Here is a 110,271-nt window from a genome sequence, read left to right as displayed (position 1 = left end):
ATCATCGTCATTATCATCATGATGAATTATATCAGAATGTTGACACATGAAATGTATCTTCTGTATATTATATCTGTCAGAATCTTGACACATCACGTGTATCAAGGTGTCTTAGCACCCCACTATCATGAATATCAGAATGTCGACATGTGAAGGATGTCTTAGCATCCCACTATCATGAATATCAGAATGTCGACATGTGAAGGATGTCTTAGCACCCCACTATCATGAATATCAGAATGTCGACATGTGAAAGATGTCTTAGCACCCCACTATCATGAATATCAGAATGTCGACATGTGAAGGATGTCTTAGCATCCCACTATCATGAATATCAGAATGTCGACATGTGAAGGATGTCTTAACACCCCACTATCATGAATATCAGAATGTCGACATGTGAAGGATGTCTTAGCACCCCACTATCATGAATATCAGAATGTCGACATGTGAAGGATGTCTTAGCACCCCACTATCATGAATATCAGAATGTCGACATGTGAAGGATGTCTTAGCACCCCACTATCATGAATATCAGAATGTCGACATGTGAAGGATGTCTTAGCACCCCACTATCATGAATATCAGAATGTCGACATGTGAAGGATGTCTTAGCACCCCACTATCATGAATATCAGAATGTCAACATGAGAAGGATGCCTTATCACTCCACTATCATGAATATCAGAATGTCGACATGTGAAGGATGTCTTAGCATCCGACTATCATGAATATCAGAATGTCGACATGTGAAGGATGTCTTAGCACCCCACTATCATGAATATCAGAATGTCGACATGTGAAGGATGTCTTAGCACCCCACTATCATGAATATCAGAATGTCGACATGTAAAGGATGTCTTAGCATCCCACTATCATGAATATCAGAATGTCAACATGTGAAGGATGTCTTAGCACCCCACTATCATGAATATCAGAATGTCGACATGTGAAGGATGTCTTAGCACCCCACTATCATGAATATCAGAATGTCGACATGTGAAGAATGTCTTGTCATCCGACTATCATGAATATCAGAATGTCAACATGTGAAGGATGTCTTAGCACCCCACTATCATGAATATCAGAATGTCGACATGTGAAGGATGTCTTAGCACCCCACTATCATGAATATCAGAATGTCGACATGTGAAGGATGTCTTAGCACCCCACTATCATGAATATCAGAATGTCGACATGTGAAGGATGTCTTAGCATCTCACTATCATGAATATCAGAATGTCGACATGTGAAGGATGTCTTAGCATCCCACTATCATGAATATCAGAATGTCAACATGTGAAGGATGTCTTAGCACCCCACTATCATGAAAATCAGAATGTCGACATGTGAAGGATGTCTTGGCACCCCACTATCATGAATATCAGAATGTCAACATGTGAAGGATGTCTTAGCACCCCATTATCATGAATATCAGAATGTCGACATGTGAAGGATGTCTTAGCACCCCACTATCATGAATATCAGAATGTCGACATGTGAAGGATGTCTTAGCACCCCACTATGATGAATAGCAGAATGTCGACATGTGAAGGATGCCTTAGCACCCCACTATCATGAATATCAGAATGTCGACATGTGAAGGATGTCTTAGCATCCGACCATCATGAATATCAGAATGTCGACATGTGAAGGATGTCTTAGCACCCCACTTTCATGAATATCAGAATGTCGACATGTGAAGGATGTCTTAGCACCCCACTATCATGAATATCAGAATGTCGATATGTGAAGAATGTCTTAGCACCCCACTATCATTAATATCAGAATGTCGACATGTGAAGGATGTCTTAGCATCCGACTATCATGAATATCAGAATGTCAACATGTGAAGGATGTCTTAGCACCCCACTATCATGAATATCAGAATGTCAACATGTGAAGGATGTCTTAGCACCCCACTATCATGAATATCAGAATGTCGACATGTGAAGGATGTCTTAGCACCCCACTATCATGAATATCAGAATGTCGACATGTGAAGGATGTCTTAGCACCCCACTATCATAAATATCAGAATGTCGACATGTGAAGGATGTCTTAGCACCCCACTACTATGAACATCAGAATGTCGACATGTGAAGGATGTCTTAGCACCCCACTATCATGAGTATCAGAATGTCGACATGTGAAGGATGTCTTAGCACCCCACTATCATGAATATCAGAATGTCGACATGTGAAGGATGTCTTAGCATCCCACTATCATGAATATCAGAATGTCGACATGTGAAGGATGTCTTAGCACCCCACTATCATGAATATCAGAATGTCGACATGTGAAGGATGTCTTAGCACCCCACTATCATGAATATCAGAATGTCGACATGTGAAGAATGTCTTGTCATCCGACTATCATGAATATCAGAATGTCAACATGTGAAGGATGTCTTAGCACCCCACTATCATGAATATCAGAATGTCGACATGTGAAGGATGTCTTAGCACCCCACTATCATGAATATCAGAATGTCGACATGTGAAGGATGTCTTAGCACCCCACTATCATGAATATCAGAATGTCGACATGTGAAGGATGTCTTAGCATCTCACTATCATGAATATCAGAATGTCGACATGTGAAGGATGTCTTAGCATCCCACTATCATGAATATCAGAATGTCAACATGTGAAGGATGTCTTAGCACCCCACTATCATGAAAATCAGAATGTCGACATGTGAAGGATGTCTTAGCACCCCACTATCATGAATAGCAGAATGTCGACATGTGAAGGATGTCTTAGCACCCCATTATCATGAATATCAGAATGTCGACATGTGAAGGATGTCTTAGCACCCCACTATCATGAATATCAGAATGTCCACATGTGAAGGATGTCTTACCACCCCACTATGATGAATAGCAGAATGTCGACATGTGAAGGATGCCTTAGCACCCCACTATCATGAATATCAGAATGTCGACATGTGAAGGATGTCTTGTCATCCGACTATCATGAATATCAGAATGTCGACATGTGAAGGATGTCTTAGCACCCCACTATCATGAATATCAGAATGTCAACATGTGAAGGATGTCTTAGCACCCCACTATCATGAATATCAGAATGTCGACATGTGAAGGATGTCTTATCACCCCACTATCATGAATATCAGAATGTCGACATGTGAAGGATGTCTTAGCACCCCACTATCATAAATATCAGAATGTCGACATGTGAAGGATGTCTTAGCACCCCACTACTATAAACATCAGAATGTCGACATGTGAAGGATGTCTTAGCATCCCACTATCATGAGTATCAGAATGTCGACATGTGAAGGATGTCTTAGCACCCCACTATCATGAATATCAGAATGTCGACATGTGACGGATGTCTTAGCATCCGACCATCATGAATATCAGAATGTCGACATGTGAAGGATGTCTTAGCACCCCACTATCATGAATATCAGAATGTCGACATGTGAAGGATGCCTTAGCACCCCACTATCATGAATATCAGAATGTCGACATGTGAAGGATGTCTTAGCACCCCACTATCATGAATATCAGAATGTCGACATGTGAAGGATGTCTTAGCATCCGACTATCATGAATATCAGAATGTCAACATGTGAAGGATGTCTTAGCATCCGACCATCATGAATATCAGAATGTCGACATGTGAAGGATGTCTTAGCACCCCACTATCATGAATATCAGAATGTCGACATGTGAAGGATGTCTTAGCACCCCACTATCATGAATATCAGAATGTCGACATGTGAAGGATGTCTTAGCACCCCACTATCATGAATATCAGAATGTCGACATGTGAAGGACGTCTTAGCATCTCAGTATCGTGAATATCAGAATGTCGACATGTGAAGGATGTCTTAGCATCTCACTATCGTGAATATCAGAATGTCGACAAATCAAGTATATCTTGACACTCCATCCTCGTGAAAACCAGGATGTCGATGCATCAAGAACATCTCAGTATCTTTCCATTATGAATAGCAGATTGTGAACATGTTTGTCTATCTTAGCACTCCCCATTATACAAAAACAGCATGTCGACACTTCAGTTACATATTAATCTAAGTATAAATCTGCATCGCATCTGTCAGAAACTTGACACATCACGTGTATCTAAGTATCTAACAATAGTATATAAGTATCTAAGAATGTCGACAAATCGAATATGTCTTAGCATCTCATTATTGGACATACCCGAATGTCGTCATATATACTACCCATCAAAAGTTTAGACTCACTAGTGTAAATATAGCCAATTACTTCAGGCAACAGTTCTAAACTAAATTTTGCAAAATATTCCATACTGTTTAAAGTTACTGTTTACAAATGAACTGATGTATTGTAAAACAAATTCGCAACATTAAAAGGAATATTGTCATGAGTTGAATAAAAGTTAAAAATTGGCGAATTCTTAACAAAACTTTGCACCAAAACGCAGCTGTTCACATGTACGATATTTGTACATGCTTTTCAGCAATTTGATGCATGATACTCGTGCAATTCATCTGCATAAGAGTTGGTTCGCCCAAGTTAGTGGAGACATCAATCTTCGATGTAACCATATATATATTTATAAAAGACATATATATATAGTGAGTGTATTAAGTGAGTCTAAACTTTTGATGGGAAGTATAGATTGTATCTAAGAATCGCCCAGAGACCCCGAACCACATTAATGTGCCTTCCACTGAGCTCCTTCTGAAGTGCAAAATTCCTAAATGAACAAAGTTGGGATTTTCTTCAAGTTTAGCTAACTGTGTCTCCTTTCCAATTTAAATAGATTAAAGTTTGTTTTTTATGAAAACATTGTATATTTAGATACATAGAGTGTTGACGTAACAAGTATGTCTAAATATACCACTATCGTGAATACCAGAGCGTCAACACGAATATTTATATATCCCTTTGTGTATCAGATCTGTGAAAATCTCGACATATCACGTTTGTCTCTCCAGCAGCATTGCTACTGTTTGTATTTTCCATATATAAGGCAAATATACATATTCAAACGGATCTTAGACACCAATATACCCGTGTCCTCTAAGCTTGCCTAAGTACCACATACTGATCAACCATGCGCGGTGATCACATTATTAATCATGCTCGTACATCAAACAGTTTTTACACTCATTTACATAGAAACTAGTACCTGGTGATACTGAGCATATCTAATCACTTCCAAGCTATTTTAGCATCCTCAACAGTACAGAGCCAGTTATACACCACCATATGCTATAGATATAGTGCGAAAACTCAGACCTCTGGTAATGTTTTGGTCGTTGGTTTGTTGTTTAACGCCGCACTCAGCATATTCCAACTATATGGCGGCGGTCTGTAAATAATCGAGTCTTGACCAGACAGTCAAGTGATCAACATCATGAGCATCGTTCTACGTAATTGGCGTTGTCTGACTGAGTTTGGTTTTAGGCCGCTTTTAGCAATATTCCAGCAATATCACGGCGGGTGACACCAGCAATGGTCTTCACTCATTGTACCTATGTGGGGATTCGAACCCGGGTCTTCGGCGCTTTAACCACTAGACTACCCCAACGCCCCTCTACTCAATTGGGACACGATGACATGTGCCAGCCAAGTCAGCGAGCCTGACCACCCGATCCCGTTAGTCGCCTTTTACGGCAAGCATGGGTTGCTGCAGGCCAATTTTAACTCCGATCTTCACGGGTTTCTCTGTTAATTGGGTACTGTTAACATCCTCACAATGACTCTTTTAGAATTAGACTGTACTACTTCTGCTTGGTAACGGTGCTTTGATTTCTTTCTTCCAACACATATGATAACTGAGCCGTTTTCGTTATAAGGATACCCATGAAAGTATCAACAGGTGAACTTTCTATAGCATAGTGAAACGGAATATCTAGATAAGCGTAAAAAAAGCCGTTGTAATACCGCCCAAATCATACCCAAAAACCCGCACCCCGGGGCTCTGACTGAGTTAATGAAGGGTGAACCTTTGGGAGATGTGTGTTCTGGGGTCGCGGTAGGGGTAAGGGAATCTGTCTTTATCCTTCTGCGGCATACATCACTGTGGTTGATTCAGCAGCTGTGAGCTGTGAGCTGCGAGTAGACTAACGCTTTGTCTCTGAATATATACAATATCGACAGTAACAAATATACCCATCAATTTGAAAACGAGCCCCAGGGAGACCAGAGATTCTAGGGAAATCTAGACTTCCTTCACTTAGGGCTTCAGTATTGCAGAGAGGACTAGGCTGTAGAGAAAATAATGTGGTTCAGGCACTGTGTGACAGACTACAGTGAGCTGTGAGCTGTGAGCTGTGAAAGCTTCGGCGCTAAAGCAATATGAAGCGTACCTAAAATGAGACTGTTGTTTCCATGCTTCTGCTCAGTGTTGCCATATAAAATACTCACGCGGGTCTTGGTATTCTCGGTAATACGTCGTATACGCATACGTGTGTGTGTGTGTGTGTGTGTGCGTGTGTGCGTGTGTGTGTGCGTGTGCGTGTGCGTGTGTGTGTGTGTGTGTGTGTGTTCTTCTCCACCGAGCGATTTAAGGTGCATGTCTTGTTGTGGTGTCTTAGTATCGGTCATCGTTCAGATGTATTTGCTTAAATATCATTCTGTCCTTCGTGAAATGGTTAAAGCTCTCTTGGTGTCGCGACATGGAGTGGTGCAAATTGTGAGAGAAAGCATATAATGATCTTCAATACGAACACTCTGGAATGAAACATTTAAACGTAAAGAACCCCTGGTGGTGTGTAGATGGTACTTTTAAATTTGTGTCTGAATGATCTTCAAGGCAAGACAGCAGCAATTGATATTTGTTTGCAAGATTTCCTGAAGGAATTCGAAATTCATTTACAGGAAGAACTTGTTCATTTTTCATGCATAAAATGTCTGTCAGTTCCTAGTCATGGTGTCATCGATTATTTCTTTGTTCTAACCCTAACTTGGCTTCAGTCCCTTTTTGTTTTCGTATCACGCTTAGGCAAACTGTTCTCGGCAAAATAATTAAAATATCCCAGGTATATATTTTGTCATTGGTTTGTGATGAAGTTTAATACAGTAAAAACCTATCTCCAAATTTTTGGTTGATAACATTTCAAATGGTTATCGTTGTTGCATTTTGATTGTTTTTATTGATTAAGGTAATTGCAGAAAATGGAACCGATATGTTGACCCCAGGCATATACAACCATGGTCCATACACCAATACAAACAATAAACACACCCCCAGGAACTAAAATTGACGAAAGGGTTTGTCGAATATGGCTGCAATGTCGGCCATTTTGGAAACAGATCGAAACATCTTGTGCACAATCACATCTCTTCATTGGTGGAAGCATATACAGTTAGCTTCTTCATTGTCATGTGAGTTCAGCCATTTAGCATTAGCAGAGTTACATAACTTTGTTGTGATAGGAAACGCTGATCGATAACATTCGTACAAAATATAGTTCATGCTTTGTCAGTACTATTCTTTTAGCTGGTTCATAGAATCGGAAGATGTAAAGGCGCTTGCTTCTTTACATATACATGTAAAGGCGTTTAGTTTACATGTGATTGATGTGACAGAATATTTTTCAGGTTGTAGTGGCGAATCATTGAAAGCAGAAAGTTTTCAGGGTGCGGCGTAAAACTAACAAACGTTACGGTTTGTCAAAATCGGAAATAACTCGGATGGCTTTTACAACAGATGGTCTTGTTACCGAAGACGAAGCGTCCGGCTATTGAGTGTTCTAGATGCGGAGGAAGAATGCAGTGCATCCTCAATATCCCCATGATTGATTTAGGGGGCATTAGGAATCAGTAGTAAAAAAACCAGCAAGACGATCTCGCATTAGCGACACGCTGTCCTCAAAGCGTAATGACATTTTCCAGAACTGACTCCGCGCAGTCGGCTACTCACACTCTACCAAAGTGGGATGACAATTATTCTCGATCGGGGCGAAGTATTTGGCATGATCTGGAACAGACTGTGTATAATTTCTGTTGAGGTTTGACGCGACTGTACACCAATGATGTTTTCTTGAATCATTTTCCTTAGATGGAAGTCGTTTCATGTTATGAATCTATTGCCATATCATGTTACAAACCCAGACTGCAAGCAATTTCAACTGAGACAGGTGTTTTCAATCATCGGAATAAAGGGCCCCAGTTTCTTTTGCTTAAATGTAAAGCTGCTTGCGATGCCAACCTTTTCTGACGAAAATAATGTATATTATTGTCTTAATCTTTTGCAAAATATGCTATCGTTGAAAATACGATGAGACAGATTTCTTTAAATTGTTTCGATATTTTAATGTTATTAGTTAAGAAGAAATGGGAAAAACGTTCGTAAATCCATAATAACAGCTGAGATTTATGCTTTAATGATTTTGTTTCTTTCATGCAAAAATCAATAATATCCAGAGTATATGCTGGTTTCTAGAATTGACCACAGGGTTTAGGACGGCGAATGTGACTGGCTGGTCAGTGCGTGTGTTTGCTGGTCAGTCACTAGGTGTTTGGTTGATCAGTACTTGGCTGGCTGGTCAATTAGTACGGGTTTCCTGGTAAGTCGGTATGTGTTTGGCTGGTCAGTGCGTGGTTGTCTGGTCCGTCAGTACGTGGTTGCCTGGTAAGTCAGTACGTGTTTGGCTGGTCAGTGCTTGGTTGTCTGGTCCGTCAGTACGTGGTTGCCTGGTAAATCAGTACGTTTTTTTCTGGTCAGAGCGTGGTTGTCTGGCCCGTCAGTACGTGGTTCCCTGGTAAGTCAGTACGTACGTGTCTTGCCCGTGTCTGGCTGGTCAGTAGTGCTTGGTTGTGGTTGTCTGGTCCGTCAGTACGTGGTTCCCTGGTAAATCAGTACGTTTTTTCTTGATCAGAGCTTGGTTGTCTGGTCCGTTAGTACGTGGTTGCCTGGTAAGTCGGTATGTGTTTGGCTGGTCAGTGCTCTGGTTGTCTGGTCGCGTCAGTCGTGGTTGCCTGGTAAAGTCAGTACGTGTTTGGCTTGTCAAGTACTTGATTTGTCTGGTCCGTCAGTACGTGGTTTGCTTGGTAAGTCAGTACGTGTTTGGCTGGTCAGTGCGTGGTTGTCTGGTCCGTCAGTACGTGGTTCCCTGGTAAGTCAGTACGTGTTTGGCTGATCAGTGCGTGGTTGTCTGGCCCGTCAGTACGTGGTTGCCTGGTAAGTCAGTACGTGTTTGGCTGGTCAGTGCGTGGTTGTCTGGCCCGTCAGTACGTGGTTTCCCGGTAAGTCAGTACGTGTTTGGCTGGTCAGTGCGTGGTTGTCTGGCGCGTCAGTACGTCGTTGCCCGGTAAGTCAGTACGTGTTTGGCTGGTTAGTACTTGGTTGTCTGGTCCGTCAGTACGTGGTTGCCTGGTAAGTCAGTACGTTTTTTTCTGGTCAGTGCGTGGTTGTCTGGTCCGTCAGTACGTGGTTGCCTTGTATATCAGTACGTGTTTGGCTGGTTAGTACTTGGTTGTCTAGTCCGTCAGTACTTGGTTGCCTGGTAAGTCAGTACATGTTTGGCTGGTCAGTGCGTGGTTGTCTGGCCCGTCAGTACGTGGTTGCCCGGTAAGTCAGTACGTGTTTGGCTGGTCAGTGCGTGGTTGTCTGGCCCCTCAGTACATGGTTGCCTGGTAAGTCAGTACGTGTTTGGATGGCCAGTACTTGGTTGGCTTGTTGCAACGAGACCACCTCCCTCCTCCCTCACTCACTCATTTTCCTTCGATGGAGGTGAGCTACAGGTACACATGTACCCACACAGAAACCACACGCAAATGTTCTAATGAAAATGAGTATTTTATTTCATAACAGTATGAACACATTTGAAGCATCAACAACGCATGTACACAAGGTGAATGTAATTCGTCTTTGTGGTTTTGTATTATCAAACACGAAGCCAATAGCTACTGCACAAGATACATGTTAAAGCGCTGAACACATGTAGTAGTAAAATATATCATAAACTATAGAACACATAGGTTCATATCATACGGCAATGAAAAGGTGTAGTTTAATACTATGCTGTATAGTACTGATGATAATGCAGTAGGGGTTATCATGAGTGAGTGAGTGGGTATGGTTTTACGCTGCTTTTAGCAATATTCCAGCAATATCATGGCGGGGGATACCAGAAATGGGCTTCACACATTGTGCCCATGTAGGGAATCGAACCCGGGTCTTCGGCGTGACGAGCCAATGATTTACCGACTAGGTTATCCATCGCCCCCGGTTGTCATGAAGTCGGAGGAATAATGAACTTTCTATAATATGACATGCAGATATGAAAAACGTAGTGTAATACCATGTAATAAAGTATTAATAGGCATGTAGTAAGTATTAATAGGCATGTAGTAAGTATTAATAGGCATGTTGTAAGCATTAACAGGCATGTAGTAAGTATTAATAGGCATGAAGTAAGTATTAATAGGCATGTAGTAAGTATTAATAGGCAGTAGTAAGTATTAATAGGCATGTAGTAAGTATTAATAGGCATGCAGTAAGTATTAATAGGCATTGTAGCAAGTATTAATAGGCAGGTAGTTAGTATTAATAGGCATGTAGTAAGTAATAATAGGCAGGTAGTAAGTATTAATAGGCATGTGGTGGCGTATATCATGACGTCGGCGGAATAATGACCAGCATACACACGACAGTGAGAAAATGTAGGTATGTTATAAAGTAATGATATGGTGTATATAACAAGGTCATAGGGACATTTGTATGTCATGAATTCGAAGGAATGATAAGTAATAATGCATATCATACAGCAATGACGACAATGTAAAGCAACTACTGATGAAATGTATCATATTATCATAAATTGTTGGGTATATCATGAATTCAAAGCAATGATGCACTGAATATATGTTGTAGCATCTGTGTATAATGTACCACAATGTAGCGTATGTCGCAAGATATGTCATAGTCAGAAAAAGAAATCGGATATTCAGAAAGCAGTAACACAAGCTTTAGTGTAAACGTACAGGCAGTGCCAAGGTATATAGATGTATTATGCAAAAGATAGCTTCACAATACGAGAAGACATAAACGATACAAACACTTATTTTTGGAATACAGAAAGATATGGATTAATGGTAACAGTTCTAACATGGATGTAGATATGGCGCGTAGGAGTACGTGTATGGATCGTTCCAGAATACAATACATGTCTGTATGACTTCCAATAAACAACAAAGATGAGAAATTGCACAATCGTAAAGATAGAAGTCAGACTCAATTAAGTGACCGTATATGCTAACAATTGTACCTTTAGATTGTAAGACTCTCAGTCCAAAAATCGAAACCGATATAACTCGCAATTATGAGCCACGTTTTTGGTAATTATCAATAATTGTCTGCTTCCATACTCTTATCAAGCACTCAACAAGGCATCTCATGGATGGCATGCGAGAGGACTTGCTTGATACACAGTGCCTGATGTGAAGGATGGGGTGACCCAAAAGTCGGGATGTGGTGAAAGGTGACAGGGATGATGATGATGGTGATGATGGTGATGATGAAATACTTGATAATATCCTGAGTTTCTGACTAGGGTATTTACACTGATTTCATGTTGCTCTTTAGATCTACCTTGAACACGTGGAGTATGAAAACATCTCCATTCACAGAGCCTCCAGATTGTCACAGCCAGAGACAGGTTGCCCCCACAGATTGCCACAGTGCCCCAACAGACTGCCACAGTGAGACACATATTCTCAGACATGCAGACTGCTTTTGACATATTGCAATAAATTTAGACATACTAGTATTGCCATAATCAGAGACATTTGTCCACTGCATTAGAGAGATTTCAACAGTTAACATTTACATTGTCTGTCATACAGACCCTGAAAACACAAAAACCTAATACGCCCATGCAAGTCTAGAATATGTGGCAAATCAAGATAATCACAGCTTCTGAAAATGATGAAAGTCTCAAGGCTCCTTTTTCTCATATTTTTTTAACATAATGGAGGAACCATTTTACCGTAAAATATGTTCATTTCTGAGACTAGATGTTAGCCTTTCATTTACACAGCAAAGGGTAGATTAACATAGCCTGAGACAGATTTCAACAGTGTTGATCACATCTTCATTTCATTGGGTACCGGTATACTAGTACAGTTCTAGACACACTGCAGTAGTCAGAAACATATTCCTACAGTAGTGTCACATGGTGCAGCTTTGGATCGACTGCCACAGCTTTAGACTGCCTTCTGTAGTTAGAGACTTTCCTAGATCAGCGATACAGCTTCAGAAACACAGCCATAAGTTTAAAAAATATTCAGAAACAAATACCCATTGTTGGTTTCTATTGCTATTCTATTGTTACCTGTTGCTCAAATATCCATTCTGTGTAGCCACATTTTCTAAAATATCTATTTGATGAAAGACATTAAATATGTCGCAGTCCATTGCTACAAATGTCGCTGACGACGATTTCGTCGTTTCCGTCAGAGTAATATAGGAGATAACAAAATACATCTACGTCGTCTGGTGAGTGTCCCGGCTTCAAGCACATGGATAGTAACAGATCACAGTAATTCCTCCAAGCAAACACGCACAGCACATATATATATACATCTGTCTTTTGTGTCACAGTTACTATCTGAGTAGAATAGAGACAGTGAAGGTCACCAGGACTCCTGCAACGTTGACGGCCCTTGTGTGGAGGGACGATCCAGATCCTCCCGCTTGATAACGCTCTTTCTTTGAGCGAGTCGGGCATCCCCTTTTACAGTTGTGCTCCGAGTATGTGCCAGATTCCACACAATGTATCTGGAATCCTTGCTTGTAGTTCAAACACAAGTTGTCCCCTGATGAAACAATGCAAGTACACAATATTAAATATAGTTTTTTAAACACATGTTCTAATTACCGACCGAAATTAGAGTCATTAGGATCTGTAGCTCATCCGACGTATTTTGGTACCTTCACGAGACCTCAAACATGGATCAAACTTAACAGACCAACAGTCATTAACATTCACACAACATTTCAGCTTTCAGAATGAATTTCCTATAAAATTTTATGTTAAATTTAATTTAATTATATCAATAACACTGATTGGAAGAAGATGAGCAGTCTTCGTATAAAGAACCTACATCTCAAATTTCAGCCAAGCAGTATCGGAGGCATTCTCTTCCCACAGAGGTTACTTGTCATATCTTCTTACGAACCTCTGTTCTAATACGGCCATATTTCCCGGTTCTCGTAAAATCCCCTAGCGGCAAAAAGTCGCAACACGAATTATCTCCCTTCTTTTTATCCAATCAGAACACGTGTTACGTCGACTTAGATTCAGCTTGACTAGTACAAACAAATGTGGGGCCACAAATGTCCCCCATCAACAGGGAATTGTGTTGATGTGACACACAAGACATTTAATGGCTAGGTTGTCCGTTGTCAACGAGGGCGATGGGGATGCCATTGATCCGCCATTACATGACTGAGTTCTGTCTAGAAGAAACGTTTGCGCATCGCGCAGGGGAAGGGTTCTAGTTTTCCCGAAGCCTACGGAAATTACAGAGGCCTTGCGAAGGATCACTTTTGAAACAACGTCGCTGATTGCACAACTAAATCTGATTGCAACCAATGACGAATCCGGAACACTCGCACCATGAAAGGGCCGTATTAGAACAGAGGTTCGTAGGAAGATATGACAAGTAACCTCTGTGGGAAGAGAATGTATCGGAGGTGACTAAGACATTTAACAGTATGGTAAAGGTGCTAGCATACTTCCACTGAAAAGTTCCTGGTTTTCAAGGGTTTTAAGTAGTCAATCACAAAATGAGGCTGCCACAATTAACCTATCCGGTTTAGGCCTCCTTGGGCTTGTTTCACTATTCGGTCCTCTCCTAATGTTGGACGAACAATTTCTGAATGCAACCATTTATCGAAAAAACCTACACACTACTTGATAACACATTGCACCAGGGTAGCCGGGTCTATGATATCGCCTTTTCAAGTTTGTATCTTTTATTTGTATTGCTATGGGCAGTATGTTTAGCGACTGTTATGCTGACATGGACTAAATTCATCAAATCGAAACACGTAACTAATATGTCAGGTTCCCCTACTCAACACAAATGAACCAAAGTTCAATAAACTTGATAAAACGAGGGCCGGTTACAAGTCATTAGCTGCCCCTGTCTAAAATGGGAATTTCAATATGTCTGCTTTAAAAATCGGTTAGTAATACTGTGACCAAGCTTTCGAGAATTCATGTTCAAAATTTCAGCTTCAGAATTTTCAGAGGTGATGTCGAAACTGCAAAGATCGTCAACGTGCCATGACATGAGCTCATTTGACTATTTGGCAGGTAAGATACAAATGACGAAAATGTCAGCAGCCTAGAAGCCGAATTGGGTTTAAACTTGCTTTGAATGAACAATTCGTCTGTTTTACAAGTACACCATGAGCTGATCTGTTTCGTAGCCCGAAGTGACACAGCTTATGTTCAGAGCGCAACTCCGCCAACATTCATAGTGTAATAGTGTAATATGTTAACGCCCCTTATGTTTAACTCCATACATTTTAGCAGTCTGAACGTAACCGACTATGGCCCAGACAAACCTGCTACTGATCACGATCACGATCAACGATCAACGGTCAACGATCAACGCTGTATACGTAGGGATATGATGAGATATGACCATTAAATTCAACACAGAGCCTGATCATCCAATACATATGTCGACTCTAACTACAAGTAATTGCGAGATACAAAGCTAGCCGAAAGAAATTACGAAACTGTTAAGTTTCTTAGATTAAAGCTGTTGGGTTTTTCAGCTTTGTGACAAAATATACAATGCATTTCCAATGTATAGTTTACAATTGATTTTCAGAAAATGTTATATTATGGTACAGACGAGTGCTAGGGATGTTAACCTTCCTTGAACTTTACTGAATTTATACTATTTGAAACTTACTTAATATGTCGTCCACAACAATTTTGTCACACAAACCATTCTCAATGGCATGGGAAGAGAAATGGGTATCTTTACAGTCTTCGATTTTCGATGATATCGCACACACCGTGCATCCGGGTGGATGGTCATTTGCTGAAAAGGACGAAACAAGCTATAAAACAGTTAGATCATAACATTCATTCATGCTTTCATCCACCCACCCCCTGATCCATCTTCATCTGTACACACCTCAAACCATTATCCATCTTCATCTGTACACGCTTCAAACCATTATCCATCTCCATCTGTACACACTTCAAACCATTATCCATCTTCACCTGTACACTCTTCAAACCATTATCCATCTTCACCTCCATCTGTCACCTGTACATTCAAAAATCCAACCTGTCATCCATCTTCATCTGTACACATTAAACAATCACCCGTCTTCCGTCTTCATTTGTACACACTTCAAACCATCATCCATCTTCATCTGTACACATTAAACAATCATCCATCTTCATCTGTACACACTTCAAACCATCATCCATCTTCATCTGTACACACTTCAAACCATCATCCATCTTCATCTGTACACATTAAACAATCACCCGTCTTCATCTGTACACACTTCAAACAATCATCCATCTTCATCTGTACACGCTTCAAACCATCATCCATCTTCATCTGTACACATTAAACAATCATCCAATACAATCTGCACACACTTCAAACATTATCCATTTCCATCTGTACACACTTCAAACAATTATCCATCTTCATCTGTACACACTCCAAACCATCATCCATCTCCATCTGTACACATTAAACAATCATCCATCTCAATCTGCACACACTTCAAACATTATCCATTTCCATCTGTACACACTTCAAACAATTATCCATCTTCATCTGTACACACTTCAAACCATTATCCATCTCCATCTGTACACACTTCAAACAATCATCCATCTTCATCTGTACACACTCCAAACCATCATCCATCTTCATCTGTACACATTAAACAATCATCCATCTCAATCTGTACACACTTCAAACATTATCCATCTCCATCTGTACACACTTCAAACAATCATCCATCTTCATCTGTACACACTTCAAACAATCATCCATCTTCATCTGTACACACTTCAAACAATCATCCATCTTCATCTGTACACACATCAAACAATCATCCATCTTCATCTGTACACACTTCAAACCATCATCCATCTTCATCTGTACACACATCAAACAATCATCCATCTTCATCTGTACACACATTTAACAATCATCCATCTTCATCTGTACACATTAAACAATCATCATCTTCATCTGTACACACATTAAACAATCATCCATCTTCATCTGTACACATTAAACAATCATCCATCTTCATCTGTACACACATCAAACAATCATCCATCTCATCTGTACACACATTAAACAATCATCCATCTTCATCTGTACACACACTTAACAATCATCCATCTTCATCTGTACACATTAAACAATCATCCATCTTCATCTGTACACGTTAAACAATCATCCATCTTCATCTGTACACATTAAACAATCATCCATCTTCACCTGTACACATTAAACAATCATCCATCTTCATCTGTACACACATTAAACAATCATCAGCTTCATCTGTACACACATGAAACAATCACCAGCTTCATCTGTACACACATCAACTTTTATTCAACCATCCTTTAACAAGGATTTCTTTTTCAGCTATTTTACCTTGCCTTGATTCCCGGTGCCATATCTATGTCATAAGCTTATCAAACAACGTCTTGAAAGGGTACGGTTTCGCAATCACACGAATGATCAACTCGGCTGATGAGACTGGTAATGAGTTGTAACTGTAACCGCGTAGTCCACAGAACGACAGTATGTGATGATATTACATGTACAACATAATATCACCCTTTTCAAATGAGGTAAATTAGCTGCAACTGAAGATACATATTCTAAAAACTCTTGAGATTTAGATGCAGATTAAGTTTACATTATAGGCGCATGAGTAGATATAATAATAACCTTTAAAAAGTGACGCATTACGTATAAGCGAGGAGGTTTTTCAAAGGCTTGACAAAATATCCATGGCACATTGTATCTCTCTCTCTCTGTGTATATATATATATGTAAGTCCACGTATCAAGTGTCAATGGTAGTGTTATACACACATAGTTCAGCATCCTTGAATTTCACACAACTCACACAAATTTATAGCTCACCCCTCTCTCTCTTTCGATCTATCCCTCCCTCTGTCTGCCCCTGTCTCTCTCTCTCTCTGTATGTGGTGTGTGTGTGTTTGTTTGTCCTACGTCTTTGAAATATACCATCTGTGTATCTGTGTATCTCGTGTACATGTGTTTACTTCGTCATGGAATGGTTCTGTCAAATATTTGTCACTTGTGTCTTGCATGGGCATTTGTTCATGTGTAGCTTGCTCCTTCTACGAAAACATTAAAAGAGCTTCATACGGTCCTTGCTGAGAATTAGTTAGATCCTTCGAGTCATCATCGATGATAAACATGATGTCAGATACAATACCCTATATTCCCGTGTTGACTTTAGGTAATCAATTGCCATGCCTTTGCGTGTGTTTCTGGCGCGAGCCAATAGTATGGCATGGTACGCTTACATTTCGCGTTTTCACTATTAGATTCTAATTCAAGATCACAACCATGCCATGCTTTTGATATACAGATAGAATCGTTCATACAAAATTTCTTATAATTAAAGAATGTAAGCGTAGTTTATATTTGACTTAAATCTTTGTAGAGCACGATTTGATAATTCACCGGGTTCGAGGGCCTGATGGAGTATTTCTGGAATTGCTTCAAGAAAGTATCAGAAATTCCTGAAAGCTTGGAGGTGAGGTGAGGTGAAATTGGGTTTTACGTCGTGCTTGAGAATATTTCGCTCATATGACGACGTGCATGCGTGTGTATGTGTATGTGCGGCTGCTTGTACTAGCCCAGACTTAAGCTGGTTTTATAGTGCTAGCCCACTGAGATACCATGCCGCAGTGAAGCATGAATATCCCACTCAGACACATTATAAAGACTCCGAGCCGACTAGTCCTTGTTGTACCCATTAATGCCGAACGCCAGGCAGGGACCAACAAGTACCATATTTTAACGTCTTGAAGATGACGCGGTCGGGGAGCTTCCGCTCTCCGGGCGGACGCTCTAACCACTACACCACGGATGCGGTCCCTGCAAGCTTGGAATGGGAACAGAATGTTGTTGTGCTTAAGACAGCAATCGTAACTAATAACGAAGAAAACGTGATCCCCCCTTTTATATGTTGCTGAAAGCTGCCATGCGTACGCACCATAATTATTCATGCTTCCAACTCGATATACTATATGACTGAATGCTATCGCGCCAATATTTCAGAAAATACGACACAGTGCGTCGAGGTGCTCAACATTTTCTATATCAAATATCACTAATCACTTTCAAGAAAAACGAGCCTTTCAGTTTTCCATATCCAATGAAATTACCTTGTCTGATAGATTGTGTCTATTCATTTCTGAGTTCTTATCGTTGGGTCCTATGTCATGACTTCTGACTGTGTATCAATTTCCCGCTCATATTCACGGAGGCAATTTACTTAATGATCTAATATTATCTGTTGGAAGATGGATGTGCAGTTAGATAGCTGATATGGACATACACTAAGCGCAAAGAGTGAGTGAGTTTAATTTTACGCCGTACAGCAATATTCCAGCTGTATGGTGGCGGTCTGTAAATAATCGAGTCTGGACCAGACAATCCAGCGATCAACAGCGCATCAATCTACGCAATTGGGATACGATGACATGTGTCAACTAAGTCAGAGAGCCTCACCACCCGATCTCGTTAGTCGACTCTTACGACAAGCATGGGTTTCTGAAGATCAATTCTAACACGGATCCTTAGAGCAAAGAAAGCACCACACATCCCGATAGTGAAATATAGAAAGATAGTGACCAAAAGAGGCCGTTATCTGGAATGGTTCCAACGCGATGCACACGTTTTCAACAAGGTATTACCAAGCCTTGTAATCGTCATACGAAGCTTAGAACATGCATATCACACATCTGTGTCTAACATGCAACATAATCTGCCTATTAATGCAAACAGAGTAAATAATGAAGGGGAGAGATAACACCCCTGATCGACTCCATTTCCGAGTCGGATTACTCGGACGAACATTTCGTGGACTGCGCGGAAGAACGGTTATTCAATAGGATTTATTACAGGACGAGGAATGAGACATCCTGCATGCTATTAGAACTGCCAATCATGCTGGCTTACGGTATTGGTGGCAATGTTGTAACTGGCCTTACGGAGATAGTAACTAAGGAATATGAAGGATTACGTTATTGATTTTCATCAGAACTATCACTTTCTATTGGTTCATGTTTATAATGCACATATCAACATACGCTGTCCGATAGAATTTCGCTTATCCCATTGGCATTTACTGAAACTTTAAATTTAATAAAGCTTTCAGATATATCAAGTATGAATGTGAATACAACGCCAGTCATCAATTCGAAATATCAAAGTGTATTCGAAGTGATACAGAGGCTAAACCGTAGGGAAGTCTCAACTATGTTCACGTCCATTGAAAAACCTCCTCGCTTATACGTAATACGTCACTTTTTAAAGGTTATTATTATATCTACTCATGCGCCTATAATGTAAAATTAGCTTTTTCTGGAATAAGCAAGCGCTTTAAGTATTTGACTACACTTGACTGTATAGTGCAAAGCGACAAGCACAGTGAAAAGCTTGTCCTTCTCTTCAACCTAGATCAATGGGACAATATTTCCCTCCTTGCTTGTCATATTCAGTGAAACCTTTTCCACACTTTGTAAACATAACCAGTGTCTGGTTCGAATATATTTGCATTTGAGATATGTTTAGTAATTAAGGATGAAAAATAAAATTAACATTCACGCCTCACTCACACGTGTCAGTGCAAATATTCAGTGGAGAACTGACTAACTCAGTGTTTGAAAAAGGAAAAAGCGTATGATAAATATGTTGAAGAGGCTTCTTGTACAAATTCGTTCAAAACGCTGTCGCAGCCCAGAAAAGTCTCTGCGAACAAAACCCAAGTAACCCGATGGAAATGCCAACTCTCTGAGGCCATTTGATAGGTTTCATTTCAATGTTCAAATTGAATCTGTCGCATGAGATTCGTTTGTTCCGAATTCGGGCATTTGTAGTTTATTAATATGCCACCATCAAACCCCTTGCACTATCTTAAATCGATCGGATGAGTCCCAGTAGCCATGGTATTTAAATCAGATTGTATAACCGGTTTTATAGTGCGGTTATTCTGTTCGTCTTTCATTAAGATTTAATCGAAAATGATTCCCCAACAAAAACATCTCTGCACCTAACCATCACGTTTCTGTAATGGCCCAGGAGTTTAATTATCACCAGGACAATTATTATAATTGCATTCCTTTATTCATCACCGTCATCAACCAGACATGGATCCACTGTTGACAGTGTTCGCCACACAACTAATTCAGCATAAACATTTGAGTATTATATGGATTTACTTATTAACGCATATGAGCCACGTGCGTTCGGGATGACGAACCGAATGACACTGAGTTCAATAGCAGCCGTATTGTTGAGTGCACGCGCAAACACCTCTTTAGAAAACTGTTAATGAACTTTCCATTGTAAACTTACGGATTGTGGATTGTAATCTAGGAGATTAAACATCTTTATAACTTCCAGTTGGACAGTGTAGATTTTCTGTTTGTCCTAGTGACAGCTAGTCCCTAGCGTATCGTTTCTATTTACCGTCAGTATGAGGTAATGACGCAGCGGGGGATTCAACGTAAAGAGGTTCGGGATTCTGACAGTCAGTTTATGGTGATCAACAGATGTTTTATATGCAGCATATGAATTCTTAAAAATAAATACATAAAGCAGTGCTGATTAGTTTCAAAAGGATGTTGATCTTAAAGTCTCCACCAGCTAAAAGAGTCCATTTTTTACACTGCTCTGTAACAACCTAGTTAACGGAGTCATCGTTACAGCAACAGCAGCTACATCACGATGTCGAGTAAATGATTAATGCGACAAACCAGCATTTTAGTGCATGGACGAAGTTCCACGGTATGTAGGCTGACACAGAACCAGACTGGTAATCCATTGTAACCATCCGATTCTCACTTTAGCGCACTTCATAAAACCATTGTATAGGAGGAGTCGCCAGGTGACAAATCGACATGTTATAATGACAGATACATGTACACATTCTTGTTACTGTGATTGGACATCGATAAATGTGTATATTGATCTAGATGCCGAAGCGAAAGTCAATGTCAAAACCGGTGTGAATGGCGATGCAAACGTGGGTCTGATTGTCAACGCGCATGCGGGCGTGAATGTTATTGTTTGTGTGAATGCTCTCTGTTAGGGCTGTATTATTTGTACCTAATACGCTACTTGTAGCGCGGAGAAAACCTCAGATGTATTAAGCTGCGTACGTTTAAAATATGGCCGGCAAAGGGAGTGTCTCCCTAGAATTAACAGCGTTCAGTCTCATTCATCAACATCCGCATTCAAACGGAATCTCACAATATCCCTGGTTACTGGGTTTTCTCCACAAATATGGTCATACAACCCAGATTGAAAGGCCCTTTGACAAACTGTTTGACTTTCCTGATGAACCCACCTTTATATCCTCGGTGAACTGAGACCAAATATTCAGAATTTATGATAGTCGCTTAGGAGTCGGATTTCTGAAGCCGATTGTTGATACTTCCGCGACGCAGTGCTTTACACGCCGAGAGGTAACAAAAAGCAGGCTAATCACGTGACACACGCACGGGAAAAAGTTCATGTATCGTCTTTCTTGTTATTTCCAAACGTCACATATTACCAATGTTACCTAGATTACCAAGACTACCCATGACGCATGGATCACATATATTTCCCATGTTACACAGATTACAATGACTACCCATGACGCATGGATCACACATATTTCCAATGTTACACAGATTACCATGACTACCCATGACGCATGGATCACACATATTTCCAATGTTACACAGATTACAATGACTACCCATGACGCATGGATCACACATATTTCCAATGTTACACAGATTACAATGACTACCCATGACGCATGGATCACACATATTTCCAATTTTACACAGATTACCATGACTACCCATGACGCATGGATCACACATATTTCCCATGTTACACAGATTACAATGACTACCCATGTCGCATGGATCACACATATTTCCCATGTTACACAGATTACAATGACTACCCGTGACGCATGGATCACACATATTTCCCATGTCACACAGATCACCATGATTACTCATATTACCCAGATCATACATGTCACCCAGATTACCATGACAACCCATGTCACATAGATTACCAAGATTACTCATATTACCCATGCCACCCAGATTACCATGACAACCCATGTCACATAGATTACCAAGATTACTCATATTACCCATTCCACCCAGATTACCATGACAACCCATGTCACATAGATTGCCAAGATTACTCATATTACCCAGATTATCCATGTCTCCCAGTTAACCATGACAACCCATGTCACATAGATTACCAAGATTACCCATATCACTAGCTAAATGAGACACTGAGTAACAGCTACTGGATGAGTTTAGGGTCGAAACTGGTACAGACAAACCAGTCACTGGGGGTATGAGCATGGTGAGGAAGATGTGCCTTTGATTATTACAGAAAGTCCTTAAACGAAAAGAAATTTACCTTTTCATTTTAATATTGTTTCTACACAGAGGACATACTATCTCCTCTATTTTTGTGACTTGGAAAACTATCTAAGAAACAACCTGCATTCATATAAAAAGCAAACTACACTCATTAAGACGATCTGGCATTTATGGTCTGGTTATTTAATAAACAAACTTAGTTTTGCCTTCGAAAACATAAACATGACTGATCGATACAGGTGAAACAATATTAGCTGAACAATAAGAAGTGGGTAAGGAAACTGCAGATAAATGGCATTAAAAATAGTGACATTAAAACAGGAGCTAAAACTTTGTGGAATGCTGAAAATCTGTTTTACTTAAGAACCACTTAGTCATTACTCGGGGTTCAGTAAAGCTTGGATAGTGTGACACTTGGTGCAGAGGGTGGAGCTCGGAATATCCATAGGACACAACGTTATACATTTACGTCGAACAGAGCATATGAAATATTGGTGTATGAGAATGCTCTTCAGATTGTCAAAAGACACGTTCGGTGTTCAGGGTACAACCGCGGCGAATTAGTTACATGACTGAACGCACGTTCGCTTACACATATAGGTTGCGTTTCCGCATCGCAAGTATATGTCCTGCTGTGCGTCACATCCGGAGGGTAACGGAAATGACAGATGAGTTATGATTGTGTGAAGCTTATAACATATTGTCGAGAAAGGTGGTCTCTGGTTCTCTATTTCTTGTCGTTCATGGCAACTGAATCAGTTAGTATTAAAGCTCGATACTTTGGTCACGTCCAAGTTAACAATTTCACGTTGTCACAACATTATATTTTCTTTGTTCCAACGTTATTCTGTGCACTCCCATTTACGTTGCCACAACGTTGTGGCCTGACGTTGTGATACGTCAATTGTACGTCGCCACAAAGTTAAAGTTGCTAACGTATTTTACGTTGTCTTAACGTTGTATTTAACGTAATAGATGAATAGCTTTTCGAGTAGTGAACAGTACATAAGAAATAAAGCAGAAATTCACTTCAATGTTTATTCATCAATTTCCATGTTGTTTTGGTCCTGTGTTTCTGAATAGTGAAGGAAAGAATCTCAACGTGAAAAGTTTTTACCGTGACACCAAGTTATAAGAAGCGTTGTTATAACGTTGTAAGGAGCCCAAAGTATATTTCCTCAAATTAAATTTGCAACGTTCTTATTACGTTGTGACATAACGTTAAAAATGACATAATACTAACGTTGTGACAACGTTGTGTCTTGACGTTACCAACCTTCAACCTTCTCACAACGTTGCGATAAACGGTGTGTTAGCTGGGTTGCATGTTGCACCCTATAGAGTAAGAGTCATCTTGTTATCAACCACTAGTGTAGTGGAGAAACAAACACATGCTCCATTTATCATATTTTATGCACATAATTTAGAAACCGTTTTCTTCTGCAAAATATGTCCATTTCACAGAGCTTCAGATAACCTTTTGGGTCATTGAGTTACGTACTTGTGTTCATCTCAACTGGATGCCCTAATTTGTATTTATTAAATATAATAAAGTTTAAATGTCAGTGTTTGTTATTTATATTTGATCTGTAATGTGAGAAATGATAAGAAAGGCTGCAAGTTGCTAAGTTCATGTCCTGAAATAGAACCTCTCAATATTCCTTAGTTATTTTATCTATGCCCATAATAAAGCTAAGATTTGACATTTTTGTGTGTTCACATGTTAGTGGGTATTTACAAAAATTCAAAGGTATTTGTACGCAATAGACTTAATAGGAATTGAGTTTTCACATAAATATTTTGCGTAATTCACGCAGATACAAGCTTATCTGTACCCCTGATTTCATGACTACATGTTAGACTAAGGGTCATCAAATCTTAATCCTCCATCTGTGAACTTTCCCCTTTAACATTCAAGGAAAGTTGAAACGTTTAGGAAACGGATAGGAATTGGCATGTCACGGGAGTGACCTTTGTTCAGCATCCAGTGACGTGATTCTGACTCAGACCAGCACGGCTCTATTCACAATGCCCACTGTTCTCTAGGACATAGATTAGGGTCAGTTACGGTCATACATGCATCCACACCCTCCTGTAAACGTGTCCATTAAGTAGTGGTTCCGAACGAGCATTACAAGAATTGTCACATTTTAGACACATCGGTTCAGATTTGAGCACAAAATAGATGAATTAAACACGTTTCGGTTGGTTTTGATCTGGTAATTCAACAGGAACTCTCTCATCTGTTAAGGTCAGAGCGTTTTTTCGACTGGAAAAGTTTTATAGAAATAATCATTATCAAAAAACAAAACAGAACCCGATTATTTTCACACATGGTGGACGTTGACATTACGAAAAAAACAATTCAGCAATAAAAAGTGGTTTTAGACGATTAATATGAATACACAATATTGGTTTGATTGTGAACCGACCGATATGAACCGACTTTCTTTTAATCCTGTAGAGCTTTAAATTAATATGGACACAACTGATAGCAACTCGACGAATGCATTTACAAGTAACCGAAATTTCCTTTCTTTTCACAATGGGTTACCTCTCAAGTACACATATGTTTATTCCGGATTTCTGGAACTGATCAATAATTCAAAGAGCTTAATTTGCCTTTCCAAAATTTATTTTGCTGCATATCGATAATTTCGGCAAATATGTACAGTTCTGTAACGCAATTCAAAGTTCTGTAACGCACTGATTATAACATTATGTTTATACTGTTAATGATTTATACGTGGCCGACGTGTTTGAAACGGATAAAACTGTTCAGGTTGACATTGTGCAGTAATGTGTATACGGGGAATGACTAAATGTTGTACAAGTAAAACATATAGCGCACTCTATGTAATTGTTCGAGTCCAGTGTTGTGCATGCAAGCCGACTAAAATATTTATTTTATTCGATCCGTTACATTTTGTGATAAACATCTCTCTCAGACTAAGCTTTCTCTTTATTACAGGACCATGTTGCATGCAGTATCATATTGTTTCGAGAGCTCATGCATTTAGCGCAGCATGGCGCCAGCAAGTGCCTCGACGTACTTAACTCCGAACACAACTACACATAAATAGTAATTTGTACTTCAAGTGAAGGTATAAGTTTTAACATACTACACGTATAGACAGTTAATCTCAACTATCTATTTTTATTTTCGCAGAATACATTTATAATATCTGTGTTATTGTTTGGATAGCAATACAGAAGTTATTATTTCTCGTAATGGCGTCGTTTAAACTCTGAACTAAACTGTCAGCTCTATAAGTGGGTCGTCGCCCTGCTCGGCTGGTATTTACAGGCAATCAGTGCTCCTATTACCAGTGATTGTCGGGTTTACAGGACATGTGCTCGTATTATCATCTGGCTCTGCATGTCATCGGTAAGTAGATGCATTTACCTCATAACTCATGAGGAACATCCTCTCTGGACATGGGGGTTGTACGTGGCCCGAATACTGCGTGAGTGAGTGAGTATGTTTTTACACCGCTTTTAGCAATATTCATGCATTATCAAGGCAGGGGACACCAGAAATGGGCTTCACACATTGTACACATGTGGGGAATCGAACACGGGTATTCGGCATTAAGAGCGAACACTTAACCATTAGGGTATCAGGGGCGTAGCTACCATTGTAAAAAAAAGCCCGGGCTTACACATGACTGTTGCTAAAAAGGTTGGGCAAGCCCCCAATACTATCTAATACAAAGCTTTGCAACCTATCGGGCTTACACGAAAAAAATGGCTTGCTACGCGCCTGGGTATCCCATCCTGCCCGTAAATGAGATAAGGAACCAACATCCCCCCTCACCACCATCTTCTTTATTAACATCAGTGACATTAAGAATACGATTCCAAAGACAATAATAACCATTATCAGAGTGAACATATTTTCACGAATACGCTATCAATTGTGTGCAAGGATTCAAAACAACGTTAAAGACGGTACATATTGTTAGCCTGCTTATATTCGACATTAAGGGCAGTTTAAGGTCAGAGTCAGTTTAATGAGTCTGATAGTCTAGAGTATGGCTATAAACCAGGTCTACATCCGAATTACGTCCGAAACAAGCTGCCGCACGCACGCACACACACAACCTTAGAAATGATTTTGGAATGTGAAATCACAATAAACAGCAGAGAGGATGTCATGACATAGAGTAATTATCCTTGGAATATTCTGACATATAGCAATGCCCCTTGAACGTTATATCATAACGCATCATCCCTGGGAAAACGATAACATAGAACAGCTTTCCTGGAAAAGTCATGAGATAAAACAACGCCACTGGGAAAGCCACGTTATACAACAGCGCCCCTGGGGATGCGGCATAGAACAACGCCCCTGGGGATGCCATGGCATAGAACAATGCCCCTGGGGATGCCATGGCATAGAACCACGCCCCTGGGGATACCATGTTATAGAACAACGTCCCTGGAAATGTCATGGCATAGAACAACGTACCTGGGATGCTATGGCATAGAACAACGCCCCTGTGTATGCCATGGCATAGAACAACGCATCTGGTCGATAACACAGCAACAGCAACAACGATATATCGTAGAGCAACTACCATGGGAATGTCTCAGCATAGAGCAACATCTCTGGGAATGTACTAACAAATAGCAACATCCCTGGAAAGACCATACCACTGAGCAACATCCCTGGGAAAGTCCTAACAAAGAGCAACATCCCTGGAAACACCATACCACTGAGCAACATCCCTGGGAAAGTCCTAACAAAGAGCAACATCCCTGGAAACACCATACCACTGAGCAACATCTCTGGGAATGTACTAACAAAGAGCAACATCCCTGGAAACACCATACCACTGAGCAACATCCCTGGAATGTACTAACAAAGAGCAACACTGGAAACATCCCTGCAACATCCCTGGGAAAGTCCTAACAAATGTATTATCATACCAGAGCAACATTCTGGGAATGTACTAACAAAGAACCACGTACTCAAATACACCACAGAACATAGAGCATTCCCATGAACAGCACCCCCTGTCACCACTCAAAGCCAGAAATCCTCTTGATAACGGGGACATTCCGATAAGAGAGGGTTGAGTTACACCGGGCTGGCAAGGATAATGCCAGCAACGTGGTCAGTAATTACTGATGAACCGAACTCCCTCCTCGTCAGTAAAATACGTTCCCATAACATTTAGAGAGTTTTAAAAGACTTTTGTTCAAAGCAGCATTTTACAAACGATGTTGTTTTCTTCTAAAGAATACCTTTTATCATTGTCGTTCACGGTACATTAAGTTGATCAAACTATCTGATTCTTTTTAAGCACGGTAATAGTTTTACAAGAGTGACACAGCAAACTCACTCCTGTTCAAATTGGGCTGTCATGTAAGTGACTAAACCAGTACCAGGAGATTACAACGTGTAACTTGTCAGAGTTGATCAATGTTCATACTATCAATCACTAGTTGGACTAGTCTCGAATATCTACATGATGTAGTGATACAGATGGTACAGGTTGAAATACCATTCTTCATTTTGTTTCCATAACGCAGAATATTTTAAAGACGAAAAGACCAAGGCAATATCTGTTGTGTAAACAGATACCCAGACCGAACGGGCCTGGAACTCCACAGACATTCATAGGTTACAGACGGCGCCATTAATGCAGCACCAGCCTTGATAGAATAACAATAAGGGCTGGAATCCCCAAATGTCACACTAACCCTCATGGCGGATTTCTGACCTGACGGACACGACTTCTAGGGAAATCCTTTTAGAATTGATACTTAAAATAACGGAATTAACCAGGGTATTTTTCTCTGGCCGTTTTACACTTTTTTTAAATTAACACTTCAGAATGTGTTCCGGAGAAGGATACAGACATACACTCAGAATATAGTAAATAAAATTTAAATATTTGTCACAGTGGCCTCACATATATGTAATGTATGGTGTCCCCTGCCGTGATATTGCTGGAATATTGCTAAAAGCGCTGTAAAATCATACTCACTCACTCATATATATACTCATGCCAATAATGGTTGTCACCCTCTTCAATTTTGTTAATTGGAGAGGGGGTGTGGGGTTGGGGTGTGAGATGTGTGTGGGGTTGGGTTGGGCAGGGGGGTGACAACCATTATTGGCATGAGTGTATGTATCGAGGGTTTTAAGAAGTAAAGTTTTCAGAACCGTGGTTTTATACAAAGTTCCCCGGCAGCTAAGCTGCATCTATTTCAGAAAGAGAACTCAGAAGCTCCGCACTTGGTGTGACTGTTCATTTCCTAAAAGTCTTAAAATCAAAATCAACATCAATATTTTCAGAGGCACCATCACTTTCAAATGTGTTGTGAGCTTTTTTCCATTGGCTATAACTGACACCCGCTTTTAAATTGATATTTTGTCACGTGGGTTTCTAATGTTATTGGTAAAGGAGATGTTAAGATAGTTTCAAGCGATAGTGCAGCTGACACGTTGCTGGGGTGAAACTGTGCCCCCCAATATCCGGGGAGCTATTGTTGTCTGGTATGGTCATAAAGCAGACTCGCCCGGGTTATGGCGTCTTGTAACGGAACGTTTCCAATAGTCGATATTGGGGCTAGGGGTCTCCGCGCGTCACTGGAAATGTAGGTGGGATTTGGGATAACCCATTGATTTCTTAACGATACATTTCAACGCTGCTATGTCGATAATGAAATGTTACACATGTTTGCTGTAAGCTTGTCGAGGGTGAAGATGTTGTCATACACACAACATCCTTATGTTCAACATCCTTATATGTAGTCCTAGACTTACAAGTAGTCTCTGAAATGAACATATTGTACAGAATAAAAAAAATGTTCATAATAAAAAAAATAGAATATAATAATCAGGAGCCCTGGGACTTTCTTCATTTTCTGAAACTGTGGAAATCTAGACTTGCCACATATTCTAGATCTGCATGGGTTTCCTTCGATATATTACTTTCAGGGTCTGTCTGTATGGAAGACTAATCATTGCTAATGTAGTTCATAAAACCCACTTAAGTTTATAGTCCACATATCTCTCCTGCCCTCCCACCCTCTCTCTCTTTCCTTCTCTCTCCCTCCATCTCTCTTTCTTTCTCTCTCTCTCTCATATGAAATCCATACAACCCCCACAAATGTATTGTTCACGTCGCCCTCTCTCTTTATCTCCCCCTCTCTCTCTCTGCACAAAGAAGCTGTAATGCAATTTATAACTATGTATTATAAATATATTATATATAATTTATGTATTAAAGTACATGACAGAGACGAAGGGTACGCTGGATGGAGAAGGTGGGACACTTTTCAACTCTTACCGTGGGCTTACAAATTTGACGGTAGGGATACTAATACCTGTTGTATTGGGGAGGTTTCTACCGCCCCTCGCACATTGTTAGCAGGGAGCCTAGTGTGTGGCATGACAAGGAAATTAACGATCAACACTATTTGGGTTAAGATGGGGTAAGGGGTGAAGTCATCCAGAAAATATTTCAACAGGAGGTATTGGCAGGTCCACACAATCTATGAACTTCAATTGTCATGCAAAATGCTTGCTCATAATCAAGAATTTATATTCGAAAGCAGATCATTCCAATATCGAAGATGGGTAAACGTGTCTGTGAGTTAAATATGGACTCGCCCAACAGGACACAACAATCTCTGAGAACAAAACGGACTTGATATATGCTGTAACCGAACCCCGTCCCTATCGAACCACCTGCCCCAAACAACGCGAGGCGCGCCACACAAAGGGGAGTTATAAATGAGTGTGGAGTGAGGGTTATGCGCCAATTTAAATTCTGTATGAATACAAAAAAATATGCCAGGGCCAGTGAGATAAAATGTGAGCGACATTATACGAGATATAGCTTTGGAGTTCGGGTTGAGGAAAACAATAAAAGGGGCAAAACTGCCATCTGTTGCATGAGAAGTTTAACAAATACTTGATGCATTGCTCCATCTGACGCCATAGTGATAGAATAGGGGATAGTGGGCTTGTGAAGTGAATATTCAAATAAGGATAGACAATTCTTTCTTTAAGGTTGGGCTGGGATTGGATTTGGGCTGAGACGAGATGGGTGCAGTTTGGAGGTGCAAGTTTCCTGCATAGGGATTTGTATGTACAGTCTTTAGGGTGCCTTTAACACAAATACCTTAACCTGGCGTGGTTGCACGACTGTAAGATGATTTATTAATTCATCACTGTGGCAAACCACACACACAAACATTCCTCTGCGTGACAGGGGCGGTGGGGTAGCCTGGTGGTTAAAGCGTCCGCTCGTTAAGCCGAAGACCTGGGTTCGAATCCCCACATGGGCACAGTGTCTGAAGCCCATTACTGGTGTACCCCGTCGTGATATTGCTGGAATATTGCTAAAAGCGGCGTAAAACCATGCTGACTCACTCACTCCTCTGCGTGAGTAAGTGAGTGGAAGAGTGTTTCAAATAAACTATTTTGGTACCAATCATACCATATATAAACCATTATACTGATTTCTTATTGATAGACATTCTTTTACATATCTACACATATTTTTCGTTTCAAGGACAGTTCGGCAGAATAACGATAACATCACAAGCCAGTCTGTCATACAGACCCTGAAGCAAATATATCCAAGAAAGCCCACGCAAGTCTAGAAAATGTTTTCCACAGCTTCTGAAAATGAAGAGTGAGTGAGTGAGTTTATTTTTACGCCGCAATCAGCAATATTCCAGCTATATGGCGGCGGTCTGTAAATAATCGAGTGTGGACCAGACAATCGAGTGTGGACCAGACGATCGAGTGTGGACCAGACAATCCATGAAAATGAAGAAAGTCTTTGGGCTCCTTTTTTTTGCATTTATGATTTTAATGCAAAAACTTTTATATTCTGTAAAATATGTTCATTTGAGAGACTAGCTGTTAGTCTAACGATAAATGAGCCGTTTTTGTTATAAGGATTCCCAAGAAAGTATCAACAGGTGTACTTTCTATAGCATAGCGAAACGGAATACCTAGATAATAAATTGAAGACAGTGTCAGGGGTCATTTTGATTATATTTGTTTTTTACTATGAGCATTTTTTTCTGTAAAATATATTCATTTCTGAGACTAGTTGTTAGTCTAATCACAAACCCACATACAGCTCCATCACTCAGAGAAACAAATAACCTGACACATTGAACCTGTTAATAGTTAAACTCATTTGGGTGTGTCGTACTACTCAAACACTCAAACATGTACAACATATGTCGAAATGCTTCAGTCAACTTAAAACAGGCAGAATTTCATCAGCCATCGTGCCACTCTCTTCAGGCCAACCTCTGCCTCTCCCAAGCTATTTTTAGCTTTTAGCGCTGTCACCAACGTAATAGAAAGCACATGTTTTTATCGTGTACGAAAATTTAATGAATCCAGGACACACTGGCTGTTGTGTGGCCTCCTGTGAAGCTCCATACGGGCAGGAATTCATCAGCTCACATCGCACACATATGTCCTGGGCTCTTCATTCTTCACCATTTCTAATGTAATAAACGTTACTTGAAACACGAAATGGTTATAATTTTCTTTGTATTCTAACCAAACTAAGCGAACGGCAAACCCCAAATAAATATAATATGAAATATAATAATTACGAAAAAAATATAAAAAAACAGACAATACATTAAAAAAAACAATACAAAATAGTGAAAAATGAATATCGGTACAACCTAATAAAGAAAACACACATATAAAAAAAGATAATGATGATTATGAACAATATGAAATATTGAGCAAATAACAATTTTAATTTCGAAAAAAAATAAATAATTGTTCAAAATTTATAATTATAGGGCCGGTGCTTAAACCTGGGTGAGACACTTATATTTAATCAAATATAACTTATGTTTGTTTATGATATAAAGTAGTCACACACATAAAACACTTGGAGAACATAAATTTAAAGAAAGGGCGAGGCAGCCACGACACTCCTCTAAATATGTCCTGCTATGTGGTTATACAGTAACTTTCCTTACTCTTGTGTAATACACAAAAGCGGATGAAATTCGACGAATCAACACGGGGCGTTATCAGTTTCCTTACGTATGTTTCAGTTTTGAAAGTGAAGCATTACCTTGTAGCAACGATTCACCTATCAATTATTGCTGTATGTAAATAATATATATTTATATATGTCTGTATTGGTATACATATATACCTGTCTAAATATATATATACATTTGTATATGTGTCCATGTATCAAGTGTCAATGATAGTGTTATATACACATAGTTCAACATCCTTGTATGAATTTCACACAACTCACTCAAATCTAAAGTTCACACCTCTCTTTCTCTTCTCTTCTCTCTTTCTCTCTCTCTCGGTCTTTCTATTTCCCCCATTCTACCTATCTATCTGTGTATCTATCTATCTATCTATGTATCTATCTATTTCTATACCCCCTAAAAGTCTAAATACAAAAACATACATCAAAAAGAAGAACTGGTTGAAAACTTGAAAACTCAACGAAACGTTCATGGTGCCAACTTCAGGAGTCAGCATCACATGACCTACTTAGCTAATAACGACTTACCATTCACGGCCAGCACCAGCACCACCAGCACACATATAATCCATATGCTAATCCTTGCCATCCTCACTGATCGACGGTCAACTCTTGACTCAGGCGGAACACCGAACTGAACCATATATTGCGACACATGACAAGCACTTGCTGCAACGGCTCTCTGTTTCCTGTATACACCACACGCTGTTGTCGTTGTACAAAGCCCGCGCTACAGCGAGACGGGACACACGGAAGGTCATGGGGGAAGGCAGCACCTAGGGGTGGGGGCAAGCAGAGACGGGGTAAACTGAGATGGGGGGCGAGACGGAGGGAATAGCCCTGCTGATCTTCAGAGCCAATTTGCCCTTCTGGCCAATACAAGCACAAACATTCAAACACTTGTTGAAGCGCAAACAGAAAACATATCATCAAGAAGATTTCAAATGTCATCTGTCAGTGTTAATGTCAATTGAATCTAATAAAGACAGACAGTAGAATTCACTAAAAAAATGTCCGGATTGTCATAGAGAAATTACTTTGTGCGGCGAACGCAAGGAGGGTTTTCCCAAAGGATTAATTTTTGTCGTGCTTGTTTTACTAAAATAGTTCTCACTTGCACGCTTTGTACTCAGGTTGTGAATCGCTTCCTAGTCATGTTCAATTTATCTGACTCACTTGTCCACTAATTCACTGACACGACTCAATATATTCAATGGACCCCAGCTTTTAAGCAATTATTGTTGGTAGCGTCTGTTATGTTACACGACTATTTTACATTATACCATATCCTATCATGCTAAATATTTCGTTAATCTGAATAATATTTTTAAATAGGAAGAATCCAATCCACTATATTCCGGAAAACGCGCCCTTGAGTGTATCAAAACAGAATGGAGGTTTAATAACCAGGTCATAAAAGAGCCCATAAATTGTAACAATATATCAACTGTTCTTTATATTAAACCATGAAATCTACAGATGTTTCATAATCATACCTTAATGGTAGACATCAGTAGTCATTGTTTCCTCTCCTATATAACTGAATAAATCTTCCAGCATCTATTGAGAAAACTGGAACTCAGGTCTGGGCTCTAAAGTCTAGTGCTTAGCATTCTGGGCTCTACATATTCAACAATAACCCTAGCCAAATGGCCCTCTAACCATATTATTTCCCTTCGGCACAGTCCATTTTATAATGCAAAAGGCCTTAATGAAGCAAGTGTAGATTTTCTCTAGTTTCAGGAATCTCCAAGCTAATTGGATCTCCTTTTCAATTTAAATGGAGATTTGGGGGTTTCTTTTATCAAAATGGTCTTTAATATTTTATTTTGAGAGACTAAACGTTAGTCTACAATGAGGCAAATAAAGATGCCCGTACTTAGTTTTTTAGATCACAGAGGAAAAATGGAAATGAGGATACGCTAGACAATTTTCGTCAAACGAGTCTAGATTCCCCATATTTTGAGAGTTCTTTATCCAGCTCAGTCCTGATGCATGTTATTTTTTCATGCTACGTGCGCAAAATATCAATACAATCTCCGAAAGCTCAATTGTCCTTGCGGCCCAGCGAAAAAACAACACTTGCTGCAGATCCGAGATCTCGCGAGACCGAGGTGAATGAAAACGAAGTGTTAATGGCGTTCTCGCTAAGAGAAAGCTCCGCTCTGCTTCATAAATTGTAACCATATTCCGGGATGATGTTTAATTGCAATGTCATTGATACGCCAGGGCTTTGCATCAACACTCCGTCTGTTATTTTGAACGCTCTGGGTATACCCTATTCATGAAATGAAAATATTTGACGATCATATAACACAGTAATCGATTCGGTGTAAAACCATTAGCACATTAGGTTACTTAATGTTTAACTGTGTTGAGAGTGGTTTATATTTATGGGGCCTTTACATGCTAGGTGTATGCAGACTGCTGTATACTCAACAGGGACCCGTTTCACAAATGTTGATGAAAGCGGTAGTAGTGCTACCATTATCGTAATTAAGTCTATGCCAATTCTGTGAACCAGGGACCGTTTCACAAAGGTTGCTGAAAGCGGTAGTAAGGTTACGATTATCGTAATTAAGTCTATGCCAATTCTGTGAACAAGGGACCGTTTCACAAATGTTGCTGAAAGCGGTAGTAAGGTTACGATTATCGTAATTAAGTCTATGCCAATTCTGTGAACCAGGGACCGTTTCACAAAGGTTGCTGAAAGCGGTAGTAAGGTTACGATTATCGTAATCAAGTCTATGTCATTGTGTGGTAGTTACACTTGTCGCACCGCTAAGATCGTAAGTGGAACGAATCATAGCTCAATATATATTTCTTTTGTAAGCCTGATATTTCCCATCCTTAACCACGCTTTTACTTTGGTATCATGTATTTATAGACACACGCATCCATTACAGCTATATTATTTATCCATTGTGTACAGATGTGACTAGAGACTAAACGTTAGTCGAATTGAATGCTGTGTGGGGCACTAAGAATAGTCCGGCTATTTTATGGCGAGTCTGGTGAACCAGCGCGTAATAGTATGACCAGCGACTGATGTGCGATGACGTCACTTACATTTGACGACATCACCTTAAGGCGGCTTTTACGACAGGCATTGAACTTAACATCTGTGCAATTTGTAGAATAAAACCCCGTATTGTTTTATTAACAATATTGTCTTTAAACTATGTCTTGAATGTCTGGTACTGAACAGATTTTTTTTATAGCTGAGTAAAACATTAACCAATAACTGAACAATGGGACCTTTTAACTTAAGAAAACCTGCGCACTGTACGTTTTGCGGGATTGTGTTGACATAGGGACACGTTTTGGACGGGATTAGTTGACCTTAATCAGCAGTGTGAAGTGAACTTTTAGATGGACTGCCCTTCGTTTGGTTATCCACAGAGGTCAAGTGCCCGCTTGAGGTTTTCTAATGTTTGTTCAACCAAAGTGACCAGTGTGGTAAGTGTTAGCTGCCTGACGGTCAACACCCGTATTGTGGTGTTTGAGAGATATGTCTAAGAGAGGGTCACCGTATGGTAGGTCACTCCAGTCGACAGTCATCGCCTTTATTGTGACGTATGATAGGTCAGTCCAGTGGACAGTCATCGCTTTTATTGTGACGTATGATAAGTCAATCCAGTCATCGCCTATATTGTGACGTATGGTAGGTCAGTTCAGTGCAGAATCATCACCTTTATTGTGACGTATTATAGGTCAGTCCTGTCATTGCCTTTATTGTGACGTATAGTAGGTCAGTTCAGTTCATTGGACAGTCATCGCTTTTATTGTGACGTATGATAGGTCAAACTGATTTAGTCATCGCCTTTCTTGTAACATATTATAGGTCAGTTTAGTGGACAGTCATCGCCTTTATTGTGACGTATGATAGGTCAGTCCAGTCATCGCTTTTATTGTGACGTATTATAGGTCAATCCAGTCATCGCCTTTATTGTGAGTTGGGTAGGTCAGTTCAGTGCAGAATCATCACCTTTATTGTTACGTATTATAGGTCAGTCCTGTCATCGCCTTTATTGTGACGTATAGTAGGTCAGTTCAGTTCATTGGACAGTCATCGCTTTTATTGTGACATATGATAGGTCAAACTGATTTAGTCATCGCCTTTCTTGTAACATATTATAGGTCAGTTCAGTGGACAATCATCGCTTTTATTGTGACGTATGCTAGGTTAATCTAGTCGACAATCATCGCCTTTATTGGGACGTATTGTAGGTTAGTCCAGTCATCGCCTTTATTATGAAGTATTATAGATCAGTCCAGTCATCGCCTTTCTTGTGACGTATGATAGGTCAGTCTAGTGGACAGTCATCGCTTTTATTGTGACGTATGATAGGTTAATCCAGTCATCGCCTTTATTCCGACGTATGATAGGTCAGTCTAGTGGACAGTCATCGCTTTTATTGTGACATATGATAGGTCAAACTGATTTAGTCATCGCCTTTCTTGTAACATATTATAGGTCAGTTCAGTGGACAATCATCGCTTTTATTGTGACGTATGCTAGGTTAATCTAGTCGACAATCATCGCCTTTATTGGGACGTATTGTAGGTTAGTCCAGTCATCGCCTTTATTATGAAGTATTATAGATCAGTCCAGTCATCTCCTTTATTGTGACGTATGATAGGTCAGTCTAGTGGACAGTCATCGCTTTTATTGTGACGTATGATAAGTCAAACTGATTTAGTCATCGCCTTTCTTGTAACATATTATAGGTCAGTTCAGTGGACAATCATCGCTTTTATTGTGACGTATGCTAGGTTAATCTAGTCGACAATCATCGCCTTTATTGTGACGTATTGTAGGTTAGTCCAGTCATCGCCTTTATTATGAAGTATTATAGGTTAATCCAGTCATCGCCTTTATTGTGACGTATGATAGGTCAGTCTAGTGGACAGTCATCGCTTTTATTGTGACGTATGATAGGTCAAACTGATTTAGTCATCGCCTTTCTTGTAACATATTATAGGTCAGTTCAGTGGACAATCATCGCTTTTATTGTGACGTATGCTAGGTTAATCTAGTCGACAATCATCGCCTTTATTGGGACGTATTGTAGGTTAGTCCAGTCATCGCCTTTATTATGAAGTATTATAGGTCAGTCCAGTCATCGCCTTTATTGTGACGTATGATAGGTCAGTCTAGTGGACAGTCATCGCCTTTATTGTGACGTATGATAGGTCAGTCCAGTCATCGCTTTTATTGTGACGTATGATAGGTCAATCCAGTCATCGCCTTTATTGTGAGTTGGGTAGGTCAGTTCAGTGCAGAATCATCACCTTTATTGTGACGTATTATGGTCAGTCCTGTCATCGCCTTTATTTTGACGTATGATAAGTCAATCCAGTCATCGCCTATATTGTGACGTATGGTAGGTCAGTTCAGTGCAGAATCATCACCTTTATTGTGACGTATTATAGGTCAGTCCTGTCATCGCCTTTATTGTGACGTATAGTAGGTCAGTTCATTGGACAGTCATCGCTTTTATCGTGACGTATGATAGGTCAAACTGATTTAGTCATCGCCTTTGTTGTGACGTATGGTAAGTCAGTTCAGTAGACAGTCATCGCCTTTATTGTGACGTATGATAGGTCAAGCCAGTCATCGCCTTTATTGTGACGTATGATAGGTCAGTTCAGTGGACAATGATCGCCTTTATTTTGACGTATGGTACGTAGATTAGTCCAGTGGACAATCATCGCCTTTATTGTGACGTGTGGTAGGTCAGTCCAGTCATCGCCTTTGTTGTGACGTATGATAGGTCAAACCAGTCATAGTCTTTATTGTGACGTATGATAGGCTGGTGTAGTCGACAGCAAAACGCTGGTATTGTAAGGAAGGAGTCAGTCCAATCGAAAGCCAACATCTGTACTGGGATGTATTATAGGTAAGTTTAGTGGAAGGCGATGTCGTATATTATGTTCCTGTAAGTGGTCAGTGTAGTCGATGACTATATACCGCCGCTGTTTCGTCGCATGCAGGAAAGAACTTTGAACTTTCCTGGCAGCCCGGCGCAATTCACACGAATGATACCACGCTTCCCCTCTGTCCTTCCTAACACAACAGCTATGTCACCATGATTAATACTGACTTCCCTTCTGGCGTGATTTATTAATCTATGTCGGGGCTGTTTCGGCGAATACAATCTGCTCATAAATATATGCAAAGTTTCCTTGCCGCATCACGTGCACTTCCTCATGAACGTAAAAGCCAATTCAGGTAAACAGGAAACGGTCGTAAAATATTTAGCTATCGCTTCAATTTGTTCCTATTCTCTGTTGCCTTGATATTTTACGTCACACTCAACAATATTTCCACTTTACATCGGCGGCCTAAAAATAATCAAGTCTGAACCCGACAAACCTGTGACTGACATTATGAACCTGCAACTTGGCTACGACGAAAGCATCAGACAAATCAGCCCTATCCCGTAAGTCTCCTTTCATGAGATGTATGGCAAACGGTTACGAGAAGAATGAGCTGCTGAGACAAATTCTAACCAAATCTTCACCCGTCAGTTAAGATAGTGAATTTATTCATTATTATTTTGAACTTTCAGGAACCAAAGTTTGTGGGAATAAGAGAATAAATGTTGTTTTCCACCGAAAAGAAATTGTTGATTACTTGTCCAGTGATCTAAACTAAAACGCTGATACAAACCAACTCAGTCAGATATTGTACATGTAACCACTCGGTGTCCAGTAAAAGGTGAACCGCCTTTGACTTTTTACAGATGAATGTCGTTCCCGGTTTACAGAGTCGTGAAATGATATCCTTTCCCTTCCATACACGGGTCGCGGCGGTGGGGTAGCCTTGTGGTTAAAGCGTTCGCTCATCACGACGAAGACCGGATTCGATTTCCCACATGGGCACAATGTGTGAAGAACATTTCTGGTGTTCCCTGCCGTGATATTGCTGGAAAATTGCTAAAAGCGGCTTAAAACTAAAACTCACTCACTCACCCATACACGGGTCAGTTCGGAACCTATGAATACACAACTCCATCTAGAAATTGGTCAAATGTAACGCATGTTATACCTACCACCTGTAAAACGTTCTACTTGGGAAACCTGTAAAACGAGCTACTTACATGTCTTAAAATATTAGAAGCGTCTGGGATTCGAACCTTCACACCTCACTATCTTACAACGTGCTTTCGTGTTAGTTGTCACTAGGACGTGTCACGCTTAGAAACAGCGTTAGAAAGACATATAGGTATATAGACCCTACCCTAGTACTATATAAAAGGATCCTTTTATATAGTACTAGGGTAGGTCTGTAGGTAGGGTAGGGTGTTTCTAACGCTGTTTCTAAGCGTGACACGCCCCTGTGTTAGTTGTTACATGGGTTGTCCCTATCTGTTTGTGTTACTGTACTTTAACGCGTCGAAATATTATTCACACACATACTTCACTTATACTCATTGTATAGCCATGCTTTCAGTTGTGGAGACAGTACTTGTAATGGCTTTAGAACGAATCGAGTGATTTTGTATATTTTATTCAGTAGTCATTGTTAAACCTGTATTATGACAGCATGCAAAATATCAACCCCGGAGTAGGCAAACTGGTGAGTAAAACGCCTTCGGGGTACGATGACAGCTAAGTCACTAAATTTGTTACCGAAACCGTGCGTGTTTGTTAACTGCCGACAGATTGGGGAATGTATTTATAAGGAAAACTTTTTAACATCCCTATGTGCATTGCAGGATATATTTGAAATTCATCGCATAGTTTCAGAAGTTGTGTTTCGCTATGGCAAACTACAATATGGCAATTAGGTCCTTGTACTGAGCGAAGACTACGGCTTGTTGTGGTGGGAGGTAAGGTGGGGTGGAGGTTAGGTTGTGGTGGTGGTGGTAGTTAGTGTGTGTGTGTGTGTGTGTGTGTGTGTGTGTGTGTGTGTGTGTGTGTGTGTGTGTGTGTGTGTGTGTGTGTGTGTGTGTGTGTGTGTGTGTGTGTGTGTGTGTGTGTGTGTGTGTGTGTGTGTGTGTGTGTGTGTGTGTTAGGTTGTGGTGGGAGGGGATCAAGCTGGTATTAATTACCTGACAATGAACGCATTGCAATGAAACAAGACTATATAAAACACATTAAATTCCTATTTCCAAATCGTTTATTTCAAAAGATGTTTGCGAATGAATAATAATGTGTGTTCATAAATAATTACACATAGAAGAAACTCAGTCATCCAGCCTAATGAATTCACTGCATATGAATGAATTCATCACCCTGAGTGATTGAGGCAACAAGGACACGATATCACAAAGGTTAATGGATACATATCAAGTATTTTACAAGTGCTTCAAACGGTTATGAAAGTACATTACCGAGCTTATTTTCAGTCTCTATCTACGAAAGACACACTAATACAAACTATTTTACAATAAAATGAAACAGCGGTTCCTGTCACAAATCTGAATACCTTATCTTCACAATAACAATACACGTACCATTCCATGCAAGTCGCTTCCAATTAGAAGCAATCACCTGCAAAAGCTTGAACTGGACGTGATTTACGTGATTTCTGAACAGAATTTCGGATGAAATAAATAAACGTTATAGACGTATATTTTAGAATGAAAAGTTTAAGGTTAGGTTTTCTTCGCAAGTCTAAAGGTTTTTTTAATGACTAAAATTGAGTTTGTTAAATGGTAATAATGAAATGTGCAATTAAAGTCATCAGTTAGAAAAAAAGATGTGTTTTAATGTTATAAAAATCCACGTTTGTATTACTTTGGATCAGCTGATCTTAATACCAATTTATGAAAAAGGACCTTAAAGTGAATCACAAATGTCTTGTAAAGGCTTGCTGACACAAATATCTTTTCAGGCTGGTCATTATCCTTGTTCCTCGAGCAAAACCTGTCACGAATAAATAATAAATATCTAAATACATGATGCAGATACAAAATGTTAGTTTATGTACATAAAAATATACAAAATATCACCGCTGAATCTAATGTAATAAATTGATCAACTGCTTTCAGGAGTTGCCTCCCTTGCCTGCATTTCACGGTGGTGTGTCAGCACATACAATCAATGGCGTTTCATGTAACAACAAACGAACCATCACCGCATGATCAAACGCCAGAAAATTGATTAGTCGATTTCGGGAGTTGTCTCCCTTGCCTCCATCACTCCTTAGCGTGTTTGCGCATACAATCAGAGGCGTTTCACGTCACTAAAAGGAAATCCGTTTAGTTTTTGTATGGTCACAGCCTTCTTTGTACAATGTACACATTCTTATTAAAAATCTATAATATCTAAGACACAGCCGCGATTTAAATTTGTTCCGCTTGTGAATCTGTGACATTTTCTGTGTAATCTGCGCAGCTGGAAACTACTAGATTGCATTACATTACAGAATTGGATCAGACGAAATGACATTTGTATGAGGTGAATCACACTTACAGGACTGTTTACTAAAGCAAACTATGTGTCTCTTCCAGTAGGAAGACATGGAATATAATTTGACAATGGACAGTGGTATCTTATGTACAGGACGTCACTGGCTCAAGCTACACTGTGACAATCTGACTCGAGATACACTTTTACAATCTGACTCGAGGTACACTGTGACAATCTGACTCGAAGTACTCTTTTACAATCTAACTCGAGGTACACTTTTACAATCGGCTTCGAGCTACACTTTTACAATCTGACTCGAGCTACACTTTTACAATCTGACTCGAAGTACACTTTTACAATCTGACTCCAGCTACACTTATAACACTTGTCTACGAGTTTACATAGCGTTTCGAAGTACACTGTTTTTAATAACACGAATGTCTTAATAGTTTTAACCATAATTGAACTGAGTTATACTCATATTTTGCTAGGAATATATACATCAGTATTCCCTTTTAAGAAACACATACAAGGCTTGCCACTCAGGACCTCACGACTAATCCTATGGTTTCAATGATACAGAGCGATTTGTGTCTGTTCTTATCATATAACAATATGATAAATATATTTGATTATATATTTACCAGTTTTGAAGATGTTATATTTACATTGGTAAACAAACACAGTACCTTAATATTGATTTGAGATTTCGATTAAGTTCGCAGATATGTCGATAATCGTGATATATATCGAGAGGCGAAAGGTCATTACCCTGTAGAACAATTTTTATATCGTGGATTTGTCATAATGCTCCACTCGTAAACTAAACATTCCTGTAATCTAAACACTACTAGAGGCCATTAATGAAGCAAACGATGCAAGATGGAGAAGAGAGCGACAGCAATCATGGTGATGACGTCACAGTTCAAGATGGTGGCCGTATTTTGCGGACATAACGTTTTGCACTGAAAGGTTGATACTCCGACTACACAGATGGCCTTCCAACCCTTCTTGTAGTTAGCGCACATCTTTTTATCTGCAAGGAAACATGAAAATAGTTTAGAAAAGTATTTCTTCAGCTGAGGGACCAGTGGTCTGTAAAGGCCACCTGTATGAGGTCATTGATGATAGACTGCCAGAAAAGGGAGCCATCAGTGAGGGGACAGAAACAAATAGGGTGCCAATACAAGAACCAACAGCAAGGAAACTACCTGCACAGAGATTGGGGGCTGCTAGTTAAGGGCCACTAATTACGGGTTGCTAGTAAGGGGATACCAGGGAAAAGAAAACTAAACGGAATGTCAGCAAATGGGACACCACAAGCCACCAACCAATAAAGGGACAACCAGAATGGGGCCACCAATAAGAAACAACAAACAAGGCCAATCACTACCAGTGAAAGGGCCACCAGTAAGAAACAACCAGTAAAAGGGGTCACTGGTAAGAAAACAACCAGTAAAAGGGGTCACCGGTAAGAAAACAACCAGTAAAAGGGGTCACTGGTAAGAAAGCAACCAGTAAAAGGGGTCACTGGTAAGAAAGCAACCAGTAAGAACACTACCTGTAAAGGAGCCACAAGTAAGAAGACTACCAGTTAAAGGGTCACCAGTGAGGAGACTGCCAGTAAAAGGGTCACCAGTAAGGAGACCGCCAGTTAAAGGGCCATCAGTAAGGAGACTACCAGTAAATGGGTCACCAGTAAGGAGACTGCCAGTAAAAGGGTCACCAGTAAGAATACTGCTTGAAAAAGGGCCATCAGTAAAGAGAATACCAGTAAATGGGTCATCAGTAAGGAGACTGCCAGTAAAAGGGCCTTCAGTAAGAGGACTACCAGTTAAAGGGCCATCAGTAAGGAGACTACCAGTAAAATGGTCATCAGTAAGGAGACTACCAGTAAACTGGATTCCAGTAACACGGGGCCAACGAATAACGTGGATCCTAGTAAAGGGGAAATTGGAAAGGCGTCATCAGTAAATAGGCTACGAGACTGCCTGTAACGGGACACCAGAGAAGGGGCACAAGAGACGTTGCCAGAGGTGAATATAAGCTGGGCTACCAGTGTGAAGAAACCTATGAGGGGTTAACTGTGAGGAGCCACCAGTGAGAAGCAGATTATGAGGGACTACCAGCGGAACCACCTATGAGGGGCTACTAGTGAGGAGCCACCTATAAGGAGCTACAAGTGGGGAGCCACCTATGAGGGGCTACTAGTGAGGAGCTAGTGGGGAGCCACCTATGAGGAGCGACTAGTGAGGAGCCACCTATGAGGAGCTACTAGTGAGGAGCCACCTATGAGGGGCTACTAGTGGGGAGCCACCTATGAGGAGCTACTAGTGAGGAGCCACCTATAAGGAGCTACTAGTGGGGAGCCACCTATGAGGAGCTACTAGTGAGGAGCCACCTATGAGGAGCTACTAGTGAGGAGCCACCTATGAGGGGCTGCTAGTGGGGAGCCACCTATGAGGAGCTACTAGTGAGGAGCCACTATGAGGGGGAGCTAGTGAGGAGCCACCTATGAGGGATACTAGTGAGGAGCCACCTATGAGGAGCTACTAGTGAGGAGCCACCTATAAGGGAGCTACTAGTGGGGAACCACCTATGAGGAGCTTGTGAGGAGCCACCTTGTGAGGAGCCACCTATGAGGGGTTACTAGTGAGGAGCCACCTATGAGGAGCTACTAGTGAGGAGCCACCTATGAGGAGCTACTGAGGAGTGAGGAGCCACCTATGAGGGAGCTACTAGTGAGCCACCTATAAGGAGCCACCTATGAGGGGCTGCTAGTGAGGAGCCACCTATGAGGGAGCTACTGAGTGAGGGAGCCACCTATGAGGGAGCTACTTGTGAGGAGCCACTAGTGAGGAGGGTTACTAGTGAGGAGCCACCTATGAGGGGCTGCTAGTGGGGAGTGAGGAGCTAGCTAGTGGGGAGCCACCTATGAGGGAGCTACTAGTGAGGAGCCACCTATGAGGGGCTACTAGTGAGGAGCCACCTATGAGGAGCTACTAGTGTGGGGAGCCACCTATGAGGAGCTACTAGTGGGAGCCACCTATGAGGAGCTACTAGTGAGGAGCCACCCTATGAGGAGCTACTAGTGAGGAGCCACCTATGAGTGAGGGAGCTACTAGTGAGGGAGCCACCTATGAGGGAGCTGGTGAGGAGCCACCTATGAGGGGCTAGTGAGGAGCCACCTATGAGGAGCTACTAGTGGGGAGCCACCTATGAGGGAGCTACTAGTGAGGGAGCCACCTATAGTGAGGAGCTGAGACAGCTATTTCAGTGGGGAGCCACCTATGAGGGAGCTACTAGTGAGGAGCCACCTATGAGGGAGCTACTAGTGGGGAGCCACCTATGAGGGGCTGCTAGTGAGGAGCCACCTATGAGGGAGCTACTAGTGAGGAGCCACCTATGAGGGGCTGCTAGTGAGGAGCCACCTATGAGGAGCTACTAGTGAGGGAGCCACCTATGAGGAGCTACTAGTGAGGAGCCACCTATGAGGGGCTACTAGTGAGGAGCCACCTATGAGGAGCTACTAGTGAGGAGCCACCTATGAGGGGCTACTAGTGAGGAGCCACCTATGAGAGGAGCTACTAGTGAGGGAGCCACCTATGAGGAGCTACTAGTGAGGAGCCACCTATGAGGAGCTACTAGTGAGGAGCCACCTATGAGGGGCTACTAGTGAGGAGCCACCTATGAGGGGCTACTAGTGAGGAGCCACCTATGAGGGGCTACTAGTGAGGAGCCACCTATGAGGGGCTACTGAGTGAGGAGCCACCTATGAGGGGCTACTAGTGAGGAGCCACCTATGAGGAGCTACTAGTGAGGAGCCACCTATGAGGGAGCTACTAGTGAGGAGCCACCTATGAGGGGCTACTAGTGAGGAGCCACCTATGAGGAGCTACTAGTGAGGAGCCACCTATGAGGAGCTACTTGTGAGGAGCCACCTATGAGGGGCTACTAGTGAGGAGCCACCTATGAGGAGCTACTAGTGGGGAGCCACCTATGAGGAGCTACTAGTGAGGAGCCACCTATGAGGGGCTACTAGTGAGGAGCCACCTATGAGGAGCTACTAGTGAGGAGCCACCTATGAAGTGAGGGAGCTACTAGTGTGAGGAGCCACCTATGAGGAGCTACTAGTGAGGAGCCACCTATGAGGGGCTACTAGTGAGGAGCCACCTATGAGGAGCTACTAGTGAGGAGCCACCTATGAGGGGCTACTAGTGAGGAGCCACCTATGAGGAGCTACTAGTGAGGAGCCACCTATGAGTGAGGAGCCACCTATGAGGGGCTACTAGTGAGGAGCCACCCATGAGGGGAGCTACTTGTGAGGAGCCACCTATGAGGGAGCTGCTAGTGAGGAGCCACTTATGAGGAGCCACCTATGAGGGGCTGCTAGTGGGGAGCCACCTGTGAGGAGCTACCTGTGAGGAGCCAGCTATGAGGGGCTGCTAGTGGGGAGCCACCTGTGGGAGGCAAACAGTGCGGAGTCACCTGTGAGGTCTGCCACTGGGGATCAAGCTATGGACGGCCTACAGTGAGGAGCTACATAAGAGGGGCTACCAGCGATGGACCACCTATGAGGGGCTACAGCCGAGGAGCCACCTATGGCAGACAGCCAGTAACGACCCACCTATGAGAGGCTATTGATATTGAGCCATCAAAATGAGCGACAACAAGAATCATCAGAAAGAACAACTATAACTAATTGTAGGGATCCAAGCAAGGGACTAACGATAAGGGCGCTACCAGTACAGGGGCCACCCAAAAGTGGGCAGCCAGTAAATGGACGACCAGAAAGGGGCCATCAAAAGAGATATGAGGACTTCAAGTAAGGGGACTACCAATAAAGGGCCACCAGTAGGTTATCAGTGGGATCTAGGTGGACTAATAAAGGGGCGATCACTAATCTAGGTGGCCACCAGTAGGTTGTCAGTGGGATCTATCTAGGTGGATAATAAAGGGGCCCACCAGTAGGTTATCAGTGGGATCTAGGTGGACTAATAAAGGGGCCACCAGTAGGTTATCAGTGGGATCTAGGTGGACTAATAAAGGGGCCACCAGTAGGTTATCAGTGGGATCTAGGTGGACTAATAAAGGGGCCACCAGTAGGTTATCAGTGGGATCTAGGTGGACTAATAAAGGGGCCACCAGTAGGTTATCAGTGGGATCTAGGTGGACTAATAAAGGGGTCACAAGTAGGTTATCAGTGGGATCTAGGTGGACTAATAAAGGGGCCACCAGTAAGTTATCAGTGGGATCTAGGTGGACTTATAAAGGGCCACCAGTAGGTTATCAGTGGGATCTAGGTGGACTAATAAAGGGGCCACCAGTAGGTTATCAGTGGGATCTAGGTAGACCAATAAAGGGGCCACCAGAAGGTTATCAGTGGGATCTAGGTAGACCAATAAAGGGGCCACAAGTAGGTTATCAGTGGGATCTAGGTGGACTAATAAAGGGGCCACCAGAAGGTTATCAGTGGGATCTAGGTGGACTAATAAAGGGGCCACCAGTAGGTTATCAGTGGGATCTAGGTGGACTAATAAAGGGGCCACCGGAAGGTTATCAGTGGGATCTAGGTGGACTAATAAAGGGGCCACCAGCAGTGGGTCAAGTAAGTCGTCCGTCTGTAATATGACAGTACCATTGTGAGCAATATCACGGCGGGGGACACCAGAAATGGGCTTCACACATTGTATTGATGTGGGGATTCGAACCCGGGTCTTCGGCGTGACGAGCGAACGCCTTAACCACGAGGCTACCCCACCGTCCCCGGACAGTACCAAGGGACCAAGTAAGGTGCAATTAATGAATGAATATAAGGGAATGTAAATTCCCCTCTCCAAGTCTAATATTAAGTACCCAATACACTCACTGTTTTCTTCACTGGGTACGCAAGCTGTTCGCTCGTTTTTTGGCTGGTATTTGTCTTTGCATTTCTCATCCGGTGTTCCATAAGGACATGACCGACAGGCGCAAGAAACTGAAAAATGAGATATTTACAATAGTAGACATTGGTTATGAGAACATTTTACTCACACAATGCACAATCCCCGAAAAAACACACGATCTGATCTGATCTCTGAACGAATATTAACAGCTTAATCATAAAGGAAGATACGTGGGTTCATAAGACAATCAGATGTCAACTTTTAAACACGATCTGATCTCTGAACGAATATAAACAGCCTAATCATAAAGGAAGATATGTGTGTTCATAAGACAATCAGATGTCAACTTTTAAACACGATCTGATCTCTGAACGAATATAAACAGCCTAATCATAATGGAAGATATGTGTGTTCATAAGACAATCAGATGTCAACTTTTAAACACGATCTGATCTCTGAACGAATATAAACAGCCTAATCATAAAGGAAGATACGTGTGTTCATAAGACAATCAGATGTCAACTTTTAAACACGATCCCCTTGAACATCTTTACCCATCTATTTGGTGATGCCCCTTTTGGACGTAGTTGACATAAACGTATCAAATATCTACAATATTGAACGGCATTGATGAACCATCATTCGGAACTGCCCGTTTGTTGTTGCTTTCAAATCAGATGCTGTTCAGAGCGCTTGTTCGTTCTGAGGATTGAAAACCTTAAGCTGACATGACTTCCTATAAACGGTTTGTTAATTGTGGACGGAGACGGTATCGAACTAGGATGACAGATTTGATTATAAAAGAAACTGAATACACTATGGCAACGTAAGCACGGCCGTGGAATTACAATGCATCACCGTGTATTATTACACTCATTCATATTGTTTTCCGCCGCAGTCAGTTGTATACAGATAGATCACGTCGGTTACCAAGGTATCTAGTTCAGGACGGACAAGACTCAGTGTAATTGGGTACAGGTCAGTCTAACCAGTGCCATTTATTGTGTAGAATGGCGTTTTCCCTTCAAGAACAGAAACATCAACAAGCTTGCAATGGATGTTTTTCTCTTAAAAGGAAGGCCGCAATGCTCTATTGATAATGGTATGAGTGCAAATTGAAAATGAGTTATTATCCACCGAAACCATTGCATGAAAAAGTCTTAAATTAAAGGTTAATCTACTTAAGAAACTCCACTTTGCCCTTGATCTATGTAGACCCTTAAACGTACATGGCGCAACCCCGAGAGTGTACTTAATTCCATTTTCTAACAGTTATCTTTCTAGTTATTACTACCTTGCAAGTGGAGTTAACCCTCGGTAATTCAGTACATGGAAGTGAGTAATGAGCGAGGGTGTAATTGGCTTCATGACTTAGTTTGTTTTAACGTCGCTCTGCACAGTATACCACGACGTGTCTGCTTGAGGTGGTTTGTTGTTCAAGCCAGGTCTGTAAATAATCGAATGTGGACCAAACAACCATGTGACTGACTGACAGCAAGAGCATCGATCAACGCAAATGGGATACAATGACAAGCACCAACCTAGTCATCGAGGCTGACCACCCAATCCCGTTAGTCGCCTCTTACGACAAACATGGGTTGCTGAAGACCAGTTCTAACCCGAATTTTCACGGGTAGAATAACACCAGAAATGATGCATATCTTTGACGACTGAAACACATTAGTATTTGTAGAGTACCTAGAATAAAAATCTGGGCGAGCCGAGACTAGAACGATGAAAGGTTTCTCACATGCGAAAACACGTACCTTGGCTTGGGGATGTTAATTAGGAACTTAATTCATTCGTCAAAATCCCACGTGTTGTTGCCGCGAAAATAACCATTGTGGGTGGTCACGTAACCAGAAGAAACACGTTTCACATGTGTCAGATAAATACCAGTAAATGTTTATAAACTTGTATAATACTCACCCTTCACACACATTAAAAGTGTTACGTGATAAATGTGTTATTCTAGTCTGGCTTAGATTGCGCCCGTATTGCGTTGAGCGGACGACAGTCTCTCTCACACTCCTAATCTGCCATAGAGACCCTGAGGCAAAAATATCCAAGAAGCCCACGCAAGTCTAGCAAATGTGGCAAGTCTAGATTTCAACAGCTTCAGGAATGAAGAAAGTCTCAGGGCTCCTTTTCATTATATGATATTTTTTACTATGAACTTTTTTCTGTAAAATATGTTCATTTCAGAGACTAGCTGTTAATCCACCACACTCCCTGAACAATAGTTTTCCTTTCCACCCAGTCCTTACGTAATACAAAAGCCCGAAATGAGCAAGTTCAGAATTTCCACTGGTTCAGCCTGAACCGGGCTACTTTTCAGTTCTAAATAAGTTCTTTGTTTCTATCCAAATTATATAATTTCAGAGACTAAGTGCTAGTGAATCGGTCTTATATTGTCGCATTAATACACAAGCCATAATGGTGAAAGTGTATATCTTCCTCAAATCAAGTACAGAGTTTACCGATTTTTGGACACTAATCAGGTTGAGAATCGTCCACCTCACTTGGGTTCCATTTCAATTTAAATGGAGCTCTATGTTTCAATCATAATTAGATATTTATCAGAGACGAAGTGTCTAGATGAACGGTTATCGACATTTGAGATTATCACTGTGGTATTAGTCTAGATGAACGATTATCGACATTTGTGATTATCACTGTGGTATTAGTCTAGATGAACGAATATCGACATTTGTGATTAACACTGTGGTATTAGTCTAGATGAACGGTTATCGACATTTGTGATTATCACTGTGGTATTAGTCTAGATGAATTATTATCGACATTTGTGATTATCACTGTGGTATTAGTCTAGATGAACGATTATCGACATTTGTGATTATCACTGTGGTATTAGTCTAGATGAACGAATATCGACATTTGTGATTAACACTGTGGTATTAGTTTAGATGTCGTATTAGTCTAGATGAACGGTTATCGACATTTGTGATTATCACTGTGGTATTAGTCTAGATGAATTATTATCGACATTTGTGATTATCACTGTGGTATTAGTCTAGATGAACGATTATCGACATTTGTGATTATCACTGTGGTATTAGTCTAGATGAACGATTATCGACATTTGTGATTATCACTGTGGTATTAGTCTAGAGGAACGATTATCGACATTTGTGATTATCACTGTGGTATTACTCTAGAGGAAGGATTATCGACATTTGTGATTAACACTGTGGTATTAGTCTAGATGAACGATTATCGACTTTTGTGATTAACACTGTGGTTTGAGTTACTTCATCAGTTTTTTCCCTTTCACTTCATCTTTCCCTGAAGTACAGCATCCCAGCTGACGCAAGGAACCGCTTACAACCGTGCCAGCGCGAAGCGTGTAGCATAGATTGGCGAAAGCCATGGCGTGGCTCACATACTCATTTGACCCAGACAGTGTAGATATATTCACCGGCATATCAGATCTCCACGTTTCATGTCAACATCAAGGGCAAATTGTCAAGGCGTCCAACGTCGGATATTAAATTCTGAGAGAAAGAACCTTCTCTACCGCATGTAATCCAGTTCTCGGTTAGAGAAGTCGGTATGTTGGATTGTTAACCTTGGTCTTAAATTGAGCGTCTTTGGGTACGAGTAACAAATATTGAAATAGTCCAAGTGACGCTCGAGAGGCGGTTCGGTGAAGACTTTTCAAACCTAGATACTGTTCTTATAAAGTATATAGACATATCTTTAGTTTTGATTTGCCAACACTGACGCTAAATTAACTTTCTTTAATCACTTGCGTGAATATATGTAAATATATACACACGGGGGATAACTGCTGTACTGTCAGGCATGAATATACCAGATGGCCATCATTATCTCCCATAGTTTTTGTACCGCGTGGCGTGTTCGATTTGTTGATACAGCTTAGACCGGGTTAACCAGAGAGCCCTCATCTGACCTTCAGAACAGAGGACGGCCATTCCATAAAACAAACACGTATGATTTTGTCAATCGACGAAATACTTATTAAATGTCTGCTTCAAGCTGGTAATTGATGCATTCCACCATTCCTCAGTTCCCCAGATCAGCGCTTGTGCACGCACGTTCGTTAGACAAGCAGCATCTGCTCGTTCACAAGATGGAATACAGCGATTTATCTTCCAAGGCACTATTAAGTGTTATCGCCGCAGTCGATGGGTCAATATCTGAGTGATCATTGTTCCGCTATATTAGGATCCGGAAATTGTTCTACTTTTCGGCCCGGAATTTCCAGTTATCAAATTGTGTCTATTATAACATGAACATTAAAAGCACGCAAGCACGTCCGTTATTACAGTATTGGATTTGTGAAGTGAACCGCTAAAAGCAAAATTCCTTGGAAATGAAACGTTTACCATATTACTTGCTATTTAGATCTTTCTGAATCATGATTTTATGGGTAATTATTCCATTTTTCGTTTGTTTTATCGATCTGTCTTCCTGTATAACGTAACCAAGTCTCATTATGCAAATCGCAATGTTTAAGCAATATATATTGCTGACAACACCAATATCAGAAAGTACAGAATTGTTATTAATTCCAGGTTCTAAAATCGTTCAGAAATCTAATTGAATTAGGCATTAACAAAGTCTCTGTACGCATTTCGATTATTCATCCATCACGATCATCTCTGGTAATACACGAAAGAAGGCTATCTTTCCACTCACACTGGCAGCCTATATATTCTGTGAATGTAGTACCATTAGAAAGTTGGCCTTGGGCCAGATTCGGTAACTATATTTATATCATGCGCGCTTGTCAATATCGCCCCGACCATCATGCTTGTTTCTCCCGTTATTCTAATTCAGCTGCACGAGAATTTATATAGAATATTATGCAAATCAGAATTGTCAATTTCAAACAGTCCGGAAAGATTTTCCCGCTGAGCAGACAGTGTAATTGAATTGATTGGTGTTAATTAGCTCGTGAAATGCATGCAACGTAGCGGATACCCCCGCGACATGCTGAAAGAGAAATGTGTTGCAATGTACATCGAACATGTTAGAAACTATTCTCGTGTTAGGCGAGCTGCACGAGCGTCTGTTAAGAACATCCCTCTGAGCGGCGGGCATGTAAACAAACCGGCTTTCTGCTTAAAGGATCGTCAGCATGTCGGCATTTTCAAGGTCGATTCTTTTAGATGAATAAAACAACTAGAATATTAAAATATTACAAAGTTTAATACGTATTCTGGCACGGTAATCGCTTTTAATAAGATGCGCAGTAGAAGCGGTGTTATAGCTCAGTGGAAAGTAACCAAAGTGAACTGACTGATATCGGTTAGGGTAGAACTAAACATTAGAAATAATTTACAGCTCCCTCTGTCCCCTTCTATCCGAGGTACACCCCGATTATTCCTAGTTTTACTCACCTTGGTAAATTAGGGTGAAACAAAGAATCCCTGTGAGAGCAATCCTGCAGATAACTGCCATTTTGGCAGATGTGTAGCTGGGATGCGTGTATGCGAAAGGGCTAAACGTCCGCCTCGCTATGGCGTTGGATATTTTTCATTGGCAGGCTGAACCGGACGTTGTTCCTGTTTGATTGAGAACTTGCTTGCTCTGGATTTATTGCTCTGTTGCTGCGGTATGATAAATCATATAGACTGATAAGAACCTGGAGTGATCATTCAGTTGAATTGTTTCGGATAAGACTGAATTAAGATGCAGGTTTTTCTGAACCTTTTGGCTCCTTTGGATTCAGTGGTTTTGGAGATTTGCTGGGGCTTTTGTGAGTGAGTGACTTGGATTATTGCGTATCTAAAACAAATCATGGAATATCAACACAGGACCTTACCATGATAGGGATCAAACCCGGATTTCATCCAATATGAGCAAACGCCTTAGTGACCTGGCTGCAGAAGCACTACCTCAGCTAAATGCTTCTCAAAACGAGAAAACACGTGTCTGTTGTGTGGTGGTGTAAAATATTTAGAATAACAAGCTGGTGGTATCGATGGGCAGTATCAACCGCTTGGCAGTGTTTGAGGACATGTCAGCGTGATTGAGATGGGTGTAACACCACTTTGACCAGTCTTCCAGCTATATCACATGTAGTCAGCTTGTTTTAGGGTAAAAGCCTGAAGTGAGGCAGGACCAAGGTTTTTCATTACTGAAACCCCATACAATGGTTCATATTCAAGGAGAACGGGAATTCGAATCCCCGATCATAGGTTTCTGGGACGCCAAAGGGACGCAACTGCGTCAAAGACATAGACAATCCCTTGGGGCAACATGATTCTATGTGACCTTGTGATGTTGCTATTAGAACGTCGATACAGGAATGTAAGAATATATATTTCTGAGAACATGGCCGGGATATACAGTTACCAAGATGCGCTGCGTTCATCGTATTGCATACTAACAGGTCCAAAGTGCTATGAAATGTGTGAGTGCAAGGGTGAACGTTGTACGTCCTCTCCGTCATTTCGATGTACCTGGCAACATATATGCAAGAAATATTATTATTTACTTAATCGTTCTTGTGTCAAGATAGTAAATATGCCTAATAAATTATTTCATAACAAAATGTTTAAAACAATATAGTTTATTTCATGTTGGTTTGGCATAGCGAACAGTAGGAAGATTAGACACAATGTCTATATGTCAGAAGCAGACTTCAAACATTGCTGTTTACGTGAACTATGTATTTGCGTTCCAGATAACGCAATCCGGAAATAGTTGCGTTCTCATCTCGGAAACAAGTATAGCCTTTTCCACGATGAAGACTTCGTGAAATGTTGGAGTGCAGATTATGTTGTTGACAAGAATTACAAACCACAACACAGCCCCGACAACAGTATTGACAAAACGACATCTGGATGTATGCACAAGCTTTGTGTTCGCTAACTAACTGTCTTGAAGTTGCATCCTTATATTGCCAAGGTATCTGGACGAGAAAGATATTTTTGAATGTAGTTTGGCAACAAAATAATATTTCTTTTAACTTGAGAATGAATGCTGTCTAAAACCCTTATTTCTGTTTATCTGGCGTCTGGAATGAAAAAGTGTACATCACTGGTTGCCCCAAGAGGAGCACAGTGATGGGACATTTAATGAGTTTGGTTGAACACTGGCCTCCCTCAATAGCGTACCAGTTTTATTTAGGCTGGTCGTTAATATTGAACAACATACCAGTGATGGAACCTACGGGCACGGGTTTGAAGATGACAAAGAAATATACTACCCATCAAAAGTTTAGACTCACTAGTATAAATGTTTCCGCTTTCTTCAGTCAACTCTTCTAAACTAGATTGTGCAAAATATTCCATACTGTTTAAAGATACCGTTTACACATGAACTGATGCATTGTAAAACAAATTCGTAACGTTGAAAAGATTATCATCATGAGTTTAATAAATGATGAAACACGGTGAAAATTGGCAAATTCTTAACAAAACTTTACACCAAAACGCAGCAGTTCACAAGTACGATATTTGCACATGCTTTTCAGCAATTTGATGGATGATCCTCGTGCAGTGCATCTGCATAAGGTCTGCAGTTGGTTCCCCCAAGTTAGTGGAGAAATTCATCTTCGACGTAACCATATGTTTATACATAACACATAGTGACTGCTTTTGGTGGGTAGTATATATGCTGCAGAATCTGGTGTATATTATCATCATTCAAGTGTTACATATATCTTGGACACATTCGGCACCATTGCGTTGTTTTTATGTGGTTAGGATGAAGTTAATGGTCCTCCAATTACATGATACATAGTGCTTCGTTAGGCATCAAACAGGCACTTACTATTTGAAGGAAATTATCTGAGTGGCGCTTGGTACCGGGACAGCAGGACATGCTTAACCTTTCTGCGAACACCTGGTGTCCTCACTCCTCACTGATTTACAGTAATCCATTCATATACTATTTTCAGGCAAATAATCGAGATTTGAGTAACCTGTAGTGTTAACGTTAAGAAAGTCAACAGAAGTTTACCTACGATTCTATTCCGGGCTTGCCTCGTATACACTATGGAGCAACGGAGAGTGTCGTTTATAGTTTCAGGGCATTGTTTAGAAGTAGAATTAGGCAATATATTTATACGTAATACATACATGTATATTATCATATCAATCCGGGTAGTGTCATATGCGAAATTGTCTATGTATTGGATTGTAACTATGGATCTTCTTTCCTGGTGAAGGACATTGTAATGTACAAACCGTATTTGATAGCACAACTTCAATGGAACCATCACTGCCGGGGGGTGGGAGTGTGAGATTGGTTCAGTAGGAATATCGCAAAAGACGACTGAATGGATCAGCGGTCAGGCTTGATCTATGTCAATCACGTGACTTTCTGGTCCACATTCGTTATATTCCTGGAATCTAGAAACAGACAAAGACGCAATCTTTCCAGGAAGTGATACTTCAACGACTGGTTTCATATTTTCTCCAGTAATGTGAAATTAATATATCATGCATTTGTACTAAACGCCAAAAGAAAAGTTACCCTCCTTCCTTTATGACGGAGGTACCTATCTTCAGCTGGCGTTGTGATGCGTGGACGTCCACTTCTTGGTCTGTCTACGGTGATCCCAGTCTGTCCTAAGCCCTGAATAAGTCTTAGAACCGTGATACGGTGGCATCCGAGGGCGTTGGCAACAGCGTTGTATGTCGACCCCATCTGCATCATCCCAATGGCTCTTTCTCTCCCTTCAGCTGTTAATCGTGGCATATTTCTCGTACTTGTGTATCATATCATGTATTCTAGTCTCTCTTCATACCCTATACAATCATTCTACACGTGAAATGGATGTAAATACGGTTTGAATATTGCTGCGTTTTGGCGATTGATATTGCTATGTGTAAAATGGAAATGGAAAAATGTTACTTTGCAAGCAAAAATGTTAACAAAGATAATTGGAGATGTTCCTAAACATTTTTTTCACAATATCAAAGACACGTTTTACTTGTTTTCACTAATGCAAATCAGCAGAAAATGTTTTAAAAGACTGAAATCATAGCAATGATTATTTTACAATTTTATACACTCTACAACAGTTGTTTCTTGTTTTAATAGTTGAAAAATGGTGACTTTAAATGGTTTATCATTGTCCCAAAGCAAAATTTTATTTCAACCTTTCTTTTGGACATCAAAATCACTATTATTGGTTTATTTCGGCATGGACGAATATAGGACAGTTGAACTCTTCTGAAAAAGATGCATTTCACTCAAATATGAATGCATTTGAGATTTTGTTTTCGTGATTTGCATAAAGCTGTGTTGTTAAGCTTTCTTGTAAACTCAAACCTTCTAAAATATCTTTGATAGTTTTCCAGTAATTCATAATGTTAGGAGTGTAACGTTTCTTTTGGCGTAGTATATATACCTCATCAGCATTGTTTGTTACGAGATAAAGTAGGTGGGATGCATAACCGGAAATCTTTCTGTAATTACTCGTGGTGTAATTTGTCTTTATGACTGAAAATGAAACTACAAGTTGCAATTACCCCTCTGTACATCTATCGCTCCTCTTTGAGAGACGTATCGCATCGTTTCCTGCTGTCCTGTATAAATTGGATGTTCTTGTACATGGTAATCAGTATAATTTGGCTCTAGATTAATGTATGTTTGTTGCATAGAGCGACACTCACTCTTCTCCGGGTATATGGTGGTTGTATAATTTGTATCTTGACCAGATAATCCAGTGACTAAAATCCCAAATATCGATCTACGCATGGATACGATGACAAGCATCAACCAATTCGGCGAACCTCACTTCGCGATCTCGTTAATCTTGTCTTACGACAAGTATGGGTTTCCTGCAGTCAGTCCTCATCCAGATTTGGATCAATGACCCATGTGGTAAAGGGACAGTTTGAGAGCATATAAGTTCAAATGCCACGCGTGCTTCATTAAGCGTTCATCTCGTTTTGTTTGTTTTGATGTGATAACTGTGCCCAGCTGAGGTCACTCAGGCGAGGCCGTGTCAGAACTCCTGTTATTTTTACATATCCCAAAGACCGCAATCTAGTGTACTGAACCAATCCAGCACACCACACACATATATGAATGGACCTCGCCTTTACATTCATTACAGCTTGATACTAATCCAGTACATAGAGAATACTAAACGATGTCCCGTGTAAATACCAGTTTTATAAAACTCGTGAATGGTATTGGTATCTAAGTTGCTTTCGCTCGTTAGATACCAAACCATTCACTCGTTTCATGAATATGGGACCGTCATTTAGTATTTTATTTATTACTCACCCAACATTAGAAAAACTTGATGTCATATCAATATGTCAAAATTCAACTTACAGAACGAGTGCATTACGCCGTCATGACAGGTGTCCCGCGTATGAATACATTTCATTTATGATTGTCAAACATTAGTTTATGTATTATTTATTATAGTAGTAACTCACAGATTGTATTATATTACTTAAAAATATGTACGGCGGTTGTTAAAAATGTTTCAAATAAATCTGAAATGTTGTGAATGACAGCCGACATTTTGTTTTGATCACATTACTTTGGTCATGTGACCGAGTGCAAATAGTTCTGTTAGCAATAATGAACACATTTTCAGCCGAGCCACGAGGCCCGGGCTGGTGCATCGCCTATCAACAGACCATTTGTCCTGTGCCAAGCTGAGTTAATGTTGCTGAAACAATAATCGTTCACTTTCCTTAGTTCAAATGTTACGAAGCATTCGCTTGGCCGACTATAGTACATGAGGTGTCTCCTTAGATAAGTGACTGTCCTAAATATGCATCTTTCTACCCAGTCGTGCATGGGTACCCGGTAGGAATTGATCATGAACGTTAACCTTCTAGAGCTTCATAGACAGAATGGTTTGTATAGTAAGATGAGAATGAAAGTCGAGCGCAGACTAATCCATTGACCGGGTAAAAATGGTGCTGGAGTGCGTCAACGGGGGGTCTGAACCGCAATACAAATATCCATTCATCTTTTTTCTCCTACAGCTGATTTTGATGCAAACGGATTATTGAGTATATTTTGTTTGGCTCATTCATTATAACACGAAAAAGAGCAAGTGGCACCTGCAAGTTGGCTGGGGTCAATGACATTTTGTAAGCAACCATGAATTGAGAGATCTATATAACCAGACAAGCACTCTGACCGAATCCATTTATAGATTATTTGGAGGCACAGTCCATCCTTGTTCTCGTCCAGCGTGATGCCGTAATGTTGTCCATAATGATGTGTTTGTACGTCTTCATCAGCAGTCTGGAACTAGGAGATAGAGTGGGCGTGTGAATATTAAACAGCAGAGGAATCAGTCCCCTGGGATCAAACGCTATAATTCGTTTGAATCTGGTATGACACCTAAAGTTGGGTATTGCTGAGCTGTGCCTTCCACTTGTACTCTCTGTCCCTGTCCTTGGAACGGTATCTCACCGTGCTACCGGCTCTGAACATTTGTACCATTTCTAAGATTAGTAAATGTATAACTTTCCCCAATAAAACACAAATTGTATTATAAGACTCTCACTATAATAATAATTGAAATAAGTATCACAAACATCTATGATTTAAACCTCATACAGCCATTTATATTCATGTCATAATTATGTTTGTTTGTATTACTTTTTAGATATTATGTGCTCTAAACAAAGGCGAGCATCACGTGCAATACGTCTACCTCTCATTAAGCAAATACATAGTTTCTTACATAACTGTTCTTACAACTCGATAACTTGGAAAATCCATCGAATTCTTTCTTGGTAAGCAAGCATGGGACCTCCTCAACTGATAACTGCTCAATGATCGCAGAATTTTGGTTTGCGGAATGCCGGCATGTCTTTGAGTGTTATTGCAAGAGATGACGGTTTTAACCCATTTGACTAAATGACGTGAAGGACCGTCAGCGTTCAGCTTGGCCACTCCTGGGGGAGGATACAGCCCTTCCTGAAATCACAACAGCTCATCCGTGGATTCCACATCGTCATTTGTCAAACGTTGCCAGACTACCTATCAATCAATCAATTCAGTCAATCGTCCTTTTTATTACCATAAGTTTACAAATACATGCAAAGCATCATGGGGGGTATTTTTCAAAAATATATCACTTTTTTTTATCAGACGTCCGTTGTTATCACCAGAGCACAAACCAGCATGACTAGCTTGGTGTCAAGGTAGACGTCACTGGAATTTGACGCCATAGGGAAGGACCTACTGGTCAGTCGAAAGTCGATCTGTTTTGCTCATTACCAATGGCCGAGGTCGTTTTTAGCGCCACAGAAACACTGCATTTGCACAACGCAATATCTTTGAGCAAGCACCGTTTCGTGGTGGTTCACAGATGATGTTGAGGTGCCCTGACATGACTGTAACCTTGACTTTGACGATCAAACAAAATCTGAATGGACTACGGTACTTCACTGACATCGTAGACAGAATTGTTGTACCACATTCCAATGACCGTCCTCTGAATACAAGGCCAGTCTTCATGGACCACAATGCTAGGTAACATCGTACACGTACCCGTGAAGATCCGGATTACAATTGATTTTCAGTAACCCATGGTTGTCGTAAGAGGCGACTAACGGGATCGGGTGTTCAGGCTCGCTGACCTGGTTGACGCATGTCATCGTATCCCAAATGCGCAGACCGATGCTCATGCTGTTGATCACTGGTTAATCTGGTCCAGAGTCGTTTATTTACATACCGCCGCCATATAGCTGAACTATTGCTGGGTGTGGCGTAAAGCTAAACTCACTCACTCGTACACGGACTGTTGGTGATTTCATACGTCAAGAGGCGGTATCTACTCTACATTGCCCGACAGGAGTCAAGATCTCAATGTTTGGGACATTATGAATCGCAGATTACGCCAGGGAGTTCCTCCAGTACATCCAGTGATGTATGGGAGCAAAGCCCCATCAAGAATGAAACGCAATACCACAGCGTCGGAGTATAGTAGGTCAGCGAGGAGGAGGGTCAGAGGTGTTAATGTAGTTGTCGGAGGTTACACCAGATATTGACATTGTGATCGGTTATTGATACTAACGTGATTTCTTAGGGATTGTCTGCCAGATTCTTGAAAATCACCGCACTTGTTGACGTCATATGACTATTGACATCAGCACTACAAAATGAGCAATTGTTTTTGCTGTGTTTGCTTCTATGAATAAACTGCAGTTTTTCGTTCTTTTTTCGTTTAGATTTGCCATTTTATTCCTTTGTGGTCAGTATATCCAGAATATCATGAATACATTCAATTTGTCTTCGAAGATGTACTCTGTTTCCAACTACAGGTAAGTCAAGGTGATTCCGACATTTTCCGTCACTGTGTTAACGTCATTCTGACCGTTCTCCTGACGTCTCCTGGCTGTGTTAACGTCGTTCCATAAGCTTTATTGACACTTTATCCACTTTCACTACAAGCATACTTTTCTTTCATAACCAACCATCAACATCACTTTGTATACTAGCATATGCTTTTCTCGTCAAGAAAAAACCCTGTCTATATTGCGACTGTTCTACTTTAAGGCAACGTCGCTCCGACTGTCACACCCGTGACTGAGTCATTCCGACTGTTCTCCTGACGTAACGTCGTTTTGTCTGTTCCCGTGACTGAGTTAACGTCATTCCGACTGTTCCTATGACTGAGGTCACGTCAGCTCGAATGACTGTTCCAGGTACGGTGTTATACGCCATTCCTACAAGCACCCATTTCATTCAGACGTTTCATAACCAACCATCCGCATCACCAGCACATTTCATTGTACACTGGCACATCCTTTTTTCGTCAAGCCAACACCCTTTCCATTTTCACCCAATAGCATTCCGAATCCAAATGTATCACGAGCTAGTGTTATATGAATCACCCTCAAATAGTGACGATATCAGTTGTAAAGGTTAGCCTATACCTCCCCACCTGTGGCATCCATAACCGCCATGTAATGTTTACAGTCTGTGTTGTTCTGCGCAACACCTGTTGATAATGATTCATAAACACATGCTTACGAAATCGGAATCAGAGGTAAGCGTTATCTCAAAATCCTGTGTAATTTTATTGTACAGTGGGTACGAAACCATCAAATATTGACTTGTAATGCCAGTACTGAAGACTGAAGTTTGGGCTCATATATTTACAAGTTAAGATCCGAATTAGAATTGGTCTTCAGCAACCCATGCTTGTCGTAATAGGCGACTAACGGGGTCGGGTGGTCAGATTCGCTGACTTGGTTGACACGTGTCATCGTTTATCATACAATGGATAGTGTTCTCGGCAGGATAAAGCCAATGGATATTTTCGGTATCCGTTGGGGTCATATACGGATATCGATGCAATATACTGAACATCATTGAAAACGCACCACCTGTATTAGTTTGGATTTCCAAGAGCATAAATGAGCAATCGGTGTAAATTTTACATACTTTTGTAGTCCAATGATTGGTAAAGAAAAGAAACAAGAACCAATCCAGCAAAACAGTGAAGTTTTAATTCAGCTGACCATGAAAGAAAGATGGAGTCAAATTGGAAAGTCAGTAACGTGTATGACCACCGTTAGCAGCAACACAAGCTGTGCAACGTCTCCTCATTGAACTGATAAGTCTCTGAATAATGTTTTGAGGCAATGCATTCCACTCTTGTTGCAAGGCATTCTCAAGTTCCCCAAGGTTGTTGATCTGTGGGCGACGTGAGAGGCGTTGGCCGATGTAATCCCACAAGTGTTCAATGGGAGACAAATCTGGTGACAATGCAGGCCATGGAAGTAGAGGAATGTTGTTGTTTGCCAGAAACTGTGTTGCAACACGTGCAGTGTGCGCTCGAGCATTGTCCTGCTGGAATGTGTGCAGATCTTGATGTTGGTTAAAGAAGGGAACGACGTTGTTCTGAAGAATGGTGTCACGGTAGTAAAGGGCATTCACTCTGCCACGACAAACTACCAGAGCGGTTTTGTGATGATAACTGAAATCCCCCACACCATAATGCTGCCTCCACCCCACCGATCTGTTTGCACAACACAGTCCTGATGGTAACGTTCTCCCCGTCGACGCCATACCCGTAGACGCCCGTCAGCATTTCGCAAGTGAAAACGTGACTCGTCGGAGAACACAACACCATGCCAACGTCGTAACAACCACAAACGATGCTGTTCAGCCCATCGTCGGCGTTCACGGCGATGTCTATCAGTCAGGATGGGTCCAACATAAGGGCGTCGACACCGTAATCCTGCCGCACGGAGACGGCGTCGGACGGTGGAAGCACTGATCAAACCACGTCGGCCTTGGACAGCGTTGGCGGTTCTGGCAGCCGGCAACGTACGATCCCGAATATGGCGCCGAACAATGTCTCGATCTTGGCGAGGGGTGGTAACACGTGCCTGGCCAGGACGTTGGCGGTCCCTGGTGGTTCCTGTTTGTTGGTACCTGTTGGCAAGTCTTATGATGGTGGAATGATGGCAACCAAATCGTCTGGCAATAATCCTGCTTGATGTGCCAACCTGCAACATGCCCAACGCCCGTTCTCGTTCCTCTGGTGACAATCTTGGCATTGCAAAATAAACTTTACTTGCGGAGGTACAGCTAAAATGAGAACGGTTTTTTGCCGACGGTCATTTATACCCCTAATCAGCATGTTTTACGCATGCAATTTGTGCTTTTCGTGTGTGTTGTGCATGAATTTTGTTGTTGTCATGTGATGTGTTCCATGATGTGTTCGGGCAATCCGTTCTTTACTGTACAGCATTATTTATTGTCTTTTGTGTTATTAACAACATTTCCAACGTTCATTTTCACTTTCAAAACAATCCTATTACCATATTTCAAAATGTACAGGTAGTGCCTTTCCAATGATGTTCAGTATAGATTTATTGTTATTAAGTTCATGCATGTCTCCAGTAATGATGTGCAGCGAGCTTGATAAAAGTACGTTAAATAGCACTAATGTCACGTCGACCGACGATAATCGAGTGACACTATGTGACATACGCTTCCAAGCTGATAGTTTATGTGTGTCACGGATTGTTTTAGACCATTCAATATACATTATATATGACGGACATGCCTTGATAATTGCTAAACCGTATTTCACGCCAGATGGTAATTGCGAATTTATTCCGTGAACGTTGAAAAATCATTATGTGAGCTCGTGAAATTGTAATTTCCTTTTTTGCATTTGCTCCCTCTCTAGGGAAATGTATGCCGTTTGGAGTTGATAACAGTATGACTCAACGATGGCAAACTGAACTGTTTCAGTTTTGGGTTAGATGATGTTGAAAATTATTTCCTGTAACGTAAAAAAGGTTATTACAAATCCTAACACCTTCATAGTATTGTTCTGGAGCTTGACCTACATCTAACGGTATTTATCACGTTGTTTTATCACATACAAACACGGGGTCGGAATCTGTATTGAAGATCTTGAAAAATTCTTTCGAAAAATGGCCGTCACTCCAAAGAATACCACCCTTTCCAATGCCCTTTTGATATAATGTGTCTTATCCTTGTATTGTGAACTTTGAGCACGTCTTCTGTTACTTCGTGTTAACTGTCCTGATGCTAAAGAGAGTTAATTCCTGTTGTAAACTGGAATCCAATGACCTATCCTGTTGCTTGTTCATAAGCCAAGACACTGACCTATATGATGTATGAAAATAGTCTTGGCCATTGTAACAAATGAGTCTTTATTGATTCACGCGAAAGAATCAGAAGAGATACGGAAGTGGTGCCTTAGGTTCTACGTCATTTTGAGAAAATCAATAGTAAAGGTGTCATACACTTCTGAAAGGCCATTTTGTGGTCACATCATCGGGATCTTAATAGACTAAGTAGATAAACGCCAGTTCTACACATTTTGTAAATAAAAATAAATCTTTCTTAAATGTGTTTATGAGGAGAGCGATATACCAAGGCGGTCACATTGTCAACGTACTTTGTATGTTCCAGGGTCGATCTACTTTCAGTGGAGGACGACACTGTCAGGGGCAGGAAAACTCAGTCAAGACAAAGAAACAAGACCCAAGCAAAGCTCCAATTTCAACTTTGTGTATTCTATAATGTGCATTTCTCTGTTTCCATTACACCTTAATTAACATGTGACATGCTCACTACCGACATTGGAGGAGCGGTGAGGTGAAATTGGGCTAGGGTCGCGATGAAGGTGGTTGCACTTACATTATCGCGCGCTTTCCTGTGTGTGCGTGTGCGTGTGCGTGAGAGAGACACACACAGAGAGAGACAGAGAGAAAGACACAAATACAGAGGGAGAGAGGGAGAAACAGAGAGGGAGTAGAAAGAGAGAGGGAGTACAAAGAGAGTGAGTGAGGGAGGATATATTTGACTTTGACTTTAAAAACGTCAGTTTCCCCACGAGCAATATAGAAACTCCAGTCTGTCTACAGTTCACACTTCGCGAACACCTTTGTAATCACTATCTGATAGTGATTCACGATCACAATGTTATGCCCTTGATATAGTTGGAATTGTTCACTGTTGGTATAGATTACATATCATAATAAAAATAATTTGTGCGTAGAGCACGATGCAATATCCTCGGTTTCGGTTACTTGATTCAGGGTACCTGGAATGGCTTCAACAACTATCACCAAGTCCTGTAATCATGAAAGGAAACTTTGGACAGGAACAGAGTGTGGCTGTGTTTAAGATAGCAACTAGAGTATATGAGAAGGGGATGGATAGTACCCCTTGTTCCTCACAAGGATTCATTGTGTAGTCGCAAATATGGCTCAAATGTGGCTAAAAGTGGCCATGTTCTCCGGTTCTGTAGTGCTTACCCACTGAGATACCAAGATCTAGTTTAAAATGGGCACTCCTCCGAAACCAACAGTTATTGGTTTATCCCCACGAGGCACTGTAAAATCTACCATCTTTTAACGTCATTTTGTGTCATGCAATCGGGATTGAACCACCGAACCGTCTCTGCAGACACTCTATCCACTATACCACAGTATACCGTTCATTGCAGTGGTCAGCGAAGTCACACAACGTGGGTCTACTGCATTCTATTATTCGTCTCAATGAGCAGTCCTAAAGTCGACTTCAGGACGATGTGGTTTGGTGCAGCTGTAACACTGCCAATTAAGATGTACGAGACACATTCACAATCTGGCAAACTATCCAGGAAATGATCGCAGCGGTAATATGAATGATCCGGAGTTGCCATAACGACTTCCGTTTATCTGTCTAGTCGACATGAAGACAGATGTATCCTCGATGCAGCCAGGGTGGTAATAGCGCCTCCACGACAATCACAGTGCGATTTGCTCCTGAGGCAAGACGTGCGACTGTTGTGGTATGCAGTCGCCATCATTGTCGTCACTTGAGTTAAAGATTCGCTTGTCAAGAAGGACACGAGTGGCCACGAATGAAGCTAAGTGCCAGACCACTGAAGATGGAGCCTCGCTACAAAGCATGTGAGAAGGAACTTCTGTCCGTGTTGGCAGACATCCAATCATCTGCTGTTGTCCCCATGACGGGGACGCGACCCCTGTCATGAAATTACATGATAACTATTATAAAAAACTCTTTAATGACAAACTCAAAAACTGATGTTTCTAGGTCAAAGGTGAACTTGCACAAGTCTCTGAGGTAAAAATTAATAGTTTAAATGATAGTTTCTAAAAAATCATAAATAACAGACGAGAGTCCTTAGACGGCTTATCTAGATTTGCCTCTTCGAAGAATAGAATTACCATACATCAAGGGCCTTGAGCAAGGCTAGGACAAAGGATACACATAGATACACCGGACTTTTATCATACGAACATAAACAGGCGAATTAAATCCCAAAACGGGTGTCAAAAGTAAGTTGACAGGCTATTGGTTTAAACACACAAGCAAGATACAAACCCTGATCCCCAGTACGGTGAACCAAGCATCGCTGATGAGACAGATGATGTCTGCTCAGGACTGATATTATTGCGTGAAATGAAACGAACTGTGTGCCAACTTGTGCCGTTCAAATGACAATCAAACCATACAGCCAGTGTTCGATCGATACTCACTCACAGAAAAACAGTGATTACACACGTGTGTGTTTCCAAAACGTCTGCCTGGTCAGGCGACATGCGATCTTTTTCTGTTCCTAAAAAATGCCACAAAACAACGCCTTACTGCAAGCTACGGATGTAGATGAGCAGGGCCCTGCTCCACAAAGCGATCTTAACTCAAGACAATCTTAACTCAGTCTGTCATACTTAAACCATGTTTCCGTTAATTATCCTGTAAACATGGTTACTTTGATAGACACCTCTGTCGTGAATAAGGTATGACTGAACCCCGATATGCTAGAAATCGGAGGAACGATAAATGAAGACCTTTAGCCCTTGCGGCGTGTACCGCATCGAGTACTTTGAAAGCAGATAGAGATATTTCATAAGAAACGTATTCTCTCGGGAAAGAAAGCTATGCTGCTCGGATATGAGAAATTATTGATCTTCAGAACTTTGTCTTTAAAAAACTGGCATAAGGCATATGGGCTGGACTCTGTATTGCCCAGTATTGACGGTTGCGTGTGTTGACTGAGTGTGTATTGACAGTTACCTGAGTGTGTATTGACAGTTGCCTGAGTGTGTATTGACAGTTACCTGAGTGTGTATTGACAGTTACCGGACTGTGTATTGACTGTTACCTGAGTGTGTATTGTCTGTTGCCTGAGTGAGTATTGACAGTTGCCTGAGTGTGTATTGACTGTTACCTGAGTGTGTATTGTCTGTTGCCTGAGTGTGTATTGACTGTTGCCTGAGTGTGTATTGACAGTTGCCTATGTGTGTATTGACTGTTGCCTGAGTGTGTATTGTCTACTGACTGAGTGTGTATTGACTGTTACCTGAGTGTGTATTGTATGTTGCCTGAGTGAGTATTGACAGTTGCCTGAGTGTGTATTGACTGTTATCTGAGTGTGTATTGTCTGTTGCCTGAGTGTGTATTGACTGTTGCCTGAGTGTGTATTGACAGTGGCCTGAGTGTGTATTGACAGTTGCCTGAGTGTGTATTGACAGTTGCCTGAGTGTGTATTGACTGTTGCCTGAGTGTGTATTGACAGTTGCCTGAGTGTGTATTGACAGTTGCCTATGTGTGTATTGACTGTTACCTGAGTGTGTATTGTCTGTTGACTGAGTGTGTATTGACTGTTACCTGAGTGTGTATTGACTGTTGCCTGAGTGTGTATTGGCTGTTGCCTGAGTGTGTATGACTGTTGCGTGTGTTGCCTGAGTGTGTATGACTGTTATGTGTGTTCTCTGAGTGTGTATGACTGTTATGTGTGTTGACTGAGTGTGTATGACTGTAATGTGTGTTGACTGAGTGTGTATGACTGTTGCGTGTGTTGACTGAGTGTGTATGACTGTTATGTGTGTTGACTGTTACGTTTGTTGACTGTGTGTGTATGACTGTTATGTGTGTTGACTGTTACGTGTGTATTGACTGTGTGTGTATTGACTGTCACGTGTGATGACTGAGTGTGTATTGACAGTTGCACATGTTGACTGTGTGTGTATGACTGTTGCGCGTGTTGACTGTGTGTATTCACTGTTGCGAGTGTTGACTGTGTGCATATTGGCTGTCACGTGTGATGACTGAGTGTATATTGAGCGTTGAGTGTGTTGACTGAGTGTGTATTGACTGTTGCACGTGTTGAGTGTGTGTGTATTGACTTTTGTGCGTGCTGACTGTGTGTGTATTAAATGTTGCGCGTGTTGACTGTGTGCATATTGGCAGTTGCACATGTTCACTGTGCGTGTATGACTGTTGCGTGTGTTGACTGAGTGTGTATGACTGTTATGTGTGTCGACTGAGTGTGTATGACTGTTGCGTGTGTCGACTGAGTGTGTATGACTGTTGCGTGTGTTGACTGAGTGTGTATGACTGTTATGTGTGTTGACTGAGTGTGTTTGACTGTTATTTGTGTTGACTGTGTGTCTATGACTGTTATGTGTGTTGAATGTGTGTGTATTGACTGTTATGTGTGTTGACTGTTACGTGTGTTGACTGTGTGTGTATGACTGTTATGTGTGTTGACTGTTACGTGTGTATTGACTGTGTGTGTATGACTGTTGCGTGTGTTGACTGTGTGTGTATGACTGGTTGCGTGTGTTGACTGTGTGTGTATTGACTGTTGCTTGTGATGACTAAGTGTATGACTGTTATGTGTGATGACTTAGTGTGTATGACTGTTATGTGCGTGACTGTTACGTGTGTTGACTGTGTGTGTATGACTGTTATGTGTGTTGACTGTTAAGTGTGTTCACTCAGTGTGTATGACTGTTATGTGTGTTGACTGTTACGTGTGTTGACTGTGTGTGTATGACTGTTGTGTGTGTTGACTGTTACGTGTATTGACTGTGTGTGTTGACTGTTGCTTGTGTTGACTGTGTGTGTATGACAGTTGCTTGTGTTGAATGAGTGCACGTGTGTATGACTGTTATGTGTGTTGACTGTTGCGTGTGTTGACTGTGTGTGTATGACTGTTGCTTGTGTTGACCGAGTGCACGTGTGTATGAATGTTATGTGTGTTGACTGTTGCGTGTGTTGACTGTGTGAATGAATGAATTGTCTTTATTTCCTCCAATAATGTCGGAGAGTACAATGAATTATGACATGAATACAAAATACATGATTATGTACAAATCATTTTAAAATGTGAAAGAAAGTTAAGCGTATGTATATATAATACGTATATATAATACACTGGGGCGTCACTGAATGGATTAGTAATCATAGGTAGATCCTGCTCTGTAGGTTCCAGGAACTAATGTTCCTGGCTACAATGTCGATGAACTGGGCCCACATGTGGATGTCCATGTTATCCACGATAGGGGTGATTCCGCCAAGTAGAGTGATAACTCTCGTGTTATCAGAGCTACTCTCCAGATTGATATATGTTTCTAGAGGCAAGATATCGAACAAACGTTCATACATGTTATTTCTTTGGCTAAACAGTTCACTGCAGCACAACAACTGGTGCTGCACGATATCATCTGTCTCCTCACGACATATAAGACAGAGTCCAGCACTGACCGGTAGTATCCCAAGCTTTACCATGGCGTACACAGGCCTGCTGTACAGGTCAAACAGTAGGCACATGTTCCACAGTCTATGGGACGAGAGGCCCGTGTGTATAGCAGTAAACCGTTGTAAGTCGGGCCGCAAGGATAACTGCTTTCTCCATATTGACTTCTCTCTGGTAAACACTGCTTTATTACATATAGTTTTCCACTCATATTTTGATGGAAAGAATCCCTTATCTATGTAATGAAGCAGATATTGATACAGTTCATACTTCGCACATATAGTAATCAAGTCATGAATAACAGAGTTTTTGTTGAAGTTACCACTTAAGAACTGTCCACATCTGAAATAAAACAGTAGCTTGATCATTTGGGTTGAGCTCGCGCGACATATTCTACCGAGGTAGCTCAATTTCTTTTGGTCAATCGTGGCCTCCATACTGCAGAGTCCGAGAGTCTGTGTGGTAGCAGCAGTTGGAGACCGCACATGGAATCCTTGAATGATTCGTGCAAAGTATCTCTGCAACCTCTCTAATTCTTCTATTTCTGGTCTTGTGATGTTAGCCCACAGTTCACATGAATACAGGGCACTTGCTAAGATAATACGCTGCCAGATCTTAGCACAGATTACTGGGTTCAAGCCTCCTGCTCTAAGACCAACGTCTTTGAGAGATGCTATTATCCGCCTAGCAGAAGAACAAGCTCGACTCGTTCTCTCACTTTGGTTTTGGTATGAACTAGAGATCCTGCGTATATTGTACTATTTTGTACAGGCACGTGAATGTTATTCAGTTTAAAGTAAGGTTCCTTGATATCCTTCTCTCCGCCCTTGAACACAAGAACGCAACTCTTGGCTGGATTGTAGCACAACCTCCACAGGCACGAGTAATCATGTACAATGTTGAGTGAAGCCTGCAGTCCATGATTAGTTGTACTGATCAGGGTCGTGTCGTCTGCTAGCACCACTGAGGGTATATGATGTTGTCCAATCAACGCTCCCCGTTTAAGGTTGTCGAGTTTTGTGATCAGATCATTGATGTAAAGGAGGAACATCCATGCAGACAACACTCTGCCTTGCCCCACTTGACTGTGTGTGTATGACTGTTGCTTGTGTTGACCGAGTGCACGTGTGTATGAATGTTATGTGTGTTGACTGTTGCGTGTGTTGACTGTGTGTGTATGACTGTTATGTGTGTTGACTGTTGCGTGTGTTGACTGTGTGTGTATGAATGTTATGTGTGTTGACTGTTGCGTGTGTTGACTGTGTGTGTATGACTGTTATGTGTGTTGACTGTTGCGTGTGTTGACTGTGTGTGTATGACTGTTGTGTGTGTTGACTGTTACGTGTATTGACTGTGTGTGTTGACTGTTGCTTGTGTTGACTGTGTGTGTATGACAGTTGCTTGTGTTGAATGAGTGCACGTGTGTATGACTGTTATGTGTGTTGACTGTTGCGTGTGTTGACTGTGTGTGTATGACTGTTGCTTGTGTTGACCGAGTGCACGTGTGTATGAATGTTATGTGTGTTGACTGTTGCGTGTGTTGACTGTGTGAATGAATGAATTGTCTTTATTTCCTCCAATAATGTCGGAGAGTACAATGAATTATGACATGAATACAAAATACATGATTATGTACAAATCATTTTAAAATGTGAAGAAAGTTAAGCGTATGTATATATAATACGTATATATAATACACTGGGGCGTCACTGAATGGATTACAAATCATAGGTAGATCCTGCTCTGTAGGTTCCAGGAACTAATGTTCCTGGCTACAATAATCGATGAACTGGGCCCACATGTGGATGTCCATGTTATCCACGATAGGGGTGATTCCGCCAAGTAGAGTGATAACTCTCGTGTTATCAGAGCTACTCTCCAGATTGATATATGTTTCTAGAGGCAAGATATCGAACAAACGTTCATACATGTTATTTCTTTGGCTAAACAGTTCACTGCAGCACAACAACTGGTGCTGCACGATATCATCTGTCTCCTCACGACATATAAGACAGAGTCCAGCACTGACCGGTAGTATCCCAAGCTTTACCATGGCGTACACAGGCCTGCTGTACAGGTCAAACAGTAGGCACATGTTCCACAGTCTATGGGACGAGAGGCCCGTGTGTATAGCAGTAAACCGTTGTAGAAGTCGGGCCGCAAGGATAACTGCTTTCTCCATATTGACTTCTCTCTGGTAAACACTGCTTTATTACATATAGTTTTCCACTCATATTTTGATGGAAAGAATCCTTATCTATGTAATGAAGCAGATATTGATACAGTTCATACTTCGCACATATAGTAATCAAGTCATGAATAACAGAGTTTTGTTGAAGTTACCACTTAAGAACTGTCCACATCTGAAATAAAACAGTAGCTTGATCATTTGGGTTGAGCTCGCGCGACATATTCTACCGAGGTAGCTCAATTTCTTTTGGTCAATCGTGGCCTCCATACCTGCAGAGTCCGAGAGTCTGTGTGGTAGCAGCAGTTGGAGACCGCACATGGAATCCTTGAATGATTCGTGCAAAGTATCTCTGCAACCTCTCTAATTCTTCTATTTCTGGTCTTGTGATGTTAGCCCACAGTTCACATGAATACAGGGCACTTGCTAAGATAATACGCTGCCAGATCTTAGCACAGATTACTGGGTTCAAGCCTCCTGCTCTAAGACCAACGTCTTTGAGAGATGCTATTATCCGCCTAGCAGAAGAACAAGCTCGACTCGTTCTCTCACTTTGGTTTTGGTATGAACTAGAGATCCTGCGTATATTGTACTATTTTTGTACAGGCACGTGAATGTTATTCAGTTTAAAGTAAGGTTCCTTGATATCCTTCTCTCCGCCCTTGAACACAAGAACGCAACTCTTGGCTGGATTGTAGCACAACCTCCACAGGCACGAGTAATCATGTACAATGTTGAGTGAAGCCTGCAGTCCATGATTAGTTGTACTGATCAGGGTCGTGTCGTCTGCTAGCACCACTGAGGGTATATGATGTTGTCCAATCAACGCTCCCCGTTTAAGGTTGTCGAGTTTTGTGATCAGATCATTGATGTAAAGGAGGAACATCCATGCAGACAACACTCTGCCTTGCCCCACTTGACTGTGTGTGTATGACTGTTGCTTGTGTTGACCGAGTGCACGTGTGTATGAATGTTATGTGTGTTGACTGTTGCGTGTGTTGACTGTGTGTGTATGACTGTTATGTGTGTTGACTGTTGCGTGTGTTGACTGTGTGTGTATGACTGTTATGTGTGTTGACTGTTGGGTGTTGCCTGTGTGTGTATGACTGCTGGGTGTTGCCTCCTACGTGTGTTTACTCTTGACTGTTATGTGTGTTGACGGAGTGTGTGTCGACTGAGTGTGTATTGACTGTGTGTGTATAACTGTTGCTTGTGTTGACTAAGTGTATGACTGTTGCTTGAGTTGACTAAGTGTATGACTGTTGCTTGAGTTGACTAAGTGTATGGCTGTTGCTTGAGTTGACTAAGTGTATGACTGTTTGCTTGAGTTGACTAAGTGTATGGCTGTTGCTTGAGTTGACTAAGTGTATGGCTGCTTGCTGTATAACTGTTGCTTGACTAAGTGTATGGCTGTTGCTTGAGTTGACTAAGTGTATGGCTGTTGCTTGAGTTGACTATGTGTATGACTGTTGCTTGAGTTGACTAAGTGTATGACTGTTGGTCGAGTTGACTAAGTGTATGGCTGTTGCTCGAGTTGACTATGTGTATGGCTGTTGCTTGAGTTGACTAAGTGTATGACTGTTGTGTATTGACTGTTACGTTGAGTAATGTACTGTTTATGTGTTCACTGTATCTGATGTATGTGAGTAATGTACTCTTTATGTGTTCACTTTATCTTATGTGAGTAATGTACATTTTATGTATTCACTATATCTTATGTGTGTAATGTACTGTTTATGTGTTCACTATATCTTATGTGAGTAATGAACTGTTTATGTGTTCACTATATCTTATGTGAGTAATGTACATTTTATGTGTTCACTATATCTTATGTGTGTAATGTACTGTTTATGTGTTCACTATATCTTATGTGAGTAATGTACTGTTTATGTGTTCACTATATCTTATGTGAGTAATGTACTAGTACTGTTTATGTGTTCACTATATCTTATGTGAGTAATGTACTGTTGATGTGTTCACTATTTCTTATGTATGTGAGTAATGTACTGTTTATGTGTTCACTATATCTTATGTGTGTAATGTACTGTTTATGTGTTCACTATATCTTATGTATGTGAGTAATGTACTCTTTATATGTTCACTTTATCTTATGTATGTGAGTAATGAACTGTTTATGTGTTCATTATATCTTATGTGAGTAATGTTCTGTTTATGTGTTCACTATATCTTATGTGAGTAATGAACTGTTTATGTGTTCACTATATCTTATGTGAGTAATGTTCTGTTTATGTGTTCACTATATCTTATGTGTGTAATGTACTGTTTATGTGTTCACTATATCTTATGTTTGTAATGTACTGTTTATGTGTTCACTATATCTTATGTGTGTAATGTACTGTTTATGTGTTCACTATATCTTATGTATGTGAGTAATGTACTGTTTATGTGTTCACTGTATCTTATATGTGTAATGTACTGTTTATGTGTTCACTATATCTTTTGTGAGTATTGTACTGTTTATGTGTTCACTATATCTTATGTGTGTAATGTACTGTTTATGTGTTCACTATATCTTATGTATGTGAGTAATGTACTGTTAATGTGTTCACTATATCTTATGTGATTAATGTACTGTTGATGTGTTCACTATATCTTATGTATGTTAGGAATGTACTGTTGATGTGTTCACTATATCTTATGTGTGTAACGTACTTTTTATGTGTTCACTGTATCTTATATGTGTAATGTACTGTTTATGTGTTCACTATATCTTTTGTGAGTATTGTACTGTTTATGTGTTCACTATATCTTATGTGTGTAATGTACTGTTTATGTGTTCACTATATCTTATGTATGTGAGTAATGTACTGTTAATGTGTTCACTATATCTTATGTGATTAATGTACTGTTTATGTATTCACTATATCTTATGTATGTTAGGAATGTACTGTTGATGTGTTCACTATATCTTATGTGTGTAACGTACTTTTTATGTGTTCACTATATCTTATGTGAGTAATGTACTGTTTATGTATTCACTATATCTTAAGTGTGTAATGTACTGTTGATGTGTTCACTATTTCTTATGTATGTGAGTAACGTACTCTTTATGTGTTCACTATATCTTATGTGAGTAATGTACTGTTTATGTGTTCACTATATCTTATGTGAGTAATGTACTGTTTATGTGTTCACTATATCTTATGTGTGTAATGTACTGTTGATGTGTTCACTATTTCTTATGTATGTGAGTAATGTACTGTTTATGTGTTCACTATATCTTATGTGAGTAATGTACTGTTTATGTATTCACTATATCTTAAGTGTGTAATGTACTGTTGATGTGTTCACTATTTCTTATGTATGTGAGTAATGTACTCTTTATGTGTTCAATATATCTTATATGTGTAATGTACTGTTTATGTGTTCACTATATCTTATGTGTGTAATGTACTGTTGATGTGTTCACTATTTCTTATGTATGTGAGTAATGTACTGTTTATGTGTTCACTATATCTTATGTGAGTAATGTACTGTTTATGTGTTCACTATATCTTATGTGAGTAATGTACTGTTTATGTGTTCACTATATCTTATGTGAGTAATGTACTGTTTATGTGTTCACTATATCTTATGTGTGTAATGTACTGTTGATGTGTTCACTATTTCTTATGTATGTGAGTAATGTACTGTTTATGTGTTCACTATATCTTATGTGAGTAATGTACTGTTTATGTGTTCACTATATCTTATGTGAGTAATGTAGTTTATATATTCACTATATGTTATGTGAGTAATGTACTGTTTATGTGTTCACTATATCTTATGTATGTGAGTAATGTACTGTTTATTTATTCACTATATCTTATCTGTGTAATGTACTGTTTATGTATTCACTATATCTTATGTGAGTAATGTAGTTGATATATTCACTATATGTTATGTGAGTAATGTACTGTTTATGTGTTCATTATAGTTTATGTATGTCAGTAATGTATTGTTTATGTGTTCTCTATATCTTATGTGAGTAATGTACTGTTTATGTGTTCACTATATCTTATGTATGTGAGTAATGTACTGTATATGTTTTCACTATATCTTATGTGTGTAATGTACTGTTTATGTGTTCACTATATCTTATGTATGTGAGTAATGTACTGTTAATGTGTTCACTATATCTTATGTATGTGAGTAATGTATTGTTTGTGCATTGACTATATCTTATGTGAGTAATGTATTGTTTGTGCATTCACTATATCTTATGCGAGTGGTGTACTGTTTATGTGTTCACTATGTTTCATGTGTGTAGTGTACTGTTTATGTATTCACTATATCTTATGTGTGTAGTGTTATGTGTATCGTGTATTGTTTAAATATTCACTATAGTTATGTGTGTAGTGTACTGTTTGTGTATTCCCTGCACTATTTGTGTGTGTTATGTATTTCTTGTGCATTCACTGTTGCATATGTATGTGGTTTGTTGTTGTTTGCTTTTCGTAGCACCACATGTCTCAGCCGACTTAAATACTTATTGAATTTCCTATTGCATGACTCATCGGAACTTTTAGTGGACAGTCTACTCCCATAGAAAGATGCTGACTATTTACATGACCAACAGTTAATACTCCTAAACCTCCCCAAAAATGGCTCAAAAGTCGCACACAGCATGACTCAGTTTTCGCTGATTTCCAGAAGTAATGGACATCAATAGCATATCAATAGCATGCTAATAAGGCTACCAATTATTTGAAACTTCAATTTGAGCGTCTATGTGCATTTTGTGGACATTGCAGACATCGTAACTCATGTTAAGTTTCACCCTTATGGGCCAGACGATTTAAATGCGATGTTTAACATGTAGGTTACAAGACCGGACGATGGATGAAGGTCGAATGTCATAACGTGGTATGAAATCAAACTAGCCCACAATAGCCGCGGTCCAGTTGAGTTAATACTCATTTAGGGATTCTGTACAAGTCTGACCGTATCGATTTGATATCAGACCTTTGTGTGAAACACGCATAATAAATACATAGATATCGATTCAGTCTATGGCTTTAGGCAAGTTGAATTATCTGGACAGAGGTATAAGAAGAGGCGGTTTTCAGCCAGGATGGAAATTAATAAATACTTGCAGCCCAGAGAAATAAATCGTTTGAAACGTTCAACAGAAACAGAGAGTCCTTTCCTCCACGAAAACCTCTACTCTGTGTGTTGAACCATAATTGGCAATTCATTTAAGTTTGGTAGATTATAAATGTCCGTACAAAGTGTTACCCTCAGGTGACCTTCAACTCTTGGACATTGGAATAGGGATATGTGGATGGTAATTCATTCATCTATTTACGTTCCCGTGCGAATTTTCACACCTCTGTGAATCAAATTATTTGCATCCATTACCATTGCCAGGGATTTACAATTTCGTTCGAGGCGATATTTCGCTTCATGTGGAGCTGAGAAATTGTGTTGTCGAGAGCAACATTTAAACGCACGCAAGCACGCAAGGCAGCAAGCACTCACGCGTACTAAGAGCATGATTGTTTGATCTGAGCGAAATGCCAACACTTCCGTCACATAATGTACGAGACAGAGGAGCCCCAATCAAACATTTATAAAAGGTTTCTCTTACATCAGCTGAAATTAGATCAATCTTTCAAAAGAATTATTACTTTGGTTGATTCGGTTAGGTTCTGTTCGCTGCGAACATTATATTACATCATTGATTCGACATTCCCCACTGTTCAGATGAATTACAATCATGTTTCTGGTCCAGATATTCTAAAGTAGGACAATCTGTCGTTATTGATCCTAAAGTTTAACTGTCACCATAACAATGACATTTAGCTCATGGTGATTTCTTTTCAGTGGGGTGAAACTGCAAGGGTTTTAAGTGACCTTCCATTGCTGAAAAATATGTTTCAGGGGTTCTTTTTTTGTGCTTTCTTGGTATGCATGATAATACCTTTTTACCTTTCTTAAAGCTCATTTTATTGATGGGGGATTTCAAGATTAGGTATCCTTTCCTCTTGACATGTGCAGTACCAAACACGTTTGTGGCGAATCTATGGTTATCTCGAAGTAAATGCTTCCCTTTTGCGTTCTGCTTCTTTGGTCACCCTTTTGCGGTTGTTTCGGGGGTGGGGTAGCCTTGTGGTTAAAGCGTTCGCTCGTCACGCCGAAGACCTGGGTTCGATTGCCCCATGGGTACAATGTGTGAAGCCCATTTCAGGTGTACCCCGCCGTAATATTGCTGGAAAATTGCTAAAAGCGGCGTAAAACCATACTCACTCACTCCCCTTTTGAGGTTGTGTCGAACCAGTGTGATGACTCCCTTCAACTTCGACACAAAGGTGTTTCACTGAAGTTGCATCTCGAAATCCATGGGTTTGTAGGTGAGAATTGGCCCCCAGCAGCCATGGCCAATGCTGGTCGCAAGATGCAACCTAATAGATTGGCCGACTAGGTGGATAGCCTGTCAATGTACGACGTTGACATAGACTGACATTTTGATCTTCTTGTCCAGATTTGATTATTTACAGGCCTTCAACATATAAAAGGAAAATTTTTGAATGTGCAGTTTATTTAGCATTTTGCATTAACATTAATTAAATATTCAAAGCCATGTTGCTGGCACCAAAGAATCAGTAACATAACCATTTTGGATGGAGATTTGTATTCTTGTGGGTTTTTTGTTTTATTTTGTATTAAAAAAACAAGAACGTAAATTAATAAATGTTGTCAAACTAATTCTAAATGAAGGCAAGAATTTATGGATTAATTTTTTTTATTTTGAAAGAGACGAGTGAAATGAAATGTCGATCTATCACAGAACACTGTCATGAAGAATTAGGCTTCTAACAACATGTCCAAGAAACAATATCATGAAAGGAAAAACATATGTTTTGCGTTTATTAATATAACTTCTAAATGCCGTTCAAAGATTCTAAGGGCAGTGGGGTAGCCTAATGGTTAAAGCGTTGGCTCGTCACGCCGAAGACCCGGGTTCGAATCCCCACATGGGCACAATGTGTGAAGCCCATTTCTGGTGTCCCCCGCCGTGATGTTGCTGGAATATTGCTAAAAGCGGCGTAAAACCAAACTCAGTCAGTCAGTCAGTCAAAGACTCTAACTCTAAAGGCATCACCCAAACGTTATGTTTGGGCTTCTGTCTGAATTGATAGGAAAAATGTATTGTGTTGCTGCATCTGGATCTATTTTTTTGTTCTGAACGTTTTTTGGTGACATATAATATGACATATTCTCAGTTTGAAAAAATAAGAACATTTAGAAACAAATGATACTTGATATATATGTAGTAGAAAATCCAAGGGTAATATTATAATTTTATAGCTATTATATACCATTCAAAAAAAGAAGGGAATATTTGATTTACAAGATTGATAAAATGAAACTGAAGAAGCCAAGGAGGAAACAGATGAAGAGAAATTAAGGGGAAATGTGACAATTTATTCCTTTCCTTTGGAAATGTTTCATCTCTATGGATATACATATATATATATATATTACTTTTTCTCTTATGCATTGGCATTGGCTATTGGTATGTTCGCAAAATGGAATATCCCCTACCTTTTTGAATGGTACAATATAAAAGATAGCTGGGTATATGCTTTACCTTTCATGATATTGTTTCTTCGACATGCTGTTAGAAGTCTCTTTCTCCATGCCAGTGTTCTGTGAATGATCGACATTTCATTTCACTCGTCTCTATCAAATAAAAGAAAACCAGATTCCAAATACAATGAAGACACAGGAACAGAAACCTACTTGCGCCAATCACTGTCAAATTACAAAGGCAACAGGCGTTTGCAAAAGGGATGAACATGTCCTGTCCACAAGCCCTTGTGTTGTTTCATAAATATTTAAGATCAGTTAATTTGACGATTGCCAGAAATCTGCACTTCTGACATTCGAAATATCAATTCATTGGAAAATATTTAACCAACGACACAAGTGCCTTATGCCCAACCCCAGCTAAATAAATACATGTCAATGTCACTCATCCCAAGAGAACGTTTTCTGCCACCCAAGTCCACAAAAAGTCTACTTTCCGGTTTTTTGTCCTGGTATGAAAATTCTTTTGGTAGACACAGATAAATATGTATCCTGATAGCAATTAATAGTCCATCCGAAGGGTTATATTGTCACTATTATATCCGTATTTTTCAGAAGTTCACGGGGCAGCGATATTAAAGGTATCAGTGTTGAGCTTCAGTGTTACATTTTGGATGGTTGTTCCGCTGATGGCTATGCACAGCATAGAGCTGATTGAACCTGCATGCATTCCGTTCCTAGATTACTGCTTCCAGTGACTTCAGCGACCGGTGTGGCGTAGTTAGTGATTCAGGGCTTTCGGAAATCGCTGTTCTTACTTCCTTCCTGTAGTCGTGTCAGGATCCGGCACTCCTGGATACAACTTGAGTATGAAACTCAACTTACTTAGCCAATTCCATTGGTTTCTTCATCTAATGTACTTGAAAGAATGGATATCAGACCATAGCCCAGATGTGCATCGTAATTTAATGTTCCTGGTATTGATTGAACTGTCGACAATGAAGTAATTACCAAGTACATCCTTTGAAGATTTCTCTGTGGAGGATTCGACGTCATCACTAAGGAGAAACACAAATCTCTTGAATTACTTGAAAACGGACAACTAGATGCCTCCAAGGCCCATTCTCCTTGAACATGTTGTATACATACCGTTATCTCGCAAGAGGTTCTACAATTCACGGTATATGATCATGACCTGCTTTCATTAGGCGTTTCGTGTTCCGATAATCAATGGGATCGAATCCAAAGTTCACCTTGATTATATTAGGCAGCATCCCGGGTTTCCCAACAAGGTAGTAGGCCTGTAAGAGCGCAGTCCACAGTGACATACTGTGGTACTGAATTATTGTTTAAAACAGCGTTAATGTCCACTCACTCGCTGACTGAGAGACCAGTGAACACCCATGTCCAACAAAACTGAAGCCAACTGTTATGTTGTATGTGAAGGAACTTTGCTAAGGACATGGCGGAAAACTGAAAACAACACTTACAATGTGCATGATGTTAAGAGTATAAAATATGGAATATAGATAGATATGACAGAAATAAATTGAAATGTACAATAAATTTGCAATACAGTAAACAATATGTAAACAACTGAACAATTGCATGTCCAGAAGACATGTCTGGTGTAAAACGTTCTCGACAAATGAAGAAATTCAGGCATGAAACAAAACAGTTTGCATGAACCAGTGACACTACCGAGAAACACTATCCCAACAGCCTACTGTGATACACTACAGCGAGACACTATCCAAATAATCTGCTGTGACAAACTACCGAGAGACACTATCCGGACAGTCTACTGTGGCACACTACCGAGAGACACTATCCAGACAGTCTACTGTGGCACACTACCGAGAGACATTATCCAGACAGTCTACTGTGGCACACTACCGAGAGACATTATCCAGACAGTCTACTGTGGCACACTACCGAGAGACACTATCCAGACAGTCTACTGTGGCACACTACCGAGAGACACTATTCAGACAGTCTACTGTGGCACACTACCGAGAGACACTATCCAGACAGTCTACTGTGGCACACTACCGAGAGACACTATTCAGACAGTCTACTGTGGCACACTACCGAGAAACACTATCCAGACAGTCTACTGTGGCACACTACCGAGAGACACTATTCAGACAGTCTACTGTGGCACACTACCGAGAGACACTATCCAGACAGTCTACTGTGGCACACTACCGAGAGACACTATTCAGACAGTCTACTGTGACACACTACTGAGAGACACTATCCCAAAAGTCTACTGTGACACACTACCGAGAGACACTATCCAGACAGTCTACTGTGACACACTACCGACAGGCACTATCCAGACAGTCTACTGTGACACACTACCGAGAAACACTATCCAGACAGTCTACTGTGACACACTACTGAGAGACACTATCCAGACAGTCTACTGTGACACACTACCGAGAGACACTATCCCAAAAGTCTACTGTGACACACTACCGACAGGCACTATCCAGACAGTCTACTGTGACACACTACCGAGAAACACTATCCAGACAGTCTACTGTGACACACTACCGAGAAACACTATCCAGACAGTCTACTGTGACACACTACTGAGAGACACTATCCAGACAGTCTACTGTGACACACTACTGAGAAACACTATCCAGACAGTCCTCTGTGACACACTACCGATAGACACTATCCAGACAGTCTACTGTGACACACTACCGATAGACACTATCCAGACAGTCTACTGTGACACACTACCGATAGACACTATCCAGACAGCCCACTGTGACACACTACCGAGAGACACTATCCAGACAGTCTACTGTGACACACTACCGATAGACACTATCCAGACCGATTACTGTGACAAACTACCTCGAGACACTATCCAGACAGTCTACTGTGACAAACTACCTCGAGACACTATCCAGACAATCTGTGCGACACACTACTGACACCGAGACACATCTGTAAAGCACGAATGAGACAGCTTAGTATGATGCACTACCAAGACAGGCTACTGTAAGTCACTTCTTACACTCATGTCACGGAAACCATATCATATAATTTACTAACACTACTTGATGCTATAAATATCTGATCCTGTATTTCAGATAATGAGACCAGGCACGGGGTATAAAACGGTGTAACTGCTGCACGAGGTATCCAGTTGTTTAATCGACCTCTTCAGCCCGTCATTATAAAATGCCATCGCTTATTGGACACTGTCTAAACTTGGCTTCTATACATGCCAGGCACTGCCATATTGCTGGAACTCTCCTCTATCTTGCAATGCCACGTAGTGTAATTGGAAGACAAATCGTTGTCAAGCTCGTTTACTGGAGTTTTTTTCGTCCATGTTTTCTAAGCTATCATGATAATCAGACCCGTGCTGTGCAGGTTTCGCGTTGAATTCGTAAGTAGGTTATTAACATAGATACATGTTTTGAAGTAAGCGATTTAGCTGGAAGTGCTTCTAAGGTTTCGTGACCTGGTGTATGATATAAGTTAACCAGTCGCTTAGTGAGTGAATGAGCATGGTCTTACGCTGTATTAGGCAGTATTTCAGCAATACCACGGCATTACGCTGTATTAGGCAGTATTTCAGCAATACCACGGCAGGAGATATCTGAAACCGGCTTTATACATGGTATGTGGGGAATCGAACCGGGGACTTCGGCGTGACAAGCGAAAACTTTATCCATCGGTCTGCCTAACCACCCCTCAACCAGAGATGAAGATATACTGACACAAGAGCACCTAACAACAAACGATGGCAAACCACAGCACATGAATATATTCGTCGTTAAACGCCGCACTATTCCAGCTATATGATGGCGTCAGTAAATAATCCAGTCTTAAACCAGACAACCCAGTGATCAACAGCATGAGCATCGATATACGCAATTGTGATACGATGACATGTGTCAACCAAGTCAACGAGCCTGACCACCCGATCCCGTTAGTCGCCTCTTACGACAAGCATGGGTTGCTGGAGACCAGTTCTAACCATAATGTTCACGACTGACTGACTGAGTTTGGTTTTACGCCGCTTTTTAGCAATATTCCAGCAACATCACGGCGGGGGACACCAGAAATGGGCTTCACTCATTGTACCCATGTGGGGATTCGAACCCGGTTCTTCGGCGTGACGAGCCAACGCTTTAACCTCTAGACTACCCCACCGTCCCTGATGTTCACGGGTACATGAATATGTAATATAACTTATTCGATATTTTTGACGCAGTGCTATGCAGTTTTGTTCTTTATATTTAATGTTGATAAAAAAAAAGATTTGATCATTACCTGAGTTTTGTGTAACAGAGGTACTACGTCCTTGGATGGAAAACGAGGAATACTTGTTGGGGGTTCATGGGATTTTATGTCTGTACAATCTGGAGTATGGTGATCACTCACAGTAGATATGGTGATAAATATCCTGAAACAAAACACAAACCTAACCATAAGGTTAAATTACTAGTATACAGTTACAGGTTTCTCATGAAACAGCCATTACGTTGTTACATCTAGCTTTTGCTATATACCATAAGTATTACTTTATCTAAATATATACAATGTATTACAATCAGACAGAACAAACACCAGTATGCTGTTACAGATACAAATATCATATGTAAGATAAAATATTCATCCGGAACATAACATATACAAATAATCTTTGGCAGATAAATACTAACCTAACCTCAGGGATGCAGGCGCTCCATAGTGAAGCACCAGTAAAGAATATGTGCCTCCAATACCTAATGATAAAATGCCACAACAATATTACGCATCAATTATTCTACGCATGCGCACACATGCAGACACATACTTCCTCATACACACTTACGCACATGCACGCAGTAATATTTACCTAATATATGCACTACATCAGCACACATTAACCAAACATATCATAGATCTATGTAATAAATAATTCATCAACTCATACAAGGCTCTGTGTACTGAAATACTACTAAATATACTAACAAAATCATATTTAACTGGTCACTATAGTTACTACCGATCACAGTACAAACCAACGTATCATGACGTAAAGTATACAATATATTTACAACATTCCATGTAATGTAGATATTACAAAATATTCTATATTAGAGATATACAGTTAAAAGGATAAACAAATAGTTGACTATATAATATAATAAAACACCACATTCTAACCTCCTTATGATTGGTTGGTTTGTTGTTTAACGACTCAGCAAAATTCCAGCTATATGGCGGCGGACTGTAAATGATCGAGTCTGGACCAGAAAATCCAGTGATTAACAGCGTGAGTATAAATCTACTAAAGCATTTATCCATGACATAGGCTAGTGACATAAAAAAAACATGAATTTCATATCCCAATGACATACATATGTTCATAATACATGCAAAGGAACTTACCAGAGGTGAGACATCTTTGTGAACGTGATGTCCAAATCGCAAGTAGACGACATAGTCAGCGGCTTAAAATTATATATGTGTTTTGTGTTGACAACACTACGTTTACGGACCACATTGTGGTAGAAACATTAACGATTAAACTGTTTAAACCTCGAAGCCCGGTTCCAGTCAAAAGACGCCGGATTGTCATCGAAAGTGTCAGCGACACCGACTATAGCATATCCTGACCTCTCCTCCCCAAAGACTTTTATCAAGTGAGATATAATCAGATAACACAGTATTATTGTTGTTATCGTTAGTAACGTTTTAATTATTCTCGAAACTTTTGTTCAAGTATCTTTTTTGAATAATCCGAGTAACCTGTTTTCTCGACGATTGATATATATGTTCCATATGAATTCTATGATTGTCGTCCAAAAAGGCCCAAACAGGAGAAAACAATGTCACAGTAAAATGACATAAGTAATCTCCCTATCAATAAATTGTCACTAGTTGTACTTTTCACTCTCAAGACAATGGTTATTACTGTTTAAATTTTGAAACAATATTGAAGAATGACGATGTTGGTTGATCAATAGAATATCTCACTCCTGATGTCAAAACTCAACTTTTATCGACTTGAGCTGACACATTTTAAATCCAAAGACACACGGTGAGATTCTTTATTTATTCCATACTCTGCATATAAGCATTAAATATAAGTGAATCGAAATGATTAATTCACAAAACTACTTGGATAACTCATTAACCAATGTAAACAATGCTATAAAACTGCCTCAAGAAAGTTGTGTTGTTAGTAACTTTCACTCCCACTATATTCGTTGCATTAAATGTTGTTGGTTGTGCTAACGCTAGACCTCGCTATCGGTTATATTTTGTCTTTTGAAAATTCCTACTTAAATTAACGGAGACTGTACATCCAAACACCTGGACTGTGACTTTTCTCTGTGGGAAGTACGCGTATACGACATTACGATTCAATGATTACTCCCCTCGACCGGAAGTTGTATACCACGCATGATCCAAGTCAGTGCCCCTCTTCTGCTGTAAACACGTCAATATAGGATAAAGATGGGTAAGTGGCGATGTATGTTAAACAAACCCAGCAACACTAATGCAACATTGTCTAGGTTTGAGAAATTCATTTCTATTTTAGGAATGGAAGGGAAAGATTGTCTTTTAATTCTTTCCTCTTGCAAAGAAATAAGGTCCTAACCACGATAACGTGTCCACCTCACCTTGCCTGAGTTTAAATGTTTCATCGGGATGAAAAAGGGGTGCATACCTATTTATAACCGTAGTATGGTGTTTTCTTTGGTCGGTTACCTCTTTTTCAGACCCTTTAGGTTATTTTCAGTACACAAAATGTGAGTTTACTTGCGTTGGACAACATCTACCGGTGTTGTGACGTGGACATCATATGGAGTTATCTCCCATCAAACCCAGGATGCTGCAAAGTTTATCGGATTGTCTGTCTTTAAATGCTGCCTGAACGTTCTCTGCTTAGGCCCCGAGTCTAATATCGAGGCATATATGTAGGTTAAAGAACAGTGAATATTGATTGTGTGTCATAAATCATTGGTTCGTCATAAGGATTTTACAGGAGCTTCAACACCCACCTTGAGTTGAGTTGGTGATCTGTACATGCTATATCAACCTGTCAACAGTTTCATGCGTTACGGCAAACCTGGCATGTTTGTGGAATAATGGTGTTTTGGTAGTATCATGGGACCCTCTATTATCGCGGTAGTTAATGTTGTCGCCATCGGGATTATGAAGGGCTACTGACATTTAGCATATTTTATATATTTTCAGTTGACTGATGTATAATCTTCGTTTCTTTCACAAATAATGTGGCACATAGTCGCAACTCGTGTAATACCATTGCGGCAATCCGATTGTTTCGTTTGACCCGGAAATGGAAGCAACTCTCTATTATCGCGGTATTGCTATTTTCTTACTATGGCACGCGGTACAAGCAGATGACACTGTGAAACATTTACTAAGACAAGTAACGAATCTAAATAGTTTGATCATTAAAAAATATTTAGGAATTTCATTCACATTAGTAATATCATAATGTTTTTAACCAAAACATCTGAAACTTCAACTCATTTGGGTACAAGGTAACAATAACGTTACAAAATGATGTTTTTCCGCCTTAAAACGTACCATACAAGTTGCTGCCGTGTGTAGAGTGAAGTTGCTTAATACGTCACTTCCTGTTATATTTTTAGCACGGAAAATATGCAAATGACGTTATAGTTGTCGCAGGATTATTCTTGACGAAGTAAGTTTTGATTCATGCTAGATGTAATGGCAGTAGGGGTCATGCTAGTTTCAAAATGTTCCAGAACTTACTGAAAAGATGAATGCATTAATATTTCTACGATTAGACATGACATTCCAATGAAATAAATGACTTTTTCAAGAGCGATGAATATATTTTATGTAATTTGCATAAGTAAACAGCCGATGCTGGGCGTGGTGTGTCTGCTTTCCCCGATGTTTTCGCATGCCGCGATAATAGAGAGCCCGCGATAATAGAGAGTCCCAGTATAATCTACAATGTTCTTGCAGTATCTTTCGGTGTTGTTATGATTTGTGTGGAAAAGCATTTCAAATTCCCCATCAATGATCAGCTACTGTTAGTTGAGTAAAGTGGGGGGTAATTTTGTTCAATGGAATCTACCATTATAGAACTCAGTAATGTCCCAAAACTACACAGTGCTAATAATGGGGCAGTCCAGTCCCTCCTTGAAACAAGTATAACACTTAGCTACAGAAGGAATAAAAATTCAAGTAAACTAAGCAACTGCAGAATGGTTAACCAGTTTTGTACAAAATAAGATGCTTTTCTGGTGACCAAACTTGGAACAGGTAGATATATGTATTAAAAATCTATGGGGGTTAATATTTGTTCTACTTCATGTAACAAAGGCCCCTGCAAATGGCTGACATTACTGCTGTTATTGCTGACAAAGCATGTTATAGTTTTAGACCTCATATGCTTCATCACTGAATCCTTCTACCAAAACCCCACCCCCCACCCCCTCTATTGATTTTTTTATTTCAGTGTTATAAACCAAGAATGAAATCAGTGAGTCACGAGTTTAGGAGCTTGCAGTAAGACGCCCTTTATGATGGTTATTGTGAAAACAGCATATTGCAATAATTCTTATGCCTACATGATGTATGCAAACTATCTTTAACTTTTGAAGTTCCATATATTTTCTGATGAAGAGATATATTTTTCGTACATTAGTGATGCTTATTCATTTCTTCCAGCTTTGTCAAGTAGACCATCGATGCTGATATCCGGCACTCTTGGTGTTCTGCTGTTTGCCGGCATGCAGATGTTTCGTCAACAGCTGGCATCAACAGAGTACTTCACAATCCTAGGTGGATTCCTGGGATCAGTGCTTTTCATTTTGGCACTTACTGTATCCTTGATTCATGAAATGTATTTGGAGATGCACACATACCATCTGTGTCGTGTGTCAACTAATATACTGGCATTGCATACCAAGTGTTTGTCATATACTCATATAGTGATGACTTCCTATTTATTCTTAAAACCTGTCAGAAAAGTAAATTATCATCTGTTGCATTAAACATGATGAATGTATTCTAATAGTACACATCCTCTCAGAAAAGGTGGGTCCTATGGACATCTTGTACATTGTGCATTTTGTACAGTGTGACACTTGTTTGCAGTTTATAAATCTTATGTTTGTTGATAATTTCAATGCCAGTTATAAGAAATGTTAAATCTGAAATGTGTGTTAATTTTATTCTATGGGTCCAGTGATTTTTCGGGCGGTGGGGTAGCCTAGTGGTTAAAGTGTTCACTCGTCACGCCGAAGGCCCGAGTTCGATTCCGCACATGGGTACAATGTGTGAAGCCCATTTCTGGTGTCCCCTGCCGTGATAATAATATTGCTGGAAGATTGCTAAAAGCGTAAAACCATACTCAGTCAGTCAGTCCTGTGAATTTTCAATGGGCCAGACAAACTATGCAACACCATTCATGAACACTGATTTAAGCATGAATCCTCTTTGATTTATTGACATGCATACTTGTACTTGTTCTTGAATATCTTGTTGATGTACTTCTTACCTATGCAGACCCAATGGCCATGAAGATCCGGGTTAGAATTGGTTTTCAGTAACCCATGCTTGACTTAAGAGGCGACTAAAAGAATCGGGTGGTCAGACTCCCTGACTTGGTTGACACATGTCATTGTATGCCAATTGCCTTGATCGATGCTCATGATGTTGATCACTGGATTGTCTGGTTTAAGACTGGATTATTTACTGACGCCACCATATAGCTGGAATAGTGCGGCGTTAAACGACAAACATATTATTTTACAGACCACCTCCATATAGCTGAAATATTACTGAGTGTGACGTTAAACAACAAACCAACCAACTTAACTATGCAAGATTCCTTGACCATGATTCTTGGTCTAGCTGACACGTTGGGACATAACTGAAGACAGTTCAAATCCAGCTCACTCACTTTAGCAAACACCTATGAAAGTTATAAACTCAAGGTTTTTCATGTTCCTTAACCCATCTGCAGGCTGTAGGAAATTTTGAAGCTAGTACATTTGGGTATGGATTCCAAGCAAAACTTTTCCCTGAAGGTAAGTTCTCTTCTGTCTGATTACTCCATCTTTATGGCAAGGGAGTTAACTGTCTATGAAAGCCCAGTTTCCACCGTTGGCTACTCAATTGTAACTCCACCAGTGGCTGTTACAAGTAGTTTTCTTTCTATGTTCCTCCTATTCGCCAGTCAGATTACCTCTCTCATCACTTGTTTATGCTTCAAAACAACTGGCAGTGCCCAGTCTCTCCTGCACAGATATGACTTTACATTACAACAATGCCATAGGCTACTTTGCATATTACGTGACTGGTCATTTTTTTAATGGTTTTTAAAAAAGCATTTATGTCAGGGCAGACTATGTAATAGTGCAGTTTTCAAGTGCATTTTGCATATTGTTTTGATGGAAATATATACGTCTGCACCTGCAACAGAAAGCAACATGACACTTTATCATTATTTATTAAAGTGACTGTATTGCCATGAAGCCAATATAAACAAAGGACAATTATGCGAATGAAAATAGTTTTTCATATTTTAGGATATTCTTTCTATGAAAGTTAATAATTTCCCATGACATCTCTCTGTCCCATGACTGAGGTACCACTCTGACCACAAGGCACTCTGGGTGGGAATCTAATCAATTCATCTTCTCCATTGTTGAAAAAAGGGGTCTTTCCTCTTGTTAGAGGCATTAAATCCCTTCAGCAAGTTGATAAAACATTACATGATTAGGAAAATGTGTCAGCACCCAGTGGATAGTACACATTTTGCAAATCCTACAATCATGAAACTGGCAGTTATCATGTTTACAAAATGAGATATTGATTTTGTCACTCAGTTTTGGTTGGACAATGCATCAACCATGCAGGCAAGGCCTGGTGGGTAGGCTAGTGATTAGAAGCATTCGCTCATCACGCCAAGGCAAGGGTTCGATTTCCCACATGGGTACAAATACTACAATGTGTAAAGCCAATTTCTGGTGTCCCCTGTCTTGATTTTGCTGGAATATTGCTGAGAGGTAGGTAAGCTGAGCATTTGTTGTCAGTCAACTCCCTTGCCTCAGAAAGGTGGACTTCCTATAATGTGAACTAAATTGAAAATCACTTTGTAGGAATATTAGGCAGACTAAGATATCTGTTCATTTGGTGATATAAATGTTGAGTGATATCATGAAAATCTTGCTGAAGGTCCAGGGCCCACTTGCACAAAGCGATCTTAGCTCTACAACGATCTTTGTCAGTGTTTGAGTATGGGAGTTGCGATCATTGTAGCGGTGAGGTCGCTTTGAGCAAGTGGGCCCTGGTGGTTAGTGTTTAGAAAGTGAATGAACACGAAATGGATTGTCAGGTAGTAGTTCTGTTTACTAAAACCTCAGATACCTCCATTAACCATTGACAGTTATGGAAGCAAACATTCTGTGAAACACAAGCAAACTCAGCAGTAAATAGAAATATTGTAGTCATATGATAATGTAAATGCTGACCTAGATGTTTACTGGTAAGGGAGATTACTCCCACTCAGTATTTGGGACAGCTGATCAATTCTGGATGTTCAGATGAACTCAATGGGGTGTAGGTTGTTGAGCGTACTGGCTTGGCTTGAGGCATATCCACAGATATCCTTTTGGGGACAGATTTCCCATTCTCATCATGTCTTTCTTTATTTGTCATATCTTATCAGCTCAGGACAAGAACCTGAAACCAAACCGAAATAATCATAATATTAGCCTATTTGGTGTTGTCATTATTAGTTATAGATTTACAATTAATAATAATAATAATGAGTGAATTTGTAACACGCCAAACTCCACGCCAGCTGGTATGCTCATGGCGCTACAAGTAAAGTTATTTGGGTGAGAGTCTAGACAAAGTACTTCTTAAATAGAAACGTTTTGAGGAGAGTTTTGAAGGAGAGCAGGCTTTTGGCTGTTTTGAGATCTTTGGGCAGAGAATTCCATAGAACAGCTGATTGACAATTCAATGTTTTCTATGCAAATTTTATCCATTCGGTTAACCATGTACTCACACACTCAATATGCTCAGGGCGCTGTGCTGAGTTGTGTCCTGTAGGCACATAAGCGACCTCTGATCATGGTTTTTAATCGGGTCACTTGGAGTGTCTCTAGGTTTGCACCATTCCTGTTGTCATGAGTTTCACAAAGTGGAAAATTTCTCACATCTATCTCACCTTGGACTTTCTTCCCATATCATTATCAAGTTGCCATGCAGTTATTTTACTGGAATACTGTTCAAAGCAGTGGTTAAACTGAATAATCTTTGGATCTGAGACTGTACCAATACTACCATTGATGACGGTGGAAGTTACTATGAAGTGCCTGTTCAATCATGTTTATGCAGTCTAAGTTAGAGGAAAGGGCCATATTGAGCAGGCTTGTAATGGAATGTGAAGGTTGACTTGTAAAAGTTACATGGATTTAAACCATTCCTACTTTCACTGTTTTCACAATTCTTGTTTTCCTATAGGGGTAACAGATAAAGAGTTCAAGCAACATGAGTTAATAATGGGATTTGTATCTTCTTTTTTCCAGTTATCGGCTGTCTGCTGTTGTCCATGTTTGCCTCTGGCCTGATCCACCGTGTGTGTGTCACAACATGGTAGGTAGACTCTTAGCTAGAAACAGTTGAAAGTGTCAGCAAAATGCATCTATCTGCCCTGGATCACATACTAGTCTTAAAAGTTGAGTCTGAGGCATGAGCAGAATGGCATGGTTAACTGGATCGCACCTCATTACATGGCCACAGATTCTCAGCTGTGATTTGTGACTTTGGAGATGAAACATGTCAATATACCTTGTGCCAGTTGATGTTTCATCTCCAAACATTGGTTTATTCCGAAAGATTTATCGCTGATTAAAAGAATGGCTGTTTGCTGAGGCTTTCTGTATTATCTTGTGATTTGAAGCCTGTTCAAATTTGCTCACTTTAGTAGAAGCCATCAGGACCAGGGATCATTACCGGTATAAAATATGAACTCAATCAAGACTGGATGCTTACTGCCAGATTTATATCGTTTATTGAATTCTTAAATTACTTTCAAACATTAAAAGTTTGGGAAATGAAATAAATAGCTGATATGGAAATGTGCTCTTATGACCATGATTCATTAATTTTTAAACTTATCCTATCTCACGCGATGGATACCGTGAAATAGGATAAGTATATAAATATACAATTTATTATAAAATTTACAAATTTTTAAACTTATCCTATCTCAAAGTAAAAATGTGTACTGGTCTTATTTTTGATGTCATGTATGGACACATAATATAAACCTGATACAGCGATACTGAGATAGCGCTCAGGATGTTCAACATTACACATTAGACTTGGACTAGGTGACATGTTTTGATTTTCATCCCCAAATCGACTTTGGAAAGAAATGTATACAGTGCCCCCCAAACATTCCTCCAGTTCCAGTCTTCCCAACCCCACTTTCCCTCTTGCATTTTAGTTCTTCACTGTTATTTGTTTGTTTCAGTTTCATCTTCTCAGTGATTGCTCTATACTATATCAACAAAATATCCCAGTCGACATACGCTCCCCAAGTGTCAACAACCGTTACACCAGCCAAGAAGAAGAAGTAGATGTTTTTTCAGGGAAAAGTTCACATTTGATAGTCATTTATCATGTTATCACAACAACGGTAATAAACATGTTTATTAAAGATGGAGTCATGTTGTGTCTGAAGTAAATATCTTTTGTATTTCAATACATGACAAGTCATATTGACCAATGTCCTTGGATGAGTACTTATATCGTCAAGACCCGTGAAGGTCCCGGTTAGAATATTGATGTTCAGTAACCCATGCTTGTCGTAAGAGGCAACTAACGGGATTGGGTGGTCAGGCTCGCTGACTTGGTTCACACATGTCATCGGTTCCCAATTGCGTAGATCGATGCTCATGCTGTTGATCACTGGATTGTCTGGTTCAGACACGATTATTTACAAAACAGCCGCCATAATAGCTGGAAAATTGCTGGGTGCGGAGTAAAACTAAACTCACTCACTCCTGTCGCCAGTCTCTGGTCTGCCCGTTCCACACTTCAGTATTTAAAGACCACTATGATATCACTGGAATACAACATTCACACCCTTGCAGTTGAATACAGTTATGTTGGATATTTAATGTTTGTACAAGTATCTAACTAAGGAGGATTTGATGGTCACGGTTTGATAGATTATGTCACGTGGTTGATAGACTGACATTGTGCCACATTAACTTTGGATTGTTGCTCATTCTATCAACCTTTGGTTTGACTGCCCATGGCTTGAACATTGACATGGCTGGGATAGGACGACAATGGATGATGTAATGTCATTTGTTTGCTTCTCCCTTTGTGGACCTTGCTGAGGAGAATAAAGAGTGAATGTTCTCAGTGAGTGAATATTGGAGAAGAGGGAGTCTTAGCCCATGTAATGAAAATGTTGATGTAAAGATATATTATGGACGATCAACAACTCACAGTAGGCATCTATCACGAACGAGTTGAGAACATTCTGGGGAATGAACTGGACATGACCATGGTTTCAGAAGGCTTGATTCCAAGACTTCTGACTCCAGATCGGAAACAGACCACTTTCATTAATCTTGCGTCATTTTTAAAACTAAACCAGGCAATTCGTAACCATGGGCGAATCTTGGGACCAACACAACCAGGCATGGACTGAAAATCTGTGAAAACATCTTAACGCCAAGTTCTGACTGACTAGGTTACATAAAGTAGATACCAACATTATGCCTAATCAAGTGCGTGAGACTGAAGATGTATTTTTCCAACCACGGGGATTTGTAACGCAAGAAAATGTCATCAATGTATATATTGTTACTGATGGGGTCTCGGCACTTTATAAAAGGACAGTGCTAGGACCCCTTGTGGTAGTACACAAATACATTCAGGACCTCGGCCACACCACCTGACGGATTGGGAATAGACTACGAATAAAAGCATAATGTTTATGGGTCTTGACGTTTCCAGAAGAGAACATGCTCTTTTATTGTTCTGAACAGTCACGATATGGCTGAAATATTGCCGATGTGACTTACTCTGAACTCAGAAAATCCTGATAAAATATCTTTATATACTCCCCATCAAAAGTTTAGACTCAATAGTGTAATATAGCCACTTACTTCAGGCAACATGTTCTAAACAAAATTTTACAAAATATTCCATACCGTTTAAGGGTACAGTTTACACATGAACTGAGATATTGTAAAACATATTCGTAACGTCGAAAAGATTATTGTCATGAGTTCAATAAATGATGAAACAGTGAAAATTAGCGAATTCTTAACAAAACTTTACATCAAAACGCAGCTGTTCACATGCACGATATCTGAACATGCATTTCAGCAATTTGATACATGAACCTCGTGCAATTCATCTGCATAAGGTTTGCAGTTGGTTCCCCCAAATTAGTGTAGAAATTCATCGTCGATGTAACCATACATATATACATAACAAATAGTGAGTGCTTTAAGTCTAGAAAATGTAAAGGTAGACGAAGCGCCTCTAAAATATCTATTTCGGGTCGAGGAACTTTCAAAAACTGGAGCACGTGGGTTGTGAAGTTACGCAATTATCAATTAATAATAATATTTTAAACAGCTGGGTGGACTGAGTGCAATGTGGACGAAGTGCCTTGCACAGTATGAGACCCAGGTCACAAATTTTGGTGTCTCCACCGGGATTCGAACCCGGGCCTTTGGCGTGAGAGGCCAGCATGCTAACCACTACACCACTGTGTTCCATTACCACCTCATGATACGGTGTCTCCCCAGTGCGGGGGCACTGTCTGAAGAGTCTGTAGAGATAACATTGCACTGGGTTACTCCCGCCTGTTGCCAGTACCGCGCAATGTTATCTGTGCATGTTCTGCATGGCCGGCTCCTGCACCAGTAAGGCTGCCTCTCTGACTGGCGGCTGGGTTAGCTGTAGACATGCATCAACTAAAATCGCGTCAGCACTTTCGTGATAATGTTGGAAAATATAGCTATAAGCAGCAGGATTGCTATCCATGCACTAATACACGCGGTTGTTAACACCCTCGGAAAATAGAGTACTGTTTTTGCTCACCTGAAAAGAGAAGTTTATGTCGTGAGGCGTTTTTTCGTCGATCGTCTCAGGTTCTGTGGTGTCACGATCGTCGGAGGTCATTTCGTGTTAGGACATGTCCCTGGTCAATGCTTATGAAGTGATGCTGACTGTTGCATCATCCGAACAATGGCTTGACTAAAACGTGTGGATCCCCTAATTAACATGGCGAACACGGCAACCATATTGAAAATTCATTTTGTGATCATTACAGCAATGTAATCGTGATGTTTTGTGGAAAATTTATGAGTGAAATTTGTCAGACCATATATATTGGATCTAACCTTATTATTAGTGCTACTGGGTAGACTAGTGGTTAAAGCGTTCGCTCTTCGCGCTGAAGACCCGGGTTCGATTCCCCATATGGGTACAATGTGTGAAGCCTATGTCTTGTATCTCCCCCGCCGCCGTGATATATCTGGAATATTGCTAAAGCGGCGTAAAACAATACTCACTCACTATTAGTGATACTTTATATCTGTAATTGCGTGCACATTTGAAAAAACTCATTGATACATTAAATGTTTTTGTAGATGGTCTGATAAACTTCAACATGGCAAGCAGAACGTTAGATGGATCTCTAAGAGCAAATCCCAGCCAGTTGTCAATATACACAATATAATTTCACGCAGAATATGGTATTAAGACCATCACACAGAGACTTACATCACAGCATATTTACAAGGGTCAATTACACCTTTTTTCAGAATCGTTTGTTGCTGACAATACTGGATGCAAATGATGCTTGAAAACAGTGTCATAATCCCCTTGGGTGTTAGATGCTATTTCTAAAACGCAGTAACATAATTTATACAGGGATAAGAACGAGCATGTGCCAAGAACGTAAAAACTTAAATATTCTCATTTCTGTTTTTATCTCAAGTTTTCAAGAAGCTCTCCGTTTGACCAACAGTACCTCTCCCGGTCAAATATAAACATAATGTTAATCCTCGGAAATACAACGCACATATATTGACTCCTTTGTTTAAATGAATGTACAATGTACCAAACAGCATGGCTGAGAAACTGAGAATTACTGCATTCTTTAATTACCTACCTAACCTCACACATTTATTGGGATTATATTCTGAGACATCCTGATGAAGCAGGGTAAGGAATGCCTCGACGTCTGATACCAATTTCGACTTAAGTCCGTTAAGCCAGACAGAGGCAAAATATATAATAAACGCTAATCGTTTCCAATCTCTTTCCTTGACAAGTTATATGGTTGGCATCGTCTTCCTCAGATCAAGTATACATCCTTTTCATTATAGAATTTGGGATAGATAGTCCCTTTTCCAATTTCCCCAAATGATCGAACACCTAAACCTGAATCAGTGAAGATATTAGCTGTTCTGTCACTAGGTCCCCTTTGCTCTCAATCTCGATCAGGGCAGCTGAAGCCAAATAACGGGCCCTGAACAAGAATTATTTCAAATGTATCGCACGTTCGTAAGGGCCGTCATCCCCATTCGTCTAATGAGAAATATGTCATGCCTGGTGAATATGGCATGCCAGTGCTGCTCCAATCTCAGACCGTCTGGACATACTTCGCCATTTTTTATCGCTTCGCTGAAATTAGTGAACGAGGCTAGACTTGGGGTTTGTCTCCAGAAACTCATTACGCGCAAGATCGGATACAACCGTCTTAAACAAACCAGTTTTAGGACTAGACTCTATTTCCTCTGCTGTCTTTACGGAAACGGGTATTGAATGTCAACGCGACTCAAAAGTGCCTACATTTTTCTATACATTTTCGACCTTGTTGTTCCTCATGGAGAGAGGTCGACGACGATTCTGCTTTGAAGGATAATGATAACGACATTTGTGGCAATGTCGAAAAACGAGAACATGTGTAGGAATCATGACCACTTAGCCTCCAATAGGGTTGTGTTCAGCGAAGCGTGTCCTCTATGATCGCTAAGAAGGACGTTGACAAAAAAACTACTCTAAACTATTTTTGTTTGATGCATTATTATGTTGCTTTATCTCGCATTCAAATTTATCTGTTTTTAAAAAGATATATTTTACATAATTATGTCATACCTGAATACCACGTTCCTTTGCGTTACAAATACATGACCAAGGCCTTGATTATCATAAAAACGATTGCGACATTCACGACGATGATGGTCATGCTGACATTTATTGGACAGGGATGAACAAGGTCTGTTTACTAACTCATCTACGTTCAGATGTTCCATGTAGCCTGGTATCTGAAGCGTTCGGAGTGAGTAGGTGAGTGAGGTTTTAGACAGCTTTTAGCAGTATTCCATGAAGAGCACGACGGGGTACACCAGAAATGGGCTTCACACATTGTACCCATGTGAGGAATCGAACCCGGGTCTTCGGCGTGACGGGCGAACGCTTTAACCACCAGGCTACCTCACCGCCACGCCGAAGACTTTAACTCGATCCTAGAGGTGGGTAGAATGAGTGAAGCTCATTTCTAATATGTTATTGCTGGGACAGCGCTAAAAGCGGCAAAAACAATACTCACTCACCGGAGCATTCCAAAGAAATGTTCCTTAAAACAGGGGCGGTGGGGTAGCCTAGTGGTTAAAGCGTTCGTTCGTCACGCCGAAGGCCCGGGTTCGATTCCCCATATGGGTACAATTTGTGAAGCCCATTTCTGGTGTATTGCTGGAATATTGCTAAAAACGGCGTAAAACCATACACAGTCAGTCAGTCAGTCCTTAAATCAGTATTTTTGCGACCGACTAGGCGACAACCCCCGTGGGCATGGCGTCTGATTCACAACCAACTTATGATAGCACTGTTCTGCAAAGCCCAAAAGACATCAACACGATCATATTAACACGATTTTGTGATTTCTTTCGAAGGGAACATATTTCTGGCATTGCAAAACCGGATGGTTCAAATCCATCAACCTTCTTGAAAAAGTAGCAAATGTTCTTCGCAGTAGGTAATCAATTTTTAATTTCCTGCTCTGTCAACTGAGAGTTCCAAACAAAATTAAATCACAGAACTCGTATATTCTTAAGCGCCAGAGCCAAATATGTCTTTCTTAAATGAGATTTCAGAAAAAAATAATGTAAGTATTGTTTTGTACGGTCATTTGTAATAAACTGCGGCAAAATGTAATAACAAAATGTAATAACACTGGTAAATTATTGCATTTTGTCGCAGTTATTACATTATAAAGGCGGTGTAACATTTTACACCGTAGTGCCTGCATTACAGCACCTGCCGGGATATGGCTAGAACGTAGCCAACATCGATCCAAAACGATGATACCAAACAGAACTTAATGAAAACGCGATTCTTTCATATTACTTTGGTTAACCTGTCGTGTCAGGGTTACGGTAGTAATTTGAAAGAATCGGTTTCATTTTGACTTCTTTCGGTAGTAGAACTTACTCTTGCTATCAACCACTGGTGTTTCTTCTGCTATACTTTAACAATTACTAGATTTTCGAAGCTCTCATAGCGCTATGTATGGCACTTACAACTATCTTAGCTCTAAGAGAGTTTCGAAAATCTAGGCCCACGTCGCTAGCTGAACGGGGACTCGAATCTATTTCATTTTCCATCTCAAGATATCGTTTTGATTTCCCATCATTCCTTCAATGAATATACGTAGGTAGCAATGTATTATGCTTGAGCGTCTGTTATTTAAGGGCCGAAAAGACGACAATGTCTCAGGTCCGTGACATAACGCCCCCCGGAGCCCTGCGAACACAAACTCCATATCGTACATCGCAGACAAATGTCCATTTACGAACTATGGCGACATTAACGAACCCCTTTGTATTCAGGGTTGCTGAACTTTGTCGAGCGTTCATTGTATACTTTAGTGCAAATAGGCACGGTATACAATTTCAAGATGACAAAACAGAGTTTAACGGGATTCTAATCACGCTTGTTTGAGAGTGATAGGTGTAGATTACGTGGGCGCTACGTGGGGCTATTGTTGACACCAGGCCACCTCGAGTAACGCGGAGAAAACCCAGCTCTGCACAAGGGCATAATGTTATGTTCCTGAGGTAATCTGTCGGATAAGGATTACCGTTCATTTTTCTGAATCTGATGCGAGGAATAAGACCACAGCCCAAAGGAGATTACTAGTATTTGAAACATCAGTACATCATCAAACATAGTACATATACACTGTACGGAGAACATATGTCAATCAGGTCTCCTTTCGCCGACGAACCAACTAGAAGCCGCTGAAGGTATGTGTTTCTCTGCGTTCTAAGTATCTAAAGGTGTAATGATGCTGCTGTTGATAATTACATAACAGTGACGTTATGATGGTAATGATGATGATGATAAATAGTTTTCTTTGTCGAAGTCCTGTCTGATTAGTAGCGTGACCAACTGTCTGATCACCTTGGATTTAGCTCGAAGCACGGAGTTGTAACCGCTGCAGGTTAATGTGACATAAATATGCAATATAGCACAGTCAGTTCTATTCATGTTCAAACGTCGACAGTGTCGGCTGTTATCCCCTAAAGGCGAAAGCTCCTTCATTATCTGACCCACTTCCTTATTCAAGATTTGGTATATAATAATAGGAGAATACAGTACATAGAAAAAATAACTTGGGTACAATACGTTAGGCGTATTTCTAAAATGCCTAGCGGTTAGAACAATCGAAAAAAAAATTACATTATCAGACAATAAAGGTATAGTTTTTTAATGACGTAACAATTGAATGACGTTTTCCAGTCACTGCGCCATTCTAGTGTGCCCCCTCGTAATCGAATTATTTTACATTACGTCACAATGTAAGCGACGTCACGATGCATGTCAGTTGTCATCGCCTCGTACGGCCTCCTACAGTAAACTACTCCGTTGCATCCCGTGTAATGGTTTGCAGTTGCTTCACGCAGCTAACATCACTAGTGGAAACATTACGTTTATGTTTTACGGCTGTTAAAATGTGTCAATTCGACTCACAAGTTTTCAGCGACACTGTAACGTTCGCAATGTTTACATTCCCACAATGCAATCGTGGAATGTCAATATTGACTACTCAGCTTCATGGATGTACTGATCTAAACTTACGTTGGTAGTAGAAATGCGACGTTCATATTGCCCCATATGGTTTACGTTACTGACAGATGTAATTAAAATAATTCAGAGAAGATATTTAATCCGAACGTAAACCGTCATCAAACTGTTATCATTTCTTTTTTTCTGGTAACGTTCGTCTTAACGTAGGGGGGCAGACCCATCAATAAAACAGCGCGCCAGTTAGCCCTGTGCGAGGATTCTTAATTTAGGTCACCGACACCGTCGGTTGTTTTCTGACTTAACTTAATCGTAATTATCCTAAGTATTACATTTAGCATCTTAGAAAAGATATAAAGTTCGCTCTACCCCAATGTGTTTTGTAATAAAGTATAGTTTTGCCCTGAACTATTATAATTAAAGCACGAGGACGGTAGAGCGAACTTTATTTCCTAAATAGACAGAGCTTTAGCGATTGCAATGCGATCTTCTCAAATCCCAAACAAAACAACTTTTCAAAACTCGCTCCTGTCACCCCCTTCCGAAACACGATTCGAAGAACAACAACGTTGTTGTGGTCTAACTCTGTTGTCGTGCATTTGTATTATTGACGTAAAGTACACTGATTAAAAATACAATAGTTGCCCTTGATTTACCTGTTTGAATCACCATCTTCACGTTAGGGATGGCTAGTAGGGGTCGAGGGGCAGTGCACTGCAGCTGGGAAATCATGGCGGAGACTTGGCGTCATCTGTGACCTTGTCGGAGACTTGGCGTCATCCGTGAACTTGGAAAACGGCGGATCGTGCTCCCCCATAAGGATTTCATTTTGGCGTATGACCTAGAAGGATGACTATTTTTCTGTTTGAGTCCAGTGGTACAGTTACACTCACATACTGCTGCTTTGAAAGCATGAAATACCTTAAAGGTCACATGCAACGTAAAACACAACTTTGCAGATTCTGATACCTTTCGGTATGGACTTACCGAAACAAATCGTCAAAAATGCAAATTCAACTTATAAAGCATGAAATACCTTAAAATATTAACACTTTTTGTTGATGAAATAATTTAATTTCAGCTGTTCATTTTTAAAATTTTAAATGTATGTTTTTTTAATATCATTTTAAAGTTAGAAAATAGAGTTCGCTGAAAAGATTTTATGGTCTGTTTGGGTTTTTGTTTTGGGTAGGTGTGGCTGGATTTGAATCCCTCGCGGTCCTATCTGTATTAACAACTTCAATTCATGCCATATACTTCTCATATGGGTGTACTTACTACTTAGTCTTGTCAATATGACGACATATGTCCTTTAAACGATTGCATATTACAATAACGGACGTAAGTGCTCGGATTACTTATTTATCGAAGTACCTCAGTCCTTACGCACATTCTAATTAGTTTCTTCTAGTCGGATATGAAAAGGGGCGAGTATTGGCGAATAGTCTTTGCGTACTCAGTGAAAAAAACATCAGTTCACATGTTTGCATTACGGCCATTGCGTCTACTATGTCACAGGGGCATTGTTTTGGAGGAATTAGACCAACGCTTAGTCTACTAATATATATAATTTTGACAGAAACAAATAATCCCTTTAAACTGAAAAGGAGTCCCACTGAGATGGGAGATCCTGAACGTGAGGAAACCTAGACTTGCTTCATCTAGGGATTTAGCGTTGCAGAAAGGGCTGGGCGGAAGGGAAAATAATCCTCACGCAGTGTCTTACATTGTCGTCAATGCTCTGACCATTCAGTAGGTCGTCCACAGTTTAACGTCGTTGGATTCCTTTAGCAGAGGATGTACCATGTTCCCTTAAAGTTGTCATCATGGGTGAGGTCAGGTGAAATTGGGTTTAACGTCGTGCTTGAGAATATTTCGCTCATATTACGACGTGCATGGGTATGTATGTGTATGTGCGGCTGCTTGTACTAGCCCAGACTTAAGCTGGTTTTATAGTGCTAGCCCACTGAGATACCCCACTCAGACACATTATACTGACTCCGAGCCGACCAGTCCTTGTTGCACCCATTAATGCCGAGCTCCAGGCAGGGACCAACAAGTACCATATTTTAACGTCTTTTGGTATGACGCGGTCGGGGATCGAACCCGCGACCTTCCGCTCTCCGGGCGGACGCTCTAACCACTACACCACGGAGGCGGTCGCCACCATGGGTGCCTGATGGAGGTGGTTCGTTCACTTGAACATATACTTGGTGACGGCACATTAGTCAATTTTCTCTATTTTCATCAATAGAGAATACCTCGTTTTCTGTCTCACAATCCCTGAACCAAATTGATTTCTCTTCCACCGAAGATCTCTTGTTATGCACTAAATAAAGCATGTCTGGTTGTACAGGTTCAGATTCTGAATACCTCATCCCGCTGATGCTCCTTTACTATTTAAATGGAGTTAGAAGTATATGATTCTATGAAAGAGATTAAATACCTAGTCACGTTGCGACCTTGTGTATTCAGTTTAAATACAGCGTGTAAGCACTGAAATTACTGTACTATGCATGCCAACCGTTAAGGGGGCACTGTTCATTCCTCGTAATTAGTCTCGGGCCTTTTACCCTCCTGTGTTATTCCACAGCGGCACGATGTATTTGTAGTACAGAGTCGTGCCAAAAGTATTCGAGCACTTGACGTAATTTCCATAGACTTACATGCTAATTTAGTGTAGCATAAATAGTTTTCATGAATTCAATTTTCGTAAGATCCAAGTCAAATTTTGCACATTTGTGAGGAATCATTTTACCTACAATCACATAGTTTCTGTTGAATTTTCCGTTGCTTATTTATCGAATGGCAACGTTTTAATCAACATGTGTACAGTGCCGTGAACCTCTTTAACATGTAATTGTGCATTGTGGAACCATACGTAAGTTGATAAATGTGATGTCATTAGTTAAATAGTGGTCGGAAAATTGAACTGAAATTATGTGCGCAGAGCACAGATGATTTCAAATATGACTGTCAAATTTTACAAAGATCCATCCTAAACTCACTTCATGAAAATTGTTTATGCTACACTGAAATAACATGTACGTGTATGGAAATTACGTCAAGTGCCGAATACTTTTGGCACGACTCTGTAGTTCCATAAAAAGTATGTGGGCACATGAGGGTTTATGGTTAACTGGAAATTCATGCATTAAAACATGTCTCTACGTTTATCTGTGGCATTTCAGCTTTGGAGTATGTGTTTAATGCACCACTATACTAAAGTTTAAAAGGAAGTACACCCCTAGTGCTTTGGGAGTATTTCCAAAATATGACATTAATAGTTTGTAAAGTACACACTGCTTCTGACCTGTAAGTCACAATCCTAACACTGATCCAAATATGTACATATTCTTTTGGAGAATCATACCCCAACACTATATAGGTACATTCTTTTGTATGTTAGTTTATTGTGTTGTTAGTTTTAATGAAACCCCTAAATTAATTCATATGTTATTAAAACTGACACAATAATAACAAGGAGACACGGAATAGACGTCGTGCTCAATTCACGGGTTTCCAACTTTGTAACCTAACCCATTAAGGAAGGTAATCACGAATGAGGCAAAACCAGTAGTGAAACATTACGTGGAGCTAGTGAACGGATTCGAACAAAAACTATGTCTACTAAATATATTTTATGTTAATGCAATATCCTGAAATACTTTATTTAGTGAGTGAGTTAGTTTAGTTTTAAGCCGCTTTTAGTAATATTCAAGCAATATCACGACGGGGGACACCAGAAATGGGCTTCACACATTGTACCCACGTGCGGAATCGAACCTGGTCTTCGGCGCGACGTGCGAACGCTTTAACCGTTAGGCTACCCCATCGCCCCATACTTTTTGTTGCATGCCTGTAAAACTTTCTGGCATATTGTTTTATTGTACAAGACGGCAAACTGTCTTGCCGCCTTGTTCTTATTGATGACTACTCTTTAGTCAGTAACACGATGCATCTTGAATGAAATAAAATCTGCACCGACCGATGTGTGAGTGGTGGGTCTTGTATGGAAACTAGTATTTTCATCTACGTCTGATAAATCAGATATTCCTTTTTAGAAATATTATTTTCTACAGTCTGAACCACAATTATTAATTTAAGCATTTTATGGAACAATTTACAATTTACGCATGTTCGATTAGCGATGTGTATATGTATGATCGAACGTATTTTAACATTTATTTTATTTAACGTGTAATGATGTAATGATGGATCATAGCCCCATAGCACGTGACATCTTAAGTACAGACATTCTTCCTCTCCTTCCTCCTCTTCTTCTGTAAAACACTGGATACTCGAGGATGGCTCGTCCCTATTGACATCTTTTCTTTGTTTCAGGGCAAGAAGCAAGTCACCACGTCCTGTCCTGGCACTGTTGTGTGATCTAATGGAGCCTTTTTGATTCTGAACACGATGACCTTTGACAGGCACTAATGGGAATGGTCTAGATGACGCGTGGCACACCGTGATTTTAATACACAGGATATCAAAGATATTGTTATCATCTGCGTGTGTGAAATTAATTAGGGCACCGGGACCGAGAAAGTGCCGGTTTATTGGCATTAGTGCATTTACGCAGACCTGTTCCTTGCGGTAAGTTGGAATTTAATAACCCTACCTAGCCCAGAAGCCGCTGACAGGCAAATTGAATAAATTGTCATCGCTCAAGCAGGCGTTGTTTTCAAGCTTCACATCGAAAACCAGGAACTGTCACTATGGGAACGGTGGATTGTATTATTGCGCATGACTCTATGAAGTGCTGAATAGTTTGTCGGGTCCACTCGTTGCACGAGGCTCTATTGGTGAAAACATTTCATTACCGTTCAGCACGCTGTTTCCCCAGCTTCAGTCGATTACTTCACGGAGCAGACGACAGACCACACGCGGACTCGGGAGCCGGAGCAGACGATCTCTCTCACTCTCCCTCCAAAATGATACGAAACCATATACGCAAGAGTCACGATCCCAAAAGACGGGCGAGCTTGTGTTTATCCTCAGAACCGAACCCCATACTTAACGATGGGGTGAGAAGAAGGGGATCCCTCTTCACCCCAACGGGGCCTCTCCTGACTGTTCCCCCTGTAAGCGACCAGAGACGGAGCTCATTCCCAGGGATGGGTTCGGGATTTCCAGTGACAACAAACGGTGACATTAGCCGGCGACGATCCTCGAGTGTCACTCCGGACAAGACTGGTGGATTTACAGACATAAATGGTCAACCAAACTGTAGGTCACTAAAAATTGTTGTGTCAACTATTGGAGTATTTCTTCTGGCTGTCTTAGTATATTCCTTCGTGAGACTTGTCACATGAGAAGCGACGTAAACCAACTCCAAGATGTTCTAAAACGGATACTTTCAAGGGACCAAACTGAAGATTGTGATCTATTATCAGCTGTATATAATATTTTTGCACGTTTGCCTGTAAATACCAACAACCATTTTTCCATGTAACGTAATGACGTGAATTGTTGTCGTCAAGGTGAACAGGTGGATGTTATGTATATTTGAACGACAAGTGTACCTGGGACGTCAACACAAACCTGCAGTCACTTTAATGGATGTGTGCATCAGCTTTATTCTTAATGGATGCTACCGTAATTGCAAAATTGCGAAAAATTAAATTTGCCGAGGTGGAGACGACGCTCGTCCCGATCGATAGAACAGAATGTTCTGAAGGAAACAATGTGCCACATGTTCGTAAGGTACCAAACTTCTACCATTCGAGAGACTGGCCTGCATCTATCGGAATCTGGTTTTCAAGGAACCATTGTGATTGTTCGGAGTTCTTGGGAAGGAGCTGTAATACGTGACGTAACTCTCACAACGGAAGACGGATGAGCGGTGTGCATTTCAGGAGCCTGATCATCCTGCCCTGGATGGGTGGTAGTGTTCAAGACAGAGATAACACGATGCGATTTTCACCTCGGCGTGACCTGCACGGACAACCTGTTCAGTTGTTATAACAGGTATCTGTAGGTATATAAATAGATGAACTTTGAACTCGGTCGGGGCAGAATGGAAGGCAATTTGTCCTATACTTAATAGCTGATTACAACAATATCGACCCATCTGTAATCGTTCCATTTAGTGTTAAGTCACACGTACTTTTAAGACGGCAAGCGTTTTTCAAAATTAACTCAAGTTTGGACGCATTGTGTTTTAAGGTCAACATAAATTGCCAGACAAAAGAAATTATGTACTTGAAAATTAGATCTGACGCAAGCATTCACATTATAAAATCAGCTTCGGGTCCAAAACATAATTATGATACCCAAATCAAATACATGACCATTACTTGTTTGTTTTATTTTAGCCACCACTAGGTGTATATTTTATTTTGTCTTGCAGTAATGTTTATAACTAATATTAGCTAGATTGGTCATCAGATTAAAGATGTGACGGTATTTTGAATTCTGAGATTAATTTAAGATGGAAACCATGTTAATCCAGACTACACGTCAAGTCGACTCTCCCAGAATACCTAATCATGATTCGTAGTATCTCACTAAAGTACGTCCTGGAGATACGAATAGTAATTACGTTGAAGGCGTGGTTCTGGATTAACAGGGTCCGGGTTAAGAAAGTTTCGTTGTACACAATGTCTGTCTTCTATGAGTATAAAATGTGCATATATGATGATAAACTAACACGCGTAAAAACATTAAAATAGAAGCTTTCCTCTATTTGTTTTTAGAAATCCCAATGTTGGCTGATTTTCACTGTGAGGCTTTAAGGTGTGATGCTAATCTCAACTGACAAACACCCTGTTTACCTGATTACCCGCCACGCTCTTTTAGCGTGTTGATGTGATTGAAGTGGCTGTTATTATTTCATGCCCCACACACCTGCCACATTGACTGACGTGGAATTATGTCAATTGCAAGTATAATACACAGACTGATTGATTGACGTGGAATTATGTCAATTGCAAGTATAATACACAGACTGGTTGCGTGGGAGACTCGCTCATATTTACAAATGCATTCGATTAAGTTTGAAATACACATCAGTTGGTTTCAAGGGAACAGTTAGACATGACATGACGCTCGACAACCACGACTGCACAGCTCGGAGGTATATATGGTCAATAGCTCATTAACATTCACGTCCAATCTGACACTCACGTGTTTCAATAAAGGACCGCTGCAATCGAACATAACATCAATCGTCATTTAACTGTTCATGACATACCACACTGCACGCTTTTTTGCTCGTGAAAAGAATTAATGTGTTTGTACAAATATACCTTTGTTGTCACAGTGATCCACAAAAGGTTTTTTCCCTTTACAATGATACAGGGCAGATTCCATTTACAAACTCATTCATATGGGTTGACGTTCGGATACGCCTCGAACATACGTGTAGGTCAGGTAGCCTGGTGGTTAAAGCGTTCGCTCGCTACACCGAATACCTGAGTTCGAATCCACACGTGCAGACAATGTGTGAAGCCCATTTCTGGTGTCCCCCACTGTGATATCGTTGTAATATTGCTAATAACGAGGTAAAACTAACCTCACTCCTCGAGTATACGGGGAGGTGGGGTATCCTCGTGGTTAAAGCGTTCCCTCGCCATGCTAAAGACCCGGGTTCGAATCCACAGGTTGAGACAATGTGTGAAGCCCATTTCTGGTGTCCCCTGCTGTGATATCGTTGTAATATTGCTAATAGCGGGGTAAAACTAAACTCACTCCTCGAGTATACGGGGAGGTGGGGTATCCTCGTGGTTAAAGCGTTCGCTCGCCATGCTAAAGACCCGGGTTCGAATCCACAGGTTGAGACAATGAGCGAAGCCCATTTCTGGTGTCCCCCACTGTGATATCGTTGTAATATTGCTAATAGCGGGGTAAAACTAAACTCACTCCTCGAGTATACGGGAAGGTGGTGTAGCCTGGTGGTTAAAGCGTTCGCTCGTCTCGCCGAAGAACCGGGTTCGAATCCACTAGTGCAGACAATGAGCGAAGCCCATTTCTTGTTGTCCCTACGTTGTAACACCGCATGAAGTCGCTCACTTTCTTACCTAACAGGGGCGGTGGGGTAGCCTAGTGGTTAAAGCGTTCGTTCGTCACGCCGAAGACCCGGGTTCGATTCCCCACATGGGTACAATATGTGAAGCCAATTTCTGGTGTCCCCCGCCGTGATATAGCTGGAATATTGCTAAAAGCGGCGTAAAACTAAACCCACTCACTCACTCTTACCTAACATTGGAATGGATGAAAATTACGCACATTATTAATACGGACAGCCACCTGTCTCATTAAAGACGACCCTGGCGGTAAAATACAACCATGTTCAAGGGATAATTGGGTATTTGTTATACCGTGAATCGGCGTAATAGATCATGATGTAAGCTATTGACGGCGATACGACGGACCAGCCTTACATCGACCGCGACACAGTGATGTGGTGAGAAGTCCATCAGGACTGCACGGTAATATCTGATTTGCAGAGAGTGGGTGATATAATTACAATTATCGAAAATTCGCGTGTATTTCTTGAGGCTATTTTCAGTCATATAATGGTAAACGTGCCGCGATTGATCAATTTTCTTAGTGAAATGAACACGGGAGAGAACGTGCTTTAGTCACCACATAGTGAAGAAGTTACTGAAATAGACAAGAATCTGTAGTCAAGAAGCATGCCTATATGTTGTGTATTTCACGACACTCTTTTTAGGTAAACTGCGATCACGTTTTGTGGTTAATGCAATAGTCAAGCTATTAATAGACGTGAGTGGGTTGTGTTGTACGGCGCGTTTTGCAGTTTTGAAAGAAATAGGCTTCGCATGTTGTACCCATGTAGGGAATCGAACCCGGGTATTCGCTGTAACCACAAGGCTACCATCTATCCGACAGACGGACAGTCAGCATGCGATAAGCCTTCGCATACCATGTACATGTTACGATAAAACTTCCACAACATCCACAAGAAATCGCGGGTCGATTGTGTAATTCCGCCTATATTATGAGCATGCGTTTCTGAAACACCATCTACCCGTGAAGGTCCAGTTTAGAATGTATCTTCAGCAACCCATGCTTGTCGTAAGAGGTGACTAACGGGATCAGGTGGTCAGGCTCGCTGGCTTGGTTGACACATGTCATCGGTTCCCAATTGCGCAGATCGATGCTCATGCTTTTGATCACTGTATTGCCTGGTCCAGACTCGATTATTTACAAACCGCCGCCATATAGCTGGAATATTTCTGACTGCGGCATAAAACTAAACTCACTCACTCACAGAAACACCACCAAACAGTGATGATACCACGTGTTCACGAAAAGGTTGGCGCATCCTGCCCCATCGGTACAACACGTCATAGACAAATGCTAAATGTAGTCAATAGGTCACCTGAGTCAAAATGGGACTGCATCGGACATCATGTTCTGGTCACTGATGCGTCAAATTTGGAAATGTCCTCCACATGTCTTCCATGAAACTTTTGAAAGCTTTACTGAGCCAAGTACAATTTCCACGCTTCCCAATCAAACACAACGTGATTTGGGAGCAAAACATATTCAGGTTATCCAGTTTAAGCAATTGAACTTTATAATA

The 110,271-nt window shown here is 40.5% G+C and overlaps 3 protein-coding genes and 2 long non-coding RNA genes across 5 annotated transcripts; 2 read left to right on the top strand and 3 right to left on the bottom strand.

Annotated features, from left to right (window-relative positions):
* Nucleotides 1-9,751: 9,751 nt before the first annotated feature.
* LOC124255772 lies at nt 9,752-33,368 on the bottom strand. The gene is made up of 3 exons (XM_046689685.1): nt 33,191-33,368; nt 14,906-15,037; nt 9,752-12,790 (listed from the first exon to the last, which is right to left on the bottom strand). The coding sequence occupies exons 1-3, from the start codon at nt 33,303-33,305 to the stop codon at nt 12,579-12,581; spliced, it is 459 nt and encodes a 152-aa protein (XP_046545641.1). The 5' UTR covers nt 33,306-33,368; the 3' UTR covers nt 9,752-12,578.
* Nucleotides 33,369-40,772: 7,404 nt separating this feature from the next.
* LOC124255773 lies at nt 40,773-53,406 on the bottom strand. The gene is made up of 3 exons (XM_046689686.1): nt 53,298-53,406; nt 47,895-48,002; nt 40,773-43,061 (listed from the first exon to the last, which is right to left on the bottom strand). The coding sequence occupies exons 1-3, from the start codon at nt 53,356-53,358 to the stop codon at nt 42,886-42,888; spliced, it is 345 nt and encodes a 114-aa protein (XP_046545642.1). The 5' UTR covers nt 53,359-53,406; the 3' UTR covers nt 40,773-42,885.
* A 790-nt stretch (nt 53,407-54,196) lies between these two features.
* Nucleotides 54,197-84,366, bottom strand: LOC124255841. Its single transcript, XR_006892778.1, has 3 exons — nt 84,299-84,366; nt 83,907-84,039; nt 54,197-54,814 (listed from the first exon to the last, which is right to left on the bottom strand). It is a non-coding gene; the product is annotated as an uncharacterized LOC124255841 (long non-coding RNA).
* A 1,624-nt stretch (nt 84,367-85,990) lies between these two features.
* Nucleotides 85,991-93,309, top strand: LOC124255815 (keratinocyte-associated protein 2-like). The gene is made up of 5 exons (XM_046689747.1): nt 85,991-86,085; nt 88,299-88,453; nt 89,599-89,662; nt 92,174-92,240; nt 93,124-93,309. The coding sequence occupies exons 1-5, from the start codon at nt 86,082-86,084 to the stop codon at nt 93,227-93,229; spliced, it is 396 nt and encodes a 131-aa protein (XP_046545703.1). The 5' UTR covers nt 85,991-86,081; the 3' UTR covers nt 93,230-93,309.
* A 6,352-nt stretch (nt 93,310-99,661) lies between these two features.
* LOC124255816 lies at nt 99,662-107,400 on the top strand. The gene is made up of 2 exons (XR_006892771.1): nt 99,662-99,934; nt 105,060-107,400. It is a non-coding gene; the product is annotated as an uncharacterized LOC124255816 (long non-coding RNA).
* The last annotated feature ends 2,871 nt before the right edge of the window (nt 107,401-110,271 follow it).

Source organism: Haliotis rubra, unplaced genomic scaffold, assembly GCF_003918875.1.
Source record: "Haliotis rubra isolate DU_JTF1 unplaced genomic scaffold, ASM391887v1 Scf61, whole genome shotgun sequence".
In the NCBI taxonomy this organism is placed as follows: domain Eukaryota; kingdom Metazoa; phylum Mollusca; class Gastropoda; order Lepetellida; family Haliotidae; genus Haliotis; species Haliotis rubra.
Note: the sequence above shows the minus strand (reverse complement) of the source record. Positions and strands in the feature narration are given on the sequence as shown.

Coding starts and splice junctions, on each gene's coding strand:
- LOC124255773 (XM_046689686.1), bottom strand. CDS start 53,358: ATGGCAGTTATCTGCAGGATTGCTCTCACAGGGATTCTTTGTTTCACC. Junction 48,003..53,297: donor TTTCACCCTAATTTACCAAG/GTGAGTAAAACT, acceptor CTCATTTTTCAG/TTTCTTGCGCCTGTCGGTCA. Junction 43,062..47,894: donor CGTACCCAGTGAAGAAAACA/GTGAGTGTATTG, acceptor GTTTCCTTGCAG/ATAAAAAGATGTGCGCTAAC.
- LOC124255772 (XM_046689685.1), bottom strand. CDS start 33,305: ATGGTTCAGTTCGGTGTTCCGCCTGAGTCAAGAGTTGACCGTCGATCA. Junction 15,038..33,190: donor GCTGGTGCTGGCCGTGAATG/GTAAGTCGTTAT, acceptor CGTCCTTTTCAG/CAAATGACCATCCACCCGGA. Junction 12,791..14,905: donor TGTTGTGGACGACATATTAA/GTAAGTTTCAAA, acceptor TTGTTTCATCAG/GGGACAACTTGTGTTTGAAC.
- LOC124255815 (XM_046689747.1), top strand. Junction 89,663..92,173: donor AGCAAAACTTTTCCCTGAAG/GTAAGTTCTCTT, acceptor TCTTTTTTCCAG/TTATCGGCTGTCTGCTGTTG. Junction 92,241..93,123: donor CGTGTGTGTGTCACAACATG/GTAGGTAGACTC, acceptor TGTTTGTTTCAG/TTTCATCTTCTCAGTGATTG.